The sequence below is a fragment of the Agelaius tricolor genome, unplaced genomic scaffold (assembly GCF_023055355.1).
Source record: "Agelaius tricolor isolate 1412-34295 unplaced genomic scaffold, bAgeTri1.0.p SCAF_4, whole genome shotgun sequence".
Taxonomy (NCBI): Eukaryota; Metazoa; Chordata; class Aves; order Passeriformes; family Icteridae; genus Agelaius; species Agelaius tricolor.
Window position 1 is genome coordinate 46,863,586 of NW_027269264.1, and position 144,179 is coordinate 47,007,764.

At 35.9% G+C, this 144,179-nt stretch overlaps 1 protein-coding gene across 8 annotated transcripts; it reads right to left on the reverse strand.

The window, feature by feature from the left end:
* Positions 1-13,638: 13,638 nt before the first annotated feature.
* On the reverse strand, positions 13,639-88,259 carry SPEF2 (sperm flagellar 2). Of its 8 annotated transcripts, none has more exons than XM_071425562.1 (34): positions 88,135-88,259; positions 86,250-86,352; positions 81,893-82,142; positions 77,172-77,309; positions 76,073-76,152; positions 75,031-75,247; positions 69,714-69,902; positions 68,256-68,443; positions 66,990-67,158; positions 62,130-62,346; positions 61,528-61,658; positions 61,103-61,310; positions 60,506-60,591; positions 59,622-59,725; positions 58,892-59,139; positions 57,411-57,516; positions 56,462-56,619; positions 54,660-54,862; positions 53,108-53,235; positions 52,872-53,010; positions 48,412-48,549; positions 45,958-46,118; positions 44,892-45,069; positions 43,948-44,107; positions 41,787-41,888; positions 40,026-40,164; positions 38,630-38,871; positions 26,839-26,945; positions 25,640-25,822; positions 23,600-23,692; positions 22,810-22,983; positions 19,496-19,684; positions 19,077-19,199; positions 13,639-13,991 (listed from the first exon to the last, which is right to left on the reverse strand). In XM_071425562.1, exons 1-34 carry the CDS (start codon positions 88,190-88,192, stop codon positions 13,908-13,910), a joined length of 5,193 nt encoding a protein of 1,730 aa, XP_071281663.1. In that variant the 5' UTR covers positions 88,193-88,259; the 3' UTR covers positions 13,639-13,907. The 8 variants fall into 8 exon arrangements, 7 of the variants coding, with proteins under 7 accessions (XP_071281663.1, XP_071281662.1, XP_071281661.1 ...); XM_071425561.1 differs by having other exon boundaries at positions 57,411-57,513; positions 60,506-60,603; XM_071425560.1 differs by having other exon boundaries at positions 60,506-60,603.
* Between the last annotated feature and the right edge of the window lie 55,920 nt (positions 88,260-144,179).

Sequence of the window (144,179 nt, forward strand, 5' to 3'; positions counted from 1 at the left end):
AATCGAGAATCGTTCGTTAGGCAAGCAGATTGGAAAGGGCACTATTTAAACAGAACCACTTGGTTTGGAATACTTTGTACTCCTGTGCTATAGAGACTTAATGATGACATTCTTAGCAGTAATTAGTAGCCAGAGGCACTACATGAATGAATATGCATTTTCAGTGAAGTCATGGTAGCTGTCAAACAGGATTTGGGAAAGTCTATTACTTAGAAAGTAATAACAATAGGAAATCCTTTCTTCTGCTCCTTTCTGAAGCCACAGAAAGACCATACAAAAAAAAAAAAAAAAGTGCTTTCTTGATCATGAGAACTTTTCATTTGCACTTTTATATCAGTTTCACTTTATTTTCTCCAAAATTGTTCACGCAAGTAAAACCATGATGAGAGCTCTGGATTTCACTGTATATCCAAGCCCAGCAACAGGCGGTGTAGTGTGGAAAATGTACTGTGAATCAGAACAGCACTTGGCCATATTCATTCTCTGCCACAAGGCACCTTTGCTATCTAACAGAGGTTTATGCTGTCACAGAAGTGGTATTTTAAAAACAAATGCAGAATCTAGAAGTTTCCTGACAATTGACTCATATGCACATACAAACGAGAAAATGGTGTTCAGATAGGAAGTTATCAAAAACTATGCTTTCCTGTTTATGTAGTGGAGCCAATACTTTGAGCTTGAAAAGTTTATTATAATCCTGAATACTATTATAATGTTCTTACTAATATAAAATGACCAAACTTTCATGTGCACTGAATTTTTCTGTTCCAAGGTAAGACTAGGCAGCTGATGAAACAGAGGGTTCAACATCAGCTAGAAACTGAAAACATATCAGCACTGAGGACTGTGGAGAGTGAAACAAATTCGTCTGGATTGAACTCATTATTTAGTTGGAAGTCTACATAACAGAGATTTTGGAAAGAGAAACACACTTGATATCTGATTTGTTGTTGATCCAGGTCCATAAATGTTGCTTCCTGTGCTTGGGGGCAGTGGAACGCAGCAGCAAGGGGGTGACTTCCTGTGCAAGGGATTTTATCATAGACAGCAGTGAGGCAAAGATAGCTTCCAGCACCTAATCCATGTAGCTTTCTATCTGTCTTCAAATAATATTAACAAACACTTTTAGGAGGAATATTATTCTTATATAAGCACCTGAAAATTGATGTCTAATTTAGTTCCTACAAACAACTGCATTATCCACGCAAATTACTAAAAATATGTAGGACTGATACAAAGAAACTTAAAATTCATCTTCCAAAACCTAAATTAGGTTTATGAGTCATGAGTACATTGCCACATCTCTGGATCAGTTTATGAAGGCCTGGCAAAGATGAAAGGAGCCAAGTGTTGTTTTTTTCCAAAAAAATATTTGAAAATAATAATTTCAATAACTACAAACAGTGATGAATTTGATGGCTCTGCTAATGATGCTTGTCAGGCAATTTACTCTAAAAGGATTCCATCTACCGTAAAACCACAAAAATTTAGTGCCTTCAAATCTCCTGCAAGAATTTACTACATTTGAAAGGACAGTCTGTGACTGCTATTTTAGTGAGCTCCAGATTTTTACCCAAAAAGAAACTCAGATCTCTTGTTAGGTTTCTCATACTGAAAGAGATACAGAAACTCTTGCTAGCATGTTTTGTTCTATGTCTTCATTTAAACACATTACCTAATAGACTTTGTTGAGCAAAAATAAACAGATGTATTTCTGAAAAGAAACATTTGCCTAGCTATATTTTTTTATTTACCCTTAAGAAGCAGAAGTGGTTCATACAGGTGTGGGTGCGACGTGACACTTTTGCCTGTGGTCTATGTGCTAGAACTGTTTTATCTAATGAGCCACTAGCATGCAAGCAACCTGCTGCTGGCTGTACGTGTTGGGAATGAATGATTGTGGTCTGCACGTTTCTCATAGATCAGCACTCTGCAGTTAACTAATTGCATAAGAAAATCTCTGTCTTTTGAAGAAGTTTCACTTCTCACAGGTGATAATGGAAAAATCTAATGCTTGGCAAGACGCACAGTCCTTTTCCCTTTCCCTTCTTTAACCTTTCCTTTCCCTTGCTTAACCCTTCTCTTCCTGTGCTTTCCTCTGCCCTTGCCTTCCTTTCCTTAATAATTTCTTTCCTTAACCCTTCCCTTCCTTTCCTTTTCTTAACCCTTCCTGTTTCCTTCCTCAGCCCTTGCTTTCCTTTCCTTAGCCATTCCTTTCCTTAATCTATTCCTTCCCTTCCTTAATCCTTCCTTGCCCTTCTACAGAACTGAAGAGAAGAAAATCATAACTTCCCACTACAATGCCACTACCACTTTTAAAAAAACATTTTTAACAGAAGAGGTTAACTGGACCAACTTCAGGCCCTCTCCAATACTCAGTCACAGACCCTCTGAAGAGGCAGAGAGATACTTGCCCTTTCTGACTACACAAAGACAGGAATCTGTGGAAAAAGGAGAACAGTTGCTAATTAATGCTGTTGGTTCTGCATTTCAAAACTACACAATACTTTGACTAGGAGGATGAAGAAGCTCTCCAGTGCTGCACTGCTGTGACAATGTGTGTCTTTGCTATCTATTCAGATAGGAGGAAGAAAAGTAACCTGATATGGAGTTTCCTGGTGATATTCACTGTTTCAATGTTTAAAACATGGGTAAAACTCATATATGTAAATGATTATATCTGAGTTACTGCTGCTATAGCAATTATTGAAACAGTAATTTCATTTGTTTTGTCTATCTGAAAAGTTTGCAAAGCCCGTCACTTTTAAATAAACATGACAATCAATTTAATGCAGGGACCTTTTAACCACAGTAACGCAGTAATTTAGGTCATCTTATGTTTGTGAGTTTGTCAGAAGAGCAGCCTACTCAGTCAAATTAGGTCAGCTCACAGTGTCCTGCTTAGTGAAATGTGGCTCTAGAGCAGGAGATGCAAAACCTTTCAAAACAATAACTGAGAAATCCAGAGCTATGTGGGAGTACATCATCTTCTCTTTAGGGTCAGCATACCACATTTGGCTCTTATAAACAGAAGTGACAAAACATATACCAAATATCTTTCCTCAGAAATGTCATTAAGTATCTCCTGCTCCTATTTACCGTTTACCTGTTCATTTCAACTGTAGGTCTGTCTGAATACAGTTGCTTTATCAGACAGGTGAATATCCTCCAGGAAATTCTACAATATATTCTCTGCACAGAAAGAATACACAGCAATAAAAACTTTAATTTTCTTCTTAATTAATTCCACAAAAGTATTCCAGTCTTTCTAAGTGTTATTTTTTTCATGTCCATGCATTCTTTGGCTAAGGAGAAGCAATAAGATAACATTTATTGACATTTTCCTTTTAGTTACACAGATTCTTCCCTCACTAAATCCTTAAACCTGCTTTTCCTTAAATCATCTGTTTGCAGTCTGACCTTACTGGGTATTTACATTCCTTCATTGATTACTACCTCTTTAATGATACAATTCTACTAGAATAAGAATGATTTATTATCTTACAGCTGCTGCTTAACAGTATTAATTCCCTATCAATAATGCTGACACATAGAAACAGAGGAATGCACTTCACTACAGAAAATGTGACCCTCCTTACATGAAACTAAAGTATCTGATATGCAAAACCTTTCATTGCAATAGAAATTGTCAAAACTTTTAGCCAGTCATCCCCAAAATCTGCCTGGCCCCTGCAATGTGTATGCTACTCTCAGTTGTGCTTAATAGCCTTTTCAAGAGCAGTAGTTTAACAGAGCTAGCTCCATTAAAACATCAATGCAAAAATGTTATATTGAAAATCTCTGACAAAATACGTCTAAAATACTGTGAAATTACTGCCAAAAAAAAAAATCTAATTCTACTTGATTTAATGTATTGATTTGAGTTGAGTTTGCAGTTCTAAATATAGAGCAGGTAAATGTTCAGAACTGGTATTGGCACTTACCTGTAGATCAAGAAGGGCAAGTGAATCGATCTGAAAACCCAATTTACAATGCCTAACTCCATTTAACCACTTAGCCTCTTGTTCCACTCTGACAGTGCTTATGAACATATATAATCTAACTAGATATGAGCTCTGTTTCATAACTAAGCTTCCAAGAGCATTAATACAATCAAGATCAGCTGTAAAACTGACCAACAAAGAATTAAACATTAAATAGTTTTACTTCAAATAGTCTGTACTGAATAATGATCTCAAAATACGTTCCTATAAATACATTGGTATTTATAAACTAGACTTGTATGTGTCAGCATCAAAAGTCTCCATTGGGAATTAATGAACTTAAGCTGCAGCTCTGAGATACTTAATCAATCTTATTCTAGTTGTATTAGACAGGCATTAATCAATGAAGGAACATATGGTACAACATAAATACCCAAAATGGAACTTCCCCTGAATCCCCCTCAGTCCAAGCAGAGGAAAACTGCTGCCAGTAGAATATTTTAAAGCAAATTGCATCCATATTCTGCAATTACTAATTTTCTAAGGGCATTTTTTAACCTTTGTAACATATTTGTTTGAAATTGGCCTTTTTTACTTTAAAAACACATCAGAAATCTTTGTTAGCTACTTTCTGGGGAGACAGAATAAAAGATGGGAGAAAAATTGCTAATGGCTATGAAGTCTGACCAGATACCTGGGACGCCTGATTCCAGAATGTGAACTCATTAATGCAGAGAAAAATCTATACAGACATATGGGGACCAGCATCAGAACTCTTTTTTTTTCCCTCTATAAAATAAAAATTAAGAAAACATGTGGTCATTTTATCTAGCTTCCAAAAGAAAGAAGGCTTTTCAGCTCAGAACAAAAAGTATAACAAAGTCACTGGACCATGGAGTTAGAATTCAACCTGAACAAGCGTGGAAGGTTTTCTAGAATTGGAGTGTGAAAATAAATCAGTGTCTGATGTTTTGTGTGCTCTTTCTCATATTCTCTTGCAATTATAAATTAACACTTTACTAAAAACTGCCAAAAGTGGGCTTTTTGTTGAAAGTTTTGGGATGAGGTTTCTTGCAGTCAAAAGCGAATCTCCAGATGTAAACTCAGTTTAGTTTGAAATCAGAATAAAACTTCTGATTTCAGTCCACTGATTTCAGTTGAGAGAAAAATTCAACTTATGAATATAAATACTCCAAAACAAACTCTTGATAGGAAACAGTCTTTGATTTTATCTGTGTACCAGCACTTTTTTTTTTCTCTTTTTTGAGTTTGTCCTCATTTTGTTCCTTACCTTACCATTGTTTTTGTTGTTTGTATGTTCAGATGTGGGTAGTGGTAGAGAAGAGGAAACCTGTGTCTTACTTTTAATTCATCTGTTTCTGAGAAGCCACCCTAGCCCTTTCTTTGCTCAATTTTGGATCTTTTATGGAGTCTTGCATTTTAACCATTTGGGTTTACAATTGAGCATGAGAAGAATTAAGTAACAGAGATTTTTCTTCTTTTCCTTAGAACAAGATTGAAGAAAGATCAACTAAAACTAGAGTAGTTTGCTTAGGGAAAAAATAAAGCTATGCTGATTGTTGAGTAGCCTGTAAAATTCAGATAATCAGAGGTGAAAATATGCCATGGGACAAGCTTCAGAGTGCTCATTAAATTCAACCAGTTTTAAAGGAAGTGGTGGGGGAGAAAAAAAGCCAAATAGACTGAGGTACTGCAGATATATTTCTTTTAGAGAAAAAGCCATTGTTGCTAAAAGTGTTAAGCATAAAAGGTGAAGAAGTTAATGTTATTATCTGAAAATTAGGAAAATAAGCTTCTACAGATTCTTTGAGATCCTTTGAAAAAGAAGCTGAAACTTCTATCTCCTGCTCCATTTGCCAGTGGCAGAGAAGAAAAAGGGCATTTTTTTTTGAAAACTGTACTTTTTCTCTTAAGCATGTATGTATACTGCAGAAAAATTGCCAGCCTTTGATTGTTTTAGCAAGATTACAGTGTCTAAACTAGGTCAATAAGCTGCAGCCAGTTGTGACACCTCCATATTACATTGCACTTGAATTGGCTTCATCTTAGGTCCAGTTCTCTTCAACATCTCCATAAATTACTTGGATACAGGACTTAAAGGAATATTAAGTAAGTTTGCAAATGATACAAAACTGGGAGGAGTTGTTGACTCCCTCAAAGGCAGAGAGGCCTTGCAGAGAAACCTCAACAAATCAGAGAGATGTGCAGCCTCCAACCACGTGGAGTTCAGCAAGGGGAAGTGTCGGATTCTGCATCTGGGATGGGGCAACCCTGGATGTACAGACAGACTGGGGAATGAGAGGCTGAAAAGCAGCACTGCAGAAGGACAATCTGGGGCTCCTGGCTGATGGCCAAGTTGAAGGTGAGCCAGCAGTGCCCTGGCAGCCAGGAGGGCCAACCCTGTCCTGGGGGCATCAGGCCCAGCATCACCAGCCAGGCAAGGGAGGGGATTGTCCTGCTCTGCTCTGGGCTGGGGCAGCCTCACCTCCAGTGCTGGGTGCCACAGTATATAAAGGACATTAAGCCATCAGAGAGTCTCCAGATGACAGCCAGAAGGATGATGAAGGGTCTGGAGGGGAAGCTGTGTGAGGAGCAGCTGAGACTGAGGGAGACCTCACTGCAGTTACAACACCCTCACAAGTGGAAGCAAAGAGGCAGGCACTGATCTCTGCTCTGGGGTGACAATGACAGGACCCTGACACCAGCAATTTATTTACAGACGCGAACAGGACAGGGCTGCTATGGAAAATGTCTCAAGCTATTTATTTTTTCAGCATTAGTCTCATTACATGATTATGATAATGGAAAGATGCTAACAGCTCACAGTCCAGGCAGCAGGCCAGAAAACTTAATGTTACAGCATACTTTATAGCCTTCTAGACCAGTCACATGAAGCAAAAGCATATTGATAGGGGTTCTATCCAATCACCATAAGCTCACGTGCCTTTGGTTAAAACAATGTTTGCTTATTTCTAATTCAATACCCGTTTATAAGAGACAATGCACAGAGCTCCATTCATAAGCTTAAACTTCCTAATATCTTGCTAGATAAACTTTCTGCAACTTAGAAAGCTAGACAAGCACTAATACACAGTTTTATTGTTCTATTTGCCCATATCTTTTCTACAGCTTAAATAATTTTTCTGCTGACTTATCTCATGACTGTTGTGTTCAGCTCTTCTGACAATTCTGCTGCATCTGAGGGCTGCCTTCTGCAGTTTTCCTAAAACCCTCTGATTTTATGGATTCCCACAGACTCGAGGGAATGGCCTGAAGTTGTGTTGGGGGAGGTTTAAGCTGGGTATCGGGAGAGTGTTCTTCACTCAGAGGATAGCTGGGCACTGGAACATCTCCCCAGGGCGGTGGTCACAGCACCAGCCTGACAGAGCTCAAGAAGCATTTGGAAAATGTTCTCAGGCACATGGGATGACTCTTGGGGTGTGCTATGCAGGGCCAGGAGTTGGACTTTACTGATTCCTGTGGATCCCTTCCAACTCAGGATATTCTATGATTCTGTTAGACATAATGTCACTGCAGAACTCTTAACCACAGATCTTCTCTTTTAGGTGTCCTCCTACAACGTAAATGACATGTCCAGTTTAAAAACATCCTTGTTTCATTGTGTCACTAGTAATCATTATCAGGTTAAAGAGGAAAACATGATCTGAATCAAATGCAACATATACCATCTGAGTGTCAGCTGTTATGGTATTGTAAAGATTTTTTCATGGTTAATTGAGGCTTGAGTATATTGAACCTTGAGATCCAAGAGATTTCAGCACATGTAGTTTTTAAAATACTAGAAATACTAATTTGATTTTTGTACATGCTGTTATTTCCATTAACAAACTTAAAATTCCCAGTGAAAATCCTACACTGACATAACTAAATATTATTTATCTAAAAGTAGTAACTTTTCCGCAGGATGAACTATGATTAAGACCTTCTCCTAAACCTTATCAGAGCTACAGTATATGTGAAGTTCTGCAGTGGATCAGATTTTGAGTTCAACAGTTATAACTTTGCACATTAAAAAAACAATTTTAAAAACCATCTTGAGGACTGGATGTCATTTGCTGGAAAAACAGCAATTCATGGTTAACCAGGATGAAATTAAACTTCCTCACATGAAAATGTCAAACTGATGCCTTAAGAAGGCTAGCCTAAAACAGAAGCTAGACAGAGTTTAAGAATAAAGGACTTTATTACTTACTTTAATAAAGTCCTTAAAAGGCCTTAATGGATCCACCTTGGGCAGTACAAGAGCCCAGCCAGGGCTACACCCAAGATGTCACAAAATGGATGACTGGTCACGAGGTCTCTCACTTTTATATGTTCTGGTCCGTTTGCATATTGGAGTTAATTGTCCAGTTATAGCTTTAACTTATGATGTCCCATCCTTCATGTTTTCCTCTCTTCAGTGCACTGTTGTATATGCTCGTAGGCCTGAAATTTGTATCGGTGGTCCTTGGTCCCAAGCTAAAAAAGAAGTTGTTTTATCTCCCTCCTCTGTGAAAAGAGCTAACTGTCCCCAAATATGAAGCTCAGAATTACACACTAAAGCATTACAGAATCTGAAAAATATAAAAGCTAAAACGTAAGGCATCAATCCTATCTCTAATTAGGCAAGAAAAGATTTAGCTTTCTCTATGCATACATGTATGTGTATATGTGTACATATATATAGACATATGTATGTGTAGATGTGCAGAGGTATACATATATGACTATATATATTTATAAATATATATACATACATATATATATATATATATATATAGACACACACATGTATTGGAAACAAAGAAAAGGTGAACCTCTGTCATGAGAAAATTGAGGAAAAGTGAAGGTTTTGCCTAATTTAAACCATTAATCATGCGTGGGCACACTCCTTCCTGACAGGTACTGCTGCTACTTTTTAATTAACAGGTACAACATTCACAGCTCAAGATAAGTACAAGTTTTTCAAGAAATACAGACAACCACTTTTGTTATGTTAATGTAGCAGGGTCATGAGCTGGAAGCTTATCAAGCCAACACTGCTACTATGAAGTGTAAAGATGTCCAAAGCAATGCCCCTGAGGCCAAGAATTTGAGAAGTCTTGAAGTCTTGATGCAAGTGAGAAGCACCCTAAATGTGAGTGTTGATGCCCTCCTGGTATTTTGAGGTCCAGAACTGTAGTCATCACTGTAAACATGATGAGTGTTAATTGCTTGGGGGCAATGACTTTTCTCCATCTACTGCAAGCTGTGTTCCTGTTAACACATGCCAAAATTGCTCTTGCTGCCAGGGCACACGGCTGGCTCATGTTCAGCTTGCTGTCCACCAACACCCCCAGGTTCTTTCCAGCACAGCTGCTCCTCAGCAATTATCATTATGAGTAGCTACACTTCCCAGAGGGGCAACATTTTGCACCTCAATTCTTGAATTTCCAGGGATCTTCTATGATGAAATGTTGACCTGCAGAATTTTCATGACACAGTTTATCTAAAATAAACTTCAAAGAAAATAGTTGTTTGGTTTTTTTTTTCCCACTGCCAAGGATATTTTATAAAACTGGGAGTTAAATTCAAATGCTTTTCTACTTACAAATAAACATATTTGTTATAAAATTTATTGGAGGCAAAAAAAGCAGTATCAACCCAGGTAATTATTACTGATAAAGTGAACAATACTACAACCTCTGAAATTTTCTGATTGATGTTGCTTTAATTTCATAACCATAACACTGCAAAGAAGTTTGTGTAGTGTGCTTGATTTTCAGATTGCATTTATCACTGTATTCTTTCAATGGTTTGGAGAGCTTCTCTTAAGCTGTCTACACACTTAGAAACTTCAGCAGAGCTAAGAGGCTTTTAACAAAACAGCTGGCTTCACTTATGAAGAATAAAAAAAGAAAGCATGTCTGAACCTCATGCTCAGTGGAAATTTTGAGGTAAGGACCACAGAGCAGATGGAGGAACTTTTTTTGCTATTATGGCAACAATGTGACATCACTCAGCCATTTTAAAGCAAAATAACAAAACAAAACATAACTGTCTTTTAAGGTGTTCTGGTTATTGCAAAATTTTGAATCTTCCTGTAACAGGCTGCTTTCTAAGGAACAAATCTGGAGGTATTCTACTTATATAAAGGAACGGGTCATAGCCCTGAAAGATTAATATGGAGCCTGAGTTCTGTACAGAATGAAATGTTGAGATTGATTTATGCTGCAAGATTTTATGCAAATTAATAAAAGTATAGAAAACACCTTAATTCAGCAACACCTTTTGGTTTGTAGCTTTTTTGAAAGAAGATTTTTGCAGGGATTAAAAATTTTAATTTGCAGGGATAAAAAAATAACTAATATTTATGGAAGTATTGATAACATAAGCTTTGGTACATCTTTTCTAAAGCAAACCATCCAAGGAATTTTCTATGCAGCATAGACAAGAATATCTGATATAAGTGAAATTAAGGAGTAAATGAAACATTAAAAGACTGTGAAAACAGGATTGAGCATGTTGCATACAATTAACTGAAAGCCAGACTAGTCTTTCAGGTTCAGTTTTTGAACTCTGTATGTTAATATCAAATAGACAGTTATTTCTTCTTTTAGTTCCTGTCACAAACTGTGTCTAAAAGAATTACCTATCTGGATTTTACAACTCCCTGATGAGGAAATTGGATTTAGCCAATTGTTGCTTCAACAGTTCATCCACTTCCCTATTCAAAATCTGCTTGTTATTTTGAAGCCAAGTGTTCTGGCAATTAAATCTACATAGTATCTACCAGAATGAAGATGGATTCTTGTAAAAATTATATTTGAAACCCCATTACATTTTCCTTTGGTAAAGAGACCGAGTTCCTCATGCTTTCTTATACATGATTTCCTACCATCCTTGACATTATTCTCTGAATGCTTTCTAGTTTCAACTATCCTGCTTGAAGTGTAGCTATAAAAGCTGAACATGATATAACTGTAACAGTCTCCTGCTACATCTGAATGCAAAACTACTCAACATTCCCTCTTCATAAAAACAAGGACCTCTTTCATGCCTGGGTCACAGCTGGGCTGGGAACTCAAAATCTCTTGAATAACTCTTGTGGTACTCAGCTATACTCAAGAAGTAACTGTTGAAAAAATACATTGCAATTTTCAGGCCATACATTCTTTGCTTTGTAAATTATACCTTTACTTTCCCATAGAAAAGTGCTCACTGCATGAAGCTTGATACTTCACACAATCTACTTCACTTTTTACTATTTTACACTGCTCTGCAATCTGCACTTAATTTCAAACATTATCAGCAATGATTTTATGTTCCATTCTGGGTTACAGGTAAAATTTATGAACAGTGTATGAGAAAAGAGGAATACTTGAAAAATCTTACCTAAATAGAAATTTATGATTTTCAGTAGTAAAGCTTCTTCTTCCTTCACTCAGGTTTATGAACTGCAGGGAAGATTTTTTGAAAATAATACCTTTTTTATTTTGTAATGGAGATCTCCAGTGTGGAAAGTCAGAATTAAACACTTAGTAGTTAATGCTGGTTTTTAATAAGAAACTAAATGTGCAAAAAAAGAAACAATTTAAAGATTATGAAATATGCAAAAGGCAGAGAACTAAATTGCAATTATTTTCTATTCATGTAATAATTTAATATGGAGTAAAAAGCCAAATTTTTGTGTGAATATATACCCTTTATGTTTAAAAAATATTGGGGATAAAACTGACCAAATTGTCTATGTTATGTGAAGAAATGATTCTGGTAAAAAGAATTTGTATGCACATCATGAAGTCTGTTGTCACATGTAAAATGAGGATGTTGAGGTTTTAGCATGGTTTGCGGGGGCACAACAAAATTACATCTGTTTCTGTGCTGGTGTGGTTAGCACAAAATATGTAGACTGAAAAGACATTAACATTTTTGCCTGCAGTGATAAGCTGACTGGGTTCTATTCTGAGAGTCATATATCACATATATATGCTTTGATCTGCTTCCCCTAGATGTTCCTTTCAAAACGTGACTGTCTTTAATCACAGAAATAAACCTGCCATTATTAACATCAGGTTGTAAAAATCTGAAAAAATATTTACTGCCAGATTTATCTGGTCTCTTAGTTCTTGTCTAAGCATTCCTTCTTTTTTATATGCTGCTATTGCTTTTTCGATACAGAATTGTTTTATAACTTATAACCCAGTCTTTTATAACTTTATAACCAAGTCTTTGATGGATGGAATTTTCACAGAAAACAAAAAACCTGATCTACCCTACAGCTGCTGGGCTGTATAGTTGATTTACATTGCAAATTGGTAGTATCTGCATTAATTACATGTACATTTCTGGGACAATGCAAATTTAAGCATGTGTGCCTACAAAGTCTTCAGTCCAGGCAGGAATGCTTACAGGAAGTTTGTATTCTTGGCAAGTGTTAATCAAAGACAATCTAGAAATCTCACAAGGAACATCATCATATCTATACTATCTCGTGCATACTTGGCTAAAAAGTAATAAAGATATAATGAAAAACTATTCTGTGCAGATAGCATTCTCAGCAAAGGGTAAAGGTTTGTGGTTCTCTATGGGTTATATGATTCAATGAGATTATTTGTATTCTTAAAGAGCATCATATGTTCAAATACTTTGCTGAATTAAAACAGGGAAAAGACCATTTAAATATTTTGTGCAATTTTTATGAGGGTAATGATGAATGCAGAAAAAATATACTCCAGCATGAAGGAGCAGTGTTCAGATACAAGCTACTAAATCAGTGCACAGTGCCAAAGTTTTGCTAATATCTTGGGCAGCTGACAGACTAAAAATAAGACCCTGTACTGAGTTGAGATAATCACAGTTACCAGTTTCATATGTTTAGTCCTCAGAAAACTTGACACTGTAGATCAGAGTACCACTGAAAACAGAATTTTTTATGCATCTCCGTTTTCAAATCCAGGGGAATAATTCACAAAGAGTATTCTGAAATGCACGTCACACAGATCCATGACAAAATGGTTCCTATCAACTTATAGTCAGCCATCAGACTGATGGCTGTCAGACACAAGAGAATGGAGAAATTTGATAAAACTGCATTTAAACACAAAGATCCTATTATCCAGGAATACCAGTAAGACTCAAACTTCATAAAGAAAAATAAACACCCACTTAAGCTGTAAGGTGAGCGTTTGACCAAGACTCTGCTTAATTTGCCAGAGAAGTCAACATTCTCTAGGTGTCATGGTGTGCCATAGATATTTTTAGACAAGCACCTATCACACATGAAAATCTGCAGTGTGTGTCTGGAGTATGTGGTGCCCTTGAATGCAATGTGTCAATAAAAAAAGGACAGCAGGCAGGTCTTTAGCAGATGCTAGAGTTGAGATGTACTGCAAGGTTAGAAATAGAAAGGTTCAGTGGCAAAGATTTATCATCTCCACCGTCAACAACACTCCATTTTTATGAATATGATGCTCAGTTTTTCCTGGTCTTGGAGAAAACAGTTGTCGTTTATTTTATTAACTAGAAATTACAACATGCTTTAAAAGATTAATTGGCTACAGCATTTAAGTCATTAAAAATTAATTAATTAATAAACTATACATATAACAAAAGCTGAATAGATATCTTAGTACATTTAGAAGAATTGGACATATTCTTTAACCAAATCTTAATGATGACACTACCATCTCTATTTAAGTTCAGAAATTGGTTTAATTTTATTTAGAAATATCATCAGACTATATAAGATGAGCAAACCATAAGTTTCCCTTTTTGTGGTTTTGTTGTTTTGGTTTTTTTTTAATTTTAAAGTAACAGAAAGTGTGTAGCTGGAATGGGATTTTGCTCTTGCAACAATAAACAAAAAAACTTTTCTCATGGATGAAAGGACTGGACCTGTAAGACACATTTCTTACAGACTTTGAGAAAAAATATTTCTTAATGTTCATAAACAGTAATTTTTCATACATTTATGTCTTCACATGTGTTTTGCTCCCCATCAGTTGATTGTGCTTCTTTGGATCTTTGGAGAAAGACTTTTATATCCTATGAAAAGAAAAAAGGATATATTAAAAGTAATTTCATGTTGCAGCCTGAAAACTGCAGTAATAACACCTTAAAACTTGCAGTAATAACACCTGTCTATCCTCGGGGTGAGCTTTCCACTGACTAGATTATGGTGAAAATCTAATTTCAGTGGAGGTAAATTACAGATTCCCCGCATTACAATGTCTTCCAGCAGGGCACTGGAACTCATTCAGCTGAGGAACTCATTCTGCTATAATATCACTGAGATGATATTTTAATGTTATCCACGGGACTTAATTTCCTTCGGTGTTTTTACAAAACAACACTGTTAAAAAGCAACTCTGTTTTTAAACAGAGATCTTAAACATCAGCTTAATATTATTGGTAAAGAGAGGTATCAAGACTGTTGTTTAAACCAGTAAATGATATTCAGAACATACAAAGACAAATTCTTCAATTAAGTGGGTTTTTTTAGTATGCCATATTTCAGACTGAACTTTAACAACAGTTCCAGGGAATGGATACTAAAAAATAAGTAACTAATACTTTGAATAATATATACCCTCAGTAGGTTAATTTTATGCTTAGTTCTTTATAATATATTGTCTGATTTCTTAATTTTCAATAGTTTTGTATTAGCAGAATCTTCTCCATTTCCCATTTCAGCAATACTATCCATTGTAGGATGTGTAAGTAGGATGAACTAGGAATTTCTGTTTTAAAATAGTAACATGCTGAACATTCAATACAAAGATAAATATTTAACTTTCTAGCATCTCCTGATACTGTCAGAATACATATTTTATACTTTTAGGAAATTATTCTCCATTTTTAGGAGAATAATCAACAGTCTGATTTTTTATTTATACGTAGTATTTTTTATATACATGCAGTGCAATATATATTTTATGCATAATTTGAAGACCTTTTTCAAAAGCAGAATTTTCAACCTTTTCTAGAAAGCAGAAACTGCCTGTATGTAGTGATGCCTCACAAACTTGTAACATACCAGAAGCATTTCAGTGAATAGACAACTATGCTAAAAGGAAGTATTACCAGACCATGGTTTTAGAGGGTTGCACTAAAATTTATCTTTGATTCTAGGAAACACTTCACTACAAGGAGGCATTTTCCAGCAAATTGAGTCAGAAAAAGTAGTTACAATCCTGTTAGATAAAAATCAATGTTGTACTAAATGCTGTCAAAAAATTGGAGATAGAATGCTCCAACAGTTTTACTATGTCCGTCTTCAATGAAGGAAACATTTTTTCTTTAAGATGAAGAGGTATTATTTATATTTCTTTAATATAAGAAACAACATCTTTTATGTACATTAAATTTTCTAAGATTATTTAGGGATGGCATACATCATCAAGAGAAGCACAACATAGGTCTCTTTTTTCAATGAGGTACTTAGACACTGAGTTAGATTTTCCTTTTTTTGCACACTGGGACATTTAAAACACCACATGAAAAAAGCTTCTCAAGTTTCATAAGTATTACAGTTACACCTTATGACTAAACAGTGATTCAGCAGTACTTTTTTTTCTCAAAACCTTGATACATGGTCCAGTTCATAAGATGTATTCAATATAATCTGTATGAACTCTCCCTATGACAAGAAGCTCTTTTACTTTGCGAAATGATACATGGAGTTCTGAACGTTTGTTGTGTAATATTAAATGGCTGCTGTGGCTATAAACAGGTTTTGTAATAGTTCTTCAAGATACTAATAAACTTTTTTTCAAAAAGCCATGTTAACTATAGACTAATAGAAATCCCGCCTCAGTGGAACTCCTATCTGAAAGATTGTCTGGATTATGTTACTGAAATGATTAGCACAATGAACAACATTAACAGCAGTAACCATATGACAAACAATTAAGATGGAACAAGCATAATGCAAGAGCTTGCTAAATATATTCAAAACATAAACACATAGAAATATGATGTGATAGCCCTATCTTCAAAAACAGAACTTTTTTTAAAAGGGCTATGCAGGATTTGAAAGCAGAATAAGAAATACAATGCAATTTATCCAATGCATAATATTTTTGGTATTAATAAACTGAATGCTAATTATCAAACTACCTTATCTTCAGTAATTATAAGAATGTAGTTTATTCAAAGTAATAAATACTGCATTAAGCATTAAGAATTATAGAAGTCGAATATATCCCAGACTCTTTCTTTAAATTTATCACAATCAAAATGCAGAATTACTAAAATAAGTGGTTGTTTCTGTATTACCATATCTGTGACAGTCTCAGGACAGATGTTAAAATTTGTAGGAAGAAATAATGAGTTCTAAAGAAAACCCCTTAAGTGACCAAATTGAGTAGATGAACACATGCAGTGCAAAAAGCAGATTGCTTGCTTCTCCCATTTGAATCAGCTGGTCTAATAAAAATCTTCTCTCATTTATTATTAAATTTATTTAAAGAAAATTTAATTGATTGTGTAATGAAGTTCCTTCATAAACATATACAGGTAAGTGTCATCTGCCTATTGTCATGGAATAAATTTTATCTGATAAGTGAAAAAAATATGTTGATAATGGCAAACTTGAAAGTTCTAGTTAGGACCAGAAAACCTTGTAATCAGATCAGAAAAGACAAGATGAAAAAGTAATAGAATTTCTGGGCATATTAATTTGTAGACATTTGTACTAAGGCTGATAGAAAAGTCAATATCCTGTAGGATGCTGCCAGCCCACTAGCAGAGAAAACAAAATCCCTACAAAAGACAATACATCTCACATGGAAAAAAAAAAAATTTTGAGATGTGACAGACAATAATGGTTGAAATTGAACAGGTCATAAAGATCCAAAAGAATCATCAAGTATTCTAACTTAACTTAAATTTGAAAAAAATTAAGCTAGATGTTCCCTTTATAGTTTTCAGCAAAACATTTTACTTTCTGCTGTTTATGACTGCATTAGTACAAACATTTTAACTTTTAGAAACCACACCCTGACTTGCTATATTTATCTTGTACAAGATCTCAAAATAACAGCACTGTGGTTGACTTTCATTTTTATAGACATCTCTGAGGAGAATTTCTGCAAAAATAATTGATGCTAAAAATATTGTCTTGGAAAGAAAAAAGTTCACATGTTCCCCAAATAGGGAATCGATACAGGAAAAATCTTCCTGGAGTCTGTATGTAATAGACCAGAATTGCAACATACTTAAAACAGTGGCCCCTGGGTCTCTATGCCTGTTTGCTGGTGAATATAAAACTTTTTTGGTAAACCTGAGTGTTGATTTCATGCATAAAACAAAAGTCTGAATTTAACAGTACAGTCAAGGAATGAAATAGTTTGTGTTTAGGTACAGAAACCATAGAGTACTATATTTGAGATACAGTCAGTATAAGCCTTTTCAAGAGGAAATTTTAAGTACTACAAATGATAACTGAAGCTCTGCATCACCCAACTGTTGAGTCAGGAGATACAAGAATCAACAGGACCTGCCAAATAAGTGGAAAAATGTCTCATTTAAGTGGAGTCATACCAATATATAAACAAGATGTGGGGCTAGAATATGTGCACTGAAACCCTCAGTTACTACCAAGATTCATATGCACTATCCTGCAGCTTTTCTCATAGACTGACAATTTTTATACCTGAACTGCCCTGAATATATCCTACCAGCCAGAAATAACACAGGTAATTGATGGTAGCTAATACAATTTAAACATGCTCTCCAATCTACTCTTTAAGCTATGTAACAAAGTACTCCCTAAAAACGGTACAGGAAAATCAGAAATTTTAATAGAGAATAAATATGGTGTGTTTGATTTTCAGCTATTGGCCAGTGTGAAAACATTTTAACAAAGAGTCTCTGTAAATTGCCTAGCATATAGATATGGATTTACTCAGTTTATACCCTAATTAAGTTTTACTTTAGGTTTCATCACATTTGGTCTTCATGAAGAAGCTGCATTATATTAAATTCTACATCTAGAGAGCTTGTTTAAAAAATGCTTTGGTCTGCAAGAAATTCAGTGAGGTTGGAAAAAAAACCAAATTAGAAAATGCAGTATACAATTAAATATAAAGAATAGTCAGGAAGAAAGAATGGGGAAGGGAAGGGAGGAATGACCTAACATTCTATGGCATCTGTCTTCCCAAATAGGCTGAGACATCAACATAGGAAGGATGGACACACATGGATAGTTATAATCTTCAATTTTATTGTCTTGTCTTTGTCTTACATTTTCTATCACTTTCTACTGTAGCAAATGAATTTTTAACCCTCACTTTTACTGAATAAATATATTATTTTATTATTATATTTTATCTTTTACTGACAATGATTATGAGTGATACAATAAATGCTGGGCAATTCACATCCTACAAGTGAGGAATATAATTAAGAAATAGCAAGTTACTCCTAAGCTATTCTTTATCTTATTCAGATTTACATTTTGCGGGACATATGGGGGTGATCATCTAAAACTTGTGAAGACTGTTTATTGACTGTTTATTGTCCCATTTGACATGGGACATGTACATACAAGCATCCTCTCATCTTTTCATGCTGTTTTCTTACACCCTGTGTATCGAGTATTTTTGCCATAGTTTGATACCTTAAACAGGGTGATTCTCTGGCCAAAACTTGCCTTTTGTGCAACTGTTTTAATGCATGTTTAAACATAGGTGCAGGCAGCAGGGAAGTTCTAGACAATGGCAGGGAAGAACACTGGACCTGTACTGCCTCTGCATGCCTTTTTCTGTTGCCTGGTTGGCCTGGGGCAGGATGGGATCTACCACATATATCTCCTACAGTGTCCTGCAGTACGACCCTGATGGGAGGATAATTCAACCACACTCCTTTCTATGGATGAGGAGAAAGGCAAAGGCAGTTCCAGGCCAGCAAGACTTGCACAATAAACAGGTCTGAAAGTGGCCCAGTCTTTGATGGATGGAATTTTCACAGAAAACAAAAAACCTGATCTACCCTACAGCTGCTGGGCTGTATAGTTGCTCTGCATTGCAAATTGGCAGTATCTACATTAATTACATGTACATTTCTGGGACAACGCAAATTTAAGCATGTGTGCTTACAAAGGTTTTGGTCCCAGACAGGAATACTTACAGGAAGTTTGTATTCTTGGCATGTGTTAATCAAATCTTCCATGAAAGGATGCTTCAAAAGGAGTTCAAATGCAATGGGTGTCAGATCTTCAGCACCTAATTCTTGGTACATCTTGATGAAATACTTTAAGTAAAAATAATCTGTGGTCAATATATTGTAAAAAAAAAAAGAAAAAAAAGAAAAAGAAAAAGAAGAAAAAGAAAAAGAAAAAGAAAAAGAAAAAGAAAAAGAAAAAGAAAAAGAAAAAGAAAAAGAAAAAGAAAAAGAAAAAGAAAAAGAAAAAGAAAAAGAAAAAGAAAAAGAAAAAGAAAAAGAAAAAGAAAAAGAAAAAGAAAGAAAAAGGTGGAAAAGCGAAGATCACAGCATATTTTTAACACATGATGCAAACTACACAGTCATCCATGAATCAATCAGCCTACCTTATCATAGCTGCCTGCCTTCTCCAGACAGCTAAATCTATGATAATCATCATCTTTACTTCTTCCAGTATGAAACACTTTGAGAAGAGATGCCACTGAAATCATTTCTTCCCCTGTGTAATTCAAGACTTCTTTTTCATCCTCGATTAAAGTATTTTCATTTGACAGTATGTTGGGGCTTGAAGAATCCTAAAAATTTAGGCACAGGTATCATACTTGGGGATAAACCATCTGTCAGTAGATGGTCTGTTTCAGTTAAACACCCATTAAGAACCAATGGATTACAAAACAAAAGTCACCAACTCACACAAAATTATCTACTGCACCATAGGAATAAATCCTGGCAGTCCAGAAATATCCATATAGTTGGCATTACCAGAAATTTAATAGACAGCTTTTTCCAGGAATGTGGCCAACATTGCACAGAAAAACTAACATTTCTTGGAGAACAAAACATAAAAATATTTCACAGTTACAGACTACAATACCAAGAAATTTGTGTTTACTTAAGGAGTAAACTTGGTCATTCTGGATGTTCACATGAAAAAAAACAGTATGAATTTTCTAGTCCAAATCTAGTCACTACAAGAACTCTGTTTTGGCCAGCAGTTAACCAGCTCTCCACAGAAATAGGCACTTTCTAGTTTATGCAGAAAAATTAAGTTTATTTTAAGCAAGCAATTAGGTCATTTTAGAGTTAGTCAAAGAGAAAAAAAACCCTCAAAACTAAACAAAAAAAAACTGCTATAGAGATTTTTGAGCACAAAGATGACAAAGGACCTCACATAGGTGAACAGTGCTTTGACTAGATTACGTCACAATGTAGACTAACCAGTAACAATAGTAAATTGCATTTAATTGAACAAACTATTTCTTTCCTCATTAGGAGGGAGAGACTGCTGAGGTTCAGTCACACCTGTGCTAGTGCCTTGGGCCTTAATACATTTCATTTTGTGCACAGGAGGAGTAGAGTCATTTGCAGTCTTTTTAACACACAGTAACCAAGATTACAGAAATATCAGCGCTGAAGGTTTTTGGTCTGTCATTGCATTGCTTACACTGAGCTGTGAGACCTACACAACCAATAATAACATTATTTAGACTTAAAATGAAATTTGTAAAAGAAGTCTCAAGAATATGTTAGTCTGAGCTTCTCTTAACAACATGAAGGCTTCAGATGTATTTCTGCAGGCAGATACCAATGAGATGATGTTACAATTACCAGCACAGAACAAGAAAAGAGAAGAGGCAAATTAGATGAAGTTCTGTAAGTGCCTATGTATGAGCCAGCTACCTAAGGTGTAAAACTTCTTAGAGATGAGCTAGATAGCTCTTTATACTCACTGATGAATGTTCTACTGATAATATTTACTAAATTTCCAGTACCTGCAGTGAGAATTGGGATATTTAGATCACATGTAAACAGCCACAGGGAAAGATTTAGGTTCTTAATTTGATGCTGAAACCACTTTGGATATCTTCAGGACTCCGTGTATTTGATGGAGCTTGGCTCAAACCTGACACAATATCAATGCACCATTTCCTTTTTGCCCCCTTGTGTTTGTGGAATAACCTTCATGAAATACTGGCTCTACTAAAGTCTATAGAGAAAACTCCTTTACTTCAGTGGTATGGGATTTCTTTTGTTGCCTTCTGTCCATATTCAACATCATCATTTAAGTGCACAGGCATGGAAAACAAGGCATAAGAAAAATATTTTATAAATGAAAATATTAAAAAAGAAAATATTAAAATGATGTTTTAAAATCAGTCCAGTGATTCTGTACACCAGCCTAGACAACTATAAAGTCAAAGAGAATCCATACAAGCAAGATTCATTTAACATCTAATTCTTGGATATTCCTAGGCTTCTGAGGGACTCTCCAAGGTGAATTAGGCACACAATCTATCTGTTTAATACACTGTGGGACATACATCAGACATAGCTCAGATTCACAGACCCAATGCCTTGAGTGAGAAAGCAGGCATGAGGCAATGCTCAAGTTAGATGGGACATCTCTTTCTCCTCAGAGATCCAGTTAATTCTGGGCTGAAGGCAAATGCTCCCCTTCACTCGTGACTCACAGCCTTAAGAAGTTGTTGACACAGAGATGATAATGCCAGTCTCTTACTTATACACTACCAAACTTCCAACCAAACAGATGAAACCAAGCAGAAAATGGCAAAGAGGAGAACAGGTTGCATAGCTTTATATCCAATGAGATGACAGCTAGAACTTTTCACCAAAATATAGGAAATTAATGCCACAGTATCTAATTGGGAGCATTCTGTGCTCTCCTTCTTCCTATGAAATGTGGAAAGTATTACTGTCTTATTGTCTCATTCAGTCTCTCCAGTGTACAAAAACTCTGTTGCGCCAAACAAAACACAGGGAAGTATAGTAACTTCTGTCATTTGAAATTACAAAATGCTATTTTGCATATGTATATTTTTACCCTGTGTAATAAAATCATGCCTTTTCTATGCTCTTTCTAGAGATCTCAATTATACTTTAAGTTCTGGGCAATTGTTGGAGTCACTGTGGTTGCAACAGGGCAATGAATAATTTTATTATCTCGAGCAGCAACCTCTTTCCAAGATGTGTACAGATAAATAATTTATGTCTCAAAAAATGACTTATACATCAATAAATATAAGTATTCACTAATCCGGAACTGATGCATGCAGTGGACTAATTCCAGTTTTAAGACTTTAATAATAAAAACATACTACAGAAATACTAATAATGTTGAAATGATGAGTTTCATTTGATTTAACAATGCATTCATCATGTCTGAAAAAGTAATTTTAAAATTATTTTGTATTAAACAAATTATTATTAAACCTTCTGGTTTACAGATAAACCTAAACACTTGGAAATAAAACGACAAAGATGTGTCTGAATATCCCAAAGAAACATAGTGGAAAATAAAGTAAGACCAGCAATAATAAAGTAAGTGGAAAATAAAGTAAGACCAGGTCTTACATCATAAGATAACATTACTGTAAGTCATACTGCAGTCTAATTCCAGGGGACTGATGGTTGGTCAATTAAGCAAAATAATTACTTCCATTCATATGCACAAGGAGTAATCACCAGTAAGTATCTTAAACTTTCATTAATGGCGAGCAAATTTCCAGACTTTTGAAAGAATCCTTCTGAGTATTATTACCAATGCAATGTTCCCATGAATTCAGTGAGACTACTTATAAGGACTGGAGTTACCCAGGATAAGGAAATATAGAGAAATCTGGGCAATTTATAAATTGAAAGTACTACTACTATTCTCTAGTATTTTTCTGTGATATCTTACCACACACGGAAAGGAAGCTTTCCTTTTTCTGAGAATACATGCTCCAGTAACAATGCTAAGTGCTCTGTATACACCTTCAACTGGATCAGAGTGGGAGGCAAAATAAAGCAGCATCTCAATATAGTCCAGCAGAGCAGGGTCTTTTTTGGTATCCGCAAATAAATGGAAGAAAAACTATAAAAGGGCAAAAATAAGCAAATTAATTTCTATAAGTGGACTTAAATGAAATACAAATCAAGGACTGTAGAGAAAAGCATGAAATACAGTAATAATACATACTGCTAATAAGAGCTACTATACTTAAGAGCATGTTGAGACTGTGCAAATTTAGGCTGTGATAAATCATAAATGTGTGTTAAGTAATTCAAGGAAATAGAAATTGAGTTTCACAGAAAAAGATAGAAATTCATAAAACCTTGTATCACGACAAATATGTTCAAAGCATTTTTTGTATTCAGATTATTATTAGCCCCCTCTCTCATGGAAAAATCTATGTGCTCAGATGCAGTGATCATTTGCCTCCCATTCTTTACAAAACTGGTTGCTGTGTAGCAAAATTAATGTCATTCAACAAAGAACAGGAGTAATTAAGTCTTTCTGAGCAGACTGATTTAGAACGCTCAAGGATGACTCTTGGATTCCTCTCTACATTATTCTGAAGCACCACTTGACCTGAAAAACATCAAACAAAATGCAGCACTTATTGAAAAAAAGAGACCCAAAAAATTCTGAAATGAGACCTATCATGTTTGAATAGCGATTTTTTCAAAATACCTATGCTTTCAGTTACCTCTGTGAGGTGTTTTAGCCTTTCTGAAGACACAGGTTCTTCGCAACTTTCTGTTATGCTTAGATCTTCATTTTCATTAAACCATAAGCCAACCTGATTTAATAAATAAATAAATAAGTTCGTTTATTTTCACACACTGAAATAAGGTAGTCTTTATACTCTAGCTGTTCAACACACAGGTTACTAAGAGCCTAATTTCTGGACTTAATCAAACTGAATTTGTTATTAATACACAATGACGACAATAATTATAATTTATTGTTTGTATGTTGTAACAGATATTTGAGAAGTTACTGAAAATCAAATAGGATAGAAGTGAATGTATGCTTTTGAAAAAAGTGAAAATTAACTAAGTAGTTGTAAATCTATGCTGCTGAGGAAGCAGAATATGATATGGAGTTTCTATGCATGCTCTGATTTTTTCCTTTGAGGATATCCTTTGCTAATCCCTACAGCTTTTGTCCAGATTTTACTTTTAGAAGAAACTGTCCATATAATTCAGTATGATGAAGGATAGAGCCATGTCTCTCCCCATGCTTGCCTGCTCCCAACAAGATGACCTAGAGTCCTAGAGAGACAGAGCTACAACTGTAAATTAAAAGTGCTCAGAACCAATTCTCTAGTACTAGACTCTAGACATAGGAAGGATCAGCTAGATCGGGATAGGTATGAACAAACTTCCAACAGAAAAATTCACCTGTGTGAAACCACAGGCTGTACAAACAACATCACAGGAGGGACAACCCACAACCATTACCTGTAGATGGGCCCCAGCACTGTGTAGTTTGCCAGTGTAGGTGCAAAGAGAGAGGACAGGCGAAGCAGCTCAAATTCCCAGTGGAAGGTTATTCAAACTAGCTGTTTACTGCATATTTATTACCTTGTAATACTGAAGTGATTAAATTAATTGCTTGGTATTATACTTGAAATAGGATCCTATGATAAAAATGTATGTTCTCAGTCTGCATGTCTTGTAACTGCTAGCTTATTTGCAAACTCTTCAGCAAAACTTATAACAATAGAAAAAATAAATGCACATAGACCTGCATTTTTTGTGGGTTTCCTGGCCTTGTAGAGTTTGTTTCTTAGAAAGTCTGTGGTGGGAAGGGGTTGGCAGGTGCTCCTGGAAGTTTTAAATTAATTAAAGAAATTCTGAAAACTACAGGCCTCTGGACTAACACAGCCTTTATTTAGTATTTTTTAAAAACTAATGCTAGGTGAGTGGAGAACAAATTACAATAAAGTTTCTATGAAATTTATTCAGAAGTGTTGGAAAATTATATTTAATATCAACAAACAAAACCAGAAACTGGCAAGACTGGAATATCTACAGACATCTATATGTGTATGTATATGATACTTACAGCTAGTATAGCCAAGAGAGTGAACCAGCAGTAAAATGCAAAGTAAAAGTAAGTGAAAATGAGCAGAATTTTCCTGAAGAAACAAAAATGTATTCATAACACTCTTTCTGAAAAACCTGGCTGAACTACGTGACAATTCAAACAGAGGTTGTCTTCAGAAAAATGATCAAAGAATTTTATAATTTTCCATGTATTCAAGGCTTGAGGAATGATCTTGAGAAACTTAATTATTGGAAAAAATCTAGAAACATTTAATTGAAATGCAGCTGATGAGATGAAACCGAAATCCTTATTTTTGCTTGGAGCAAATTATCTTATTCAGTGTCAAGTAAGTTAATAGTCATCAAAGTGCACACAGAATGGTTTCTTTAAAACAGAAAGGGTTTTCACTTGAGATTAATTTATGATATAAGTAGGAAAATCAAGTTTAAAGTATGTTTATTTAGGAAAATCAAGTTTAAAGTATGTTTAATTAGCCTGATTTGTGGAACTATGGACAAAATACATATTGGGCTATCAATTTCCTGAAAACACTTTTCACTACAAAGCTCCCTCAGACCTAAAGCATTTAAAATTCAGACTGAGTTTCTCAATGCAAATAAGCCAAACAACATATCATTCAATTCAGGGAGTTTAACAAATTAAAATTTGATTGAAAAATTAAAAGGCTGATAACCTGTAAATAGTGTTCCTGTGTAACGAAGCCTGATCCAGTGACATCAAGAGACTTGAAGCCATGCAGTGTTTGGAGGAGCTGTGTCACAGACGGCGCTGGCCAAGGCTGTGCTGCTGCCAGCAAGAATCTGCGCCAGTCAGTAAGATGTGAGTTCATTGTGAATTCAGATGCCAGATTTTCTAACTACAAAACCAAAACAGCAAATATTGTCAAATGCGTACATAAACAGTCTTTCAATATCTTATGTATCCTTAGGTACTTCCTGGACAGGATGAACAAGGTTCTGCAGTGAGTTTTTATAAAACAAAATAGGCCACAGGCCACTGTGTGCCAACTGCCATGTGCAGTGGATGTTGCTCTAAATAAACACTCTGAGTGCCCAAATAGGCATTTATTTGGGCTTGAGAATTTCCTTTTGTAAGCTAGCTCATGCTTCTATGATAAATTTAAAAGTCTCATTTAAAACTCGTTCTTTTAAGACAAGAAAATTCTATTATTAAAATAAAGATAGGATTTATTAACACTAAAAGTTCTCAAAGAATACAGAACATGGGATACATGCCCATTTGGTCTATTAATAGAGAATATTTGACTGATAGCTTTCTTTGGATAATTAATTTCCTGTGCCGAGATTAGGTTTTACACACTTAAGATGACAGATGTGCTTAGTTTTCACTTAACTTACTGGAACTATACCACTTTAACATTAAAATGTTTTACTCATGCACTTCATCTTTGTAAAGAATATATTAATAAAGTGATGAAATAATGTGAAATCCAATTAAAATCTTAATGTGAATCATGGTTTGCTGTCAGAAATAGTTATTAAAATATGCTAACACAAGTAAATATTTTCAATCCATACCTTTACCAGTAACATGTGATTGAATCTGAAAGAGAAATTAATTCAGTATGGAGGATTTGAAAGTTTTCATGTTTCCAAATCTGAAAACCTTGGATGGTGTCTTAAGAACTGATATAACTTGCAAATTGTAAATAAATAAAGTGCGGACAAAATGTCTGGCACAGTGACTTCCACAATCCTTCCCTAGTGAAACAGAAGAATTTTAAAGAAAAACTGATAATATCCTATAATATTATTATCTTCATTTTAAGGACAATGCTTTGTACTAAGGACAATGCTGCATCTTCTACACAAACTAATACCCCAGTTGAAGAGAATATAGGGGCTCACTTACATCTGCAAGTGTTAAGTTCTTCCATGCATCAGGGTAGCAATTTATTCCAAGATTCAAATTAACCAAGCCACTAACAGTTTCAATAAATACTTTCTTTAGTACAAAACCTAATAAAAAATCAGCATAGAAATATGTTTAGACTTTAAATAGACCTCTTCTGTTAAAAAAAAATTTAAATTTTAATGGCCATATGAGAAAGTTATTAACTTTCCTATTATGTGCTATTGAGAATGCTAATATTTTCCAAACCAAACATAAAATCTCCTTATTTAAAGTTAATTGTATGTGACCCATCTAATAGCACAACTTCAAATATTTCACTGCACTGCAATTCTTCTGGTACTTGTCCTGATTTGCATTAAGATTACTAATCTATCCTCACATGGTCTGCACTGACAGTTAATGAGCATTCACAAACACCAATCTCTCAGAGTTATGTGTATTGAATACCTACCAACATTTTCTTCCACTTTGATTTATTTTAATCAATCATAAATCCATCTTCCCTCTTTAAAGCAAGTGTAAACTAGAGGATAGGGTAGAAAACATGCACTGTTGTCTGTTGAATTCTGAAACAAAATTCAACTGTTTGAAAAGCTTCTCAGAATTCACATGTGGGAGTTAGAAATAGCTCCATTAATTTTATTTTTAAAGAAATCCTAAGAAAAAAACAGTTAAGTGCAGCAGAAGTATTTTTTAAAGCAGGAATAGATTTGCTTATGAGCAAACAGAAAATTCAAACTTCATGTATGGAATCAAAGCACAAAATTATGTAAAAAAAAATTTAAAAACAGATATGAGTCTCTTATTTCAGAAACTCACTTTGCTGGGTCAGTGAGAGTTCACTGCAAAACCTCTGCAGTAACAACAAAAAATGTAAAATAAGTTTCAAGTTATTTAAATTTTGAGAGATAAAGCCTATTTGGTCAGGTTGTGATCAATTCCATGGGATCAAAACAGAAGTTTTCAGATTACCTTTAAAAGCAAACACAATCAGTGAAATGCTGGGAAGACAATTAATTTTTTCCTTTTTCCAGTCAAACTTCTTGTCCATTTGAAAAGGCAAAGCTGTGCACATTCTATGGCTAAGACACTTTGTTTGAAGTGAAACAGTGAAGTCTAATTTAGGTTTATGAAAAAGATATGTGATAGGAATATAAATAACATGTTTGAGTATTAATTTCATTGTGTCATTATTCAAAATCAAATTGCCAATTTGAATGAATAATCTGCATCTCTGTAGACCTGTTTATCTCCAATCAGGAAAATTAGGATTAATGCCCTCAGCACATCTTAATACAGCAGAGAAATCCTACACGTATATAAACTTGGAGAGAAGAGGACAAAATTAGATTTGGGTCTGTTAGGACAGAAAGAAGGAAGGGAGAAACACCTGGACTTGAAGCCTTCATATCCTCCCCCAAATTTCAGCATGAAAGCAAAAGCTGGGGAAAAAAATACAGTCAGACTGATAACAGTGTTCTGATGTCTTGAAAGTTTTTGAGTTATCTGCATTGAGAAAGAACATCTTCTATAAAGATGTTTTTAGAAGAACAGCACATCACATGCTGTTTCCTGAAGCACCTTGGATTGCTAATATAATCAATTTAAGGTAAACAGATATTTGTTTTTTTAATGAAAACTTCAATCCTCAGGAATCAGATTATTTTCATATAGCACAATGAAGCCTGCATCACTGGACCATCATTACTGGGACACTTCCTCTAAGATTCCATAAGCCAGGTAACATTTTAGTGATTCATGGGGAAAACAGGCTATGGTGCATGAAGAAGCCAGTGAACAACAAAAACATCAGGGAAAATTTTTACATCTTCTTTGCACTACCAGTGCTTTATCATCAAGAGCCCAGCTAATAATTTTTGCTAAACATTTCCCTTTCAATTTGATCCCTGGCAGTCTAACTTAGCTTTCTGTCATGCCATCTTATGTTTTAAACTGTTCAATTCCCACTATGATCTCCCTACATGAAAATAAAAGATGTAGTTCCTGTATTTCTTATGATTTTCTGACTTCCTGAAAACATATTTAATTATGATTTTCTTCACAGAATTCTAAAAGGATACTAATATCCTAATATCACTTTTTGTGAAGCTACATGACTTCAGAAACATACGCTGAAAGTATCTGAGTGACATAGAATTTCAAGAACTTGCATCAAAACTAATGTCTGAGATGGGATTAAAGGATTGCAATCTAAATCACAATTTACATAAACTATGTAATTGTTTATATTAACTATAGAATTCCTGATGTGCTGTAGGGCTATTTCTTTTACTTTACTACCTCCTCCTGAAACATCTGATTAGGGATAATCCCAAAGTTATACTAGTTCCAAATCTTCAAATGGACCGTGACTTAATTCCTCCTACTGACATATGTGGGAGAAAGGAGGGAGTCTCAGAAGGAAATCCCACATAAACATGGGGGATGAAATATGTTCCTCACTGTGTTTTTAGGATCTTTGTCTAGCCTTAGTGGATTTGGGTATATATTACAGAGAACAGAACTGGTTTTGAGTATCTGATTATAATACCATACAATAGGTGATTCATCATTTAATCTCAAGGGCTGTCAGTGCTCTATAATCATGGAGAGATGCTGAGAGTGGGCAGCAACACAGATGGTACCCAGAAAAGAATACTGGTGTCTGCAAATGGTACACTGCAAGTGGTGAAAGAAAATAATGTCCCCTAGGAAGGATAAAGGAAGACAATTCCCAGAACTGGCTTTTTCCACTTAGAAAGACTCATTTCAAAACAGGTATGCTCTTTACAAAATCCTTTTATAAGTACAAAATAAAAGAAACCAAACCTAATAAGCTTTAGTTGAATAATGTAAGAGACTAAATAGAAAATTAAACATTTTTAATTCGAAGGAGCAGCAGGCATCTTGTAAAAAGAATCAGTATTCATGAAGATTTTGAAAACCTGCAGAGATGGTCAGGGTCAGTAGGTAAGTTTCACCAGAAACAGATCGAAGTACTTTCTGGAAATGGACTGCACAAATTGATACATTTATTGCACCATACATAAAACAATTCAGGAACAGACTGCTAGTACATTGGAGAACAAGATTAGAATTCAAAGTGAACTTTAAAAATTGGAGATAAAATCTAGAATAAAAGGACACTATCTAATAAAGATAAATGTCAAGTGCCCCACTGGGCAGACATAATGAACTGAATGAATGCCCCAAAGGGAATCTTACTGCCAAAGCAAAATTTCTACAGAAAAGTCTCTAAGGATTATAGCAGATTACAATAATATGAGAAAGTACATGGGAAGCCATTGGAAATAATCCTTTTTTTTTTTTTCCCGGATGTTAAGGCTTCTGCTATAATACAACTTTGGAAATTCTAGATCAAGAAGGATGCATGTAAACTAAAGATTGCCCAAAAGAAAGCAGCAAGAATAATCACAGGTTTAGAATATAACTCCTGAGATGTGAGGTTGAAGGAATTATGCTAGTTTCATAGATGAAGAGTACGAGAAAACATGCCCCTGCCCTGCATCATGGAGGTGACTTTAGTGTTACAGATACAGAACCACCATTTCTTGGTTTTTCTTTCTTTCTTTTTTTGTTTTCACCTGTTGGACATCCTTGGGATGCATTTTCAAACTTTTTCTAATCTCAGCATAGTTAGAAATCTCCCTTTGAAAACTTTGAGGGAAAAGAACCCTCTTGGTATTATGTGATTTAAAAGAAAATCCTTGAATCCACAATTCTAATATATAACAAGTCACATATGTAATAAGGTAATCCATGAAATATATATCCTGTTGCTTATTAGGCAAAGTATATCTAAACATTTTTTTTTTGACTGCGAAATCACAAGTTCAGATATTTTATACAATGCACAGTACTGATTTCTATTTCTGACACAGATTAACTCTACTGGAGCAGAACAATATGCTTTAATGAGGCATTCCTTCAAAACCTACTCCATTTCTGACACATTATTTATACCCAGAAGAAGCATGAACATCTATGCAAAACACCAAAGAGACGGTAAGTATATATATGTGTGTGTATTTGTCTGGTATAGCATAGCGCAGTACAGAGCAGAGGTGAGAGTACAGTACGGTGTGGGGTATTGGTATTACTACATACATTTTATACTGAAAGTAGAGTTATCTTGATTTAGCACATGATTAATTCAAAGGTGAATGACCTCCTATTAATTTCTCCCAAATTACCTGTAGTAAATTTTCATTTGCTGTTGGAGGAACCAAGAAGGGTCTGTAATGATTTCATTTTAGCTATTTTTTTATATAAATCATTGCTATTTCCTTGATGGTAGAAATATATTCTGCTGGTATGCTTTACCTTTTGAAATTATCAAGTAGAAAGGTGCATAGAATATGTAGAATTACGAAAGTAAATACTCTCTAAACCATACTCATTCTCAGCTCCTAGATTAAAAATCAAGATACAGTAATCTTATGGAAACCCTTACAAATATTCTTACAGGGAAATACAAAGTAGTTCAAGCTGTGAAGTGTACTAATCACATTCTGTCTGTAAGAGTACTTGTTATGGGAAGACTAATTCATGCAATTAATAATCAGGAATGGGAAAATGGATCTGTTCTGCCTCTGTGGGGAAGTCTGCAGGAGGACATGCCTGAGGAAGGTCATGTTAAAGTTTATGTGGTTTGCCCATTCCATCAGGGTCTGTATAGGGAGAGCCAGATTTAGCAATAGCATGATATCTTCTAAAAATATTTTCTACTCTACCCAATGTTAAGGAGTTCATGCTCTTCAACATCTGCTCAGCAGAAGCTGTATCAGGTGAAGCAGAACTGGCAGCTTCCATGCAGGTAGCCCAAGCATGAGCTTCACTACTCTGGTGTGTGTTTATAAATTCAAGTTTGAAGTCATCAGTGCCAGAACAAAAATTATGGATATTTTCCCCCAAATCCACATTATGTTTACGACATGGTACACAAAACATTATTCCTCTTTCTTCATCATATTTTAACCAGGAGTATTTTGTTAGCCATATTTTTGGAAACTGATGATTCCTCTTTGTTTTCTGATGTTCCAAATCTTTCTTCTCTTTCCCTCTGTCACCGACTTCTCTGTTGCTAGAAGAATTAGTCTTGCTTTTAAATTGCTTCAGTGCTTTTATGGCTATAATTTAAAAAGAAACAACTAAATATAAAATAATTTTCATTTTATAAAATATCAGTTGTATCTTTTATTTGTTGGTCCATTTTTATCTTGTTAATTTGGGACTAGAATGTGACTTGAAATGAACAGCCATGAAAGAGAACAAGGAAAGCAGACCTACTCTTAAATCAATTGAAGGCTACCAAGGATTCTTGTAAGAAATGGCCAGTTTTGATTTTGACTATTAGAAGTTTGTCAGAGTATGCAACCCATGAAGTGCAGCAGCATCAATGCTATTTTTGAAGCAGGGAAGAGCAAAGTTATTAAGAGGAATTCAGAATGGTCTTTTAGGCAAAACGTCTCCAGAAAATACTGCTGAAGTCACAAATTTATTATAATGTCCATCATACCTGGCATTAGCAGAAATGTTAACTTGGAGCAAGTCTGTAAATACATAATCAAAAACCTGACAGAGAATGCTTAAGATGCTTATGTAGTAGCTGACATGATCTTCTTAAAATGTGTTTGCCTGCAAATGGTATTATTACTGCTTTCAGAACTGTATATGCATTCTTAATGCTCTGAGATTGTTCTGAACTTTCTGAACTTTCCCCCACTTGTTCTGAAAATGGTCAGTCTTGTATTTTGTAGGAGCAAATCCCATAGGCTGACATTTTAAAAATTATATTTCTAGACCCCATTTATCACCTCCTTTTGGCCAGTAATTTAATGATTCTTTTAGTATACCATTGCCATAATTTTAGGTCTTTAAAAAGAAAGCAATAAATAAGCAAGAGAAAATGCATGCAGGATGGAAGCAATAAAATGGGAAATCTATTTGTTCACTGGGAAATAACAAAAGTAACACCCTGCAGATGACCTAAAATCTGACTCTCCTTCCTTATTGTGATGTGTACGTCAAGAACCAAAATTAATGAGTACATGAAGCTAATCACAGAGAGAAATGCCATTTCTAATGCTTTAAAAGGTCTTGAGAAAAAGAGTTTTTGTATGCCACTCTTTTCTACTTTAGAAGAAGGAGGAAATTTTTTTTATATGTATATACACTATATAATTTGTGGGAATGGATTGTTCCCATTGTTGAAAAAAGTGACAGTTTGTTCCATTCTACTCTAAGCATCCTGAAAGGCCATAATATTAATAAATGAAGTATGAAACATGCAGTTTAAATACATTTCCAGTGTGAATGATTCTTGTAAAGAACCCAAAATCTGAGGTAGCAGCTGTGGTCCGCAGGGACAGCAAAATGAACTGTCCCAGGAGGTTTTTCTGACATGTGCCCAGGTACAATAAACAGAACTGAAAAGAAGATAAATATTCCTAACACACAGTAAAGATTAAAAAACTTAGGCAGACACAAAATCACAAGGTAAGGTGAAAAGAGGTGGAGGGCTGGAAAACTAAATCTGCAACTTGAGAAGTAAAAAGGGTATAAGGGACAAAAACATTTTAACACCTCTAGAGTGCCTCCTGCTTCTTTAGGCATAAGGAAACCTGTGGAAATGTGCTGGTGATTAGGGAAATAGGGATCAGAGTAGACCTGTGACCCACAATCAGGGATAATATTCCCTGTAAGATTGGCCTTCAGTGTTTCCAACATTTTTCTTTAAATTGACATGGAGAAACTGGGAATATAGGAAAAGGTGGGATCTGTTGCAGTGATGCCATAGAAAGAATAGAGGATACAAAAGGAAGCCAACCTGAACTACATATGAAGCAATTTATGAAGCAACTTCTTCACATTAAGTTTGTTATCAAATGAAATCAAGAAGAAAACCAATCTTGGAAAAGCTAAATTAGGTAGAATTATTTCTCATTGAAATCTTCTTAAAAGGCAGTATCATTCCCTGATACACACAGTGACTGGCAAGCTTTCACATGTTTCAATAAACAGTGCAGAACTTCAAAAAAAAGCAAAAAAAAATTTAGTGAAGATATTATGACCACTAGTGAAACTGAAAACAGAAAAAAACCCCAAAACATTTAAAAAGGAGCATGATAAATGACAGCAGCATAAGTTTACACTAGACCCTGTGAACTAGGATTGTGACATTTTAAATGGAGCCTGTGACATTTAAAGAGCAATCTCTATGCCTCAGTTATTAAGGCAGATATACAAAAGAGACTATTTCTTAATGATAACCCTGTCAATAGATATTTTCTATAGGCACTATATAAAAATATTTCCATAAAGTGATGAAGTAGTAAGTCTCTATTAAACATTCAGACTATACACTTACACAGTTAACAAAATATTAAGAGATTGTAAACTTATACTAGAGATGAGAATTATGTCACCATTTATTCCCTCATCATCAAATTTTATCAAAACATGTGAACAGATTAATATTCCCTTCTATTTTCACTGAGAAAAATGTTTCCATGGCAGTTCCTGACTAGAGATTTGGATAATAATCCCTTGCAAATTACACACCAGACTCTGTAGCAATTTCATAAGGATGAATGAGTGAAATAAACCCTGAGGGCTGAATTATAATCTTTTAACTTTAAGACTCTAAAAGGTAGTAATATGGGATACTTCTACCCTTAGGTGAAAAAGATAGGAGTCTCAAAAACATGATACTTTTCATCCAAGTTGATAGACTCATCACTCCCTGCAGTCAATTTCACTGTAAGTATTTGCACAATTTGCATATTCACTAATTATTACTGGTGCTGCTATATGTCCAATCTTTGCTAACTGGCAAGAATTGGGATTTTAAACTTAGAAGCACTGAGAATTAAGGTATTTTAGTTGCTCCACAGATGTAGTCAGGGGTGAGATCATCTGTCATGCTGACTTAAATCTTCAAATTTTATATATATATATATATATATATATATATATATATATATTCAAATGTGCAGAAACATATACAAACATGTTAAATATGTTCCACAAATTTCTGAAATTAAATAACATACATGACTTAGTAAGAGACATAACAGGAGATATAAATTAAACTATTGGTAGAATTACTAAGTTTTCACCTAGAAAGAGATACTTCCTCTGTCCACAAACTTAAAACTTTCATATTTTCAAGTCTTAAAAAAAACACATTGAAGATAAATAGTCTTTAAAAGCTGTAAGTTAGAGATGACGAAACTATTCCTATGCTCTCATATGGACTTCTGTCTCTATTTGCATCAAAGTCAGGCAATTACTATTCTTCATTGTTTCTACAACAGTGCTTGGGGAAAGAAAGGATAATCTGTAGACATTAACCAGGGTCATCTTACAATCCTGACTCAATAAAATATTACATTGAAAAGGTAATATTTCAGCTGAGCTACATGCACACTTTATTATAACTGTCTGCTCCAAATCTACCAATATAGTAAAATTCAATTCACAGGTTCAAAATTTGGAAACACACAGCAATGCAATATGGCCATTGGTTGTCTCTTATGCTTACATCTTAGCAGACTATTTGATAGTTTTATAAAAAAGCATTTTAAACATTTTTGGTTATTGGATATAGAATTTTTTTAAACCCAACTGGTGCCTGTTCTGTCTAATTATAGAATCACTTCTATAATTAAACTGAATGTTCATAAGGATCATGCCTATGAAAAAGGAAAAAAAATTAAATGTTCTTGTGTGATTCAGTCATAAGGTAGAGAACAAATCTGGCATAAAATCTACTTCGATCTGCTTTGTAATGCAAAACCACACCCAAATTGCATTCTCTGAAAGAGCTTTAGAAGAAAACTGAGACATTCCATATGTGTGCTAATTGAAATGACAAGAGATGTGATTATAGAAGATCATAGTGCTCAAGGGAATCAAAGGGGATGAGATCTACTGGATATTTTAATTTTTTTGATAAGAAAAGCATGCATTCAAAAAGACTCTAAGAGAGAAAATAGAAAACTTTAATGTTATTAGCTCCATTTAAGAGTTGTCACAGCTGTTCCTATGAAAAAGCACTCTGAAGGTAATATATTAGAGCATTGTTAAAAACTTGATCAAAGAGTTAATGAAAGTAATTAGTGCAGACTGATGTTGACTTTGGGCAATAGCACTTGGGATAATAATAAAACAAGAAATAAACTTTTTTTCTCAAATGAAAGACTGTCAGTAGGTAGGAAGGTCCAGCACAGGCTGGTTTTTTGTCCGTTGGTGCTTAGAATGGAGAATAATTTGCTTCCATGGAGAGCCAAGTGTGCAGGACAGCACAAAGTTGTCTGTGAAGAATCGGTAGTTCTTTAAAATTTTAGATTCCTAGGAAACACAAAACTGTTTCATAAGAATTCTTCCATGAATATCAAAAATTTTTAAGTATATTGGCACTCCCACTTTTAGTTTTAATTTTGGCATTTTGTTAAATATATTTTGAAAATATTTCCTTTTGACCTTTACCAAATATCTTGTGACAAACCTGTTTACATGGTAATTTCTTCTTATATAATCACCCCTCCTTTGTTGCTCTTTGTTTGTTTGCATTTCTAAGTAAAAATATGCTTCATGTAATCTCCACATGATTCATGTAATCTCTCTTTTTAGGCTTTAGAAAAGCCTAAAAATTCCAATTTTCAGAACAACTTCAGGAAATTTATTGTTCACTACTGCTTCTATTCTAGTACAAGGAGATTGGTAGATTTATTCTATTTAGACTTGTCAAATAGCCTGTGCTCCGTGTGCTTTTTTATGTGAACTTCCACTATGAATGCTGAGAGATATGCTGGGGTAGGTAAGAATAAGAAAAAATAAGATGTTTGGCAGCAAATCTAGATCTGTTTGGAGGTTCTACAAAGCAGGGGCTTGTTTGTTACCTTTTGGTATCTCCTTTAGAGATGCTGTTCAACAATTTCACTGCTGCTGTGCTGGGTGCTTTAGTGTTTTTCCCTCTTTTGTACAGTGAGAGACTAACTACTGAGATGTGTATTTTCTCTTGACCATTCTATTGAAAAAGGGGAGACAGAAGCCTATGGAAAATTTTCCTGATGTTTTAGGAAAGAAAGGAGTCTATAATGAAGCGAAGTGGTCACCTTAGGAAACCTAGGATGTGATTTATGCAGTCTTAAAATGTGTAAGAGACTGGGAGGAAGTATTTTAAAGATGACTTGCACAGCTTGTGCCTTCCATCCTAATTCAGCTATCCAAAAAAGGTAATAGTCACCAAACAGAAGATAATTACATGGGGTATGGGATCTTATTTTAAACAATAATTCTTTCCCATTGTCTCAGAGAACAAGCAACAGCATTCTTTTACAGTCTCATGACTGCTATCCCTTTTTCAGATAGTCATGCAAGTCATGTTGGGTCATTTTAGGGAATATAATACTATCAAAAGGGAAATACTTTAGAATGATAAAGACTTCAATTGTTTTTTTGCTAATTATTACAAATTTACAAAGAAAATAGTAGTTCTGTCCTAAAAATGTCAAGAATTTTAAAGTTTGTAATAGACAATTTTTTTTTTGTTTAAAGTATCTTAATCATGATTGATCTAAAAGCAAAAAAACCCTTTTAAGTGGAAATACCAATTAAACTGGTATCTGTGTTTCACTTCTATAGCACTGTAAATGATTACAAACACACAGAGTTTTAGTTTCGTGTCGTATTATATATGCATTACTACCTGCAGAGTAGGTCTCTACAGGAGATTTTGAAATGCTTACATACACATCTACATTCCTACACTAGAGATAAGATGATATGCCTCTCTCTATGGGAAAACTGTAAATATCTTTCTCCCTGAAGTGGTTTTATATGCAAAAGGAAATTGGAATTGCTCTATAAATATGCATGAAAAGAATTTCCCAATAAAGAATTAACTCGACTTCATTGTGCCTTTGTGGCCTTATTACACTGGAAGAGTTAGATCTTGAATTGTAAGCACTTGTTTACACATTGTATTTCACAGTCTTAGTGGCAATAATACTAACATTATGATTTTAATATGGAACACTGATAATGAAACACTCTGCAAATACACATGTAAGTACTTTCCATCTCAGTTTAAAACTGCCTTACCTAAATTACTTTGTAACATTTATACAGTCCCAAAAATTATTGCAATTTTTTTTAGGCACTCTAAGCCTTAAGTTCCCATAATTAGGGGGTAGACATACAATAAATGCATGTTTAAAGGTAAAAAAAATTACATGTCTGAGCTAATGCTTGCAAACCACCCAGACAACAGGCACACATTGATTTGAAGAACATAATGGTTAATATTTATAATAGACTCTATATAATAGTTCCATGAAAATACTGATAATTTAAAAAATGTGTTTTAAAATAATATAGCCTGAGCTCACTAAGCTCTCAATTAGTGAAAAAAATTAAAACTTGCATATTTAAGTAAAGCAAGCATGATACACACTGTACTGAAAACCTATTACTGAGACACCTGTTAGAGGAATACCAAACATGTAGTCTTGACAATAAAAACCCCTAGGAAAGCCATTAAAAGCTTTCAACTGGTCTGTTATTTCACATTTTCAATATCCCCTCACAATGACTTTGCTTTTTTATGTAGCAGGATCTTTAACTGTAGTACAATCTTTAACAATATAGATAACTGATGTTATGTTTAGCAATACAGACAAGTGACTAAGCTCCCAATTACTCTAGATTTTAAGTAGATAACCAACAGTCCTTTGGGAGTTAAAAGGAAAAAAATTCTTACCTTTTGGTGCCAGCTGTAGAAACTGCTTATGAAGTGTAGTAAGTTGTGAAATAGTTAGAGTACTGCTTCCAGAGGTTTCTATGCGTTGAAATTCTGGTGGAGGATCAGGGTCAGGAACAGGGTCAGGAACCATTTTTACATCACCATTGATGAAGAAATCTGTTCCTTCTAAAGTCATTTCATATAAGATTTTGCTAGAACTCTCAATATGATGTCGTGCAACCTCTACCAGTTTTTCAACACTGAAAACAAAATTGCAGAAACTCATGAGTATAATACACAGTGTTAACAACATAGCTTTAAATTTTAATATGCTTATGCTTTTTAAGTTTTCTTAAAGTAAGAATTTCAAACCCTCTGTGTGGATTCTGTAACTACCAAAATCATTATGAAGTCTACTCTTCCTGTGGCTGCAAGAGATCTTTTGACTGCAGTCAGAAATTTATACAAAGTCAGATCTAAGACACAGAAGAGACCTGATGGAAAAACACGAAAGCACTTCCTAGGCTGGCATACTGGAGAGGCACATGATCTCCTCCTTCAAGTGCAATGAGTACACTTTATACAGGAAAGACATCAGCTGTCTATAATGTTGAACAGAGATTTGGCTTGGAGTGTCAGGTCAAAGGATATGATATTACTTAAATACTGTGTCTTTGTTAGCACATCAGGAGAGCAAAAAAAACCGGCTGGAAGGAAGAAGCTTTGCCTCTTTGAGCTATTGCCTGTCAAAGCCTTCACATCCTCCATTTATGCCTCTCTTCTTGGTCATGCCCTGACATGGATCAAGCAGCACTGTCCCAGGTATAATTCAAAAGTCGGTAGAGGCCAGAAATACTTTGTAAAAGGCAAAGTCACTCCTTTCCTTTAGAGAGGAAAAGCCCTTTAATAACACAGACATTGGTCATTCTATGTCAGTCTAAAGTGCTATAGTGATCCCAAGTACATTTTATTTACTAGGACAGAAAAAAACTGCAAAGGAGAACTTTTTTTTATGGTCCTTGAATTAATTTTGAGAAATGTAATATGTGGTGATAAGAACAATGTTTTTTGGAGTTTTCCAGTGTGTGTAAAAAACAGGAAAGAAGCTACTGAAATGATACAGAGCTTTCTACTGAATGGTATATCTGATTGTCTGCTCAGCAATCTGCTAAACCTGTAGTCAAGAAAAACAGCATACCATGATAATTACCTTTACAGTTACAAGCGGAACCCTTTAATCAGCCAAGAAATGAATTACTAGCATTCAGGTTTCTAAGATAAAACTACATGAAATTATTATTTTCTACATTTTTTCTAAATTACTTCTGTCTCCAGACACAGCTATATTTACTACCTTAATCTAGGTTAAAAAAAAGACCCCAAAAAAATCCTGTTTAAAATTGATACATGTTACCTTGATTTTTCCTCCAAGAAGGTGGATCCAAGCCACTTTTCCATATCTTTATAAGCCTCTTCTGCTTTAAATTTTAGATCCTCAAGAAATGCTAAAGCTTTTTCTTTTATAAGTTTTAGCCGAGATTTTGTGGCTGTCTCTGTTTAAATGGTAAAATCGTAATGAATAATATTTATAAAATGTGAGGAATGTTCTCTGTCTAAGCACCTAAAATTCAGCATATTTAACTGTTTTTAGCTAAAAGTACCTTAGAGGATACTTGCTGCCTGGCTAGTCACTTTTCTGTAGTACAGTTAAGGCTGATGTAATTGTGGCTTCTATATATGTTCTTTGAGCAGCTGCTATCAGTATGTTACAGAGGTAAGTGCATGTCAATTTTTGTCTCCCTGTATTTTCAGAGGTAGGTACTGCATAGACGACTGATAAAACTGCTCTCTTACCACTAACAGAATAAAAGGCAAGGTACATTGTTGCAACAGAGAAATTAAATATTAAATCAACGTTAAAAACTTAGCAACTATACAAAACTAGTGCCTTTTCTAGACTCTATGTATCTGGATAAACGAAAACCACAAGTTCCCGAAAGGTAACTGGATAACAAAGCTGCCAGCAAAACTATGATTCTCAAATACCAGCTATGTGCCTGTGCAAATAGGAAATACAGATCAACATGCTCAGCCATCCTTAGGTTCTTGGGATTTTTTTCTTAATATAGGATGAAAATGAAGCAATGTCAAGAAAAAAAAATACATGTTAATGAATTACTAAAATTCATATTCATGCAATTAGGATCTTCAACATTATTACTATTCTTCTCATTACCCCAAGATCTTGGCATTTTTATTCTTGAACTGCTTTTATATTAAACCATGATCAAAGATGTAGATGTACAAGCATTTGGTCTGACTGGATCTAAAGAAACCTTATGAGTTTGTGGTTTGTTCAATAACTGCTGTTTGCCCTCTATTTTTCATAATAAAATACTATGCAATAGCTAGCCCACCAAAGAGGTACCATGTGACGATGGGCTTGCCAACTGTTGCCAAATAGAAACAATAAAAGCTGGGTTCTGTCTTCCCTTTAATGACAAAACAGTCTTCCTTCTAGTCTAAACCTATCTTTAAAAAAAAATTTCAAACCATTTTCAATTTGGGACTTCTTTCTTCAAACATCTCCTTTTGGCTGAAATGAACTATTTTGTTTGAAAGTTATTGGGTAAGACAGAAAAAGAGACAGAATGCCTGAACAATATGTAAGTTTTGGAAGAGTCTGCTCATAAAGCAGTTTGGAAGAACAAACAAAATCTATGTCCTGCTGCTTGAATCCCATGTTGCTTGAAGAGGAGGGAATCAGAGAAAAAAAATCAATTAAATATGCAATTGCCAAAAATTTCTTTCCCAGAACAAAACATTTCAAATACTGAATCCAATTCAATTGAATATTGAAGTGTGAGTAACAACTTATACAAAATCTTTTCTCTGATGAATATTTGCTTAGTCATGACAATTAAATTAGATTAAATGAAACAGAAGACAAAAGGAATGAAAATCATATTACAACCTTTAGTATATTTACCACAGAATGACTGATGATTACCACACTAAAAATATTTCCTGATTTCTCCAGATATGACTGACTCTCATTCTTTTTCTTTCTTATCCATCCATTTTGCCTACTGTCTCTGGTTAGTATTGACTAGCATACTAGTCAAATTAGGAAGAACAATCACCTACCAATATAAGTAACCAAATAGTAACATACCCTCCTGTTTCAAGGCACTGAAATATTCTTGCTTTATTTTAACTGCCAGTTCTTCTTTCCTTAATTCTTCTGGGTCTATAGGAGCTGGAGTGGCTTTTGCTCCTGCAGGAAAACAGACCTCTCAGTCTTTAGATTTGCTTGTATCATGAAAAATTTGTGTATCATGAAAAATTACATTTTCCACCTTACTTGATGTGACCATTTATGAGAATGCAAAGGTGGATACTCAGCTGCCAAATGTGATTTACATCTGCAAGTCATGCTAAGGTTAACACTGCATATAAATACCCCAGCATACACAACTCTACTAAAGTTGGTTAAATAACATCCTAAAATGTATTTCTGAATGGAAAATCATGACTCAATAAGTGTGCCTCTCATTTGATCCTAGATGGTCAGAATGTCCTGTTTTACCCTAGTATTTACCTATTTAGTGCAACCAGAACATAAATAAATGTCTTTTGAATAATACTTATTTCTTCTGGAATAAATTCAAGTTTAACAAACTATAATAAATATGCTATGGTAGTAGTTACCATCAAAGAAGTGAAAAGAATTATGCTATTAAAAAAAAAAAAAAACCACAACAAAAAACCAAAAACAAACCAGAAAGAAAAAGGAGATCTGTTATTTCATGCCCCTTCAAACCTGCACTTCTACCTTGTTTTGACTTACTTATCTATGAACAGATACAGTAAAGGTATTTTATAATGTTTTTAGAGACTGCATGAAATTCTGTAGCCACAAAACTTTTACTATTACTCAACAAAATGAAAATATTTTAATTGCTTTATCCTAGAAGAAGAGCAGATGGAGATGTTACAGAAAAAATATAATGATATCTGCATGATACATAAGGTCAACACAAAACAAATGGTCAGTTCTAGAAGTGATAAAACTACATGTGGTAAGTTGTATCACTCTGTTACCAGCCCACAGCTCCCTCGGGAGTTCTCATGTTACAGGAACACTACAGTAACACTGTATTTGAAATGAAATCAAAGTCAATACTTTAGTCACAAATCCATCAGTTCATACTTCATCTTCTACTAGGAAGAAGGCACAGCTTTCTAGCTGCAGTTCTGGATTTCTGATTTCAGATAATCTTGTACCAGGTCTGAACAAAAATTTGGTTCCAATAAGCAATCCACAAACCTCAAACTAGCATGCAACAACAGCTGCTGAGTTTTATCACAAAACTTTTCTAGAAGTCTGAAAATCTTTTACTCTCTTGGCTAAACTGAGATGCTAAAATTAAGCCTAAGGCTCCCTGCGGCTCACAACTGGCTCAGTATTTGCAAGGCTAAGCTTCTGTTCACTCTGTATGGGCAGAAATAACCAGAGAGAGAGAGAACTGAGCACAGTGCAAAAGAAACTTCTGTCAAAGAAAAGAAGTCAACCGTGTTATGCTCAATAACTCTGCAATTGCAGCTTTCTAATTTGGAGTATACGAATTTCAGGCTACCCTACACCCACAGGGCCTGAACTTCTCTCTTGCTATGTAGAATATCTTAACAAAAGACAAAAAAGTTTAGGGTACAGGCCTTGCTTCCTAATGAAGTTATGACACATTGCAGACAAAAGGTGAAGACTACATAAACTACTATCTGCACAAGGAAATAGTTGTCAGAAAATGTATAAACAGCCTTGTTATATGTATAAATGTATATATGTATATATGTTAAATGTATAAACAGCCACAATTTCTTTCAGCACACTGCCTGCTTTTTCTCTCTTGGAAATAAATTTTGTGTTTTCACCTGGTGGGATAGGTTCTTGCCAGGCCTATGTCAAAACTTACCTCAATAGGAATCTGCTCTTTTTTAGGACTTCAGCTGTCAAGTAGGCATAATTTATTTTACTTGATAAACTAGCTTTAACTGTTCCATTCCAATGCAGAACATGAAGAAAAAATAATTTTTACTTCCCATTTAGAATATTTATTTCTACATGTAACAACTACACATGTTTAAATAAATGGAATTGCCATTCAAATGCCTTTCCCCTCATTTATCACTATCAGCTTTTTATACTGACATCACATTTTAAAAGAGAAATTATATCCAAATTAAATATGTTGGGTTATTCATTTCTGTATTATTCATATATTTACATTTCAATTATTTCAAGCACTGCTAAAAAAAGCCTGCATTTTAAATACCTTTTTTTTTAGGAGGTGATTTGGAAGATGCATTTTTGGAACCTTTGGTATCTTTCCCAGCCTCTTTGCCTGGTTGTTTCTGTGCAGCTTTTGAAGATTTCTGTTTTAGCTGACGTTCATTTTCTTCCTCCATTTCTCTAAACTCTATTTCAGCTGTTACCTTGACACCACAGTCACACATAGTACAGCACATAGTATCAGCTCTGTGCAACTACTGTTTTAAATAACCAATGCTTGCTGAAAATACTTGATGAGAAGTAGACACATTAAAAAAGCAAAGGAGATATTTTAACTAATTGACTAAATTTTGATTATTTATCAAAAATAAAAGTCTGCAGCAGAAAAGGAAGACAGAGCCATACTGAGTTTAATTCTTGCAGCCACTGTTTGTGCTTGAGGAAAACATTAGAAAAGCAAGAATCAACAGTACACAAAGCAAGCCTAGAGCTACATGATAAGGGGGCATAAATTAATTTATTTTAAATGATCAAAGAGAAAATAAAAATCTAACCTAGAAACCAACCATTTGAAAATCTTACCTAATTTACTTTAAGCTATATAGAAAAAAGAATGTAACCATAGGGTCTGAACATGTGAAAGGTTTGAGCAAACACTGCATCACAGGATTAAACTTAATCCATCTTCTCACACTTCTATTGAGGGATAAGAGAAGAGTTTATCATGGAAGAAGACACATAGAGGCAACATTTGAAATATTTCTCAGTAATAGAATGAAAGGTTCCATTATAAATATGGAGGTGCTGAAAACACACACTCCAACATTTTCCTCATAGAACTATAAACATATTCAATGGAAATATCAGTGGTGGAGCAAGACATATGAAACTGAGATAAACAGTGCAAAGATGATGTGTTTAGACTGCCTCTGAATGGGGGGACTTTGTACAATCCAGACATCTTTAAGTAAATAAAACATTCCATACCATATCTGATACTGCTGTTACTGCTGCTTGCCACGCATCAATGACAAGATTTTTATCATCCCTGTAAGTGGTCACTCCATTTTCAGAACTATTATCCTTAAGACTCTTCTTCTTAGTTCCACTCTTTTCTGACTCTGTATTACCTGGTGAAGGTGGTTTCAAAGAAACTAGAGGAATCCTCAAAAATAAAATATAAGGAATAATTTAGATACTGCTTTATAAAAAGTGTCAATATCTACATTGGAGAATACACTGAAAGAATGGAAATACTATTTTCAAAATTTGCAATAGCAAAAAAAAAGGGAGGAACTTTCCTTATGACCAAAAGTAATGAGCTGTGTATATGGCCAGAAAAATGTCCAGTTTAAGTGTAAGACCTAAAAAATAATAACAGATGGATAAAATTACATCAAGTGACTGTTTGATCTGCTGATGAATTCCACATTCAGACACATTATTTAGATAATTTCTTAATTCACTCTAATTAAGCTAAAAAATTGGGTGTTATTACTGATGGTATTTTCTATATTGTGAAAGTATCAGGTGGAATCCCTCATCTTTTAATATGGCATTCAGTTTAGTACATCTTTATAGGTTGCTTTGATTTACATCTGTTATTACATAACAGTTAATTTGATTTACATTTACATAAAATTGATAACATTTAATTTTATTTATTGGCACAAATTTTAAATCAACTAATGTTCCACAGCAATGCTTTACATATGTGAGGATTGTGTTGTAAACTATCAGCAATATAAAGGAAAGAAGGAAACATTTCTATAATAGTATATTTCCTCCTGAGGCAGCTTTTAAAATGTTTTGCAATTCAGCGATGCATTGGTGAATATGATACAGATAAATAAGTAAAAAATGAGGGATAAATGTAACCTCTAAAATTATTTGAGATTCATCATTTGACTATAATCCCTGGTTAAAAATTTCTTATTTCTCCATCCTTTGAAATATACATATATCTAATTCCATATACTCCAAAAATCTATCAGTGCATTCTATTTGTTCATTTTATGTGCTCTATTTGTTCCATTTTATGCTGAATTTCTACCTTCTTGGTTCATCTTGATCTTCCTTCTGCTCTCCATTAATAATATCTAACAACGGGATTCTAGTAAAATCTTGAGTGTCTTCTGTTGGGATTTTTCCTTCCATTGCCCTATAATAGTCATGAAGAAGTCTCTTTGTATCTTGGAAACGATCCAGTTCAACCTGAAGAAGAAAGGACAAAGAGATTGCAATTCAACATATCACAGAATAAATATTTGTTATCACATGTTAATAGAATAAATTCTAAATTTTAAGAGTTTCAGGGAGAGCAGTCATTTTTGTTTTAAAATTGATAATATACTGCATGCATATTTCTACTTACATCTATAATGTATTCACACTGTCATTTCTAGGCAGCAATAAGAATCTTAATTTTTAAAATAGGAAAAGCTATTTACAATAAAAAATGTTCAACGCATTCAATTTAATTACAATATATTATGATGAATATATATATATTTCCCAGTAGCAAGTACATTAGTGCTGACAAATTACATGAATCTTCTTGTTCAGAAGAACTAAAGTCTTAAAAGCATAAAATAAAAAGGCTTACATGATGGAGAAAATTTTCAAAGTCATACAGTTTTTCTAAGTACCTAAGTAATCAACAGACTTTGAACACCTAAGTGTCGTGATCTTTTTGTGTGAATCATCTCAGAAGAAATCAAGTAAGATTCATGAAACATTTAACACCTGTCATGATTTGATTTATTGATTCAGTATGGTGTTAGTTCCTAACTGACAAAACAGTACTAAATATTCATGGGAAAATGTACAAAACCACATTCACAAAACAAAGGATAAAACCTTTGTGGTGTAAACCAGCACTTATCCATAAGTTAAGGAGGAAATATCTTCTAGTATAACTGTGTGCATAGAAAGGAATGAAATCTGATAAACGGCATTTATACAAATCTATGTGTTTACACAGTTACAGAGCCACCTGGGGAATATATGTAACCTCTAACAGAAAACCCCACAAATGGAGAGCTCAATGACAAAGAAACCTATTTTTGGCTGCTTCTAAAAAGAGTGGTTATTACAGAAAGTTATATTTTTATTTTAGATATATATTTAGTCCTGTAGTTTTAGGATTAATAATTAATTTATTTGGGGGAATATGTACTAAGTAAAGCAAGAAGTAATGTTTTCTATTATTTTTTTCTTTATGAAAACAAAAGCTTACATATGGTTGATATGTGTTAATAATTTTAAACAGTTACTGTGCATGTCCACAAAAGATTCATATTGAATCTCCACTGAACTCCATCATACATGCCCATGAAATTCTGTTAGAACTAGGATTGCAAAGATATAACTAGGAGAATAATAGAATATTTATGCTCTGTAGTATAACTTTGTCTCCTTTATGCATATAGTTCAAGATGGATTTTTTTAAATATTCATGACTATAAATATCCTAGTTACAGAACCAATGAGGTTCAGATAGTCAGCAGTTATTTGCTATTTTGACCTCTCTTTTGTCAGTGGCCCAAAGTCTTTATTAGGGCATTATGTAGACTCTTTGAAAAACAAGTTAACAATCTCCTTACTATAGCCCTGACTATTTCACAAACTTTTCTTGAATTACCACAACACTCACATGAGATAAGAGAGTGGATCCCTTTTTTATTAAACATATAAAAATAGCAGAGAGAATTAAAGGGCTGAAACCCCACCCTAAACTGCTTAGGCCTGGCTTTTTAAGCTAAATTAGCATCACAAGGCAGTTGTTTAAAACACTGTTTTCATTGTCTTTAAATTTGCCAAAACATTCACAGAATGGTCACTTCAGTTTGTACAAAAGCCTGTCTAGCCAGTCTAGTCAAGAATACTCCAATCCAGTTCTAAACTAATTTTATGCACCTAGAACAGCAGTAACAGGGAAATCTTACTTTACTGCAGGACTGAAGGGACTCTTGAAAACTTTGAAGTTACATATCTCAAAGCTCAGTCATATTTGAAAAACAGCAGCAAATGACATCTCAATCTCAAAACATAACTTGATTCTTTAGGGATTCTTTTTTTTAGTCAGCAGATAAAATTTCAAGCCACATCAGAGAAATAAACTTGAGATATGGGAAATACTATAACATCAAGCTGTGAATGATGTAATTCATAAATTAAAAGGAAATGTCAATATGATCACAGAAGGATAAAGAACTGTAACATTTATGTCACAAAACTCAAGATGATTCATTGGAATTCAAAAAATGCAAAAAGTAGCAGTATATAAGAGAGATTGAAAGTTTTGGGGGTTGAACAACAATAGTATTTTTTTCATCTTTCCTGTATTCCAAAGTTAAATGTATGGAATATAATCTCTTTTTTGTCTCTTAACTTTGTCTATAAATTCAGAAAACACATGAATATTTGCTTAAGTAATTTTTAATCTTTCACATATTTGGAACCAACCATATAAAATTTCTCTCAGGCTTACTGCAGCAGTCCATACCTGCATAAGTGTAAAGAAATGGTTCATTGCAATCCCCCTACGATCTGGTAACCACCCTTCATTCATTATACCAGTACGTTCCAGCTCTGCTTCTTCCCTTCTGATGTCACAGATATCCCAGAGAAGATCTCTTAGGTCCTAAAACAGAAAATCAAGTATGGTGATTAATTATGAAAGAAAAACTTAATTTTTTTTTTCCCTGGGTATAGGGCAACATTCTATCTGGGGCTTTTTCTTTATTATTATAAATATCAACACCTGGTCAGGTCACATGTCTACAGAGGGCTGACAGAAAATTTCTTTACAAGTGTCAAGTGTGCCAGAGAGAAGAACACAAAGGTATGAGTTCAGTGTGCAGGCAGCCTTGTTTTCCTCAGGCAGAGATAATCTACCTAAGCTAGACAAATATGACACTATGAATAGCTAAGCTGTCAACTGCACCAACAACTTTGCACTTGAATGGTTTGCTAATTAATATGCTAAGAATAGTACTCTCAGGGGATGGGCAATATGAAAAATACTGAGAAAATTGTGTCAGGTTTCAAGTGATTTTCAAACTTGAGTCTCTTCCACACCAGTTTTCTCTAATGTTTATTTAATTAAGGGCTCTTCAGCTAGTGACTATGTCAAATAGCACTATGGGGCTCACTGACAGCACTGAGGGCCTACTAAGCATAAAACATTATGCAACTATTTTGTTCCCTATTGTCATCTCTGCATGGATTTAGTGTGACAGCCCATTATGCGTAAGAGGTTATGGGAGAAGAGTGCTGTTAAATACGGTGCTAAGGTAGGACAAGATGAGATGTCTCCAGCTCCTGGCATTTCTACACTACCTGACCTGGGACAGAAGAAAAGGAGAGGAGCTTAGGCTTCTGGTGAAGCGATTCCATATTCACCAGGTCTTGGTTGCAACCTATTATATCAGATTCTGTATCTCTCCCCCTGTCTGAAGACTTCAAATAAATCCACTTGTCCTCTGTTGGACAAAAGCCACAAGGAAGTCCCTGGGTTACCTAACATATCAATGATGGTTAGAAGGTAGTCAAGATGCAAGCAATCAGATATTCATGGCTGTTCACACTGTAGAATATGCATATAAGAATATGCTGCTGGGTGAAAAATATTTAAGTGTATATGTTATGTCTATCGGCAGCGGTGAGTTGCCCTTGGCTGGGTGCCAGCTGTCCACCAAACTGCTCTATCACTCTTCCTCACAGGAAAGGGGGAGAAAATATGATGGAAAAATTCATGCATCAAGATAATGATGAGGAGATCACTCACCTATCACCATCATATGCAAAACAGACTTGATTTGGGGCAATTAATTTAATTTAATGCCAATTAATAACAAAGCAGAATAATGGGAAATAAACCAAAAACCACCTTTCCTCCATCCATTCTTCTTCCCAGGCTTAATTTCACTCCTGACTTTTCTCCTTCTTAAATGGCACAGGGAAAATGGGGAATGAATAATTAGGGTGAGTTCATGAAACATTTTTATCTGACACTCCTTTCCCTCACACTCTTTCCCTGCTCCAGGGTGAGCTTCCTCCCATGGAGTACAGTCCTCCATCGAGTTTTCTGATGCAAGCCTTCCCACAGGCTTCAGTTCTTCAACAACCACTCCAGTGTGGATCCTTTCTGTGTGTGCAGCCCTTTAGACTGTACTGCTACTGTGTGAGTATTCCATCAGCAACAGCTCCTGCCAGGAACCTGCTCTGGCTGGGCTCTCCCCAGGCTGCTGCTTCTTCACAGCATGCCCACCTGATACAGCCTGGGTGGACTGCATGGACTGCAGGGTGGAGATCTGCTTCCCTGAGGTCCTCCATGGGCTTCTGTGGAACAACCTGCATCACCACAGCCTTCTCCACAGGCCACAGGGGAATCTCTGCCCTGGTGCCTGGAGCACCTCCTCTTCCTTCTTCTTCACCGTTCTTTGTGACCATAGAGCTGTTTCTCACATTTCCTCACTCCTGTCTCACAGCTGCCATGCTTTCTTATAGAAGCCACCTCTGCAGCCCCTTTACCACAAAAAAACTTTCATATAAATGCAATACCACACAAAAAACCACAATAATGTTTTGTACAACTGATGTAAAAATTTCCCAGTATGTTTCTTAAACATGTAACATGAAGGATTTTCCTCTTTGTCCTCATATTATTTAAGTCATAGTTTTGATTTACTGTAAGCAGTGGAGAAAACTGCAGAGGAGTACTGTGAGTTATATTCCTCTGGCAGAAGCTAAAAGCATGTTTTATGAGTATCTTCTTTTTCTCTCTCTTTCCACAATGAAGCAGCTTCTCTCTCCTTTTCTTGTAGTGAAGTGGTGAAAAAACAAAGAAAGGATGCATTTGCTCAGTCCTCTCCTATTTGGAACAAGAAAAGTAGTGATAGCAAGCAACTGATCATACTCAATGATAGCAATCTAATGAGAGAATTTGGAGAAATTTCTGGAAGATAGATAGAGATGTGCTGCTGAAGTGTATTCTATCCATGGTAATTCTCTGTTTGGATATTTAGGATGTGAGCTGGTTTTGGCTGGGGAGGAGTTAATTTTCTTCAGAGCAGTGACTACGGGTTATGATTTGGACTCATGCTGGAAGCAGTGCTGATAGCACAGGGATGATTTTGTTACTGCTCAGCAGCACTTGCACAGCACCAAGTTCTTTTCTGCTCCTCACCCCAACCACCAGCAAGGGGGCTGTGGGTAGCAGGAGCTGGGAAGGGACACAGATGGGAGAGCTGTCCCCAAATGACCAAAGGGACATTCCATACCATATGGCACCATGCTCAATATATAAAGCAGAGGGAGAAGAAGGAGGCAGAGGGCACACTGGGGGTGGTTGTGTTTGACTTCCCAAGTCACCACTATGTGTGATTGGACCTGGCTTTCCTGGGGATGGCCAAACACCTGCCTGCCCACGGGGAGGGGTGGATGAATTCCTCGTTTGCTTTGCTTCTGTGCACAGCTTTTGCTTTGCCTGTTGAATTGTCTTGGCTTTCTCACTTTTACAATTCTCTCCCCCATCCACTGGTGGTGGGTTAATGGCTTTGTGAGGTTTGAGTGCAGGCTGGGGTTAAACCACAACATCAGGCCAAAGTCTTGGCTGGCCTCTGGGCTTTGGGCCTTTAAGGAATTATACAGACATCACAAAATGGGGTGGGTTTTTACATTTCCTGGTTGATATCAGAGAAATTTATTTTTCAGATATTACAGCTGGTATTTTCCAGTGTTTTAGGAAGGGTCAATCTGAGATGATAGTGTTGAGGAGTCTGTGAGTTTGAGGAAAAACATTATGAAGATTGTCAGTCTTTTAATTTCCTCTTTCCTTCTAACAGCAAGGAAGGATGGCTGATGGAATTAATACATTCAGGGAGATACAATGAGCATGGCTTTAACAGCATAGGGGAAGATCATCTTCACAATCACCCACAGGTTTGGGATTCACAATGGGTGAATGGGTTATTTTAAAAAAAATTCTGAAAATCATATATTCACTCCTAAGTGCTTAGGTTTATCACAGTATCTGAGTTCCACTGCATCATACACAAATATAACCTCCTTTTCACATACCTTGAGCTGGATAATGCCAAACATGGATTTCTGTTATGAACAAAAGGCCAAACATTTTAATTTTATCTTTTTAAAATATAGGACAGAGTGATTCCAGTCTTTTTATAATGCCATTCAGTAGAATTTAGGAATATGGATGATGATTTTTCAGTCTTCTACTCCATTCTCTTGGAATATTTCGATGGAAAAGGAGGTCCAATGCTTTTTCCATCTCAGATGAATTAATCCACTATTCCTCAAATGTTCTCTTCAACTAAAAATGTTGTCAGTATTCCTTTTCTCCTTTTTGGGGAGCGTTTCTGATTGTGCTCAACTAAAAATCATGTCTGTTCTGGAATGGAATCTGATGAATTCAAAGATAGCTCTACTTTTGGATGATACTAAATCTGCCTCTGAATTTGTTAGGACATTTAGTTATTGATTTTTGTGAAAAAGAACTCTCAGGACATGACCTAAAAAAGATCTATCTGAATCAAAACATCCCAAGAAATTCTATGTACTTTGTATGAATCAGTTTTAGAAAGCAGAGACTATCATATATAATTTACAGAAAAAATAAAACACTGCCAAGATTTTTTGGATTGTGATAGAAATATTCAACTTGTAAAATCTCTGAAAACCACAAAATGTTAAAAAAAAGAGGGCAGAGAAATATTTATTTTACCACAATGCCACAGCAAGATGTAAGAAAATTACAGGCAAAGAATAGAGGAATAATTTTAAAGGACAGATTATGCACAAGAGGAAAAGACATAGTTTAAGAAGAACTGTAAAGAGGAAGAAAGAAGTTAATAATATGATTCATCAAGCTGATGTTATATCAAGCTTGTATACAAGGAAATAATAGTCTTGGGTATATTGTAATTTCTGTCATTTACTTACAGTAACCCTTTGGTGTAGTTCAGCTTTTGTTTCCTCGTCATCTTGCAGCTCATCAGCAATTGAATTAAAATCTGCTTGCCATTGAGATACAAACTCCTGCTTAAGATGTGGACGTTTCAAATAATCTTGAAATTTTTTTCTGTAAATTACGGTAAAAATAACTTTTGGGTTACAGAATGGCCCATGAAAAATACAAAATGCTAATATTAACGTAATAAGATACTATTCCTACTTACCTAATATCTGCTGTGTAATGAATTATAGTGTACTGTTCATCCCTTAGACATCTAAGTACAGTTTTGATCGTATTCATATAAGTATTTTCTACCACTTCCCAGTAGGGTACTAAAAAATCAATTATCTCCTGTGAATTGTTAAAAACATCAAAATTAATTGATTCATTTATTGGTAATTAATCTATCTGTAGCATTAGCAAATACACAAAAACATTATTTCATGAAATCATATTACTGATTTTTTTTCACTATGTATTTCTTTTGGTTTACAGCTGATTACAGACATTGTACCAACATATATATTTATTCTGTGACTTCTTTGGGAAGAAGTGGTAGGTCTCTAAAGGAACGTGAAATTCCAGCAGAATATTCCAGTATTTGGTTTGGATATGCTCATAAAATAAGTGATGATACTGAATGATCACTGAGTAAGAAGATTTGGTCATTCATAACTGTTTGAGCTCCTAAAAATCTAAGCTAACTGCCTAGTGTTGCAAAAGTGATGTTTGACTGACTGACAGTTATGAAATGTAAATAAAGGCCATGGCCAGAGGAAACCCAGCATACGTGAGCTGATTGCAGTTAACAGGAAAAATTGGTAAACATTAGGAAAACAATTACAGAACAAATTTCAAATCATCATTTTCCACCCTTGAAAAATCTGAATCTCAAAAACTGCATGCAGTCCCAGACACTCCTCTCAAAAAATTTACAGAAGAACTAGAACAGATTATAACTGGATTGGAGAAAAAAGCAACATTCAGCAAAATGAACGATTAAGAGATGCTTGTCATATCTTAAATGCCCTCAGAGGTTGATTATAGAATTATTATTCATTGCATCTCTCAATATGTGAATTTGTGTCACCGTGGATTAGGGTCATCAAATGATCCAAGCAAAGATCATGGTTTCAAGTGAAGAAACAGAAATATTTTTTCAGAGTTAACATAATTATGCAAGCTATGTCACAGAGAAGAAAAAGTAAATGGCTTCAAAAAAGCTACTAAAACAACTAAAAAACAATAATGGAAGAAAAGTCCATTGAGAGCTACTAAGCACAAGATACAGAAATACAGACATTTCAGAAAACCCCTAAATTTCAGATCACTAGAATCTGAGCAGATGTCCTTGGGGAGAAAATATTAGGAAAAAAATATACTAGGAAAAAGATTAGCACACACTCTCCTCATTCTTACTCTTTGTATGAGAACCACAGCTTACTCTTGTGAGAGAAAGAAAAGTGATCTAGTAAGCTTGTGTTAGTATTTCATAATAGTAAAAAGCATTACTGTTTTGGCAGCTGTGTTCTTCATTATAATTACAAAGAATTAAAAAACAAAATTAAATTTGAAAGTACAATTTCTTTTTTTATGTATTTTAGTAGCAACGGTTCTTCGTATATCTATCACAAAGTAATAGCATACTTTTTATTGAAAAATATTGAAAAAAACAACATGCAATGATGCAAAATATGTTTAGGTAGGACATACATAAAACACTAATAAAAATATATACTTTGATATTTAAGATTTTCAGTTGGAAGTTAGTGTACCTGAGGAAGTGGTTCATCTACATAAATCCATTCATCTGATCCTGGTTCAATCATTGGTGGTGCCTCAGATGAGGGAGAAGGCTCATCTGTGACTGGTAAAACCTTTTCTTCTTCATCTGTGACTGGTAAAACCTCTTCTTCATCTGTAACTGGTAAAACCTCTTCTTCTTCTGGTGGTAGTGGTGGTATTTCTTCAGCAGACCCTTGATATGAATGAGCAAATTAATACTTCAAATGTATTTTAAGTATCAATAAACAAAATTAGACATTTTTGCTACTCTCACAGGTTCAAAATAATGGAACAGATTCACTGTTTCATTACTTAGGTGTTGTTCATCAAAAATATACTCATGAAATCAGGAATTCTCAATGAAGATTGAATCAGTTAACACCTAAACAAATTCAACATCCATAAATCCAAGGGCCCTAACAGGACCCATCCCCAAAGGCAGAGGGAGCTGGCAGACATAATAGCTAGCTGGGAGACATGAGCTCCCAGCTCATTATCATCTTTGAGAGGCCATGGAGATCAGGAGAGGTGCCTGAGGACTGGAAGAAAGAAAATGTCACCCTGGTCTTCACATCAGGCAAGAAGGAGGACACAGGGAACTATCAGTCAGTCAGCTTCATTTAAATCTCTGGAAAGGAGATCAAGCACATCATTCTGGAGATCATCTCTATCCACATGGAAAACAAGAAGCTGATCAGGAGTAGTCAGCATGGATTCACTAAAGGGAAAACACACTTGACTAACCTGATACTCTATTCTGGTTATATGAACCTAATAGTGAAGGACAGCTTGAAAGCTATGAACGTAGATATGGAATTAAATTTTATTAGTTTAATACCCCAGGTATTATTTTTAATTACCCCTGGTAATTAAATTATTATTAATTATTTTTAAATTCTATTAATTTTAAATTATAGATTTAAATTAATTATTTTTATTACTCCAGGTATTTTTCCTTAGGGAGAAATAGGCCTTAAATACTTCTATATAACAGCTGGATTCTAAATAGAAAATCTTCACTTCATTTGCAACAATAGGAATTTTGCTGTTGAATCTAGCAGGGCCATTAATTATATAACAAGCATATAAAAAAACCTATGAACTAGAAACTGTGCACAGGAATAATGGCATAAACTTTTACTATTACAAGTGCTTTTCAAGTTTGGTTTTCTTTTTTTTGGTGGTAGAAGACATATGAAGATTTTCTCATTATAGTTATGAAAAAACCTCTGGTTATTTAGAGATCACTATCGCTGATTTACATGATGCATTTGTCCCCTTGGATGATTCATCTGTTTCTCTTTTCTTTTTTTTTTTTTAATAATTTTAAATTATTCCTTCTTTCTGGATAATAAGGAGGAAAAATGAAACTAAGATGTACCAAAATTAAATGTCAAAACCACTTATACTTATCCATATTTTTAGGCTGCTACTGATATAAGATATGAGGTACTGACTGTATGCTCATAATAGCAAGTTAGACATTGTTATACAATTATGCTATCCCATAGATGACGATGATGGCTGTAATTTTTAAACCAGGAAGAAAGGACTAAATTTAATGCTTTAAATTTTATGTGAAATTGGTCCATGTACTCCGAAAAGGTGAAAACACAACAGAAAAGTTCAGGCTTCTGGTGCAGTTATCACTAACTGGCAAATCCTCAGATTTTTTCAGGGGCAGCAAAAATGTAGGTTTGACATTTAATTTTATATAGTAACTATTAGTGTTAATTATAAAAGACAAAGTCTTTGTTACTGAATTCTAGAAAGTAAGACTATGAAAACTTACTTGTATTCTGATTTTTCACAATTTCTTCTATTATAATTTCCTTCACTGTTTCACACACAAGACTTTCTTCTGTCTCTGCATTTACTTTCACTAGGTTGTTTTGTTGGACTGAAAACCATTTCTCTAATTTTGGCCATGTCTTTAGGAAGCCTGAAATCCTACAAAAATCATATCAATGTATGAAATTAAAACCTAACTAATGGAAAACAAAACATTTTCTAAAATTGATAACTAAAAGAAAAAGCAGATCATCTAATTTAACAACTAAAACAACTCCACCCACAACCCCATCATTTTAAATATAAGAAAGTTTTCAAAATTCTATTGACACCTAATAATATATTTCTTACTCTTTCATGTCACAAGCTATATTTACTTTCTAATATCACGATTAAACTAATAGTAATGCATAATATAATAGTCTGAAACAGTTAGCAGTATCAAATATTGAGAAGAAAGAATTGTTCTTTATTTTCCTCTTTGTGAAAAGTTAAACATCTAGTGATTCAATTTAAATTAGAAAACTAAGTGGTTTTTGTAAATGTAGAAGTGGAAAATAACATTTTACAAAATCTCTAACTCAAATCAAGTGTATTTCACTTAAAGCCAGTCACATGTGTGACAGACCTCAGATGTAAAGGCACACATAGATACACACACACATATATATATACAGAATGTATACACAGTTCATGCAATATATACCTGAAAACTAAATTCCCCTTGGAACAATAGCCTGGAAAATCAAAACACAAGAACTTATTTTCCAGGAGAATTTATATTGTGCAGAAAATGAAAATACCCTTTAGGCTCCACATTATAGAAAGGTCTAAGTAAATTCTTGACATTAAGCACTGTAAGTACTGTCCTGGATCACACATGAGATTCAGATCAGTTACACGCCTGAACATCGGGCTGAAGTAATATTTTTGTTCTTCATATAACTTACCTATGTAGCAGCTGCTCCCTAGCCAAGTCAATATTTTCTTCTAGGATTTCAGCATCTGAATTTTGATTGCTGCTCTTTTCAGACTGAGATGCCTTTCTTTCATCTACTATGTGGAAAACCAATATATAAGCATATATTGAAAAAGGCAATTATTCAGACAGTTATTCACCCAAACTACAATAATCATTTTAAGAACAAATTCAGTGTTCCTTGATCTTACATTTCTTAACTTAAAAGTTGGGTACCACGCAACACCAGCAGGGTGTCCTGCCTCTTCCTCTGTTTAAGTGCACAGCCAATTATAGCACTAACATTTCCTAGTGGATGCTTTTAAGCCATAAAAATCTCCAGTTGGAGACGCGGAGCATTCCTGTGTGACTATTTCAGGCTTATCTACTCTACCAGCTGGAAGGTATTTTCCCAGTTTCATCCAAAGTACCTACTTTTCACAATGAACAGACATCTCACTTCATTAAAAGACAAAGTATTCTCTCTTTCTGAGTTCTTCTTTAAATTTTAAAAAAGCCTTTAGTTCATTAGATTTTTAATTGTTCTATTGATTCTTTCTGTCATCACATTTATATCTTATGAAATAAATTCCATGTGTATTTCTGAGATGATAATAAATATAACTACATGTTACAAGTCTTTTGGCAGCATAAGGTCTTAAAATTAGCAATTTTCAAGTCTCTGTACATTTATCCTTGCCAGATTTCTAGCAAAAGCTCTATACATAAAAGCTCCATACATAAAGGCCAAATGTACATGGTGCTTTAACTCAAGCTATTTGCCATTTATGCACTGCAATGAAAACTACAAAGAATCTCCTCCTAATTTGGATAATACATGACATACTCATTAAAAAAAAAGTCTGTTTCAACAAGGTCTTAAATTGTGTGGTCTGGAAGTGAAACAGCTCTCAAAAAGCCTTTGATGTCTTTGCCTTGTTTGACCAGAATTGACTTCAATTTCTGATCATTCACTGACTAACTGAAGACAAGACAAAGGCAGTAATCAATAGGGAATTTATTCTGGCATTCTCAGGGAATGAATATTGGCTCATCCCTCTGTCTATAATTTCCTTTTTCCCTTTATAAGTGTGTCTCCTGAAGGAAAACACTATTTACAGACACACACTTGTAATGCAGTGTATTCTGCATCTATTATAACTTGTGTTTTTTTCCTGCTGCTGTTTTATGTGATATCTAACACCACCCACTGTGCTATCTTAGCTGCAATGAGAGTAAAAATACAACATATACACATGCACTTGCCCACTTTTGATCTGCCTTTGACTGAAACAAACAGAAGTATTTGGAATAACCTGGAAGGATTCAAGGTACAATTAACAAGTGATACTGTGAGATATAAAGAAATTGTCCAGTAATGCTATTTTGCATTATTAACTACAAGATTATTAACTACAAGATACAAGATATCTGCTTGTCATTTTACTTTGTTCATAGGAGTTGGAAACTTACACTTCATGTTAGCTGCCCGTTCCAGTACCAGACTGTCCGAAATATCCAATAATATAGAAACATCAAATGCAGGGGAGGTAGGAGGAGGCTGGGTAGGGGCTCTGGGATCTATAGCAAGGGACAGCTTTTCAGAAATTGGATCTTTCGCTTCTACATCAATCCCTGTATAGGATTTTTCAAATAGCTTTGCCTGATTAATTGTCATTGGAAACCCCTCCACAATCCACCCCTTCTCTGGTGGTATTTGGCTAAAAGGAAATGAAGAACCAGAATTACACAGTGAAATGATAGCTTAATAATAAAACTGAAATAACAGCTTGCTCTAGCCATCATGCATTCTTAATTCAGTACATTAAATTTCCTGATGCATACAGAATACAACAGATATTAGACTCTAAAGTAATGGATTTTAAATCAGAAGAAAATAACATCAAGTCAAATTAAAGTGAAAAAATCAGAAACAAAACTATTTTTGCTGTGTTGATAAATAAAGATTTCAAAATCACTCTAGAGACTGCTCAGAGGTATAATTTAAGTTTTCGCAAATAACTCTTTTGCTGAAGTAATAAATAGGAAAATCTATTTTCTAATTTACAGTATACTAACGGGAGTAATACAACTTAAATGATATTCGTGTAGGAACCTAAGTGCTAACTGTATTTCAGGATAGTTGAGACAATTTTCTGTCAAACAAGAGTAGATAAAACCAAGCATCTATACAATTTCATACGTAATGGCTTCCAATAGGATGTCAATTAGTAATTCATCGGGAACACTTTTTCCGTTCTTCAGCCATTTCTGTGATGCAGCACCAAGTTGGGCACGTACTGACAGCTGTGGAAGAGTGCAACAGAAGTATGCTCAGAATGTCCATAACTGTCATTGAAAAGAGTTGTTGAAAAGTCTGTGACTCCACATTTCATATTATATATTAATTATCTATATTGGGGATGGTGGCTGTTATTTATCAATAACAGTTGGGGGGAGTCTATTAAGGAGAATAGACCATTTTTAAATTGTAAAAAAAATGCCTAGAGTAATTGAAATCTCCAGCTGATTTCCATGATTATACTCAATAAAAATGCTGAAAAAAACAAGATAGAGAAAGCAAGGATATGAAGGCCAAGAAATTAAAATTAAGTGTTCTGATTCTCAGCTTATTCTGATTTCCATTACCACTGATTATTTAATACAGCAGCACATAAATTCATTAGTTTTACAGGTATTCTTTTATATCATAGCTCCAGAAGTAATTTTGAATGAGCAGTAGGCCATAAAAATCACTGTAGAATTAAGCATTTTTAAAATAAAGAAAAGAAACCTTGTCATGGGATGAATTATCTGCCTGGCTGCAGCAAGCAGAAATACATTTTTGCTAACTCAGAAATGCCATAGAAAATACCACATCTTATGTACATGTGAGATTTCACCAAAAAATATAGTATTTTAATAAGATGTACAACTCTAAACAACATACAGAGGAACAGATTTTCACAAAAGCCCTTTTCATATTTCAGAAAATACTTGAACTCATGTCAGTAATTCAGAATTATGAACTTAACCATTTTAAATAATGTATTTTTATAAAGTAGAAACTAAAATTGGACTACTAACCTTGGATAGGCCATCCTGACTGCTATCCAATTCAAATTCTTCCTGGATTTCTTCCTGAGATGGATCCGTTTCAACAGGGCAATTGTCTAAAATAGGTTCTAAAATAAAGTTTGATGATGCTATTACTATAAAATTCATTATTACAGATAAAGAATAAAAGTACATGGCTTGTTATTGTTCTTTGAACAAATCAATACAGAAGGTACATGAAACTGTTAGAATCATAGGAGCATTGAGAAATTTAGGTTGGAAGCAACTTCTCGATCTCACCTAGTTCAAACACAACCTTCTGCTCAAAGTGGCATCAGTTATAAGGTCCGACCAGATTTCTCAGTTGTTTACCCCATGTAAACAACATGGAAAACCTACAAAGATGGAGACTACACTACCTCTCTGGGAAATTTGTTTCAGTGTTTGTCTTTCCTCATGGGGAAAAAGCCTTGTCTTGTGTCTAGGCAGAAGGGTAACAAAAAGGGCTTTTGCAGATTTCTCCACAAAAGAATGGCTGGGGAAAACGTCTGCTGGGACATGCAAACGACTAAGGTATCCCAAGGCCCTGAGACACACAGGAAAATCTGTGCAACGAGAAATACTTACCTGTGGTAAGTTCTGTGGTGGGTTCTGTGGTAAGTTCTGTGGTGGGTTCTGTGGTGGGTTCTGTGGTAAGTTCTGTGGTGGGTTCTGTGGCGGGTTCTGTGGTAAGTTGTGTGGTGGGTTCTGTAGTAAGTTCTGTGGTAAGTTCTGTGTCTGTGGTTTCAAGCTCCTCTAGAAGATTTGGTGGTGAATTTGGTAAGTTCTCCTGGTCCTTGTATCAAATATGACAGGAAATGGATTAGAATGAAAATGACATCTTACTGAAAAAAAATAGCCTGTAAATTCAAGCTGATTCTTCCAGTCTTACCTGTCAAAACTTAGAATTAAGTCTGAAATTGAGTAAAAAAATTCAAGCATGCTTTTTTCCTTACACATTTCATTCCCATCTACCTGTTAGAGTCAAGACCAAAACTAGGGAATACACTTACCTCATTTTGCTCTCCAGAACTCTCTGCTCCCTGTGAAATTATGCTGGATTCACTTTTCATTTCATTATTAAGAAAAGCTTCAATGGCTTCCTGAACCAGAGTACCAACAGATAGTACCTGAATATTGCAAACTAATACACAAAAATATTAGATAGCTACAATATGAGTTGAGTATACATACAGAGAAACTATTACAATCAGTTAAATTAATTATTTCATTTGGGCTTCTAATGTAAATTATTTTCACTCTTTCTTCTCTGTAACTACTTCACAGTATCTATCGACAATCACGTAGCTATCTTGCTAGTCTCTTCTAAAACCAGTATCTCCAAAGAAGTTCACCAAAAGCATTTCCCAATTCTCAATGAAGAAGTATTAACATTACAGTACAATTTTAATATTACTTTCAAGTTCCAGTGTTCCTAAGTTTATTTTGGAATATAATAAAGGAATGACATGCAATCAACCCCAGCAAAATACAGATGCATCTGAGGTTCAAGAATCATTAATGCAAGGATTTTCCAAAACAATTTTAATTTAAGAGTGGGATTTTAACACAAACATTTTAAAGAATTTTAGGCAAACAAACAAACAACCTCTACCTTTTTCAACAAACTTTGCACAGGTAGTTTTTCCACTAAACATTTTTCCCAAAACACATCCCTTGATGGGAAATGAAGGAAATTCACGTGAAGATTTGGGCTTTGGAGGATAGAACATTTCCATCAGTCTACGAAGTACATGACCCAATATGTTATTATTAAGAGGAGGTTTGTTTTCACTGTTCTCTTCAGTTGGGCTCCATTCCCCTGTCATGTGCTGTATAAATGACAAATTAGCAAATCTCAATATTGCTATAATCTTGCCTTCCATCTTTCTAAATATATGTACTTATTCATATAAAAAATACATAAAATAATGAAATTTGAATAGTACTCAATAACAACATAGTTTTTAGAATAGAACTTCATTAAAAACTATAATTATGGCATAATCATTAAATATTTATCAATATTTGCTAATAACTAGTTGAGAGACAAGTACTTATATAAACATTTTCATAGATTATGTAATTCTGCCTCTGGATGGATGCCGTAGAGAAAATACAACAAAAGGTTCATGAGTTAAGGACAGAAAGAGATCACTCACCAGTTATCATTATGGGCAAAATAAACTTGACCTGGGGAAACTGGTTGAATCAAAATCAGACAGGATGGTGAGCACTAAAACAAATCCTACAAATATCATCCTCCCAGCCCTCCCTCCTTCCCAGGCTAAACTTTATTCCAAATTGTGTAATTCCTCCTGCCCTGCAGAGCAAGAGAACAGGGAATGGGGGTTATGTTCAATTCATCATGTTGCTTCTGCTGCTGCTTTCTCCTTCATCTGCTCCAGCATGCGGTCCTTCCCACAGGAGCCAGTCCTTCACCAATATATCCAACCTGAGTCCTTCTCATGGGCTACAGTTCACAAATGGCACCCACTTGGTCCCTTCCATGGGATACAGCCTTCCATGAACACGGTGCTTCAACATGGGTCCCCCATGGGGTCACAGCTCCTGCCAGGAGCCTGCTCCAGTGAGGGCTACTCTCTCCATGGGCCACAGCTCCTGCCAGGAGCCTGCTCCAGTGAGGGCTACTCTCTCCATGGGCCACAGCTCCTGCCAGGAGCCTGCTCCAGTGAGGGCTACTCTCTCCATGGGCCACAGCTCCTGCCAGGAGCCCGCTCCAGTGAGGGGCTCTCTGCATGGGCCACAGCTCCTGCCAGGAGCCTGCTCCAGTGAGGGGCTGCTCTGCACAGGCCACAGCTCCTGCCAGGAGCCTGCTCCATCACGGGCTTCCCGTGGAGTCAGAGCCTCCTTCAGGCACATCCACCTGCTCCAGTGTGGCCTCCTCCATGGGTTGTACGTGGATCTCTGCATCACCATGAGCTTCCATGGGTTAAGGTAGGATCTCAACAACAAAGCATGGAGCACTTCCTCCTCGTCATTCACCACTGACCTCAGTGTCTGCAGAGTTGTTCCTCTCACACCTTCTCACTCCTCTCTTCTCTGACATCTGCACAAAACCTTTTTTTTCTTCTTAAATATTTTATCACATAGTTGTCACTACTATCCCAGGTTGGCTCAGCCTGGGCCAGTGACGGGACCACCTTGGAGTCAGCGCTGGCATTGACTCATGGGACATGGGGGAAGCTTTCAGCAGATTCTCAGAGAAGCCACCTCTGCAGCTCCCCACTAGCAGAACTTTGCTGTGCAAATTTAATACAGATTCCTATATCACTTTTTTAATTCCATAAACATGAAAAGTAATTTCACCAATATTATAGAATTAATCAGTAGCAGATTTTTGTACTAGAAATCCACTATCCTAATATTCTGCATTCTAAAATTGGGCAACATTATTGCCCAGTATCACTTTTAAACCTCTGAAAATTTCATGAATAAAGATTTCAAATGTATTTGCCTAACACACATTCAATAGAGAGAAAAAAAATCAAACCAAAGCCAACAACTCAAACAAATTCAAACATCATTAAGGGAAGGAAATACTGAGTAGAAACTTCCAGTTCATCTACCCTGAGATAAACAGAAATTTATCAGTTGTATGATTTACTAGGTTTTACTAGTAAATATAATTTTACTGACAATCACACCGGAAGAATGAAAGAATGTAGTCCAAAGAATGGAACACAGAACTGTACTTTTACTCTACCAGTTTTGCATCTTATAGCACTAGAAAAGTCCAGCTGTCCTGGAGTTTATGCTGTGAGAAGGTAAAAGATATTTTAGTATGCAGAATAATACTAGTCCTATATTAATATTCATTTGGTTGGAGAATATTAAACAGCTGTTTGGAAATGTGTAGACTAATAATATTACCAATTAGATTCTAGTCTGTCACTTCATTTTGGGTGCACAACAAACCTTTGAAGGTAAAGTCAAAGACTTCAGCCAAGAACATTCCAAGCAGGAAAAAAGGAAGAAAAAACTGGTTCACAATGAGACTAGTAAAGCATAGTAGAAGATTGCACACAGAGAGTCTGTGGAATGTCCATCCTTGGAATAATTGAAAGTTGACCAAATGATCCTAAACAATCTTACCTGACTCAGAAGATGGCCCTGCTTTAAGCAAATGACCTTCACAAGCCTTTAATCCAAACAACTGTGTCATTCTATAAATTAAATATTTCATCACCATCAACAGAAGTGAACAATGCTAAAGTTCTACTCAAAGATAAGGTTTTGAACTCATGTTCTGGGTGTTCTCCTGAATTTACTATCTGGACCCATGTATTGCCATAGCATACATTCCACTAGTAGAACACGATCAATGGTGACTTTGAACACATCTACTAGACAGAAAAAAAAAATCTAATTATCAGTCTAAAATAAATTTAAATTAAAATTAGAAGTCATTTTTAATCAGTATAAACAAATAAAGTAAATATTTTTGGGTTGCACCACGTCCCCTCTCTATCATCTCTCAGAAAACATACTTCTTCATGTGTATTTGAAAAGACATCCTTAAAAAAACCCAAAGACTTGCACTATCTGAATAATTTTTCTTTAAACCTATAGGTAGGGATGGATCAGTTCTTTGAATTCTATTAGACCTCTAGAAAAAATTAATTCCAAGTGGAATGGGTTCCCCCACTTTTCAGTTATCTGACCCTTTTAACCAGAAGATTGCTAGACTGTACCTCTCATGAGGTAAAATAGTTTACCTTTCAGAAACAAGTTTTCAGGCATCCACGTGGGATTTATGTAATTCCTGGTCAATACTTTTGAATGAAATCAGCAATTATTTGAACAGTGCCTAATGCTATGCTTGGTTTTTGGTTATTGTATTAATTTATTAAGTGATTAGCCACACGGTAAAACATGGTAGTTTCAAAAACATATTCTCACAATAAAATATAATATGTAACGTGCAATGGACTGAATTTTCTTGTATTTTATCAAATACATCTCACACTTTTAGCTGGTATGCCTAATGTAGGTGAGGTGTTCTTTAGAGATGCCAAACTGCCTGTCCTGGGCTTTTTTCACAAACATTAGGAAAATCTCTACAAATGTTGTGAGAATGACCAGCCAACAAATTTTTATCTAGAAGCAAGACTTGAAAGAATTAGCTGTTCACTTAGGTTTTTAGAAGACATAAGTATGAACTGGTGCCATCAATTTCACACGTCATATGATGCCAGTTTTTGATTAATAATGATTCAGGAAGGCATAGGACTAACAACATCTGGGAATAAATTATGAAATAATTTGAAATAGCCTGGCAGGAAAAAAGAGGCCTTAAATGTATCAATAAATTTTTCTGACATTCAGTGATGTTACACTTATAGAAGATTACTGAGACTTCATAATGTAAACAAAACTATGACTGAAAAACTTAATTTTTCATTAGTGCTCTCTGTTTCCTGCCTATCTTTTATGTCCTCCTTGCTGACTTTGTGTACAGCCCTTTTTCTACCAAAGAAAATAATCATAAAATTCCTACATGAGTTGCTATGCTGTGAATTAGGACCTTATAAAGAGATAAATCAGAAAAGCATATCTTAAAAATGAAGCTACAGTAAATTGAGCTTTCAGGCATTCATCACAGAAACTCATAATGGACATCTATACGCACTGCAAAACAAAAATGTACCAAGTGGCTTGGGATGTAGAAAAAATTAAACATATATTGTAGTTATAAATCCCCAACAAGAAAAAGACTGGGTATTTGCCATGATTTTGTCACATTCTACTCACCAGGCTATTTGAAAAGTCTAAATATGTAGTGGGATTTAATTAATATAACTATGAATATAATTTTTAAAAAACTGTACAATACATTTTAACAAGGAACCATCAACCCTTAATCTTTCAATTTTGAAATAACACTGATGTATTGAAAAGTTGATTAAGTTAATATACCCTGAAAAATATTTACTTGTATTCTAACAGAAGATTAAGAAAAATGTCAGCCATTTTTAATAATTTCCAAAAAAGGTTACTGTATTAAAACAAATAGTTCACTCAAACCAATAAATCTTGCTAAAGAGCTTTCATTCAAAATTGCTGAAATTAAGAGTTCAGTTTTTGTAACATGTCTAGTATTTCATTTTACTGCTTTTACTTGTTACATTCTGTTGCATTTTCCAATCTGGTAATATTAACCTTTAATACCTTTAAAGTCCAATTAGCTGAAAATTCACTGCATTGCAATTAACATGTTGGTCCTACAACTCATGAAATATAATCAAGGTTATATATAAGAATGGAATTATAACTCCTACTAACATAAAATACAGTTTTCATACAAAACATCAGGCAATGAAAAGAAAATGCTTGTCTTAACTTGCCAACAGAAACCAGTAATAGAACAAAATGCAAGATCACAACATGAAGTTAATGATTTTGAAAAAGCAAGGTGTATTATCTTCCATTACACCTTATCAGTTTGGTGTACCTTGTATTCACCATAATCTTTTTCATCTAACAGACTGATTTTATTCAGCTCTACAAGTTGTTCTGGGCTAGGTTCATCTGACAAAGGTTGAATTGAGGCTTGTTCATATATTGGTTTTCCTTTTAAAAAAAGTTCCTTCCAATCCAGCATCAGTTTAAGTGGAACACGGCTGCACAAAAATGAAAAAAGGGAAAAGAAAAAAAAACCAGTTTTAAACAAAAATTAGAAGATTGGATATTTGACAATAATGTATCCAAATTTACAAGAATTCCAATCATGAAACAAGCATATGCTAAACTAGTTATAGTTTATAATGCATCCTATAATTATTACAGCCTCTTATAAGTGTTTGTTTCCTTTTATGACAGCTGTAGGCACTTGTAGGCTTCAGTGTTTTCACAAATGTGTCATCACAAAATATTTGGCTAGCAGAGCTGTGTAGTAACAGTTTTGTTATTGCTACTTTTCCCTGCCCCAAAATATTCTTTCCTTTTGTGTTGTAAAGCCTCCTCTTGCCAAAAAAATCTATAGAATACTTTTTCCTCAAAGTCAAAATTAATTCAGACTTATATGAATTAAACTTTTTCTTCAGTTAGTATGACTAATTTCACTAAACTGTGTGCCTAGGTTGACTATTTTACCACATACTAAATAAGCCTAAATTTATATAATTTCTATTAAATAATCATGTGTATTGAAACACTTCTACAGCATGGGCACTTGGAGATTACTGCCTTTGTAGGACTTTCTCAAAAACCCTGCGTAATTAGGGCATGTCAGAAGAGAGAATCACAGCATGGAGGACTCAGGATAATCTGGGCTCAGTTGATGCATTTTGGACATTCCAGGCAGCATATTTAACTTGGGAAATTCATCCTGTTTGTATTATTTTGAGGAAGTGTTCACCTAGTGAAGCAAACTAGGATGAGATGAGCACCACTCAGTTTCAACTTTTAACTAAGGAATTTGTTAATAAGAAAGGAAATCAGCAGTTCCACAAACCGTGGCACTAGTGGATTTTGGTCTCCTAAGAATTCAAGTCAGTTGAGTTTTCAAGAAATTATGCTAAGGCTGTAGCATTAGTTCACTCTGAATTACACACCAGTCAATCCACGCACAAAAATAATGCTACCATTCTCACATTCAAACTAATTCCAGCTGCCATGTAAAATATCTGAGAAACTACATCATTTGCTATAGCGCTTAAACCAGTCTGATTAATGCAGCCTAACAGCTGTTATTGTTGCCTAGCAGCTACATACTCACTTGTTTGTCAGTTGACGATATTCTCCTACTTTTGTCGATATATCAATGATTTGGTCTATCATTTCCCAACACATAGAATAATGCTTTTTATAGCGTGCCTGAGCTCTTTCAGCAGCAATTTTCTCATGGTATTTTCTTTCTCTGGTTATTTGTTCTTCATTATCAATAGTTTCTTGTTTTGCAAGAGCCTAGAATTGTTTTTAAGGAAAAAATTTGAGACTGCAATGAAAATGAAAGTGCAGAGGTACACAGTCCCGAAAATGAAAACTAACTTAAGAAACAAGAACAGCTCGATTCTCACCAGAGTTGCATAACCAGCAGGCAGACTAACACATAAACAAATCTAAGCATTTTTATTCGCTCTGTAAATTCCCATTTTTTTGCTTTCTAAAATAGAATAAAATAAAGGAGAAGCCCATTACTTCCTTTATGAATAACAGATTAAGACATATTCAGTCCTTGAGGGCAGTGAAATTGCAGCTTTCAGTGTAACAACCAGTTTAGAACATGTAATTTATCTTACTAGAGTCTGATCTTCAAATAATTTCATATTATTGATGTTGTTCAATCTTTGAAAGATTTCTGGTCATGGTAGAAAATTATCAGTAGTTCCTGTAGTGGCATGCTCCATCACCACCTCCTGTGGTGGTGGCTGAAAGCATACTTAAAGAGATGATGTAATCAATAGCTATAGCTGCTGATTACATAGGATTCCAGCTGTGTTGGAGGATTTGGAGCTGCTGATGATTTTTGACAGGAAAAAAATTCTAATATTACATTATGGCCTACTATCAGCATAGCATTTGGCAGTTTTCCACAGAATTATAAGTCCTTTTAATCAACTTAAAGCTTCAAAGCAGAAATTAGCACTCATGAGTGAAACTACTCCAGCATTTTTCAAAAACAGACTTTAACAAATCATATCTAAATGAAATTAAGAACATGATTCCTGAAACAGGACCTTAGGTTATTGTCCTGTTGCCTCTGTGAGACTGTGCCTTTTAAAACTCAGCACACAGAGATGTCTTCCTATGAAGACATTACAATCAATATGGAAGAAAAACCAGATTTTCAGTTACTCAGCTTTATCCCTTATTACAGGACCATGGAACAATAGAATGGTTTGGGTAGGAAGGGACCTTTAGAGGCCCTCTAGTTTAAACCTGCTGCCATGGGCAGGCCCACCTTTCACTGGATCGGGTAGATTAGCTGTTCTTTCTCCCTGCAAAATTCCCCCAAACTTTTAACACAGTACAAAATGCACTCAGTTCCACAGTTACAGTTACATCCTTATTGCTTATAGCTGTGACTTTGAACAAGGACAAAAGAATATATTTATCACTAAATCATCATGTCCCTAGAAAAGTCCTGAAGTCTAACAGTTGACAACACAAATTTCATTTTGTAACAGGAAGGTATTCTAGCAGTCCTGCAGCGATTCAGAGATCAATCTTTTACCACTTCTCTGTCAAGGGCTTCCAGGAACTCCTTCTGCCGTCTTTCTTCATATTGCTTTTCCCTGAAAATTCTGTTTTGCCTTATCACCTCTTTTTCATGCCGAACATGCATGAGTTGAGCAGCAATCCTTCGCTCATGCTGAGATTGTTTCATTAGTCTGTAAATGAGCTGCTCCTCCCGGTAAACCTTCTAAAAGATAAAAAAATAATAGTACTAAGCAGAGCTGATAAACTATTTCCTAGAAAACTCATCAGTGTCTAATATGAGAAACAGGAATTCTGTCATATGACGGCATTCACCTGTTTACATGGGACATAAATTCAGAACCACATTAATATCTATTTATTGGTACAATTTGCACAAACTATGTAAGAATTCAAAATATTTCTTAACTGAGATACCCAGTAAAAATACATCTGGTCAGACTAACTCCATTTTAATATGGTTATTTCCCATGTGCAAAGAAACTGCAGCATATTTCAAATAACAGCTTCTTATCTGAATATATACCCTTTCTTCAAATCATTAATTTAACTCTGTTATTCACCAGTCCTATTCTCAGCCATAATCTTCAGCATCCTTGAGAAATCTATTTTCTACAGATTTGAAATTTTTTCTTCTTTTGGAGGAATTGGGTAATTATATTCTCCATTCTTCCCTATTCAGCAGGCTGGGACTATGAGGAAGAATTCAAAACTGAGCAAAATACAAGACTTCTGGGTAATAGTTCCAGTGTCCTTACTGGGACATGAATATAATATACTATGCAGTACAAAAGGAAAATCATTCTGAGCTATTGCTTGAGATGTGGTCTGTATGCACAGGCATTTTGAAGGTTGTGAGTTGTTATTTTTCAAAGTATTCTTGAAACATAATAGTATCTTTTCACTGCTACACTTCTCCAGACTTTTCTTGGTATCTAAACTAATGCTTAATTTAACATCAAGTTTTGCCTTACTATCACAATCCAAAACTCCTTCTGAGTCCTGAACAAAAACATCAGCTTGCCTTATAGGCATCAATGCCAAATACCAATGCTACAGCAGAATTCTAGAGGAAATTTCTGATTTGCTGAATATTTGCTTCTGATGCATCAAAACTGCTATGAAATGTACTCAAATTTAGGGACTTAAATTGGGATCTTAGTTGAAGATCTCAAATTCATTCTCCTAAAAACAGTGGCACAAGTAAAGTCAGTTAGTAATAATCTAAAAAAACCCCCCAAAAATAAAAAACTAAAATACACTAAAATAAAGTATCAAAATAAAGTATTTTCTTTCAATCTGTTTTTTTCATCAGCTATCTGTGACAGAGAGGGCAAAACACCTTATGTAACTTCACCTATAAATGAAAAACCCAACTTGATTGTATATGATATTATCTATGAAAAAATTCTATGAAGAGATCTATATCTGTCCTACAGAATGGAGCCAGGATACCTGTAATAGAATTCTAATGCAAAGCATGACTGCAACAGTTGCAATAAGAGAAGAATTTTCTAAATAATTCAGATATTTAATGTTGATGGTGGGGAGAAGCCAAACAAATAAACAAGCAAGCAAATCTCTTTCCATATTTTTTAAGTTCCTTGCCCTTCACAATTGCTGGAAATAAGTACCTTTTAATTAAATTCTGGTGACTTGGAAATATTAAGCTACTATAAAAATATCTTAATATTTTCCTTATTTTAGCCAAATGTGGGCTTTGCCCTTGCTTTCCTAGTACTGAATCTCAAGACAGTCCCCATAAAAAATGTGCACTCATCTCAGGCCTTAATCATAGAGTCCTTCACCTGTATGCTATATTATCTTTCTACAAAAATTTTCACTAAATAAAGATCTAATTTCAAATATGTCTTGTTTTGTTCTTTAGCTGTAGTGTACTATTTGTGAATTGTTTGCCTATGGAGGGAATTATCATCATACATCCAATAGAAAACAATGCAGTCATAACAACTTCACTCCCTGTGTCACTTAATACAGCTCAGGTGATAAAATTTTCCAACAGTGCTGCCTACTGAAGAGTTAATCTGTCCATTTTCTCTTACCTTCATGAGCTCAAGGCAATAACAGGAAGTACAGTGCCCTTTTCTGCCTCAATTCTATCCACTGTTCCATGGTACTTAGTATTTCAATTAAGATTTCAAAGATCAGAGGTTACACAATTTACCTCCTATTGCAAGTAAATATCCTTAATTTTTTTTCATTAGTTACTGCTTGCCCTCAACCACAGATTATTACAGCAGCAATAAGCCTTCACCAGCAGAAAACTGATGTTAAATTCCTTATTGGCAGGGAATTGAAGACCCTAACAGAGTGGTCATTTGTCATACTCAAATCATCAATTGAATGGTGCAAACAGTTGGTCCACTGAGAAATTAAAACACCTTCTCTAGGTGAATTTCCTCTTCATAAAGGAAATTGGAAGATGCTCCTTTAGAACACTTCACAGCAGACAAAACAGATTTTCAGTAGAGAACTTCAATATTTTAAGTGATCAAATACTTTGGCATACTCACTAGGCCTAAAGAGAGCCAGTAGGAAATTCTTCAGGAACAAGAAAATCAGAAAAGGTAATTAACTCAAAACTTCACAACAGACAAATAAGGATTCAGAACACTGAACTCCAAACTCATAGTTTCAAAAAGGATCCTCATTGGATGGAGGAGTGCAGCATTAGTAGCTATCTTTCATACAAAAAGGAATGTAGAAAGTACTCAAGCCAAAGGCTGGCAAGTTTTGAAACTTCTGAACATACAAGGACAGAAAATAAAAATTGTAGAAAAAGTTTGTGACCTAACATTTTCTATCAACATCTCCACAGAGAACTGTGAAGTGCTGGAAGAAATCATAAATATCACAAATAGGACAACTTAGTAATACTTTGAAAAATTACTACTAAGAAAGCATAATAGATGCTTTTTTCAGTTTACCTACTTAAGACAACAGTGGCATCCAGTGGCCAAACATTAACGTGTTTACGTTTCGTGTTGTTCATACATAGTTACTGTATCATGTTCTTCTATTTTTCTATTTCCTTGTTTGATTTACATAAAAGTAAGACATTTCTGTGCTGTTGAGCAGTCATAAATGACCATTTTATGACCAAAACTAGGAGCTTAGCACACACAAATCTATTGGATTGACAAGTAAGAAGGTAGTAACAATTTGTTTCTCCTCCCATTTTCACGTTCGCAATTTACTGCTGATAGTAAATTATGTCTGATAATTTTTTTAATCAGAGACATAAAATCTGAACAGAGAATTAAAAATAACAAGTACAAATCACCAATAATTTGTTGAAATAGTGGAGATAAAGGTTCAGTTGGGATGAAGACATACAACTGTCAAATACTTTCAACACCCGCCTACAAAAATCTGACTGGCATCATGCTGTGCTCCACCTAGAGTACGGTCATGTAATTGTAAAGTATTTTCTCTCCAAAGCTCCACCTTACAGCATACCAAAAAATAAAAAAATTGAACAAGATTATTTTAATAAGCTTTTATAAATATGGAAACACGTTACAGCATTCTGAAGGGATGAAATTCCTTCCACTCTAAATGCCATGTTCAAGATTTATGCAGTGGAGGTAAAACTCAGACCTGAATGCATATAAAGAGCTGCAATTTCAATCAATAAACCCTTTCTGGTTCAATACTTAATAGATGGAAAAAGTAATCTTGAACTATTTTCTATATTTATTCATTTTTAAAAGAAAATACCTCTGTTTGCTTCCCACTTCTCTTAAGTAACATCTAATGTCTGAAATCTCACTAAGTTCCAACAAAACAGTTTTTCCTCTGTTAATTTAGGACCAAATTACCACTAAATATATTCTCTGATATGGTCAGATTACTGTTTCAGTCAAATGCTAATTTGTCTTTCCTTCTAGTCCCTGCAGTCTGTGATTCAAATTTTCCATATAGCAAAGCTGATTTTTCTTCCTGGGAAGCAAGGAACAATACTGCTAATTTTCACTTGATTTGGAGCCTCTCTGGAGGCAGTCTGCGCTGCTGTATCCACCAAGTGCTCTGAAGACCAGTAGCCATGGCTTTTAGAATCAGCTCTCCACACTGCTGGGGCTGCAAGAGCTGAGAGTGCTTAAAGAGCAAGTCCCAAAGTTTTGGGACTGCAGTGATTTCAGACAAGTGGGTTGCAAAACTTCTTCATGGCCTATGCGTATCAACAAGAACATGATATAAATCTCCTTGAATAAGAACTTGGAGACAGGATATATGCAGAGATGGACCCTTCCAAGTCACTACTGGTGTTTTTCAAGAGTATGACTGAGATAGACATTGAGCACCATCTTCTAGATGTTTACCTCAACAAACTTTTTCTTAACATTTCCAAAAAATTTCCAGACATTAGGTGTCAAGGCTCTAAAAATATATGTACATGCAATAGCTCATCTTTTCAGAGATACTACACATCTGATATGAGATATTATTATTACTAGTATTATTAGTATTAGCAATAGAGATAGGCTCAGCTATATATGTTCAACACATATAAGGACTCACAGGGAAATACTAAAATAAAAGATAACAAGAAATCAAAAAAACCCAGTAAGTTACAAGGCTGTGTTTTGATAGAATCATTATAAAAGAGACAATCTGTGAAATTAGTAATCTAAAAGCTGCTTTTTAAAGGAGGAATGTATGAAGAAGAACCATAAGAGCCTTGTGCTTTATGGGAGAGGATTCAAATGTAATGATGTGCAACATTCATTTTTAGACACAACACAGACATTGTCCAGAGACATATCTTGTATTTCATAACACATCAAACACCAAATTTCTGACCTGCAAATAAAATTTTGATTCTTTATATCACCCAGCACAAACATTTCAGAATTCATCAGTCCAAATCAAAACCTTCCTAAGACACATTTGTAAATACAGGTTTTCAAACAAGGAATTCCATGTTTTGTTGTTTTTAAATAAGAATCTTCTCTAGAACCGGTATACATCTTGATAGCAGAGGCTGTTCAACTTTTGAGGGAGGGAGGCAGGAAATAGAAGGCAGGTCTGCAATACATTTTTAATAACCTTTTTCCGGCTGCCCTAATTTTATTCTTTTAAGTTTATAAGTATGGCGTATGTCATAAGGGTGGTGATGAAGAACAGTCAACCTTCCATATTTTTCAAGGGTTAACATAAAAGATATATTTAGACATAAGTGTGTATAAGTCCCTTTATCCCCTACAAATTTTATTCAGCCTTCCAGAAGTACTCATTTCATATTTGTAAGCACATTTTAGATTACTAATTAAATGCACATGGACTATGTACTTCAGCATGCAATTTCCCACCTCTTGAATCTCATGTATTGCTAACTGATCCACTAGCATTTTTCGTCGTCTCTTTGCTCGCTGCTCTCTAGCAAATGTATCTTCCTGTACACGTTTTTGAATTTTCCTTAAATATTCATCATCTGAATAAATATTTAACAGCTCAGTTCTCGTCTCTGGTATAGTTTCTAGACTTGCTTCTTGAGACTTCTGTGTTTGCAATAATTCTTGCATATCACTGATTGAAAAAAAGAAAGATTGGAATTAGCATTCTTAAGGGTCTTTTCACACAGATGCCTGAATAGTTATGTGCAAATGTACACCATCACTCTCTGGGCTCTGTGGCTACTTCCTGACAATGTCCACTAGGTCCAGAGGAAGTTTTCAGCACTGACTTGGGCCAACTAATCATTCATTTCTTTGTCAATACGAAGCCAAATTCCACAGAAACAGGAAATTAGGATGGCTCAATGAATGCCAAAGAAAGTTGGGTTGCTCCTCAATATGGCCATACACTCTGACTAGTTTTGCAGCTATTAATCACAGGTTTACCCACAGAAATATCCACAGCAGTATGCAAGAGTGTTACATCTTCTGAGTAGGGCATGCATATCACCAGGGGTGGCAGAATGAAAATTACTTGCAATTATTCAACAAATAAATCAACATACAGATAAGTTTCAGGATAAAAGTTACTTCTTTACCCTTTGAAATGTGTTACAATGTATGCAGATTCACAACCATTCCTATCTTGCTGCAAGGGTAACTGACCTTACAGACCCAATGACTGAAATGAACAGAGAAAATATGCATTTTGAGCCTTTCCTTGCTGCACACATGGCAAAAAGTAGTGAAGGAAGCTTAAGCTCTCCCTACTAACTAAAGGTAACTTCAAGACACTGCAACTGTGTTGAACCTGAAATCAGTGCTAGTGTCGCATTCATTCAAAGGATATCACAGTTTAAACTAAATGAAACATTATTCTTTCTTTAAGTAGCTGTCATCATAGCAGACACCTGGCAGATCCTGCCTATTCTTAAAAAAAATAGTATCCAAATGTTACCTGTCAGTCACACAGCCATGTAGTGCAGAGACATTTCCTATCATAGACTTCTCAAACTTTTCTATCTCCTTGTATACGTCCTGAAAAAGTAGCACAGAATTTTATGTTTCCTTTCTCTTCACAAAGCAACATAAAGAAGGTTCAACAGAACAAGTACTAGGGAATTATTTTATGTCATGTTAAGACAACAGAAATGCTTACACTGAAAATATTTTAAGCATCAGCTACACCAAGAATAAAGGCAAGATGATTTCCATCTTTCACCTTTCACTTCCTTCCCCTCTTCCCCTTTTCTAGCTACACCTACTTCTACCAGCCAGAAAATCCTAGAATTTTGCAGCTGTTCTTTCTGCAGGATAATTCTGATGTTGCATAGGGCTCTAGCAGAGTATGTAATTCTCACCATATGGGGATTTGAAACAAGATACTCTGAAATATGATCTCATTTAGTAACTTGAATGTATCCCTAATAGTTATTCAAGTAACTGTCTTACTATAGGTTACCAAACTTTAGACCTCTTACTGTTGCCCGGTTGTAAAAAGCAATAATAGTTGCACCTCTAATGACAATACAATCCATGAACTTGAATTACAATCCATGAATTTTTTGGTACTAGATAATGCAGAAATTTTTTTTAATTGCTGCATCTCTCTTGGTTTGATTTAAGGTTATTGCCAATTTCAGCTGTTACTAGCATTTAATAAGCAGATAGTTTTAAAGTGTGTTATAGAACAGTTCAAACATTATGGTGCAAAATGTTATCATGCACAAATCAAAATGGAACGTTAATGTTTTTATTTAATGTATTCTTGCTAGTAGACTCATAGCTACTCTCAGCAATCAAATTACTACCTATCTATTTCTCCTACATCAAAACAATTGATTTCTCTTACATCAAAACAATTCTTACTTATAAAAACCCGCAAAATCATAATTGTGTAAATACTCAGCCCAAGTTTCACTAGTTGAATTTATATCATTTTGACAGTCAGCAGCTTTTGAATGGTGCAAGTACAGTATTTGTAACCATAAATGTTCCCAGAAATTGTGGTGTTTGAGTTAATGTAATTAGCATTAAACAGTATAGATGATAATTACCTCTGCTTCCCTTTTCTTCTTTAAGATTTTTTTGGCTTCAAAAGATTTTATGGTGGGTCTTGATGGTTGTTTTTGAATCTGTATAGCAGCTGTTTGAATCCTGGCCATTATTTCATTTTGTCTCCTTCCTATGTAATGCTGATATGAAGCAAACACAATTAAGCCAAAAATTATCTTCCGGGAAGAAATTAGAAGAGATTATCAGGCTCCAGACTTGAGCAGATGAGCAGCGCTTTACAGACTTTTAAGGGCTTTCATTGAATTCTAGTTCTAGTAAGGTACCTGTTTCAGGTCTGAATATAGCACAGAAAATGAGAATACCAATTTCCTGGTACAGAAACTGAGAATACCATTAGGTAACACATTAGGTAACACTAGCACTAGATGATCAAGAAGTAACAAACATATAATTACAGTCATTTAAAGTGCACCAGACATGCAGGCAGGTAAAGGTGGAATAAAGAAGAAAAAAACAGTTTTTATACAAAGAAGTCAAAGATAGTTAAAAATATATAATGCATCATAAGAGGTATTCCAAAATTTTCTTTTAAAATGCTATTTTGAACATTTTGTTTATTGCTCGCATTTTCTTGTCTAGATACATGAAGAGGCTTTTTTTTTTTAGCCATTCTTGTTCATGTAGTGGCAATAGAACAGCTAAATAAACATAGCAAGGCTTTCTCCCTTCATTAGCCACATAAAATAGATATCAAATTAGTCAATAACTTTGTCAGTGTGGTTCAATACCCTGATACCTGGCCATTTCCTCTACATAAACTATAAACTCTGCTTTGGATGAGTGTTCCCATGTCTAAAGTAATGTCTTCTTCCTTTCTTACATCACCAGAGTAGCTACACAGATGTACAAGATGTTTTGAGGCCAAACCCACTACAGATGCTCTTCTTCTGTCATTTTCCTGCTTTTGTGCAATGCTCCATCTTTTCTTCACAAAAGAAGAATAACACAAAACTCCTTTACAAGGACATCTCAAATGCATACAAGTTGTGATATGTACACTTTGTCTTCAAATCTATAAATATTTTCCATGCTTGACAATATGCAAATACTCTCAACATAAAGTGATTTTTAAATAGGAAGATTTTTAAGGTCTCATAAGAGTACATTGGCTTTATTTCTCTGCACATCTTTTCTTTGTTCTATATACACGAACATGTAGCACAGAATCAGGAAGCCTTCACACTGGTTTTAATTAATTCATTAAACACATAACCTTCAGAAAATACTTCAGCAGAAGTCTACAAAAATAACTAGTCACGTTTTCAGTGTCTTGGGCTCTTTGCTCTTCTTGGAGGTTCTGAGCTCTCAGCTGCTCTGCAACATGCACACAAGCTCTCTTATCTGTTAGCATCTTGGATTTTGTTTCATTCTGATGTGGCACTACAGTTTTCAAATGTTAAACATCCAGCAGTGAAGAGTAAGAAAACAGCAGTAAACATATTAAGATATGGTAATTTTGAGACCATTGCTTCAAACTGTGTTTTTCTGTGTTAATGTACCCAGAAAAACATACAAACATGTTCAAACTGAAAATCAGGACCAGCTCTGTAGAAAAGAGCTTAGAGATCTGAACTTGAACGATGCCAAACTTCATTTAGTTGACAGAAAAGGACACCTCATTGCTCTGTACAGCTGTCTCTGGAGGGGAAGTGCAGAGGGAGGCACTGTACTTTTGTCCCTGGTATCCAGTAAGAGGACATGTGGAATAGAATCATAGAATGGTTTGGGTTGAAAGGGACTTTAAAGATCACCTAGTTCCAAGCCTCCTGCTCTGGGCAGGGACCGCTTCAACTAGATCAGGTTATTTAGAATCCCATCAAGCCTGGCCTTTAACACTTCCAGGGATGGGTCATCCACAACTTTTCTGAGCAACCTGCCAGTGCCTCACCACGCTCACAGTAAAGAGTTTTTCCTAATATCTAGTCTATAGTTACTACTACCACCACCTATTTTCTTCCAGTATGAAGGCAGTCCCCCATTTCCTACTATTCCATGCCTCCATAAAAAGTCTTTCTGCATCTTTCTTGTAGGCTCCCTTCAGTTATGTCAGGTACTGGAAGGCAGCAACCCTGAAGCCTTCTTTTTTTCCAGGCTGAACAATCCTGATTGTCTCAGCTTTTCCTCATAGCAGAGGTGCTTTATCACTCTAATAATCTTGGTGGCCCCCTGGGCTCACCCCAGCAGGTCCCAGTCCCTCCTGTGCTGGGAGCCCAGGGCTGGATGCAGTGCTCCAGGTGGGTCTCAGCAGAGCAGAGCAGAGGGGCAGAATCCCCTCCCTGCCCTGCTGCCCACGGGGCTCTGGATGCAGCCCAGGACACGTTTGGCTCTCTGGGCTGTGAGTGCCATGGCTGGGCCATGTGCAGCCTCTCACCCACAGCACCCCCAAGCCCTTCTGGGCAGGGCTGCTCTGGGGCTGTTCATGCCCAGCCTGTGCTGATACCAGGGGCTGTTCCTACTCAGGTGCAGCACCACCACTTGGTCTTTGTAAATCTCATCATGCTTCCATGGGCCCACTTCATGAGCCTGTCCCCCAGTTCCCATCCTCCTCTCCCTCCCCTCAAGAGGTTGTGGCCTGAGAAGTGAAGAATGAGGCAAAAAAGTTCAGTATCTCTGCCTTCTCGTCTTCTTGTTGTTACCAGTTTCCAGCATTGTTTATCAACCTTCCTTTCTGCTTAACATACCTGTAGAATCTCTTCCTGTTATTTTTTGGTTTTGTTTTTTGGATTTACTTGCTTCCCAAGTTCAGTTCCAGCTTTGTCTTGGCCTTCTTCCCTCCATCCCTACAATGATATTTCATCTCTATACTCTTACCAGCTCACTGCCCCAGCTTCAGCTGCCTGTGTGTTTGTTTTCCCAGCAGTTCTCTAACTCTGGGAACTCATGCAAGTCTCTTGTCTTCCTTGCCTGATTTCTTGCTCCTGGGGATTGGTAGCTCTTGCTCACTATGGAATAATTCCTTCAAGATCTGCCACCTCTGTTCTCCTCCCTTATCCCTAAGGGCAGCCTCTCAGGTGATCTATCTCCCTAAAGAGCTGAAAATCTTCTTTCCTGAAGTTCAGGGATCTACCTTTACTCCTTATCTGATACCTCAGCACTAAAACACCATCAACCCATGCACCAACACCATCACTGCAGCCCAGGCTGTCTCCAGTCTTGTGTCCCAATTAACTTTTTTGTATTGGTGACCATCATATCCAATATCACATCCCCTCTGGTAGGGCTGTCTATGACCTGACTCAAGAAGTTATCCTCCATTCCAAGAGTTTCCTGGATTGCCTTGAGCTACTTTCCCAGCAGATGCTGGGGAGGTTGAAGACCCTCAGCAGGACAAGAGCCTGCAAGCAATATGTCTCCTGTAGCTGGAGCAAGACTTTGTCAAATAGGCTTGCCTTAGTCAGGAAGACTGTAGTAAACACCAGCCACAGGGCTCCATTTTTTGCTTTGGTCTCTGATTCTTATCCGAGAATCAGAGGCTTTCAGCCTGCTCATGTCTATCCCTCAGAGACAACTCCTCACATCCAATCCACCTCTTGATAGAGAGGGCAAACCCTCAGCCTCTCCAGTCGTTTCTGAACAGCCCACAGCCATCCAGAGCCATACTTCAGTCTCAGGATTTGTCCCTTGCTGCAGCAGGGGAGGTAAGGAAGCATTTCTTTACTGAAAGTCTCCAGCTTCGTAGATATTCAAAATCACACTGAACAAGGTCCTGAGGGACCTGCTATAGCTGGCTTTGCATGGAGCAGGGGGGATAAACTGAGGCTCTTTCCAACCTTCCAACCTCTTTCTATTTCTCAACCTCCCTATTATATGATTCAAATGTCTGATTCAAATTCTGAACTTATCTAAAGACAGAACCTACTCTCAGTTGCTCAATTCCTTAAAGCTATCCTTCTACAGGTGAAGTGATATGTTGACTTTTCGGTACTACCTTTGCACTTATTGGTAAACTTCTGCTTGAAGGTTATTTTTCAGAAATAGTGCCAGAAAAAAAAAAAAAAGTGAAATTTGTCCCAGCTGAATTTAATTAATGATATATACCTTCTTAAAAGCTCCTCATCCTGATAACAAATAAAGGTCTGGATATACTGAATATTACTACTGAAAACAAGAAGGAAGTCTTTAACAGAACCAACCACATCAACACTGACTTCCTCTTAGATGTTCTCTTTTCCCTTTATTTTTCTCTCGTTGTATTTCTCAGCATATGGTTGCTGCAGAATGGAGTGCAGTACAAATACACCGAGAGACATGCAACAGAATGAATCAAACCACTGTGGCACAGTGCTGAACACAGTTATAAATAGGTTTCCTGGAGGGGAAATTAGTCTGAGTTGATACCTAGACTGCAATGCAGTCAGCAATCTGTACTCATTAAACAAGTAAAAAGGCAGCTGCTGAACTACTACTAGCTTTTATTATAATATTTTAAGTCTGTAGAAAGCTTGAAAATAGAGCAGGTAACACAGAAGGAACCAAAACAAAGAAACAAAGAACACAGAAGATCAATATCCTATTGAGCTCCTGATAAGCTGTGCAAACCCATTGTATAAGACATAGCAAAGAACTGCTTCTTTTCCTTATAAGTACTGGGTTTTGAATAGGAGATTTCCAAAGTAAAGAGGGAAAGCACATAACATGCTTGAAAGGTACATGTAAATATGCTATCTTTTTGTATTTATACAAAACAGACATAGTTACTTACCTCTTGATTTCTACTTTCAGTAGACGTAAGCTTTGCAGTTGCTGCAGGTCTCATTGCTCCCACAACTACTCCAGTGAGCTTTGCCTTCCTCTTTTTTTCTAAAGCAATATACAGTTCATATAAAAGCTTTGTTGCAGCCCCATGCTGTCTTGTCATGATGTCTTGGGCCATATTCTCATTAAATTGCACACCAAGGAGGTGGAGTGTGGGTTCCAGGCGAGAAAAATTGTTAATTTTTGCATCTGCACCTCTGTATGATTAAAAACAACAACAAAAAACCCCAGAACTTAAACTTATTTTCGATTCCAACTTGCTGCATTAAGCATGGTCATGACACTTATCTCATACCAAGACAGAAGCAGAAAAAAAACAACCCACAGAGGATTTTCTTAAATAATGTGATACACACTTTGGCTTGAGTTTTGTACTGCATTGATTAGTATGCAGTTATAACTTCTTGAAAAGACAAAGACCACATTGGATTATATAAATTCTAATATGTGTGCACACAAAGTATATCTAATAACAAAAGCTAATCTGCAATTGCAGCTAATGCTATACCATCCACAAAACACACAAGGAGTTTGAATGAAGTTTCTTATATAAGCTGTATCAATCCCTCAAACTCTCACCAGTTAAAACATAAGAAATTACAAAAAAAAAAAGTGTCTTATCAACTAACCTTTACAACTTATTTTTTCTCCAAGAAAAACAAAGGTTAAAGCAGTGCTGAAAACGAAGTCTGTGTTCTAAATGCGAAATTTACATTTGAAACTAAGATAGTGGCTTGCAGGCTAATATTTTTTTTTATATGTAGGTTCTCATGAAAAAGCACTCAAGATCCACAGAAAAAGCACTCAAGATCCACAGATATACAGGGCAAAACCAAGTAGCAATAAATTGTCAGTTTATAACAATGAGCATATCAAATTTCATCAGACATATCCATAACTTCAGTCTGAGTCAGAAGATCATGCTTTCTATACTGCTCTATTGCTTGAGTTCACAATAGTTCCTTCACATGGAACAACCAGATTTTGAGGTCAGCCAAGATCCAGCATAATTCTACAGAAATTTTAACTGTAGACCTTTAACTAATTTTAACTGAAGACCTTCTGGTACCACAGTATTCATATTATTTCTAGATTAAACTGTCCAGGAGCTCATTATTCTCACTGTAACAATCCATGCTTTATTTCTTACACACTGACCTGAAGCTTACAAGTATTGAGCATTTTTATGACATTGATTCAAGGTTAAGACGAGCCCTCTTGCCAGAAATCATCTGACATGCACTGAGAAGCTCTTAACTTTTTATTCTGTAAGGCTGACTGGCTTGTTCATCTCTACTTCTCCCGCCTTGCACTCCCTGAAGAGAAGAGCAGCAGTTGCAGTCTCATGGTCCTAAGGACTCCCCCCCATCACCACAAACTTTCAAAGATTATTGAGAGTGGCCTAGCAATGACATCGGCCAGGTCACACGGCCTGGGTGAGTATGTGCCATCAGATCCCATGGACTTGCACATTTCCAATTTACTTAAATGTTCCTTAAACTGTTCCTTCTCCATGGTTAAATCCCTCTTCCTACAGACTTTCCTGTATGTCTCCGGGCTTTGTCTTTTAGGCCCTGAGACACACGGGAAAGTCTGTAGGAAGAGGGATTTAGTCTTTTGCATGTCCCAGCAGGCCCACGTTATCCCCAGCCTTCCTTTTGCTGTGAACACACCTGTAAAAGCCCTTCTTGTTGCCCTTCTGCCTAGATATAAGACAAGACCTTTTTTCCATGAGGGCAATCATGTATAAAATACATACAAATTTAATATTGAAATAAATTGTCTGGAGAGGTAGTGTAGTCTTCATCCTTAGAGGTTTTCCAGATCACAGAGGGTAAACACCTAGTGCAGACCTTCCTGTTAGTTTCAAGGACTGTTAGTTTCAAGTTTTATTTAGTAGACTAAGATAGAGAGGGCATTAAACATCTCAGCCTCAGCATGGCAGATACTCATTTGAGAATCTGAGAGGGAAGCAGATGAATGAAGCCATACTCTGCCATCTTTTTGATGCAGGAAAACAACTAAGAATGACTACTACAGAGGCAGGTAGATCTTCCTGCTCTCTCACATAGAGGGCAGCTTCTCTTCATCCCCACCCTCCCAGCCTGTCCATCCTTAAGAGCCTATATCAAGCCATGGCAGCACACCAGTCCTGGGACCTATCCCACTGCCCTTCTGTGCTTGCAATGATTACCCAGCAACTGCTCACGGTCTTCTAATTTCTTCTGTTTGATCGCCACACTGCATGCATTACTATATAGGCATTTCACAGAAACAGTCAGTTGAGTGATTTAAAAAAAATGTAGAGTAATTTAGGAAAGGTGTGAATGCTTTTCTCATAATCCTGTCTTCTTAGCACGTCCTTAATTGCATGCATACATTAGGGTGAGCAGCCTTCTGCGCTGTTTTGCTGCTCTTATTCACATCAACTTCCTCTTGCTTGCCAGTCTAAGCCAGCACTTCCTCTCTTGTTTGAAACTAAACCTCTTCGTCAATACTCACTCCTAGTTTAAAGCTATCCTTGCCCATTTTGCCAGGCTGTTGGCAATGTGTTCCTTGTCCAACTTGGACAGGTGGATCCCGTCTCTTCCTAGCAGTCTTCCCTCTCGAAAGAGGATCCTATGACTAGGAAAAGCAAATCCCTGTGGTGGACAGCAGCTGCAAAACCACTTGTTAACCTGTGGAACCTATCCACTCATTAAGCCCATGCATCAGCAGAAGTGAGGAAAATAAATACTTGGACTCTCATGCTTTTGCCTCCAGGTCTCTGGCAGTATCCTTGGTGTCCACAGAGAGGAATAGCAGGGAGGAATAATAGAGGAATATTAGTGCAAGGGCTGGACAAATCTCTGCAGCTCTGGACTGAACCTTTGGCATGCAGCAAACCTCCCTGGCTGGCACGTGACATCAGCTGATGGCACTTCCATCTCCTGCAGGAGAAAGTATCCCACTGCTATTCCCACCTGCTCTTCCTGGTGCTCTGGGGTGGTTTAACTTCATCTGCTCAGACATTTTGTCACACAGTGCCACCAGCACTCACCTGCTACTACTGCAATGAACCTGTTCTGCAGCTGTGGTTCAGCAGGAGGAACAGACACCTTCCTTTTCCTCACAGAAGTCTGAGACAGGGAGAATTGACTCCTTTCATTGGAGAGAAATTCGAGTTGAGGGCCCTGACACTGAGTAGTTGTTCCAGTGGATTATGAGTACCATGCCCTGTCATGCATCCTCATCTTTGCTGAGGACACATAAACCATCTCCACAGAATTTCCAGTCACTTCTTGCACCTGCTGAAGAGCATCTTCACTAAATGCACCTCTCTAATCACCTGGAGACAAGAGCTCAAAGCACCCTTTTACTAGGAAGAATTGAGAAAACTTGTGAGAAGATGCTAGAGCTTACTAGAAGGAATAAAAGCCTCCTGAAGCTATTTTTCCCAGCAACAGCAGGCACTCTAAGAATTACCCAGGTTTTCTAATGATCCCAGAAATTCCTAAGAAATCTGAAAGTCCTAGAAACAGAGTTCAAGAACTGCTGTGTGAAACCGTTTTTTGTTGGCTGCCTTTATTACGTCCTCTCCTACAATTTGGTGGGACTTGGGATAAGAAAGGGTATGACTACACTAGAAGTTCAAAGAACATAAAATTAGAGGTTCAGAAGAAACAGGAAGATTTTGTACAGCCTGGAACTCTTGATGTACATGTGTACCGTGGTCTGGCAAAACACAGCATAAGCCAACCTCATGAATTGCATCATCAATGTATAAAAGCTCACAGATCTGCACAAGATTTTTCAACTTCCCATTTTACAGTTCTTCTTGACTATAGACATTACAGCAGATTACTTGTAAACTTATAAATTCTTATATGATCTTCTGCCAGAGCTCCATTCAAAGCCTCATAATGATTCCCCAACATTTTCATTTTAGTGTCGATGTTATGGTCACCACCACAACACAACACAACACTGCATTCCTTACTCTACACAGATCATGGGCAGAGTTCCACTTTTCTCAGTCTTAAGGACATCCTTGAAAGGCTTTTTGAACCACTGGTTTAACCTGGTGTTTTTGTAGTTACAATTAAAATGCATAATTTTCTTGAAGAAGTATGATCAATCTCTCTGGAAATATGAAATCAATTCATGCCTCAAACATACTTAGCATTTGAATTACTGAAAAATATTTTAAATCCCAATAAATTTTACAGTGCAAATCTCAGCTAAGGAAATACCTATTTTGTCTACTTTATGTAAGAGACTTGTTACTTTATACAGGAGACCAAATATTATTCATATGTACTAACCTGTTCTGTGAAAATTGTTTAAAGTCATCCTGAAGGCCATATTTGTGTAGAAGTTCTCCTAGGAGGTAGCCAGTAGAAAATTCTTCTGGAAATGATCCCGGAACTAAGTTTGGAGGTTTCGTGATTGTTTGGAGTGTTTTAGACAAAATAATTAAAAGAATCCAAATATTAATTTTAATAAAACTTGTTATTGTGTTTATAACAAAACTAAATCCAAAGTTTAGTAAATAATTCAAAGAAATTTTAGGAGATTGATCTAACAGTAATAGCTTTCAAATCACAAATAAATATACTTTCTGTGTAGTTGTTTTGCAACATCAGCTTTACATAGTCATTTCCAATTTTCAGTGTTAAAATGCAAACATCAGCATAATTGCCACTGAGATGGTGAAAATATCTATAAGCTATAATTACTAGATTTTCAACACAAAATTCAGATGAAAAGAAAAAGAAACTAGCTCTAATGTGCTCCTCTTCATTCAATCACAGAATCACAGAATACAGTGAGTTGGAAGGGACCCATTAGAATTGGGTCTAACTCTTGGCCCTTCACAGCAAACCCCAAGCGTCAAACACCATGTGCCTGAGAGCACTTTCCAGACACTTCTTGGGCTCTGTCAGGCTGGAGCTGTGACTGACCACTGCCCTGGGGAGCCTGTTCCAGTGCCCAACCACCCTCTGGGGAAGGACCTTTTCCTAATATTCAACCTAAAACCTCCCCTGACACAATTTCAGGCCATTCCCTCAGTTCCTGTCACTGTCACCCCAGAGCTGAGATCAGTGCCTGCCCCTCCTCTTCCCCTCATGAGGGAGTTGTAGCTCAGCGAGGTCTCCCCTCAGTCTCCTCTTGTCCAGACTGAACAAAGCAAGTGACCTTGGCCACTCCTTGCATGGCTTTCTGTCCAGACCCTTCACCATCCTCACTGCCCTCCTTTGGACACTCTCTAATAGTTTCATGTCTTTCTTACCCTGTGGCACCCAAAGCTGCCCCCAGCACTCGAGGTGAGGCTGCCCCAGCCCAGAGCAGAGCAGGACAATCCCCTCCCTTGCCTGGCTGGTGATGCTGGGCCTGATGCCCCCAGGACAGGGTTGGCCCTCATGGCTGCCAGGGCACTGCTGGCTCGTGTTCAGCTCACCACTGACCAGGAGCCCCAGGTCCTTTTCCATGGCTTTGCTTTCCATGGCAGTGCTTTCCCAGCATCTCCTTCCCCAGTCTATACACACAATCAGGGTTGCCTCATCCCTGATGCAGAATGTGGCACCTTATTAAACTTCATACAACTGGTGATTGCCCATCTCTCTAATTTTTCTGAGGCTTTTGTTCCTTCCTTGCAGAACAAATGCTTTTCCAATGCCAGCACAACAGCTGCCATTCAAAACAAAGCACTACTTTCCAAACATATTACACTAATTTTTATTCTCTAGAGTCCTTATTAGCACTTTAAGTTTGAGCACATTCCATCCCTTGAGAGCACCCGTCCCTTGAGGAGAATTAACTTCAGCTTGAAAATTTTCAGGCATTGGAATATATTGTCCAGGAAGGTGAAGGAGTCACCATCCCTGGAGGTGTACAGGAGGTGTGTGGATCTGGCGCTGGGTGATGTGGCTTGGTGGCTCAGGGGTTACAGGGGCACTGCTGGGTGCGTGGTTGGACTGGGTGGTCCTGAAGGTTTTCTCACGGATCTACGATCCTGTAGTCCCCGCCTTTCACACGATGACTAAAACTGTACCTGCGGAGGCACGTGGCGGCGGGAAGGGGGCAGGCTCCTCAGGGGGGTGGCCGCGGGGGCACCGCTGGCACGACGGCCCGACCCTGACCCCGCTGACCCCCCACTGCCCCCGCGGCCAGGCTCTGCCCGTCCCCGCGCAGCGGGACCCCACTCACCGATGCGCCGGGAGAGCTTCACGTCCCGGTTGAGCCATTCGCACAGGATCTGGGACATGGCCTGAGGCGCCCGCGGCCGCCGCCGCCACCCGGCTCCGCGTCCCGTTGCCGCGGCGACCGCGGGCGGCGCCTGGGCGGCGGAGGCGGGGCGCGCGGCGGCGCGGGTGCGCAGGCGCGGCGGGAGGGCGGGCGCGAGGGAGTCCCCGGGCTCGGAGCAAGGTGGGCGCGTGGCGGGGCGGGGCGGTCCCGGGGGAGGTGCTGGGCGGGCGGGGGCTGAGGCGGGGTTGGCGCGACGGGGCCGGGCCTGGCTGAGCCCGGCGCAGCGGGAGGCGCTGCCGGGTGCTGCGAGCTCTGCCCGCTGCCTCGGAGTCCTACGGGGCTCCGGCTGCGCCTTCCACGTGTGTTTGTTTAAACAGCAACTTCCCCGTTCCGCCCCGAGCCCGGCGTGTTTGCTCGTGAGCTGGTGGGGGTGGTGCAGGGCAGGGATCGAAAGGCTGGGAGTCAGGAGGAGTGTCTTCGCGGGAGGGGTGATGAGGCACTGGAATAGGCTGCCTAGGGAAGTGGTGGAGTCACTGTCCCTGGAGGTGTCCAAGGAAAGAAAGACTGGACGTGGCACTCAGTGCTGTGGTCTGGTGGTGCTGGCTCACAGGTTGCACTAGCTAGTGCCTCAAAGAGCTTTTTCGACCTGATTGATTCTTGTGTTTCTGCCAAGCGCAGCCTGTCGGGAGAAGGGGAATTAATCCAGGGTGATTTTCCCAAATCCGTTCTCATAAGAGCACACGCTGTTACTGTGCTGGCGCCGTGAGGGACGGGGGCGGGAGAGCCGAGCGCAGCCCTGGCAGCCCGGGGCGCGCCGCACATGCAGGGCGGTGCGGGTCCCTGTGCCAGACAGCTGCTCGGGCGGGAGCCCCGCCGAGACTGCCTGCGCTCAGCCCTTGTTTGCATTAAGTCATCTTTGTTTTAGAATCACACCGAAACAGCCATGCACTGGTTCCAGTGCTCCTATCTGAAGCGTGTGTAATAAAACGCCAGAGGAACGGGGAAGAGAGCTGCGTCTGGAAAATGCACTGCACGTAGTGGGTATTTAAATTGGCCTTTTTTTTTTTCTTGGAAAAGTTATTTTATCAATAGGGAATTGTGAAAGAATGTTTCTGCTACAAAAGGGCAGGACAAAGTGATCTAGTGGCTAATGACAGACAACAAGCTAATGATAATTTTCAAAAGTGTCAGTTAACTTGGAATGTTACAGATTCTGCTCCTTGAGAACAAACAGAATTCCTCAGATTAAATCTGTGTGCTTTGACAGAGAGTGTGCTTTGAATCAAATCATAATCCTTGAGAATAAGAAAATAAGTGTATAACCGACCAGGTATTTATAAATCTTGAAAAGGTCAGTGTAAAGTCAGTGGCACACCAATGAGTGAAGTAACAGAAAACTTCAAAAGAAAGGAAGTGCTTTTAGGACAGATGTTTAAATTAATATTTATATTCTTTTAAGGATTCAAAGTTTTGCATACACCTGAATTTATAAAAATACACACCCTTTAGGGGAAGAAAAAACTTCAAATTTTAAATATTTTTTATGGTTGTATTTGTAGGGTGAATCTTATCATCAGAGTGTTTTTCTGGTGTTTCAGGGAGGAAAGAACAAACATTTTAGCTTCATCATGGAATTTTTCCCATGGCTCTAGATATCAATGTATATGTATTTATGTTGATATACAGTTAGGTATTGCTGCAAGTAGTCATTATCAGAAGCTTATGTTACTTTAAAACATGCAAACCAGAATTAATTTATATTAAGTATAGAACTTCTTTCCATATCACCTCTGACTTTGAAAGGCTGGTACTTCTCTGTCTTTAGAATTATTTTTTTTTTAATGTATTCTGTCATGATCATATTCAGTGCATTTCTAAACACCTGATTTTGTTTAATATTAACATGAGTTTTTCTGTCTGTTGAGATGACATAATAAAATCTTACTCAGATTAGCTAGAACTATGGAAAAGATGTGGAATTTCATGTTTAAATTCAGTAGTGGCTTGCTGTTTCATCTATATCTGTTTTAGCAAATTAATGTAGCTTTCTGTATTCTGAAAGGGATGTGATAATGTATTAATAAAATTTTACTTCATTCTTTTCTTGAATTTAAGAACTTGGAAAGATGTCTGTGTTCTGCACTGTGAAAGCTGAGCCCAAAGACCATTTAAAGGAAAATAATTGCAGAAAACAAATAAAGTAAGTGTTTCTCTCATTCTACCCTTGCTGAAAACACCAGTGTTTTTAAATAATAACATTGTATACTTCCTGTGCACTCAGTTTTTTACATGTCTGCTAGGAATGCCACTGGGCATTCCAAACTGTTTTTTCACAGGACGCTGTACTTTAAATGATGTAGATTTTAGCCAGTAATACGGGGTTGTGGAATGCATATGAATTATTCACCTAAGGCTCTGTCTTTATTTTAAACTTCATGCATCTTATTGTGGACTTGCTTTGAAAGAGGAGAGGACTTTTTACAGGCTGAATTTATTATACTTGAAGGAATAGAAGACATCAGACAGCAACCTGTTGAGCAGAAATTGAAGTGTCAGGGATCATCTGTTACATTTCGTTCCTTTTGCCCATCTGAAAGAAACTGCAGACATGAGGAACAAAAGATGACGTGACAAAGCCTATAGCTTTTCTTACACATAAGTTTTGAACACCATGGACATAATAGTGGTGTGCAAAAACAATAAAATGGCAAAATCCAGTTTTAAAGTTGAACAAAAGAACAATCAAAATACTTCTAAATCTTCAAGATAATAAACTGTTGGGGGAATTAATTCTGCAGTTTAATACAACTAAGATTAAGAAAAGGATAATGAAGCAGTACCTGAATTCTCAAATTAAATTGCATTTAGAGGGAAGCTGTGCCAACAGTAATAGGAGTAAACTAAAACAGAGTAATAAAAGAGTGTCTGTGTTAAGGAGTTTCCTTTTGTGCACCAAAATTTGCTTTTTCCTGTATCAACAAGATTGTTTATATACATACTTTACAAAAAATTAGATTTTTTAATTTTTTTTTTTTTTTACTTATAATGTTATGGTTTATATTATTTGCTTGGTTTTTCTCTTTCCTGAGAAGTTACAAAGAGGCTAAATAGCCTCCACTTCTCCTAGGGCTTCTTTTCACTCTTTCCTCCCAGTTTATTACTCATTTTACTTTGTTTTTACTTTATGTTATTTGAATCACAAAATTCCAGAATAGTCTGTGTTGGAAGTTGGCTCCACAAGGATCATCAAGTCTAGCTCTTAAGCAAATGGGCTGCACTGGGTTTGAATCTGCCACCTTGGTATTATTAGCACTATGCTCTAACCACCTGAGCTAATCTCAGGGTGTTTATCCCCTCTGACAATGATTGGTCATGACCTCTTTAAAGCTTAGTTCTGAATTTATTCGTCCTTCACATACACTGTCTTCCGGGTCCTCCTGTCTGTGGACAGAAAACAAAAAAAAAGCAAAAAACTCATGATCTTGAGGTTTGTGCTTACCATGTTTCCATGGGTGGTTGCTTGGAGCATTTCTCAGCTCCATGGCTGCAGCTGGCTCTTAGAACAGCACCATGGAAGCTTGTCCTGACTTCTAACTTGGTTTTCTCTGTTGCCACAGGACAATAGTTATATTGAGTCGCAACCCACGTAGGTCTAGCCTGGTCTCCTGTCTCTAGCAATGATCAATAAAAGATTTTGGGAAAGAAATGGGGAGAAATCATATACTAAGGTCTGTTAGCATATACTCCATTGCCACACAGAACTTTCTCCCTGCCACCAGCGAATGTGGTGAAGGACTTCATGCATTGACATAAGCTAATAATACAATTAACCTTTCCTTCCATTAACACATGCAGACAATTCTGAGTCTCTGTAAATGTTTGATATTGACAGTGATTTGTGGTAAGGGATTCCATAACTTAACCTGGCTTTGTGTGAAAAAATTAGATTACCCTTCATTATGCAAAGAATTTTATTGTTTTGTGTATTTTGAGTTTGCATCCTCTGCTCTTTGGTTTTTTTTCCTAGCTCTCTAGCTGTTCTGTTGTTTTTAAACAAGAGCATTAGCTATCTGACTTTCAGGTTGAACTGATGCTTCAACATTCTCATCTTTCTATTATCTGCACAAAGAGCATTGAGATGAGTCTGCTGTACCAGTCCTACAAAACAAAGTCCTCCACTTCAAGCAGTTGCAGAACTAACACTTAGCAATACTAAAGGGTCTGCATACAGTACATATGCAAGATCTGCATTCACTGGTTAAATAATCTCTTTATATTTAAAAAATGTGTTCAATACTGATAATATATAATGAGGCTTGGAAAGTTAACAGGTGTGCTGTGTGCAGGAAAATATTGTAACTGGGTGCATTGTTTTCTGTACTGCAAAATGGATTATTAGTGTGTAGGCTCACCTTGAGTGAGTCACAGTGAATTACTGGGCAAGATTAAGGCAAGAGAAGTGCAGAGAAGTTTTGATGCTTTTGAGACAGGGCAAAGCGCTTCCAGTGTGAGGAACAAGTGGAGTTCTGTGGCTGACTTTTTTGTACTGATAACTAAGTAAGGAAGAAGATAATTTAATCTTCATAAGCAAAATCTTTCTGGCTGCATCTGAGACAATGTGGTTCCATTTAGTTCAGTTATAGCAATTGCACGTTTAAATCAAGGACTGAAGGATTTTTCAGCTTTAAGTGACAATTTGTTATCTCCAGTGTGACGTGCTTGGCAGGAATTACAATCCACTGTGGTGGAGAGAGGATATGAGTGGAACAGCATTTCAAATATGGATGCCATTTGGCTTAATTTATGAGACTACTCAGAGACTTACTAAAGCAGATGGGGGTTTGTTTTGTTTTTTGTTTGTTAGTTAGTTTGGTTGCTTTTTTTTAAAAAGCCACTAATGACTTTGAAAGTTTTTGGAGAGATTTTGCAGCTTTAAGGTAGACAGTGCTTCTTAACCATTGCAAGCATCAAAAGAGTCAAATAAAGCACCAGAAAGCAAAAGCTGAGTGTAAATGGTGGAAAAAAAGAAAGAACCAAGCTGCCTGACTGATTAAAAATTTACATAAGCAAAACAAAAGGAAGTAAGAAGCTTATTAGAACCTCTCTGAATGAGTAATGAGTGCATGCATATCTTAAGGACACAGTAAATTACAGGAGAAGTAGAGACTGGCATGTTGATACAGCTTTAAACAAGTGCGCAAAACAAAGACATGAGGAATTAAGGACATTTTTATTTTGGAAACGTTGCTGTGGTTTCACGGAATTTCATTACCCATTTCTAAGCATCTCCTTCTTAGTAGTTTCGGTTTGGGTTTATTACCACTTTCTTTCCTTTATGGTTATTTTTCTCTATCAGGAAGTTGGGTTGAGTATTCTGTGCTTCCTTAGTGGGATAATAGGAGTAGTAGTAGGGGAAAGCAGTAGGCAAGGGATAAAAAAAGTGGATGATTAGAGACTGGAATTGAAAAAAGATTCATTGAGCAATGTGACTGGTACAGGTAGCTAGCCAAGAGGGTTCCAGTAGAGACAGAACAAAGAGGATCAAGGCAACACGAATTGCTTTAGTTCTATAGCTTAAGCAGAGTTTTGAAATTCTGAGTCACTGTTTCTCTGCCTTAGGAAATTTTATGTAAAACGTACTGTCAAAAGATGGTTTTAGTCAACCCCAGTAATTACACATATCCACTCACATCTGTGTCACAATAGAGTCAGAACTAAAATTTTGTGAACATTTTTCTCGTAGTCATTCTTTTATGTATAGAATAGTTGTGTGCTTGGTGTAGATGAATGAAAGCTCTCTCCAGCTGGCTTTTTTTCAGAAAAAAGAAGGCAGTAAAATAGTAAGTAAAGTTCACATGGTTCGTTTTTGTCATGCACAGTTTAATTCATTTTCTGGCATAGTGTTTCTGCAAGATAAAAAGCCAGTTAATAAATCAGATTTTTCTAGGCTGATAAATTGTAAGTATGTAATCTTACAGATGGATTGCTTTATAAACAATGGTCTGAAATATTTTGAGTAGTACTTAAAATACTCTCAAGGCCTCATCAGCTAGTATTTTATCTTTGTTATTCAATAAATGCTCATTAACTGTGCACATTTGTCCTACATTCTTTTACTGTGGTTTTTGTCTAGCATTATTAAAGAATGTGTGAAATGTAACTAGAATCCTCCTGGATGTAACTGAAATGCAACTGCTTCTTCTTTCAGAAATAGTATGGCTATTGTGTACTAACAATTCTGTTCAGTTATGTTTGTAGAGTATAAAAATAAGAATAGTTTGTCTGTTTTTGAAGTAGAGAAGGAATTCAAGTAACCATAATGTAACCAAGTGATCTGGAATTTGGCTAGAATTCTAGGAACAAATGCCAGCATTTAAAAGCCTTGGATAGATCTTTCTGGTTATGTTGAAAGGGAACATTGGTCAAGCATACTCTACATTGGAAGTATGCCTGGTAAAACATCAGGTTTTCAACATTGTTCTTTAATCAACAGTACTTAGCTAATTAGGGTAGAACTGATGATGTAAATAGTTAAAATCAAAGTGATTTTGATGTAGCTAGACAAAGGAAAGACTATGGGCTAATATGCCCAGTTCCTTCTTTTAATAAAAAATTAGTGGTACATGATTGCATGGTAATGCTAGTACACAGAATATAACTTCTTTTCCACAGTAATGATTTATCTTTCAAGTTGCTCATTTCTCTCCTCTAATGCCAGTATTAATTTTGCTCTCAAACTGATTCCAATAGATGTTTTCTTTTCTTCTTGATCTAATAGATGTTTTCTTTTCTTCTTGAGTGTAGGAGTTGCTGATAATGACAGGAATAGTATTGTGCCTCTGCTTAATGGCTATGGAAATGCAATTTTAAAAAAACTTTGAATTATTCATAAGCAGTTTCTTATTTGATAACATGAGCTCTGACTAGAAGATTTAAACAGGAATAAACAGTCTGCCTTAAAATAAGTAAAGTTCTGTTTAAAAGTTTGATTTAATATAGAATGACTGAATACAGGCCGTAGTGAAAGATGAAAAAAAAGCCATCCAATTGTTCATGTTTTGAGTTGTGACACAGATAAGCTTTTAAACAAATGACAGAAATTTAGCAACTTGTGTGGGGAAGCATTGACTGCCTTACTGTTACTGATGGATCATTTCAAATCATGAAACAGTGGAGTAAATTCTGTGATTAAACCAGTAGTATGCCTGTAAAACAGTGTGCAACTCTGCCTCTGATTTTCCCCAGCTGTCTCACTTATTCCCATTTCCAGTTCTTTTTGCTCTGTTGATTCTTATTGTCTCCTGCAATTGGAATTATTCTTGCCCATATATTTGTTTATTTCCTACTTCATATTCCTCAGGTCTTAACATCTGATGATGTGTCTTTCTTCTCCTTTTCATCTACTACCCCAAGCCTTCTGTCCTACCAAGGCTTATACATGCATTTTGTTTTTACATTCTGAATTATGTGTTATGTCAGATTTCTAAAGTAGCATCACTACCCATTCTCTTTTCATTCTGCAGAGTGATAGTAGAAACTGTTAGAATTGTTCTTTAGGTTCAATGGCAAAAATTTATCCCTTTTGTCCATTTGAGTCATGTGGAGAGTGGGAGGCCCCAAGCCCCTTCAGTACCTTTTCCTGGACGTACTTTGTAAGCTCTTTAATTCGAATATGGGTGTTTGGCACCTGCCATCTGGACAGAACAGTGTCTTTTCAGATTACAGTTTTGAAATTCCTTCCCCTGAGGGATGATAGATGTCCTGCTTCATCCCAGAGAAATGTTGTATGCATGAGATTTGAAATTAAAACTGAAGAAAATAATGGTTGGGCTGTCAAGCATACCCAAAAGCAGTTGGTGAATACACCAGCTTTAAAAAATCTTATGACTGGAAAGAGTATTGGTTTGCTAAATACCTTGGAAAACCATTGATCACCTACCTTCTAATTTGCATAATTATACCCATGTTCATATGTAGGTTGTGCCTTATTCCAAACATATGCTCTAACTCATTGTACACAGTTTATATTCAAAGTCTAGCACATCTTGTTTTGCCCTTGGCTTTAGAAGCTGTTTTTTTACGTTAGGATCAGCTAATTTTCCGTGTAGTTATCCTTTTATACAGAATGAGTGCTCCCAAAGAAATTATATCAATTACAAGTTCTTTTTTAGCAGCAGAGGAGCAGCATTTGTCAGAATGAATCATTAACAATAGTCGGAATGCACTCTTTTCTTCCTGCCTCTTCTGGAAACCTTACTGAATTTGAAGTGTCCTTAATCTGGGCATATAATCAGGTAGATCCATCTTCATTGTCTGTAAAGAGGTGACTCTTTGTTCTTTTCAGTGGTAGTTACTGACATCAAAGCTCATTCTGCCCTTTGTATTTTTATACCTCTCACCATACTGTTGCTTCTCTTTGGCAACAACAGATACAGATGCTCAGGCTGCTCTATTCAAGACAGCTTTTTCAACTGCAGTTACAATAGTGTGTACCTAGTGGTATTAGATGTTTTCTTATACAAACACTAACAAGTTGCTAGTAGAATTTCTTGTTTCTTTGTAATTCTGTTCAGTGGAAGATTTGAAAATTTACTATAGCCTTGTGTAGAATTCCTGCTATTCATAAAAATTTAATAAATTCTTCTTTCTTTTCCATTTTAAAATTTTTTCATATTTTCTGTGGCAAGAATTCTCTTGCATGGTAATTAAAAAGATATGTAAGTGAAGTCAATTTAATCTATCTTTTGGTCAGTTTACCATTGGGTAGCAGCATAAATGTCTTTCATTAAAGCTGATACCTGCTGCAGATACCTGACCAATACATGTTGCACAAATCAGAAGAATCTACTGGAACAGAATAGCCCTGGTCCTCCACTTTGAGAAAGGTGTCTTTCCAAGATTTAGATGTACATTTTTGTTTTCTATGAGCATATAATTCTTTATCATTGTATTTGGAATAAGAAAAGGTATAAAGCTATAAAAGGCAAGTGCAACTAAATTTATTTTAAATCAATTAAATTCTGTGCTTTGATTTGAATTTTTTTTAATGGGTTAATGCCTGATGTTGATTAAATGGGTCATTAAAGCACAAAAAAACACTTCTAATTTTGAAGCAAGAAATAAGTGTATCTGAGAGATTTTACAGCTGATACAGCATCAAATTAATCCCATATTTGTATATAGGTTATGTAAATAAAATTTAATAGTATACTGCATAATATGAGACATGGAACCTAAGATGCACATAATTCTGTTTATGGAGTTACACAGCTGCTGCTTGTAATTAGCTGCCTAGGGAACCTCTGTTCAACAATCCTTTTTAATGAGTATTTTTAACAGTTTGATTCCATGGTAAAAAAAGAACTAGATATAGAATGTCAAATATAACTAAAATACAAATAAATGCAGATTCCTAACAAAAATTAGGCATAGATTGTGTATGGGTGTATGCAAGCACATGTGCATATGCTTTTAAATTTTTTTTTAAAAACACAGTGATTTTGAAAGCTCTTTTGCAAACATAGTGTTCAGTGTTTCAAATGATAAATAAACAAAAAAAAAAGGCGATAACTTTCTTACTGATGCAGTAGTTTCTTTCCCACAAAGTTACTTATTACAATAGAAAATTAAATAATTACTTTTTCCCCCTGAATTTTATCTGCCTCATGGTTTTAATCATGTTTTTCTTTCAACATGAGATTGTTGAAATTTAAGTAACTACAGAAATACAACTTTAAACATTTTCTGGGTCACTTCTAACTGAAATATTCTATTATCTTCTTTTCTGTTGTCCAATGCTAGATATTATTTGGATTTGTTTGTGCAAAAGGAAGAGAATGAGTATAACATTTTTATTAAATATCTCTAGCTTACCTCTCTTGAAATAGAGGAAGTAACGTCGCTTTCCTCATGAGAGTTTTTGACACTTAGATAATTTGTTTCTGTTGTCCCCTTCACTTCTGTTTTTGTGAGCTACTACTTCCAGCCTTTTTTTAAGATTAAAGTGGGTACTTCCATCCTGTGTATAACATGTCAGCATGTAGAACAGCAACAGCGTCACCTTGGTGTACAGTTTTTCAGTAATTGTAACTTCTTGTTTTGTTGAACCTTGTAATTTATTATACTCTGTTTGAATTACACAACAGAAACTTTTTTAAATGGTTCCTCTTTTCCCATTCATCTTTATAGCATTTGTTTTTTCTACGATGAACATAACCTCATCAGTGAAGAAGATTTTATTGATAATTTGTTTTCGGGATCCCTTAGACTGTTCAAAGTATGCAGGTGTGGTTCAGCCATGATGATGCTATAAATTGTAATGTGGAATTTAACAAGCAGAAAAAAACACGTTTTGCAAGGTGAACTACAGGAAATTCAGGACAAAAATGGAAGAATAAATGATGGAATTACTAAATAATGGAGGTGTCAAATCTGTATAAGTAGTTAGTTAATTGTAATTACAGTTTGGTTTAGCAAGAGATATTTGGAGATACTTCTGTTACCTAAGGGAGAAAACAGTTTGGAGTTGAGGTTTTAATTTGGTTTTAATGTTGAGGTTTTAAATTTTGGTTTTAAGCCAAATCCAGTCATAATCAGTAAAATACATATTATAGAGACCTAAGATGAATGATAATGCTTAGGAAAAATTTTGACAGGATTCTGTTAGTCTGTTGAGATTCACTTGTTCACTTACTTTTTAATAGTCTAGGCTAAGGGGTAGTGGCCATAACCTTTAAGCATGCCATTTAGAAATTTATGCTAACTTGTAATGGTGATCCATATTTTACTTTTTCAAAAGTTAATCCTGTCATAAGACACTGCTTCCCAATTACCCTGATGAGAAACTTACAGTTGTTCTCTTCATCCTCAATGTGATGCTGACCCTATCTGGCTGGTGTCTTGTCACCATTTAGACTCTGGACTATTTCCATGTAGTTGAAAGACTTGTCTCAGTTTCTAAGTTTGTTTTCAGAGTTGAAGCTTAAAGCATTAAAAGAGAAAATGGACAGTGAGAGAGAGAACAAAAATGTAAATTATTTAACTTATTATTTTGTATGCATTGTCCTTGTCTGGGTCAAGAAGTTCTTAAGACAGCTCTAGATACTATGCCATATTATTCCTTTTGCAAGCCTTATTCATGCTTGTGTTTTAGATAATCAGGTGTAGTGTGTGTTCCACATATAGTCTCTTTACATTTTTAATGCTGTAATTGTAGTTCTCTGGAATAGAATTTCAGAAATAAATAGGGTATTAATTCAAACCCTGTGGTGTGAAAGAGCAAAACTACTAAACACAAAAAGTAGAAGACCCACTGTTATTCTTACATTAGTTCCATTTCAGACCCTAGCTGGATCTTATTAATATTTCTCCAGCCTCTGCTTTTTGTTATGATCCTGTCTTCCTCCCCCTTACTCAACTGATACTATTATAATTTTTACTGACCTCTATTCCTGTGAGCTTACTCAGAAAGCATACTAGCTTAATTTCTACCAGCTTTTGTTGTCTCTTATGCAAGACCTGCTTATTTTTCTTCGCATTTCTTTCTGCTATCCCTCCTCTTTCTAAATTGTCTATTTCCTCACTGAAGAGAGGACTTTTTTTTCTGCTTTCCTCAGTTGAGATTCCATTTCTTTTCATGTGTATTTCATATCTCAGAAATACTAGAAGACCAAAAATTCTTATATACGTTAATCAGTCTGTAAAACTAACTAGTTTTCCCACAAGGGTTTTGTATTACAGGTGCCTGGATATGGTACTTGGGGTGAAAATGGTGGTGCTCTGTTGATAGTTGGACTGGATGATCTTGAAGGTCTCTTCCAACCCTGATGATTCTGTGATGTATGAATTTTACATCAGGTCTTAGCAATGTAAGTAGAAGTTCTAATCTAAATGTATAGGATACCTCCACGAAAGAAAGAAGGCAATGTGTGAGTTTAGGAGAAATAATTCTGCCCTACAATTACAGAGTCAGCAAATCCTATCACCAGCTCTTTAAAAATCTGCTGATCTACAGCAGCCAAAAAAAATATATTTACAACAAAAAAGTTATGTGTAATATTTAACTTGGTTAAATATTACATATTATTTTAATTATTAACATCAAAGAAGTTACACCTAAGGTCCTAAAATGCCATGCTTATGATTTGGTGAAATATTGTCATTACTGACAGCTTAAAAATGCAGGTATATCACTGTTACAATTTTGTTAAGATAAACAGAAATCTGGTAACAAACTGCTTAATGGACCTGGATTATCACAGTGTTCTCAAAAACTACCAAGGTATGATAAGCATTTTCATTATGTAATATGAAACACATATATTTTGTATTGCTGGCACATTGAAAGCTTGGAAACATTTCACCACCTTCAAGCCAGCAAGTATGTAAAGCAGTAAGATAAAATCATTAATAATCAAGTTCAGGATAGAGATTACACAACCATTAATGAAGTAATTCTCATTAAAGCAGTTTTTCTGGATAGGACGTGCCTCACAGAACAGGAATGCCACTTTCCCAGAGCATGTCAGTAATGAGTAGTAACCCTGAATGTGAGCAAATTGGAGCAAGAGGTTCTGATTAATTTTCTTTGGGGGGAAAAAAAATTACCATTTTTTTCTAGAATCTTAGGTATGAAGCTGTGTGGGGGAAAAAAAAAATCAGTAAAATAATAAAATAGATGAAGCACGAGCTTCAGACTGTAGTTCAGATTCCATTCATAAGCAAGAAAAAATAATTAAAGGAAGTGAGTTCTATTTGTTTAGCTGTGGAACATTGATATATTCCTTACTCGGTCCTTAAAATGTAACCTAAAAATCTAAGAAGGGAATTAATAATGAATTATTTTAATGGGAAAATGACCATATTTGCCATATCCGTATCCCAGTCACACAGACTTAGAGGCTTAAAGTGACCTTGTTTTTCATACTCCAGTAATATACCTGTTTATACTGTTATGGCTCCTGAGCAGAACAGATATGTAGTAGTTGCTTGTTGAGAAACAATGTAAACTGCTTAAAAGCATTTCTATTTTTTTCTAATATTTTGGCTGCAGTACTGTAACAGTGAGTGTAAAGATTTGCTTTCAGTCTAGTTGTAAACTTGGGAAATTTTTTTCATATATGTGAACAGTTTTATTTCTGTTCTTACACAATTTAGAATTTTTTTATTTACAATTTTAAATTTGGTATAATATGAAATTCTGTCTTTTTAGATTATGGGGCTTTTTCCCCCTAATTTGGGAGTTTTTCATTATTTAATCCATTTCATGCTCTTTTTTTAAAGAAAATAAAATCAAATGCTGTGACACAAAATAGTAGTCCTTCCAACAAAATGACAGCAGCTAAATCACTAGGAACCAGTTTGACTTGACATTATGATCAATATGCTGGATCTCATTTGTGACAGGTGTGGTCTTTTTGTTGCTTGTATAGGCAGATTATATGTTTAAATGAAGCAGAAAATTATACGTTGTAATTTATAGTTATTCCTAGTAATTACTGTTTACTCCATTGCCATGACTCAGAAATCCATTTCTGATAGGAGTTAAATACAGAAGATGCTGATGCCTGAGAACATGTGTGAGGTGAAGGTTAAGCCATATTTTCTAATTTGTTGTTTTTCTTAGTTTAGCATTTGACTTTTAGCATGTGTTATTTGGTAGCAGCTCATTAGTTGATGTAACTGGGGACTAATTCTCAGTGTGCTATGTAAAGCTGGATACTGAGCTATCCATTTATTTTATTGTCCCTACAAAAATAGTGTGTAGCCTATTTTTTAACTGAGGGACAATCTCTGAAATCATGTCTTAAACTAGCAGTTGTAGCAGACAGAGACAAACCATATATTTGTTGTTGCCTAAACTGTACTGCTTTGGTGATCTTGCCCTGAAGCCTTTTCATTGGTCTTAAGTTTAATATGTTTGTTACAATTTCATAGCACCATAGAATGGTTTGGGGTGGAAGGGATATTAATGACCATCTAGTTTCAACCCCCTGCACCTGTTTTACTTCGTTGGAAGTGGATATGGTATTACATCTTTTTCTTTAATTTCAAGTGAGACTGTAAGATGTTTTCATAAAAGAAGTTTTTTCATTAAAAAAGTATAAAAGAATAATCAGTCTAATGCTCTCCTGTCACTTTTTGCATATTGTCTATCTCTCACTTTGATCCCATTTTGGTCATTCTGAAAGAGTATTTTTACCTTTTACAGTCTTTAAAATTTTACCTATGCTTTTGCTGTTAAATTACTTTTTGTACATACCCTAGCTTCTAAATTTCCTTTGAATGTTTATATATGAAATGCTAAATTAAATATTATTATGAATAGACATGGTTTTACATGGTTTTGGTATGTTTTTTCTTTGTAGCTTTTTGTTTACCTTTCTCTAATGTAAAGTTCATTAACTCCCTGGTTTTTTTTTCAAGAATGTGGGATTTTTTGTACACATGCCAATAAATTTTGGAAGCAGATGTGATTATAAAGGCAGATGCATATTTGCATTATAGTGGGATGTTTTTTTAAACAATGATAGATCATATATGTAAATGTTTTCAATATTTCAGAATAAATTTTAGTGAATATATCTATTTTTGTGTGTATATGTATCTATGTCTATGTAAGCATATGTAACTTATGTATATACATATATAGTATGTATATACATACCTTTTATGTTAAGCTGTCTCATTATAAATCTGTAGGTTAGAGTTGTGAAAAAATACTCACCATTACCAGTTATCACCATTATCAGTTTACTGTTGCAAATGATTGTTTTAGGTCTCTCAAAGAATCACCAGCAACGGTGGTGGCCAAGGCAGGTTTAATATTTAAGTGATGGTGCAACAAAGTTCATCAGCAAGATTCATTCTACTTATTCAATGGTTAAAGCACAAACAGGAGAAATTGGACTAGAACCTGAAATCAATCTACCTAAAACTAAAACCAGCCAAAATTTTTCTATGTGTAGGCTGGAGATGGAAAAAGGGCAAGGATAGGAAAGGATTAACAATAAAAATGAGTAAGAGAGACAGTCCTTGTAGGGTCACAAAATTCGGACTAGACCACTTGCCCAGACTTGACTAATGATTTAGGCCTAAATGTTTTAACAACATTTAAACTTAATAGCACATTTAATTGATATTTAAATAATCTATCAAAAGATTCTATATAATTTACTGTAAGCACAACAGTAATTCACCTCAGGCCTAGCTTCCTTAGAAACCTAAATTACTTAATCTAAGAGAGCAACATTCATAGTACATTTGCTTTAGCTTATTCACACTTGCACACACGCAGACCTGAAGGCCTATGTACAAGGTAGTCACTTGTGAAAAATTTCCCTCAAGGTCAGGGAAATACTCACATTGGATGCTTTTGCATCCTCTCAACAGGCTGAGCCTCAGGGAGTGGCGTTATCAGTGCAGGATCCATTGTCATTGTTGACTGGTCCTCCGAGTACAGGACTTCCTGAGAGGTGCCCCACTCAGAGGAATTTGCTGATCACAGACCACTGCAGGCCAGAAGAGTTCAGAATTATTTATGAGGTTGCAAAAGACCTCTAAGATCATCACCTTCAGCCTCTGACTGGTCACCTCCTTGTTGCTAGACCATGGCGCTTAGTGCCACATCAGGTTGTTTCTTTAATACCTTCAGGGATGATGACTCCACAAACTCCCTGGACAGTTCATTCCAATGAATTCCAGTCTAACAATCTGTTCTGAGAAGAAATTCCTTCTGAAAGGACAGGTCTGCTTGGGACCACTGTTTCTAGAGTCATAAAAGTATTGGCTTGAGTCATAATAATCTTCAATCTTGGCCACAATTCAGGTAGTAACTTCAGTTACAAAAGTGTTGTTCCACTGGAGTTGTTATTCAGACAAGAAAAATAAGTTTCCAAAGTGGTTTGTGCTACACAGAACAAGTTCTTGGGAGCAGACAGTATTTTTAATAAGCTCAAGAGCTTAGTCCAGGTGCTTTTTGTCAAGGCTGAGGCCTAATGAGCATTTCTGAGATCACAGTGCAGCCAGGGGGAATGCACCACCACACTTACTCAATGTTTTTTGCTTACTGCATACGACATATTTTAGAAGATACATTTTGAAAAATGAAAATGGGAGTGATAAGCAACTTGCAATTACTTTTCTTGGCCCTGAGAGAAAATCTTTATCTTAACTTTAACGGTAGTCGCTGTCAAAAGAGGAAAGAACAATAATATTGGAAAGGGAAAATTAATTTTGAACTGGCATAAGAATCTGCTTATTTCCAAACTTGCTGACAGTTTTTTAAAAATAATACTAATTATATACAATAATACTATTGATATTGGGAAAGAAATAATGGCCTATACTGTCCTTTAAATATTTTAAGTTATTAAACAGGTACAAGAATGACTTGGTACTGTGTAATTTAATTGTGTATGAGGAGAATAACCTGCCCTAAGAGATGATGGCCTGTCTGTTAATTATTTCTTCCTGAATTGAGGTACATGATTTTTAAATCAAGAGAAAACTTGATGCAGGCACAGCTATAAAAAGTGATTATTTTCTAAATTAATAAGGAATCATATTCCTGCAAGACTACTAAGTTAGCCTCTGAGGAACATGAAAAGCAGAAATAGTATGTGCTAAACACTAAACAAAATGTATTTCCTGCCCTCCATGCAGAGTCTCTCCCAATCACTGGAATTAATATTCCTATCAGGCAAACACAGCCATGCAGTCCCAGAATTATTAGATAAATAATTGGATACAGAATTATAAGTCAGTGCAAATGAATTTCCATTGACTTCCTTTGCTCTTTATTTGCATGAACAAAGTAGATGCTGATTTTATATTCTAATGGTCACGTCTAAATGGCTTTGAGTAATGTTTTATTAATAGAACACTTGGTTGCCCATAAGGTGAGTTAAAGTGCAAACCGTGGTTAGGATTAAGACTGATTGTTTCCAAGCTGGTAGAAGAGTACCGGTAGCCAGGTCTGGGTGTGTACCAATAAAGTGTGCAGTGGTAATAGGAGTTTTTCTGCTGTACCTCAGACTGCCCCCCATGTGTGATGAGTCAGAATTTGTTCTTGGAATCTGAAGAAATGTTTACAATTCTGGAGTCAAAACCAAATTGGATAACATAATGATGACAAATCTCAATCCATGAAGTATTTGGTCTTGATTTTGAAGAGATGTATCAATGTATGAGTGGACTATGTCCAGGCAGCTTCCTCTTAATACTGAGGAGCATTTTTGGAGTATGATTGCTATGAACTGGATCTACTCAGGAAGAGTTATTTTGTGAACATTAAAAGCTGAAGAGGTAAAATCAAAGCTGAGTTTGTAAAATCAACAGTGATTTTGGTATATATGATGCACTTTTTATATTACACATGAGGTTTTCTTTCTATAATAGTAGCTTTTTTCTAAATCCATTTTTTTATTTTCATTTTATTTAAGTCTGCTTGGAGTAACAACAGAACCAAAAGGGGAACATGAAACAATTGTATCATTTAAATAATCCTCTCTAGCAATATTAGAACTATTTATTGATATGTTAATCACATCAATAGTGATCTGTAGATAATGCTAGTTGTTCTTCAGACAGAGGGCTAAGTGGGCTAAGACTTTGTGGTAGTTAATGTTAGAAATAATTCATGTTAGTTTAAATCCTCAATTGCATTTAATTATAGAATTTTTTTTTGTGAAAAAAAACAGCTCCACCTTTTCCTTATCTCTGTTAACTTGCCATTCAAAATATGCAACAGAAGTTTCTGCACTGGGCAGAGTTATCAAAAGTTTTGTACATGTAATCATACCATCTTTCATTATTTGTTGGCCATTGAGTGATCTTCTCCAATCTTTGAGACAGCAGTTAGAAAAACTATGCATCTCTGTCTTTGCAGATAATATTATTTGCATTCATAATTATCACAATAGATAAATAGTTTGTGGGCAAATTACACAGCAGATGCATCATCATTACACTTCCAAGTGCAATGGGACAGAACTTTGGCTCTTAGCCATCATAATGACATGGCTTAACTAATGTGATCAGTCTTGAAGCAAATTGAATCAAAATTTTCTTTCCCCAGGGAATAGAAATCCCAAGGTATGTTTTAGGCAGCTGATATGATAAATTATTAAATACTTTTTTGTGCCATCCAGGGATGACAAATATGCTTTTTTTGTACCTTTCACAGAAAGATATCTAAAGAGCAGCTTGCTCATTTTTTCCTTCTTTGGGTTTTTTTATTAGTGTATCTTCTGCAAGATAGTGAGTGCTAATTCCAGTAAAATATCCTCATGAAAGGGAAGCCACCTGTTCTGGAAGTGCAGTTTTGTTGAGTTGGACTTTGCTACAAACCCTTGCAAAATTCAGTTCTGCTGAAAACTGAACCTCTTCTTACTATTAAATAAAGAAGAAATAATATGAAAAGGACCTGTACTGCAAGAATATAGTATATGCATTGCATATAAAAGCTCATATACGAGGCAGGAGGTATCTGCTACTTCATATTAAAAATGTTAAAGTTAAGCTACTTTCCATGACAACTATAGCATTTCTGTCTCAGAAACAGGTTCCATGCAACTGAGATGATGAGTTTAAGAACGGAGTGAATGAGGAGTGTAGGATTGGAAATCATTCAAGGGACAAGAAAAAAGGAAGACAGTGGATGATAGAGAGTCACTTGGTTTGAGGGGGTGGCAGTAGTGACAGAAGTTGGAAGAATGTAGCTTGCTAGTCAGAGTGAAAGGAGTAGGCAAAAATAACTGAAGTGAGATAACAGAAAGGAACGTAGGAGACAGATTTGTAGTGTTCTGGAGATTGAAATAGAACAGCCTAGGCAAAGAAACTTGAAAATACTGTATTTCCTTGTGCTAGTTCTTGGGATTAACTTGTGCAAGTAGCATGAGTTTTTTACCTATCACTAAAATTCAATTTTTTTCCTCAGCTGAGAGTCCTTTATTTCTTACTAACTCATATGCTCATGTGTCTTGCCTTTAGACACAGCCAGCACCTTGCAGATGAGATGGCTGGTGACCAGTTGTAAATATATTTATCCCTCTGCTTAGGAAGGGATGACTTCTCTACTAACATTCAGAAGACTGACCTAGGAAACAAATATATTGTTGGAATATATATTAGCTTAAGTCTTTCCGATTCTGTCACTATTTTACAGACAGAAAGAACATCAAGATTGCAAAAACTCAGTTGATACACAGCCAGCAAAATGGAAAAAACTGTTTGTGTGTTGGTTGTTTTGGATTTTTTTTTTAAGTCATTCATTTTATATTTCATTAGGAGGTTTTAAAAATTTCAGATCATTGAACACTACATTTCTGAACTATCCAGACACTGACTAGTGGATAATTATTAATCTCAATATAACCTATTTTGTTTTCAAGTTAACAGCACCGAAACTGCTATAAGTATAAAATTCCTGGCATGAGTTCATTGTGTTATTTGATTCTGAAAGTGAAAAAAGATACAATATGTTTAATACTGTTTAAACTTTCTTTTAATATGAAAATGTAATGAATTTGTTGCACTGTGTTGAAATGTGTGCATTGTATAAACAGTATTTTGTTTTATAAACAACTCTAGAAGAGTCTCAAACTCTTCAGCAATAGAATATTTAAAATTTGTAAAAATTTAGCAGCCTTCTCAATGCAATTAGAGAAATAAAGTCTGCAAAGTCTTAGATAGTTTGTTTTAATCAGTGGCCAATACTGTGTTTTTAGGGTGAAATGATTAATTTTATCAACCAGAGACAATCACTTGATCTTTACACACATTTTACAGACTGTGTAAGACTCTTTGTAGATTATATTTCTCCACGTGCATCTAGAAAGGTGATGAAATTTTGAAAGTTCTAAATGGCATATACCTGTGATGAAGCGTTTGAGATTCTGCTAGGACTGATTTTAAAACAAAACTGATTTTATAAGGCTTACTGTACTGGGAGAAAGGTGAGGTCAAAAATTTGTCCATGCTTCCTTGTACGATGTGCTGACCACAAAATCAACTTTATTCCTTTGTTGAAAAGGGGCAAAGCATTGCCATGCCTTTCTAGCTCTGCAATCCAAAAAATATTCTCTCATTGGAAAAGTATAAACAACAAATATATAGACAAGCAGGTAGTTAAACATTAATTACTACTGTAAAACTGTTAAGATTAGTGCAGATTTCTTGCCTGTCGTAAAGTAGTTGCTGTAATGACCAGTAATTATGATAGAAAAATAGAATTTGGAACTGCAGTGATTGAAAACTTGTATGACAGATACATGGAGATGCTGGCAATTCGGTTTGTTTCAGTTTGCTATTACTTCTGATAATTACCAGAGCACACTTGAAAAGGCATCGTTAAGTATGACAAGAAGAAAAATCTGTCATCATAACATTAAAGATTACATTCTCTAATGCTGAAAGCTACATTGGTTTTTAGGAAATTGAAAATTTTATGTCAGATTTTAGTGTCTGTGTCTAGTGGTCCCTTTTTAACCTGTGCTTAACTATCCTTTCAGGAAAAGGAGCCTGAAAGAATACACAGAGATTTTGAAACAACAAGTGTGAAACAAATCCTTCTGCTCAGGCCCCCAGCTGTGCAACATGATGTAGGTTATTTAACCACTTTGTCTCTTTTTTTTTTCTTTGTAGATAATGAAAACATATTATTTTCTGTATGTTTAATAATGCTTTGTTTTGATTAAATTCTTTAACAATCATGGTGAAAATTTAATTTTAAAATTTATTTTAATTTAATAGATACAAAAAATGTTAAAAGCCATAAAAGATGTTTTGGAAACAAATATCAATTGAAACCTTGCATCATTACTTTGTTAGCTAAAAATTCATTAGACTTGTAATACTTTGACAAATTATTCCAGCTGACCTAATCTTGAAGTATGTGTGACTGCTTATTGTTACTTTCTTTGCATTGTTAGTTTGTCCTTTTACAATATTTTGAGCATTTAGAAAGAAAGTAAATGTTCTTGTTGGCTGAATTTCAGTAAACTTGTTGTGTCTTTTAAATAATTTAATCCTTTTGGAGTTGTCAAATTCATATTTCAGTGCTTAAGTCCCAGTGGTCTGGAAGGATCTAATCACTAGTGGATCCAGGAAAAGAAGAGGTCATAGGAAAGAAATCAACAAATTCTGATATATAAGTTACAGAGAATATGGGGAGATATCAGAATTCTTAGAAGAAAAGAAACATTTAATTCTCTATATGAATCAGAAAAGTCTGACAAGTTTCAGTTCAGTATCCATGTTAACACAGTACTAGCACAAAATCTATCTCACAAATACAATCTTTGAACTGGTCTGTGTTACAGTATGATTAACATACAAGCATAGTAACTTAAGGAAATTGATAATAGAATTTTTAGAGGAATTTCTTGGCTACCTAGATTCGTGAAATTCACTCTGCAAAACAAGAGGCAATAAATAAGTTGTTTAAGAAGTGGGGATTTTGAATCCTGAGTAACCTGCACCTGAAGGAAGTATTCATAGCTCTAATGATTCTCAGTTAACTGACAAGACAGATGTTACCTCCATATGTGCTAGGAAAGCCATTCATTGTAATAAAGTATCAATTATGATCAGTATGTTATTTGGAACTTGGTTTTTAATGTAACTTTGGTTGTTTGAAATATATTTTAACATGATATTTTATATGATATTTTAACATGATATTGTACAAATATTTTTTAACCTTTTTTTTATCTTCATTGTTACATGACTGTTGTAGGAACATAAGGACTCGGGGAGTAGGTGTGAGCATGAACTCCTCTAGAGTGGGTGTGAGCATGAACTACCATGTGAGAATCTTGGTTTTAATCATGAACTAACCTTGAGTGTGCTTGTGTTCTTTTTGATCACTTTCTTTTCCTATTTCTTATTCCTTCTTCTGTTGCAGGAAGGCCTATATTGTTTTAGTTTTACTTTTATCCTGCCCAGTATTCCTCCAAAAGGAATGAACTTGAAATCTTTGTAGTTTATTTGTTAATAATTCTTTTAAAAGAATTTTAGGTTTAGATTTGTGACATCGGTCATTATACTTTTTTAAGCATTTGTAGTTATTTTTTTCTGTGTTTTCCAGCTGAAAAGGTACTTATGAAAATTAAGTAATTAATTTCATTTTAAGGTAGTTGTGAAAATTAGCTTCCTTTCATAACTATAGTCCTTTTCATTTGTACAGACATACAATACATGATGTCAGCACAACCGTGTTTGCAACTGTCACCTGTTTCAAAGAATTTTGTAAGAATTAACTCTGGGGGATTGCTGTAAGTACTTTTCTAATACTGTTAGCTTTCTTTCTAAATGTAGTTGTATTTCTTATAAAAGTCCAACTCCTACATAAAACTTCTTCATCATCAGGGCTTAAAATGCCTAATTAATGGTTTGGTTGTATATTAATATTAATTTTAAAATGTGTATAATATTTTATGACAATGATTTCACAGAGCACAGATAATGCAAGCTGCTCATAATCTTTACAGACTGAACACTCTTTTTAAAACTAATTCAAATAGTCTGTAATTTTCCAAAAGCCCCTTAGTTTCATTTAATTATATTTTCAATGTGCCCATTTTGTGTGGTTCAGTCACCTGTGTAAATAGCAGCTTTCTCAGAACTGAAATGAGCAAATAATTACTAACAATTTTGTATAAGCATTATTTTATTCAAAATAGCTTTTCACAATTTTGCTTAAAAACATGAACCGTGAGGAGACTAAAGAACAAATGGTATTCAACAAATGCTGTTAATTTGAGTAGCTGTGGTTATGCTACTATGCCTCCTGCATCTTGCTGATCACTGTACTATCTTAGCATTTAAGAAAATTGATAATGTCACTCTTACTGCATTCTTTCAAGGGGTCCAGTTTACTTTTTTATTTATGTATGTATTTATTTATTTATTTATTATGTAGTCTATAGGAAAATAAGTTAAATTATACATTCTACTTTTTTTCTGAAAGCAGAAGAATTCATAGTTTTTCCAACTTCCCAGGGCTAAATTGACCAATGTGGGCCAGTCAGATTGAACTCTTCATCATTGTTTCTTGGGAGTTTAAAAACAAAACTAACTAAGCAAAGCCAAAAAGATTCCCCAAAGCCCACAATAATGTTCTTCAAATTTTAAGCCACTGTTCCTCAAGAGAGAAGGTCAGAGTCATAGGAAGTTGTCTTCATAGTTGTGCTACCCTGATCTTTTTCATCACATAAGCTTGTACACTTGAGGTACTTGAAAAAGAAAATTAAAAGCTGATGTACAACTATATTCAATAGAAAAACAATTATATGAGTGGAGTGATGTATTCTTGGTGACCTGTGTTGCTTAGAAACAAACAGCTGTTTTGTCAGTTGATTAAATCCTCGTCTTCTAATTGTTTTTTACTGGAAAGTCCATTGCAATGCCTGACTCAGACTTGGACATTCCTCAATTAACCATGAGGTCAAGCTACTGTCTGCTTCTTTCCTTCCTTCAGTCTCACTTCATCTCAGCTAAAATCACTCAGACACCTGTCAGTGAGCATTGCTTATATAAAGTTTCATTTATTAATACTGAATTTACCTGGTGTGAGTTGAGTTAGAGCACACACGATCCCATAGTGCATTTCTGTTACATTAGCCAGTGCACACACAAGAAAAGAAAAATAAAAGCATTTTGCTTTCATATTAAATTAGTTGATATATTGTCAAGTAAGTAATCTACCACCAGAAACTTAGCCTGTCAGCATTGTTTGAACAAATTTAAACCAATGAAGTAATTTTATATGGTATCTATTCTATGTGTTGTTGTACTGCATGCTTTTGGTGAAGTGCAAGAAATTATCTGGCTAGATTAACCGTCTCAGTGGGGATTTTTTTTCTATTAGTCACCGAAGAATATTTCTAGAATCACAGCTTCCATATTCAGCTACAAATCTGATGCATTTGTTTTCTCTTGGTTCACACTTTATCTTAATTATTGTGAAATCCTTTTCTCAAACTGAAAAACATATCCATGGTCCATATGTATTTATATAAAGTATTGCTGCAGTGTGTAGTTTCTCACCATCTCATTTCCATATCCACCTTTAAACTTGTTCCCAAACTTCTCACTTTAGACCCCAAGTGTTCCCTCCCTTTCTATGCTCGTAATTATTGCCCTTTCCTTAAAATTTGTAGCGGTATTTTTTTGCTTTCTCTCATTGTGTTTCGCACTTGATAGGAATTTATATAAACATTCAGTAATTCCCTTACATTCCATGGCTTCTTACTGTGACTTTTGCTCCATGTACTCACTAGTTCAAGAACTGAGTTTCAGAAGTGTTCAACCTACTTAGGGTATGTCCTTGAAGTAGGTAATAGTAAGAAGTTTAACAGAAGTAAGAGTGTCTGGAAGATCTTCACAGGTTTTATTTTTTTCCCCACAATGACCATAGAAAATAAATAATATATTTTCAGGTGGGATATACCTTAAACCTGGACATCATATGTGTTTCTGGATACTGTGGTAACTGCTGTTATGTTGTCAGGGAAACAGCCTTGTGCTCATTAGGCAAAACCAATGAGGATTAAGCAAAGCTATAATATAGCTAAGTCCCTGTGACCTTAGCAGGATCAAGATCTGTTAGTTCTTCACTTTGCAAGTGTCCCTCAAGAGTGAGGGTGATATGCACAAGTAAAAGCATATCTGCAGTATGCCTGGTATAAATATCAGACTTGGAGTATTCTAAGAAGTGAATGCATTTCTCAGTTAGATGGATTAAAAGACTCCGTTTGTGTAAGTAAAATCTTTATCAACTAAATGATAGAAAAGTTTTTGTGTGAGCTATGAATGTGGAAGAGATAATAACTCTGGAGTCTCTTTTATTTTTGTTGAAAATTCACACAAAAATATACCAATATAAAAGTACCTTAAAATCACAGGGTTAAGAAACAAAGTTTATGGCACTCTGGGGTGCGGAGTAGTTGCCAACAGTTTTCAGCACAGTGTTCTTCTTTATTAATAAATATTGATGCATGTGTTACTAAAGTAAACCTCCAATATAGATGTATTATTTCATTCCGGTTTTTTGTATTAAAAAAAGTTAAACTTTTTCTGCTTAGGCATTAAATTATTTTTGCTTTTTCTAACACAAAATATAATATTACACATTAGTTGAATTTTCATAAAAAATAAGAATGAAGGAGCAACTACTTATGGCGTGATTTGGCAGAGTCTCTGGAGTTTATTGTTCTTTTCATTGTATTGTTGTGTAACATCAAATGTGATTTAATGTCTTTCTTAATTAGCCCTAAGTTTTAATTATTAATCTGCATATATCAACCATTGTACTTTTTAAGTATCTCTTGTGTTACATGTCCATTATAAAAAAAATTAAAGTTAAAATCAGTGTTAGTTTATCTGCAGACAATGACAGATGAACCTTTTTCAATACTTGTCCCATGTCTTGTGCTGAGTACGGAGCACCTGACTCAAAGCGTGAAATGAGATGTCTAATTATGAAAATGGCTTGATTTCTAACATTACCTTGTGATATGTTTTCTTTCTTAGTGCTTTGTTTTTACCTTTAGATTAATCTAAATCTCTGGCCAAAGCCGGCGGATTTTGTTAATTTTGATTATTCTTTCCTGCCATCCCAGTCCTTTTTTATCAGCGCTCCTGAATTTCATTATTTTTTATATCTGATTTTTTAAAGTAACTGTGTGGTTTTCTCAAAATTATTGCCTTTACCATTTCATCAAAGTTACAGAAAATTTTTGAGTATAAGATACTTGTTATCAAAGCAAGTTCAGGCTTTTTGCAGCATGTTTAAAGCCATTATAGAAATCTTGAAATTGACCTGATTTCATTGCTTCATTTCTGAGAGTCGCCATTTTCCTAATAAGATATTTCTATCAGAACATCAGGGGAATAAATGAAGCAAGAGGACAGTGAAGACTTGGCTGCTTCTGTGAGTTCAATATGATGTCAGCCTTCTTAACTATGTAAAATGCGCACTAGAAAAATTGGAAATGAGAGCATATTCAATATTTTAAATATTTAATGCTTAGATATTTAAGAACAGAACAACATCAAAGTTTTTAGAATGCATGCAGAAGTTGACTTAAAAGACTGCAGCATAAGTTCTGAGAGAAAAATGCACTGTGATGAAAAACAGAACATTAATTTGCAAAGTTAAAGGATTAGGAAATGTACATTTCTCATTTCTATTTCTTCTTCTATTATTAATTTTTTACTTTTAGTTTTCATGCCAGGTACAGAGCTGAATACTTTTCTTAATATGTTATCTACATCTCAAACTTTTTCCCCTTCTTCTATTTTTTCCTAATTTTTACAAGTAAATCTGTCCTTGTTTTCTCTTGGTTCGCCCGCTGTTAGAGCTTACTAAAATGAATGACCTTGACTAAGATAAGTAATCAGTAATGACTAATTCAGAAAACAATAAGTAGGATACAACTTTTTTGTTTTCTTTTCTCTAAACCAACTAACTAATTTAACAACGTTCCAATAAATTACTGCAGGCTATCTACTACCCTGATGTTTTCTTGGATAATCTGCAGTCCTGAACAATTGTGATAGCAGCAGCAGCCTCCCCAGTTGTTTTGTTTGTGGACAAAGAGGCAGATCAGCCTTTCCTGGCTCATGGAGTACATTAGATGAATCCAGGACATGTCATCCTCCCTGTGCATGTGCCGTGCAACTGATCCATGAGTGCATAACAAGTCTAAGATATTTCCGAAGCTGTTGATTTACAGCAGGCCATCTGTGCATGGCCCACAGCCACGTGTCCAGGCGTTCCAACTTGTTTGGTAGATACCTGGTCTTCCATGTGAAATGCTGGCAAATACAGCTTTCTCATTCTGTTTTAAGTTACTGGTGTAACTTTGGTCCATCTATTCTAAATACAATGTATCATGGACATCTAACTTGTTTGATCTAATCCAGACATGGATTCAGAAGTAGTCATTGGAAAAATATTAATGTGAAGTTTAATTCTATAGTATGAATATGGGGGAATTCAGAACTAACAATACTCTAATCATGTCTGATTTTTCTTCCTCTTTCATCTTATATAGCTATTGACAGTGCTGTAAAATACAAGAAGAATACCAAATCAAAATGTTGACATTTGTCACATATTGAGAACAAAACCCCAGGGAAAAAATGAGGTTATGGAAGACCTCAGGTGTTTAGGTTGCTGTTGTCAAAAGACCGAACAGAGAACTGTAGTTTTAACTGAAATAAATAAAAGCATAATGTCCAACCTCTAATTTAGTCCAGTGACCATCTCAAATTGAATTCTTGTGAATTATATCCCCATAGATTATGGAACACTATTTCCATTGCTATTACGAGATTATGTGTTTATCAGAATAGTTTGTATTGATTATTTCTGCACTACATTGTAATATTTTGAATTTGGAGCACTGTACATTAGACAGGTATTTAAATCTGTATGTTGGAGGCTTTCTTTTTCTATGATTTTTTTTTTGTAATTTACGTTTAGACTTCTGATCTACATGTTTAAAAGTTAAATTCATCATAAGAGTAACTTGCCATAAATAACTTTCTGAATGGGTTTAGATGAGTGAAACATTCAGCCTTGGAACACATTTATTCAGGTTATGAAATACAGATGCTACAGTGGGTATATTAATTAACTGATGTGTAGTTTCCTTAAAAAAGGACATATAGCAATGTGCTGTTGCCCATCAGTTTTAAGTGAAAGACTGTCAACCACAGCAGCTACCTGTGAACAACTGAATATATTCATCTATGTAGTAGATATCTTTGTGTCACTGCAGCAATAAGTAGCAAAAGTTAGATAATTCTAACAGAAATCAAGGACACTAACAACTAACCAAGAGTATCTCATTCTTTTGCAAATTGCTTCCCCAATTTTTTCTATGGAAAATGATGCAGAATGTTTATATCAACATACTTGTATTCCTCTGCATAAGTGACTGTATTTTTTATCACTTGCTGCATTAGTATTTATTTTACTTGTGTTTTGTATACAAAATATAAACAAATAGAAAAACAGCCATAAGCTTTAACATTTATGGATATTCTTTAAAATCATCTCACTGTGGGTGTGTTTTTTATGTAAGTATGTGTGATCTACATATTGATTTTCAATGTACAACCCAGTTTAAACTTAGATGTAGAATCAACCCAAAACTTCAATTGTAAGACTGTTATCACTATGTTTGAGTTCGCGTCCTCCTTCAAGTCAAACTGTTTCACAGAATATCTTGGTTTGAAAAGACAGGTCTCTGCTAAGGAAGGCGGGAGCCTCTCTTCAAGTGGAAAATGTAAACCCCCTCCTCCTGAATTATTAAGGCGCTCTCAGGCAAATATATGGGAATAGTAGTAGCAGTTCTTTATTAGGAAAAATAAAAATGCAGCAATATAAAACAACACTGACAGAGTCAGAATACAACCTGACACCCTGTGGGTCAGTGGGTTGTAGCAGTCCCATTAAATGGTGGCTGCAGCCCTCCTGCAGTGACAGGTGTGGTTCTGTTGAAGCAGTGACCCTGTAGAAGGGTGCAGTTTTCCTCTGAAGGTCCAGTGGTGGTGTAGATGGGCCTGGTCTTCCTCTGGGAATCCAGTGTGAAAAGGTTGCCTGTGGTGTTCCAAGGCTCAGATTATATCCAGGTGGGAATGCTTGGCTTCTCCCCCTGGGTGGAGCATCTCCCAGTGGGATGATGTAATTTCATCTGTCATGCAGTGAGACTCAATGGCCCATGAACAGAAGATATCTCCTGGAGGGAGGATTGGTTGTGGAAGAGATAAAGAAAACTGCCCCACCTGGTTTTATCAGGTGACCCAATTAACAGAAGACAACAACCCCACCTCTATCAGATGGCTATCAATAGAATACACACCCCTGGCCACATTTTGCATTTCCTACCTAAGACACAGCAGCAGTGGTTAATCATGTTGCCTTGAAGCTTGCTGTGATCCAAAGCAGTGGGCAGGCAGTGCTTAAGGGTGCTCCCTTATGGCTCACTTCATCTTTCAGGAGACAACAAATTACTTCAACAGAGCAGTAGCAAAATGCCTCCTCCCATGGCTGTCCACATCCTAGCTCAGGCAGCAAGGAAACTGCTGCAGATGTAAAGAACTGTGAAGTTGTGCACTGAAGGAAAGTGAAGTGTGCTGCTCACAGCTGTCCTCTGTCTATAAATAGGGGAGGTGTTTCATTTCAGAATCAAAGTAGTTAGGTCTAATTACTTATTAAAGCTGATAATACTTGCCAGCAATGCATGGCATGCTACCTTATAATTTTATTTTCTGACAGTTTAAAAAGGAGATGTTTGGGGAAGCCTCAATGCCTGTTGGGCTTTTTGATCTCTTGCTAAGTATTGTGCTCTTTTGCAGATTATTATTGAAACAATATAAAGCATGCAAGTTTTCCACTACTACTATTATTTGAAGCACTAGTTTCAGTTTAATATTTCAGAAGTGATAGAATGAAGTGCAAAAAATTATTAATGGAAAAAATGAGAAAAATCCAACTGATTTGCTAACATTCTTTGCTGTTCCCATTTCAAGCCTGCAATTTAGTAAAACTGAGTAAATACTGGTGATGCTTCCTCTGAGAGATATTATGTTCTTCAGAAGTAATAATATTCAGCCTTCTTCAGCCAGAGAAAAACACACGGAGGATAATTTGGATTACCAGTTCTGTTTTTTAAGGGTATTTACAGGCCCACGTCCAAGAAGGTGATTATTTCAGTGCTTGTTGCTTAGGATTTATATTGAGGCACATGGTTGCTAACATAAAAATGTTCAGCTTCCTTAGGAAAAGGTATTTACGTCCTTTAAGGCACAAAAATACAGAAATAGCTGCATTGCATCAAAGCTGTTAATTTTTTCTGTATTTAGCCTGTGGTTGGAGTTCATAACCCCTTCTACAGAGAAAAAATATTGCATTTACAGAATAATCATCTTAATAAAGAAAATTTCATGTTGGGTTCTTGCTGCTTCTGAGGCTTGATTTACATTCAGAGACTGCTCAGTTGAGGGCAATGGAGAAAACAAAGAAAAGGTGAATGTTACTCTTGAGTAAAGGAGAACAAGAAGGAAAAAAATGTAGAGAGGCTTATAGATTGACAGTGACACAAGTAGCTGACAGTGTCTTCTGAATAGTCAGTATTTGATAGATATTTCCTGAGCAAGTGCAAAAAAGAAAGTGGGTAAAATTCAGGATAGACTTTTAGGGAGAGGGTATGATCGCATCTGTTGAGAACATAGTGAGAACCTTGGATATATTGTAGAGACTTTTGGGATATCAAGTATAGTTAATTGCATGTCCTGATACACAGGTTAGTTCACAGTCATAAGTGTTCTGATATGAGGTATCTGAAAAGCTCCATGTTCAGCCTGATAATAAACAAGACAAGCACTGCAATGCTGACTTCTTGCCATTTCTTTTTGCACTTTGGTATTTACAGTTTCTGAGTCATAGCAGCCCAGTATATTTTCACTGCATCATTTGTTGTTTTGTAAGCCTGCATTGTTATCTCCTTTCTAAGTTACGGAGTCCAGGACTTTTTTTCTCTTTTGTATGGTGTTTTTTTCTACACCTTTCCTTGTATTTCTAACATTGTATTAAAATTTCTGTGTGAATTCCTTCATTATTTTTGTATTCTTCTTGGGTTTTGGGGTTTTTTTGTTTGGTTGGTTGGTTGGTTTGGTTTGGGTTTTTTTGTTTTGTTTTCTTTTTTATTTGGTTTTTTGCGTTTTTGTTTTTTGTTTTTTATTTGGTAAAGTGTTTTTTAAACTGAAATCAGTAATACTAATATAGATATGTCTTTGATTTCTGCAGTCCATATGAACACTGGTATAACTGTCCTCCATTCTAATTTGTACACGATATCTATTAAAGAGAGATTTTTTGTTAGTAAGTTTCTTTCTTAGTACATGCATTTGGTTTCATTTTCATTAGGTACAAGTTGTTTGGTTTTTTCTTGCAGTGTCCACTGAGTATATGGTTACCAAGAAAATTGGATTTGCTCATGTGATTTTCAAAGTGGAAATGAAATCTGTGAGTGTTCTCTTGGTTATAGAGCAGAGCTCAGATACAAACTACAGTCAACATGCATGTCTTATGCACTGGTGCTTGTGAGACTGGACTAGAGGTTCTTGCTGTTATCTCAGTGTTACTTCTTTCTCCCAGGGGACTCCTCTTTGAGGTAATACAACTTCTAGGAGTTGAGGTTACAAACACCCTATTTAAAATGATGTGGTGTTTGGAGAGCCAGAATCACAGTTAGGCAAGCAGATAATTTTCATCCAGTCATCCCTTTAGTCAGGTATCTGATATGATCTTAAGTGTTCAGGATTGTGGGTTTCAAGCCTACTGAATTCCTTAGCAAATGATATTAGGTGTATTTTACAGGTCCTACACTGGGCACAAGGTAAATGTTGCCCTAGAACTTTGTCCAAGAATTTTCAAATTATGTGACTTTTGAATCTTCTGAAAATATAATATGCAAGCTTCAGCAGAACACAGCAGAAAAAATAATTACATGCATATTTTGCACTGTATTAGACACAAGTGATACTTGCCCTACTTCTGCAAATCAAACACATGCATTTCCCTCTAAAACTCCTTCCAAATATCAGACTTCCATTTTGGCTTAGACAGAAACTTAGACTGGTTGTAACAAGTATTAGGTCTGCTGGAATGTCATATATTAGATACATAAGTTCCTGTTTTACTGACTATGTGAGCAACTCATAAATCTTTAATATAATCTGGCATATGTACATGACTCTGCTGCATCACATTTTCTTAATGAGGTTCTGTTTAAATTTCCCATCTATTCACTGGCATTTTGACAATTCCAGAAACAGGTCTGGCAGGATTTTTTAAAACAAATATTCTAATCTGTTTTATAATGCTGCAATTTTTTTTTTCCATAGTAGTATTCAACTCAGCTTTCCCATGCAGCAGTGTTAATGTCTTTGATTACTAAATTTCAGGTAAAAATTCCCTCTAAATTTCTTTTCCTTGGTATGTGTGCAGTAGATGTCTCCTATATACTACCTTGATGAAAGGAATTGGATTGGATGCTAGTGGCCTGCAAATATTTGCCAAAAATGTAAACAGAATTGTGTTTTGAGGTCAAAAATGTAAACAGAACTGTGTTTCAAGTTCTGCAATTTTTTGATTTAATAGCTCAGTTGGAAGGGACCTACAATGATCACCTGGTCCACCTTATTATCACAGAATCATAGAACAGTTTGTTTTGGAAGGGACCTTAAATGTCAGCTAGTTCCAACTCCCCTGTTATGGGCGGGGATACTTTTCACCAGATCAGATTTCTCAAAGCCTCTTCCAACCTAGCCTTGAACAGCTTCAGGGACAAGGCATCCACAGCTTCTCTGGGCAAACTGTTCCAATGCTTGATGACCTTCCCAGTAAAGAATTTCTCCCTAATGTGTAACATAAACGTACACACTTTCAGTTTAATGACACTCCCCCTTGTCCTGTCACTATATGCCCACGTAAAAAGTCCCTCTCCATCTTCTCACCTTTTCTGTATTGGAAGCCTGCTTTAAGGTCTCCCCAGAACCTTCTCTTCTCCAGGCTAAATGTCTCCAACTCTCCCAGCTTGGCTCCAACAGGTCTGTGTCCTTGTGTTGGAGAGCTCAATGCGCCATTCCAGGTGGAGTCTCACAAGACCAGGGTAGAGGAGGAGAGCCATTTTCCTTGACCTTCTGGCCACATCATTCTTCAGCAGACACAGCTGACTTTCTGGGCTTGCAAGCACATGTCGCTGGGTTATGTTGAACTCCTCATCCACTTACAGCCCCATGTCCTCCTCAATTGGTCTGCTCCCAATCCATTCTCCTCCCAGCCTGTATTTGTGCTGGGGAATCACCATGACCCAGGTGCAGGACCTTGCACTTGGCCTTGTTGAACTTCACAAGGTTCACACAAACTCACCTCTCAAGGCCATCTTATACATGTCCAGTCTCTCTGGATGGCTCCCTTCCCTCCAGAGGGGACCACACCACACAGCTCGGTGTCATCAGTGAACCTGCTGAGGGTGCCATCGATCCCTCTGTCCCTGTCACCAACAAAGATGTTGAACAGTGCTGGTCCCCACACTGACCCCTGAGGGACACCCCTTGTCACTGGTTTCCACTTGGGCATCAAGCCATTGACTACAATTCATTGACTCCAACCATCCAGCTCATCAAGATATTCAAGACTGATTCCTGTTCTTAGGACTCTCCAGTAGTTCCCTTGCCATGACATCTGTTCCTTTGGATTCTGGGATTTTCCTAAGCATAAACCATCTACCGATCACACTGATTTGCTGTCCCTTTCTAATTGCAGTCTTTACTGATAATTTTAAGTTTTCATAGGATCTAATATAACCAGTTTTTACCAAGTACTATTTAAATATGCAGTGAATTTTACTTTTTCTGAAGCAATAGAGTTGGTAAGACTTCAGGTTTGTGGTCTTGTTTTTTGAATAACTTCATGGGTCTTGAGAGGATATTACTAAAACCTCTACTATTAATGGAAGAATTACCAGAATTACCGGGATACCAGGATCACTGAGTGTAAAATTTGTACATAAGTTCTGCTCCTTCTGTGTATTGACTTTCATTCCTTTCTTCCTAACTGGGAGTATTATTAGAAGACAGTATAAATTTATAAGTCTGAATTTTCATCTGTTTAAAATCATCATAAGTCACTTTAAAACAATGCAGCCAATTGCCCTCTTGGGTTTAAAAAATAAGAAAAAAAACCTTACAAAAAGTATGTATCTTTTTGGAAGATGTTTAAATATAAAATAGTTTTCTCTGGTATGAAAAACCTCTATTTAGTAGAATAATAACTTTTTGCAAATGTATTATTAGTTATTACTGTGGCTTCTTGATAGCATCTTTAAAGAATAATTCTGTATTCTTTGTTCAAGTATATTTATCCGATTTTTTCCATTCTTTTCCATAACTAAAAAATACTTGCATTTTCTTGTGTTCATCTTCCTTACCTCCCTTAAATTCCTTGCATTCCATTCTGTAGATTACTTCACATGTATAAGTTACTTGTTAAACTGTCCCGCTTCGAAATCTTGGGATGGGTGATACAATTCAAATTTTGGTATTGATGCTAAAATAAAATACAGTGCTGTTGAATTGATTCTAATTGTTAAGCAAGAGGCACAGTGTTAGAGTCATAGATTCATAGACTCATTTTCATTGGAAACAACCTTTAAGTTCATACAGTCCATTAAGTTGTACCAGTTAAACCAGTAGCAAAAGCAGTAGTTGTGAGAGAATTAGAGAACTAAATCTCAGAATGCCATTGATTCAGAGTTTCTTCTTTTTGTATGATTTGTTACTTTTCTAAGATACAGATGAAATCATTTTAATGAATTGTCTCTTTAGTTGGCATTTAATATTCATTTATCTTTGTTGCTCTGGCTGTTCTGTTCTGCAGCTTTTCCCACGGTGAACTGAACTAATTTGCAGTATTGTCAAACTGCAAATGAGTGGGAAAAAGAGCTAGAACTTATCTTATATTCAGGGCTAAAGGAGAGGAACGTAGGCATGTGCACCTGCTTTGGAAAATGCTGCAATTAAGATGGGTTGCACATCAACACAAATAATTTAGTGACTTTGGAGGTGTGTCCCTTCAAAACTACTGAGTCCTTTTCATTTAATTTTAGCAATTTGCAATAGTTAATTTTGTTATTCTGTTCCAGATCTTCTACTGTTACGTGCATTTGAAACAGATTTTCCAATATATCTTCTGTAAGGAAAGCTCTTTGTGTTTGTTTTCTGACAGCCTCTCATGGTGCCACTGAAAAGTCTTCATGACACTCATAAGCCAAAATATTTTAACAAGGTCACTCATTTGGTTAATTTTTGTCTTAAAATGAAACCCTAAATTGGTGGATATATAAATTTTTTTTGTGTTGGACATGAAGTAAAGAATATGATGGACACAGTTTCAGATTAGTTCCTTAATCACATGAATTTTGATCATGTCCGGTACTTTACTGAGGACTGACTCAAGAGCTTTTCCTTCACTTGTCGGTTTCCTGACTGGAGTCTCTGAAATAATACATTTTAATATCGTAAACTTTTACCTCACAATGCACCCCTGCTTTACATCATTGTTTGCTTCTTGCTCTTAGGTTTCCTGGTCTCCCACAATATGTCACAGGCACAGTCACCATCCTAGGTTCGCTGTCAATATTACAGTCTTAAAAATCCTGTGCTTTCCTACTTAGGTGAGAAATCCCAATCCATACTGATCCTATTTTCCTTATTAATCCAGTGAACTCATTTATCTGATTTCATTCAGGCGTTTTAGTGTTTAACACTACTCCTCTGTTGCAGCAAGCAGTTTTTCTGTTTTGTGTACTGACCAATAAGCTTTTCATTTATTGTTTTCTTTCACCATATTTTTATATTCTAATGTTATTAAAGTAATTTATAGCCAGCCATTTTGCTTCCTGCATTGCATTTCTTGTACTGTGCTTTGTATATGTTTTCATACATTTGGTAGTATTTTTTTTACTTACCATGCCATGTTTACCATGAGTTACCATGCAACTCTATTCTTAATCAACCAATAAACTGAATCCTCCTATATCTGCAAAACAATACAAGTAAGTAATTTCTATTGCTCTTTACTTCTTGTTTTGTCCATTATTTTCACCAGTCCACCAGTACAATATAAACTTTATTATATTATTGTCTTAAAATTGAGTATATCTAAAAAATACACACACCATACTTGATCACTGTGAGAATGAAAAAGTGCAATGCAAAAGTTAAAGAGAAGCAATTAAGTCTGAATCTCAGAGTCAGAGTGGAAAGCCACATAGGTATAAATATGACATGTTTATGGATTGATATATGTTTTGTGGGAGGAGGTTACAATTTGCATCATACATAGTAGTAGGGACAATTTATTTTTGTAGATGCAAAAAGAAATGCACTTATGCAATAGATCATAAAGACTGAGAAGATTATGAAGTTATAGGATTTCCAATATTAAATAATAAAAGATCTGTACAAAATGTTGGAGGAAATGGCAGGATTTTTTTTGTTTGTTTTGTAAATATTTATTAATTTCCTACTTTAAACCTTCTTTAATTTTCTAGGTATTGTAGAAGCCATTTCTCAGTCTTCTTTTACATGCTTGACAATACTTCAGATTTGAAGTAATGATGAGCTAAACACACTGTTACTGTTTTGTTGTTTCAAACTTAGAATATCTTGGAAAGCCAGCTTAGATTTTAGCCCAGTTCTGGATGCATTAAGCTCTCCTTTTCCATCACCTTCAAGCAGGAAGTTTCCTTTTATGTTGGCCTCTTTGGCTATAGCCTCCAGGAAATAATTTTGATTTGCTTTTTATATTCAGTTCAAAGCAAGGGCATTCAGAGAAGGAGTTTTGATTTTATTTTTGTTCTTTTTAGTAACAGGAATAAACATCAAAACAAGACATTAGATCATGATAGAAATAGAAAAAAAAAATCAAATTAGAAGAATTTTCAGTATAAATAGACATATAATTACAAGCCCTTGAATTTTTGTAATTACACATACTCAAAAAATCCTCTATGTCATTTCCATAATGAAAAAGCCATCATTTCTCTTCAAAAGCACTTCAGAAAGCAAAATTCAGACAGTCTGCCAGCATGTTCAATTTGTCCATCTCTCACAAAAATGGTACCATATCTTCAGTAAGGAAATTGGTCTTCTGTTGAAAGCAAAGTAATTACAAGAATTTCTCAGAAAAAAAGAGCATTTCTCTCATCACCCCTTGAATTTGAAACTGTAAATACTTTGCTTTTCCCTTGCTCCCTCATCTGTTGAATTTCAGGAGTATATAGGTCCCTGACCTTGGCCTGATTGACAAGGGAAGTTAAAACTGCAAGCACTTATGATTTCTTTCCACATATCAGTGAAAGGATGTTAGGAATATCAAATGGATGAACAAAACTTAAATAATATTTAAATTATGGAAGGTATGATGTATGCCATTTTGTAATAAACAGTTTACTTAATAATACGATTTTTAATGTAAGTAAAAATCTGAAATACTGTGATTAGAAGAAAAAGCTTTTTTTTACATATGATAAATATGTGTCAGTATATTGTGTGCTTGCTACTTGGATTTATTTTACTTGGTTACAATTAGCAAATATTAGTAAACATGAATTTACAGACTCGTTATGCTTTCCACATTCCCTGAACTGCTCCTTTCAGACACAATTTTACTCTGTCTTGTCTTTATCCAGTCTCCAGATAGTAACAACAGGGCTGCTGTTTCATCACAGTTGTGTGCATTCCATATGCCAGGTTATAAATGTTATTAGAGAAGTAAAATTGAAGTTGCCAAAAATTATTAATAAAATTTGTCAGCAAAGCTAGATTGCTTTCCAATAGGGAATGAAGTGTTCTGTCGACACTCTCAGTTTTTATTTTCTTAATATTCATACTAAGATCCCAGATCCCACAATAAAATATATTGTAAGAAGTAGACTAAGGAAAGTTAAATTATCAGGCTGTTGCTTAACAGTGATTTTTAAGATCCTCATTTGAACTTCTCTTTCTAGCTTCTGTATTCTTTGGAGACTCTCACACATAAACAATAAAAAGTGTGTTGACATTAAAGCTTGTATTTCCTCCCTACAATATATAATTTTCCCCCATCCTCAGTCTTTTGTTAGTATTTTATATGAAGAAAATCTAACTAAGAGTCTCATTCAGAGTTTAGTTCCAAGACTTAAGTTCAGCTGGATGAACAAGTTTCTCACATTATTTTTATGCTGGTCATGGGGGAAGATTGAAAAGAGATGAAGAGATGAAAAGAAGGCTGGGAATCCCACTGGATATGAGTGAAGTCTTCATAATCCATTGGACCTGATGATGTGCATCCCAGAGTCCTGAAGATATTCACTGATGAAGTTCCCAAGTTGCTCTCCATGATATTTGAAAGGTTATGGCAGTCAGTTGATGTTCCAAACAACTGGAAAAACGGAACCCATTTTTAAAAAGAGAAGAAAGAACAATCCTGGAAACTGCTAACCTGTCAGCCTGACCTCTGTGCCTAGGAAGATCATGGAACAGATTCTCCTAGCAATTGTGCTGAGGCACTTGGATGACAGAGAAGTGATTTGGGACAACCAGCGCAGAGTCACCAAGGGTAAGTCCTGTCTGACCAAACTGTTGACTTTCCATGATGGAGTGACAGCATCAGTGGATGAGGGATGGGTTACAGATTTTATTTATCTGGACTTCTGTAAAGCCTTTGACATGATCCCCCACACATCCTCTTGGAATTGAAGAGACATGGGATTGAGGTGTGGACTGTTTGGTAGGTAAGGAATGGATTTGACAGTCACATCCAGTGGACAACTGATGGACATCAGTGACAAGTGGTGTCCCTCAGGGGTCCATAGTGGGGCAAGTGTAATTTAATATCTCCATTAATGACATAGAAAGGGATCAAGTGAACCCTCAGCAAGTTTGCAGATGACACCAAACACAGGTGGTTTTGATACACCTGAAGGATGCCATCCAGATACTTGGACAATCTGGAGGAATGGGCCTATGGGAATCTCATGAGGTTTAACAAGACCAGGTGCTGGTGGCTGCATCTGAGGTGGGGCAACCCCTGGAATCAGGGCAGTTTGGGAATGAACAGCCCCAGAGCAGCCCTGCCCAGAAGGCCCTGGGGGTGCTGTGGGTGAGAGGCTGCACATGGCCCAGCCATGGCACTCACAGCCCAGAGAGCCAAATGTGTCCTGGGCTGCATCCAGAGCCCCGTGGGCAGCAGGGCAGGGAGGGGATTCTGCCCCTCTGCTCTGCTCTGCTGAGACCCACCTGGAGCACTGCATCCAGCCCTGGGCTCCCAGCACAGGAGGGACTGGGACCTGCTGGAGAGAGCCCAGAGGAGGCACCAAGATTATTAGAGGACTGGAGCACCTCTACTGGGTGAAAAGGCTGAGAGAATTGAGTTTATTCAGCCTGGAGGACAAAAGGCTTCAGGGCAACCTAATTGTGTTTTTCCAGTACCTGAGGGGAGCCTACTAGAAAAATGAAGAGCAGCTATTTACAAGAGCATGTGTCTTGGTTTAAGACAGTCTAAATGGGAACACTCTAAAATTAGTTGCCCCCTTTATAAGTTTAACTAATCCCTTTCCACAAATAAGGAGAAAACAAAAATGAGCAGGTGTAAGTGGAAAAAAATGACAGTTTTCTAACAAATGAAACTGCAACAGGCAAAAACCAGTAAGTAATCACTAGATACAAAATTTCCAAAATGTATTTTCTGAGAACCAAGAGAAACCCAAAATGCTGGAAATGTCTTTTTTGGGATGGTGTCTGCTGCAGGTGACTCTGTGTGGGGAGACAAAGGGAAAAGATGGTGGCAAACCTTTCCCCCAAGATGGCGGCCTTTGCAGGCAACAACACGGACCAGGAGACAGTGGATGGCGGCAAACCCTGATGAGAAGGTAGGAGATACAGAGCAGTTCTAATGGCAGATGAAGACTTCCTGGCTTGTGTGGGGCCAGCTCTGCCACCCGCTGCCTCCTCCTGCCACGTGCACCAGCAGCTTGGTGCTGCTGTCTGCCAAGCAGCTGGTGTGTCCAGGGGAAAGAACTGGCCTGTTGGCACTGACCTGGCCCCAGAGACTGGCTCAAGCTCCATGCTGCCCACAGGGTTTGAAAAATTCACCCCCAAATAGTTTTTGTTTGTGAAATAGACTTTTCTGAGTGGCTGCTGTTGCAAGCCCAGAAAAAGAACCCCAACCACCTGAAGCAACCCACTCCAAAGCAGAGCCTTCGCCTTCTACCAATGCTTCCACGAAAGAGAGCACTCCCTGCTTCCAGTCTCCACATTAAAAAGGGATGTAAACAATACCCCTCTTCCCCCACTTCAGGATTCCCATTCTGGGTGCGGCGCTGGATCATAAAGAAACAGTAAGGGTTTTTTGGGGCACAGATAGTTAAGCAATACAATCGTGTTTTGTGTTACCCAAGACCACATGGAGTTGGACAAGACAGGACAAAGGGCAGTGGCTTCAAACTGATGGAGAGTAGGTTTAGGTTAGATATTGGGAATATATTCTTTACTGTGAGGCTGGTACCTGAATGAGCTGCCCAGAGAAGTTATGGATGCACCATCACTGAAGGTGCTCAAGTCCAGGCTGATTGGGACTTTAAGCAACCTGGTCTAGTTGAAGGTGTCCATGCCCAGGGCAGGAGCCTTGGAACTAGGTGATCTTTAAGGTCTCTTCCAACATAAGCCATTCTACAATTCTATGGTTCTATTCCCACATTGTCCTCTCACTGGATACCAGCAACAAGAGCACAGCACCGCCCTGTCCACTCCCCTTCCTTCCAGAGGAAGCTGTACAGAGCAATTCATTTCTCACAACTAAGCAAAATTTGGCATCATTCAAGTTCAAATCTCTAAGTTCTTTTCAATGGAGCTAGTCCTGATTTTCAGTTTGAACATCTTTATAGGTTTTTCTATAGGTTTTTCTGTGTACATTAACACAGAAAAACAGTTTGAAACAATGTTCTTAAAATTACCATATTTTAATATGTTTATTACTATTTCTGACTCTTCATTGCTTGATGTTTAATTTTAGCATTTGAAAATTTAGTACCACATCAGAATGACTTGCAACTACAGCAGATTTCAGAGCCTTCTGAAATGAAATCCAAGATGCTAAAAGCTAAGAGAGCTCGTATGCATGTTGCAGAGCAGCTGAGAGCTCAGAACCTCCAAGAAGAGCAAAGAGCCCAAGACACTGAAAAGATGACTACTTACTTTTGTAGACTTCTGATGAAGTATTTTCTGAAGGTTATGTGTTTAATGAATTAATTAAAACCAGTGTCAAGGCTTCCTGATTCTGTGCTACATGTTCATGTCTATAGAAGAAGAAAGAAAGGAGGCGTGCAGGGAAATAACGCCAATGTACTCTCATGAGACCTTAAAAATGTTTCTATTTAAAAATCACTTTATGTTAAGTTGAGAGTATTTGCATATTGTCAAGCATGGAAAATATTTATAGATTTGAAGACAAAGTGTGTACATGACACAACATTTGAGTTGTCCTTGTAAAGGGTTTTGTGTAATTCTTTTTTTGTGAAGAAAAGATGGAGCGTTGTACAAAAGCAGGAAAATGACAGAAGAAGAGCATCTGTAGTGGGTTTGGTCTCAAAACATCTTGTACATCTGTGTAGCTATTCTGATGATGTAAGAAAGGAAGAAGACATTACTTTAGACATGGGAACACTCATCCAAAGCAGAGTTTATAGTTTATGTAGAGGAAATGGCCAGGTATCAGGGTATTGAACCACACTGACAAAGTTATTGACTAATTTGATATCTATTTTATGTGGCTAATGAAGGGAGAAAGTCCTGCTATGTTTATTTAGCTGTTCTATTGCCACTACATGAACAAGAATGGCTAAAAAATGCCCCTTTGTGTATCTGGACAAGAAGATGCAAGCAATATGCAAAATACTCAATATTCTGATAGAATATTTTTTAATATCTTATATGATATATTATATATTTTAACTGGTCTTGACTTTATATACAAAAACATACATACATTTTTCTACTCCACTCCAGCTTTACCTGCATGTATCTGTAGTACACTTTAAATTAGTATAATTTGTATGTTTGTTACTGTTGATGATCTGAAACTCACTATTCTGCAATAACATTACCTAATGGTATTCTCAGTTTCTGTGCTGTATTCAGACCTGAAACATCTACCATCCTGGAACTGGAATTCAATGAAAGCCCTTAAATGCATATAAGCCACTGAGCAAAAACTCATTTTCTTTAAAAATGTGCTTCTATTCCACTACATTATTTGTTAATGCAGATAAAGCATATAAAGATGTACAATTTTCTGATGATGGTAATTAAAAGATACATGTTCGTCCTCAAATATTGAAAATCTACCAGGATATTGATAAGGTGTCAAATTATTTAGAATCTATGGTGATACTCTAAATGAATTTTACAACATCTACTTCTTGATATAAAAATTGTGATTTATGAGTACAGCGGCTGAGAATATTTTAGGTCAAGGTTTAACTGTAGACAAAAGGTAGAGAATTTTTTTTCTTTCACAACATTTTAGTGATCCACTTAAAAAAAAAAAAAAAAGAAAAAATAAATTAATGAAAGGAAAGTAATTTTTTGAAGTCTGGAGCCTGATAATCTCTTGTACTTTCTTTGTGGAAGGTTGTTTTACTTCTTGTTTAATTACATTTGCTTCACATCTATGTAGTGCATTACTTCAGAGTTATTTGGTAGAGTATTAGGGCCAAATGTTGTCTTTTGTTTCAACCTAGTATTTGAACTAGGTTGATACAAGATGTTGAATATTCAACATTGCTTAGGAAGAAGGAGACAAAATAAAACACTAGTCAAGATTCAAACAGCCATTATACGTTACAAAGACACCATCAAGACCCACATAAAAAGTGGTCAAAAGCCAAAAAATTCTTGAACAAGAAAAGAGAAGCAAAGGCAATTTTCATTTATATTCTTTTAATGTTAATTATATTAACTCAAAGAAACATGATTTCTGAGAGCATTTACTCTTAAAAAAGTGTACCTGCACCATCAAAAAGCTTCTGTTAAAATTATATAGTAGACTCAACCAGCAAAGATGGGGCTATTTATATATAAGATTATGATTCTGCATTTGTTTTTTAATAAGTACTTTAATGTAGGAAGTTCTTATTGAATAAATACCATAAATAGGTCTAATTTGATTGCTGAAACTATTTTAACTTCTAGTCTACCAAGTACAATATGTGAAATAACATTAATGTTGCTTTCTGATTTGTGCATGATGAAGTTTTGCACCATGATGTTTGAACTGTTCTGTAACACACTATTGAAATGTCTATTCTACCAGTTTTTACAAATGGGCAACAATGACAAATGCACTGAAATATAAAGTATACTAACATAGTTGCTTGATTAACTATCTGGGATACATTCATGCTACCAAATATAGAGCAGATCATAGTCCAGAATATCTTGTTTCAAGTCTTTGCAGAGTGAGGATTACATACTCTGCTAGAGCTCTGTGCAAAATCAGAATTATCCTGCAGAAAGAACAGCTGCAAAATTCTAGGATTTTCTGGCTGGTAGAAGTAGGTGTAGCTAGAAAAGGGGAAGAGGGGAAGGAAGTGAAAGGTGAAAGATGGAAATCATCTTGCCTTTATTCTTGGTGTAGCTGATGCTTAAAATATTTTCAGTGTAAGCATTTCTGTTGTCTTAACATGACATAAAAGTGATTGCCTAGTACTTGTTCTGTTGAACCTTCTTTATGTTGCTTTGTGAAGAGAAAGGAAACATAAAACTCTGTGTCACTTCTTCAGAACGTATACAAGGAGATAGAAAAGTTTGAGAAGTCTATGACAGGAAATGTCTCTGCACTACATGGCTGTGTGACTGACAGGTAACATTTGGACGTTAAATTGTTAAGAAAAGATGTGGAGATGAAGGGATGATGAGACAGAACCAAGAGCAGCCCTGCCCAGAAGGCCCTGGGGGTGCTGTGGGTGAGAGGCTGCACATGGCCCAGCCATGGCACTCACAGCCCAGAGAGCCAAACGTGTCCTGGGCTGCACCCAGAGCCCCGTGGGCAGCAGGGCAGGGAGGGGATTCTGCCCCTCTGCTCTGCTCTGCTGAGACCCACCTGGAGCACTGCATCCAGCCCTGGGCTCCCAGCACAGGAGGGACAGGGACCTGCTGGAGAGAGCCCAGAGGAGGGGAACCAATTGGTTTAGAGGACTGGAGCACCTCTGCTATGAGGAAAGGCTGAGAGAAATGGGATTGTTCAGCCTGGAGGACAAAAGGCTTCAGGGCTACCTGACTGTGTCCTTCCAGTACCTGAGGAGACCCTGTAAGAAAGATGGTGAGCAGCTATTTACTAGAGCATAGAGTGACAGGGCAAGGGGGTATGGTTTCAGACTGATAGACAGCAGGTTTAGACTAGCTTTTAGGAAAAAAATCTTTACAACCATATGTGAGAGTGGTAAGACACTGGATTGTGTTGCTCAGAGAAGTTCAGATGGCCCATCACTGGAAGTGTTTAAAGCCAGGTTGGATGGAACTCTGACCAACCTGGTCTAGTGAAAGGCATCCCTGGCCATGGCAGTGGGGTGTTTGCAATTGTCTGTCATGAGACTTAGTTACTATCCCCTTTTTTTTTTCTTTTTCCCTCCCCCTGATTTTATTATTTTTACTCTCAATGCCTTCCCACTTATTCCTGTGATTGCAGTTCTTTAAAGTGTGGGTACTTACAACAGCTTGCCTGGGCTCTTTGTTCATAGTCAGTAAGAAACAGGCATTTGTTGGCAAAATTTGTCTTTTTTAAAACAGGCAAGATGAGTCACCTTCTTTAAGACCCTGTTTCTCTTCATTGACTATAAAGAGGCCATTGAGCTCAGCTACAAGTTCAGCCATAGGCATCTGCTTAAGAGAGGCGAAATTTGTCATTTTGAAAGAGTCATCTGATAGGGAATACACAATCACGTCAAAGTTCAGCTCAGTTGGACCCATTACTTCCTTGTCCCAAAATGGCCACATTACCGTGACTTTTCTGGTGTGCATTTTACTTGACAGAGTTGAATGTTTTGCTGTTATCTAGTTCCCAATAGTACTTTCAGGATTGCTTCTTCAAATAACAAAGTTCTCTAAATCTCCAGGTTTCTTTTCTTACACTCATTAAACCAAAATCTTTTGCCTTAATTAATAATCTTAAAGATATTAATAGATCCTGGAACTTTGATACAGGCTATGAGTTAATGAATAAAGAGTGTAGGTTTTTAAAATACATTAATGAGACATTGTGTGAAATGGATATAGACATATTAACAACTTTCACAACAAGAGTAAATACTTTTCAGAGCAGGAATGGGAAATCCCCTAACTTGTTTCTATTTCCCTCACTAAAATGTCAGAAAAGTATCTTGGGAAAACAAGAAGCTGTTTAACTCATTAAATGTTTAATCTTGAGATTGTATGGATGTTTTATTCTAGGCACTGAGATATGTTGTGGAAATTCCATTACTGAGGGTAGGAAGGATGGAACGAAATCAAAAGAGGAACAGGGAAAAGTGAGGATGCAAGACCTGTCTTTCAGCACTGTCAAAGACCTGTCTTTCAGCACTTTCAAAGCACTGTCGTACTATCTACTCCTAAAGTCATTTCAAGACTTAATACAGCTGCTTTTCATTAAATTGTATCACTGAAGTTCCACTTGCCATGATCTGCAGTCCCTTACTCTGATGTCAGGATGTGTACCTTTGCCTTAGCCTGTGAAGTTCTTATTTCAGATGTGATTCATAAGGTTCTATAACTATTCTAAATGACTACATGTTCATTGTCTGTTATTAGGTAACTTAAATTAAGTGATCTTCTAATTAGGTCTTAAAGGATACTGACAAGGTATAATTGACATAAGAATATTTATGTTGAGCTTTATCAGTGGCATGAATTTAATTCAGTAATTTTCAGTTATGCAAACCTAATTATAAATTAACTATCATTAAGAATTATCTCATTCATTGCATTTTGTTCACCTCTTGTTACATTTTGCCACAGATTAGCTAAAGACTCTTTTGAGAAATTAATGAATAGACATAGAATTACACACAAAATCTTGCTTTTCATTGTAGGTCTAAAAAAAGTTAAATAAAATATCAATGTTTCCTATTAAAAAAGGAACAGTATATTATGGTATTATTCTACATATCGAATTTTTGTGTATAAGGTAAAAATCTCTGTGTCTTAAGTTGTAGTTACTACTTAATCTCTTCATTAAGTATTTCTAAGAGTTCTAATTGAAATACTATGAATTGAGAAGAATAGGAAACAGAAAAGTGTCTTTTATTATATTTAGTCATCCTATAAATAAGTTTAAATAAGCTTATGCTGAGCAGATTATTTTAATTTATTAGTAATTATTTCTTTCCAAATTATTTGGTCCTTTCAGAAGACACAGAGGTAGAAAATCTTCCCTCAGTGATGCCACCTTTTTATGTATTTATTATGTATGGATAGGTAGAAGATTTTAAACTCCAACCTGATGACAGAAATTTTAAAAAATGATAAGAGATATCTAAAGCTCAATGGAAACTTTTTTTTCTGTGATTATGATGATTTATAGTGTGTTTTGTTTCTGATCGGATATGGTTGTAAAACTGTTTCCGTTGGCTTTTTTCAGCATGTTTATGTTTGCATGTTGAATTCTGTAAATATCAACAAAGAAAACAGTATTTCTGATCAAAACTTTGGTAAAATAAAGATACTTCTCTCCCACACACTGCTGAGTGGAAAATTTCCTTACTCACTGGAATCCTTAAATGTGCAGGTGTTCTTTTATGGCTGTAATTTCTTTGACATGACTTCAGGAGGTTAGCAGTAATTCAGAAATGTTTGTTTCCATTGCAAATAAATACTTTTTCTTCTGCATCTAGGGGAAAATACAGGATTTGTATTTGTTGCTAGGTCTGTGCATACGCTTTTGGGTGAGCAGGCTTTTTTAGTGCACCTGATTTTCTTAAAGTTGTACATTTTTAATTTCTAGTTCCAGTTTCACCACCATGCTAGCAAGATAGAGAGTACTGTAAAGTTATATAACAGTGACTACATGTAAGAAATAGTTGTACAGAATCAACTTCAGGTTTTAAAGAGTATATATCTGTCTTTTTCTGGTACTGTCTTGGGGCCCTATTGATGATCAGAGATGTTGCACAAAAGCAGTTTGTTTTCACAGTAACAAAGTTTTTGACTAATAGAGGCTTTGGTTGGAAAAGAAAAGCATCAGTCATATTATAGTCCTTTGCACTATCATTTCTGTAGTCCACAGTGGTCTCACTCTGTGACTCAAACAGCCGATTTGGTTGCAGTGATACTAGGAAGTTAGACCTGTTTCCAAGTGATTTCACTTCTTATCTATCCAGAAACTGCATGAATGATTCTTAAGTCATGTGAAACATATTTGTTCTAGCTAGCCATGAGATAAATAGGATGAATAGGTTAATCAGAAAAAAACCGAAAACCAAACCAAACCAAAAAAAACCCAAAAAAACCCAACCCAAACCAAACAAAAAAAACCAACCAAACCAAACCAAACAAAAACAAAAACAAAAAAAAGAAAAACCACCAAAAAACAAAAACAAAAACAAATAAAAAAACAGAAAAAACCCAAAACAAACACACAAACAAAAAAAGGAGGGGTAAATAGCAGCAGGAGAGAGAAAGAAGCAAGCTTGGAAATTCATCTGTTCACAACCTGGCACATAGATGGTATATACATATAAGCAAAGTTTTGCCCAGAGAAGTAAGCTAAACATGGGGAAAGTGAAGTCACTAAGGGACTTGAAGATTAAGAAAAACTCAAGAGTTCAACATTTAATTTTCATTAAGTGATTTCATGATTGATTGGAATTAAAATTCAAGCTGCTGTGCATGTTGATGAGAAGGTGATTACACGTAAATGTTCTTGAGATATTGTCAATGCTATGGTTAATAATGTCTGAATACTAGGAGCTGTCTGCTTTAAGTACAAAGATCATAACTCAATTTCTGTTTCAAAAGATCTTTCTATCTAATTCTAAGAATGAAGTGTGAATCCAATTATTTTTATACTTACACATCTAAGTAAGGACTCATGTAAAATAGTGTTTCTGGAAAATCTTTCCAAGGCAAATGGGTTATTTTTGCAGGAAATAGCATTTTAACCATCCAGAATTAACTTATACACCCCTTTAATTAAGGGGGTTGTGATCAACAAGAGGTGGAATGCCTCAGTCTTTCAAAGCTAAAACCTTTCTTTAGTTCACTCAACTTTGAATGCGCACATGGATGTTGACTCTATTGTCCAGGCTATCGCTCTGGGGTGTGGATAATTGAGCAGCTAGTGGACAGAAGACCATCTGCTCACCAGTGATGAATAATCCCTGTAAACAAGTTCTTTCCTCTGTTCCCTAGATGTCCTATGAGTCTGGAGAACTTGGAAATCATGTAACTTAGAAGTGCATTTAGCTTTTATTTTTTCTGTGTGTTCCCATGTTTGTTGTTCTGATAATTTTCTGTAATTTTCCCAGTTCTTTGTCACTTAATTCAGCAGTTGCTCTACTTCTTTGAGGTATCATGATATTTTGTTTATCTCCAATCTTACTTAAGAAGTCATAAGTCTCAGTGGCAGCTGCTCACTGTCTTGTTAAATTCTGGGTTTTCTTTGATTACTTTTGCTAACTGCCAGCTTCTTGACCTGCAAGAAACCAGGTGTCAAAATCAGCTTTTTCTTGGGAGTCAGTTATCTATGATTGACTCTCAGTGACAGCTGTTCACTAAGGTAGAAACTGTTACCTAACTTCTTCCAGTATTCATATTCAAATACAGCTTTTTTCTTGGTTTTGTTACTCTTTTTCTTTTGACAGTGCTATGCTTTTCACATGCATGGCTATTCTTATTTTGGCTATCTCAAGATACAGTCAAACATCAAAATAAAAGTATAAAACTAGACTACAAATGAAGAAATTGCAATGAATAGCCAAAATCAAAACTTCCCTTTTTATTTCTTTGTTTGGCATTTGGTTTGAATTTATCACAAGGTCTTGGGTTTGTAATCTTTCTACATACTGTTTTATTTCAGCAAGCTAAACTGTTAATATTTCTAATACAGAATTTGGGTTATACTCTGCATTATTTTAAAGGCATTTTTCTATTTCACATTGCCCAGCTGAAGTATTAAGTTACTTTAACAAAATTGTTAGTCAGTGTCAGACAACCTGTTATATTCTTTAGCAGTTTGAATTGAGTGAGGTTTTTTAATTCAAAGATGATATTATTGGAAGTTTTAACTTCACTGAGAAAGAGTTTAACCTTTTAAGTAATCTGATTGAAAGCAAAGCTCCTTGATGGTTATCTTAATTACTTAATATGGGTTAAATGACACGTCCTCTGGCATATGTCAGCTACTACATCAGGTTGGGATTCTTTAAAAATCACCAGCTCACCTAATGTTGTAGGACAAACATTTTCTTTTAGTTCCCTGAATTTCACTGTCTTGTTTCATGATATCATGATTTTCAACTGTCATTTGAGACTGCATGCAATTTTATCTTTAATGTTAATCTGAAAGAAAATATCTTAATTCCTCAATAAATCATAAAAAGCCAAAATAAAAACTAATCCCAAATCTTTTTCTCTTTGCAAAATATCATAAAACTCATCTTCTAGAGATATAGTGGTGTAGGTAATGAAGCCCAGATCCAGTTATATCCACCCTGCACTGACCAACACTTTTTCACATATTATAAATTTATAATTTGCCACAACCTTTCCTGTTGTTTTGTTTAACAGGATGCATACTTAATAAGTAGGTTTTCCAGGAAAATGTAATTTTCTGCTTAAAGAAATTTGTCAGATTTTCCTTACATAAATACAAATAAGCATTGGGTCTCTCTAGAACATTATTTTGGTGTTTGAAACAATTTTTAAAGAAGCTGGATATGCTCAGCTCCTTTTAACATTTTGTTCACTTCAATGTTGAAAAGGTTTATGCTTATAATGTATGTGTGTGACATGTGTGACTAAAATTAGATAGGATTCATTAGGGTCTTGTTTTTCTTTTTACAGTGGGCAATGTGGAATGTTCATAATACCCAAAGGATTTTTAGGGGAAAATAAGAATATTTTAATAGTAGACTAGGCTGCAAATAAGTGATATTGTAAGTACTGACACAGTTTTTGTGATGAAGATATGCGTGCATGCTGTGTTCACCAAGAGTGTCTTGAGCAGTGCACAGCACATTCTGTAATTGGATTATTAGTTCAATCGTATTAGATTACTTTATGCTCTGAGGTTAATCCCCTCCCTTAATCCCATTCCTTTGGCATGCAGAAAAATGTCATATAGCAGTAATAGACATTAGGTTCAAAAAATAGTCCCTTGCTCTCCACCCCCATTTCTGCAGCTATAGAATTAAAAATACTTTCCTTGGGTACGCTGGAGGAAGAAACAAAAGCCAAACACGGACACTTAAAATTCAGTTTTCTGTCCTACCCTTGTAACTGTTGAGAGACATTTCACCAAATAACCATTGGGACACATAGGAAGGTTATATTCATGGAATCATAGAATCATTAAGGTTGGAAAGATCTCCAAGATCATCAAATCCAGCCTTTGATCAAATACCACCATGCCCACTAAACCAGGTCAGGAAAAGCCACATGCACTCATTTTATGAACGCCTCCAGGAATGGTTATTTCACCACTTCACTGAGGAGCCTAGTCCAATGCTTAACCACTTATTCAGTGGAAAAAACTTCTCTTCTATCCAGCCCAAACCTCCATTGGCACAACTTGATGCCATTTACCCTTGTCCTGTCACTTGTTGCCTGGGAGAAGGGACTGACCCCTACCTGGCTACACCCTCCTTTGAGACAGTTGCAGAGAGTGACAAGGTCTCCCCTGAGCCTCCTTTTCTCCAGGATAAAGACCCCTCAGCTCCCTGAGCCGCTCTTCATAGCATTTATATTACAGACCTTTCATCAGCTCCATTGCCATTCTCTGGACACAGAGGTCCAGCTTGTGCAGTGAGAAGCCCAGAACTTGATACAGAATTTGAAGTGTGGCCTCACCAGTGCCGAGCACAAGATGATCCCTGCCCTGCTCCTGCTGACCACACTATTTCTGATGTAAGTCAGGATATATAAATTTTGCGTACAATATTAGTCAACTTCCTATGCATATTAAAAAGTTTCAGCTTTCTGCCAAGCAGTCATTATGGCTGCAATTCATGGAGGCCAGCTGACATGAAATACTATGTTTGTACTTTTAACTTGTCTTGCCCTCAAAAACACTTTTGCATGCAAACAACCCACTGGAAGTAGTTCCCTGTGCATGTTCCAGATTTTTATTCAGATCTGCAGTTCTTTGTCAGATTAGCAGATTATTTGGACCAAATCTCTATCAGGAATCATTAAAAAAAAATTAACAGTATAGACAAGCAGGTTCCAATGTCTGGGAATATTTCTAGATTTAAAGGCAAGTATGTAGTCATTACATCTAGCACACAGTAGTTTCAGATTCTAAATTTCTTTGTGATGTTGTTAGTATCTGAGTAATATCTGTCAGTACTTTTTGAATGCTGTCACTGTCTCTATTGAATTCTCCGAAAATGTGAGGTTCTAAGGAAGAAATAATTTCATATATTCCATTTGCTACCTTCAACATGAATAAAAATGACCTCTTTTACTTACACTTTAGAAAAACAGCACCTGATTTTTTTGTTTATGCTTTTTCATTTCAGTGGGTGTGAATGAATTTACCTATCCATGATGCTCTCAGATATATCAACAAATGTATTTTGCAATGTTGTGATTTCCTCATCATCTCAGTAGTTAAGCACCATATCATAATCTCTGCTAAATCTTAACTGAGAAACAAAGTTTGACCTCTCAGTTTTAGCAGTACTAATTTTAGAAGATATGTACATTAACAAAGTGAATACCAAGCAGTCTTCTAACTTGTACCAGACAGGACTTAGTGAAGGATAGATATCTGTCAGCTTACAGGGAATATTCCTGTAAAATAATTTAATACTTGCACAATCTTTTTTGAGAGATCTGTAATGAAAATTAACTACAACTTTAAAAATAGTAACCTTTCCATTCCATGAACTGCAGGATTCCATCATGGCATCAACAACCACTTCAAAAACATGAAAATGTAATATAAATAGAACTTATGTATTTTTTAGACATGAAGAGACAGTGGCAGACAAGAATGTAAACAATTATAATGGTGAGGGTCTAGTGAACACAATTAAGATGCAAAGGTTAAGAAAAACAAAACTTCTGGTGAGTAGCTAGTAAAATAAACTACTATCACTAGTGATAGTGAACAATCTTGACTTCTCAGATATCTTCTGTTGAAAGGAATGCAATGAAATAAAACCAACGGATTCCGAACAAGCAGACTTCAGCTCTGAAAATCAATACATATCATTCCCCTCCTAGGAGGGGAACACAGGAAAAAATAAAAGAGAAGATGTATCACTTTAAATACACACAGTATTATAGTAACTACACACTCCTCCAATGCAGGGGGTATGCAGTGTATAAATCAACTGCCCAGATAAACTATAAGTTCTTGATTGACCTCAAATATAAGAAGTAAGCAGAAGAGGTCAGAATGCAGAAGCTAGGTCAAATGGCAAATGTTGCGTAGAAGAGACTTGCAAAAAATTCAAACCAGTCCAGAATACTTGGAGCAATCAAAATAAAAGAAACCACTAATTAATCAGACAGAAGTTAGTGGCAGTGAATAGATAATCACTGCATGGATATTGGTATATAAAATGAACCAGGGACAATTCCATAGCTGCAAGAGCCCCAAGAATGTGGTACCACACATTCAATATCCATACAGTTAAATTCTTTTTTCTCTGAAGCACTATGGCCTTATCCCAGTCTGTCTGTTAGGAACAGTAAATGGTTCATGCTTCTTCCCAAAAGACTTCTGTGCACCCTCTGGAAGAGTGTTGTTTTGAATAGGCTAAAAGTGGACCAGGAATGTGCTAACTTTTAAATAGTATGGACAGATGAATGCTTGAGCCTGATCTTGTGCCATGACTTTATTTTGTTTACCGTAGTAAATATTGTTCACATTTTGGTGTTGAATGTATTTGTTTTCCTTAGGGACATCCTTACATGCTCTGCTATCCTGTCCCTCAAGGACCATTTTAATACAGTACATTTATCTTCCTGGGTTTAGTCCCTGTTTAAATCCTTTGTATAAGAATAGATCTTCCTCCACTTAACAGCATTGAGTCTTTTTTTTTCTTATAAATCAAGCTTCCCTAAGCACAAGACATGACATAAGAAGTGACTGAAGTGGGACAATTTTGAAAATGTAAAATGTCTCCATGGTGCAATACTAGCAGTAAGAGAAACAACAACAAAATTTTTGTTCTCTAGCTAGTTAAAAGGCCAAAGATGCAAATTATCTTTCATTAAAGAAGTCAATTTCTATGAGCTGATGGATGCTGTTAATATCGAGCTGAAGAACAAATGGTACTGTTAAATTCTGAAGCAGAGAAATAAAACAACATAATCAACTGCTTGACTATAAATATCACAAAGAGCAACAAGGAGATGAGTAACTTAACAGCATTGTCATAAACAAATTAGGTCATCCCAATTTGATTTCTTTCTCTAAGAGGACATCAGGCCTTTGAGATAGAGACCAGTAACTGTTAAATCCTTGATTTAATAAAGCCTGTAGGGAATAGGTTGTATCCTTTAATTCTGTATTGCATACCATTTTCATAGATGACCAGGGATATATGGTTAGGATTCATTTATGTCAGAGTAAAAACAAAACTAGGAGGAAAATCAGACCTTTGGTAGTTATCAATAGTTCGGCATCAAAAGTTTGTAACAACTGGCGTTCTATATGCATCTGCCCTGCATCCAGTACTATTCAGGATTCTTATTAACATCCCTAAACATTGACTTGAAATTAAAGAAATGAAAGAAAATTGGTGTGGTGGAGCTGCAGTGGTAGATAATATAAAATAGTATTTTCAATTTAAAAACTTAAATTATGCTATGAAAAAAATAGGAACACAACATAGGAAGAAAGGATGAAGACTTACAAATTTATGTAGGAAAAGATAGCCACTCAATAATAAGGTGACAAACAACTAAATACCTATTCCAAAAATAAAAGGAGCTATAGACTACAGCAGCTCACAAGATGAGAGAGTATTAAGCCTGTTGAATACAGTTTGTTGTTTATCCCTTCAAGCTCTTGGATATGAAATTCATTTGCACATTGAAACTATTGTTTGTGAAAGAAAGACTTTGTGTTTTGCCATATGTTTCGGTTATTCTTTGTAGATAAGCACATTTTCTCAGAGGTACACATATGTCTACTTCCTCGTTTAATAGAAAAAAACCTACCATTTGTGAGAAGGACAAGTATTATGTCAAATATTAGGATGAGTATAGTCCTTGAAATGTCCTTTTTCCTTCTACTCTTCAGCAATGCTAATGACTATGTTGAAGTATTAAATCCATTTTTTGGCATGTTTCACTTGAAGAACAGGTAGAATAATTTCAGAGAAACAATGGGAAAGCAACAAGCTTTGCCAGAAATTCAGAGATATCTTTGACAAGGGAAAAACTTGAAATGTTTGATCTTGAGAAGATAAGACTGGGGGATGAGAGTGGAGGTATGTGCTAAAAATTTTCATATATTTTAAAACTATTGCATAAAGGAGCAGGTTGATCTGTTCCCTACCTGTGGTGCATAGAATAATAGCTCCAATTCACAGAACAGGCTATTTCTCTTATGCTAAAGTGTTTTAAACCATCCAGATTTTGCTGCATTACTCAGTTAAACATGCTGGATTTACCACAATGGAGACTCCTGTGATCCCTACCTTGCTTGCTTTATAGCATTTAGATAATTTTTCTTTAGCACCTATGCCACAGCGTTTTAAGTTAATCCTTTCATCCGTGATTGTAACCTGTGTCTCACACCTTTCTGTTACAGTAAGCTTCAGAGCAAAACAATCTTTATCATGAGCTGTTGAAAGCTCTCAGTAAGTTGGATTTTGAATAAACAGAATTCATTAGTTCTTGTGTGCTGAGGCAGCCTTCCTTTCTGTCTCTTGATAAAGTATACTTGTGTCTGTTGATGCATTCCAGACTACTGTGCTCCCGATTCACTGCTCTTTGTGTGTAAAGTTCTTGTTTCCTAAGAATGTTTCTTCACCCTACTATTCAGTAACTAACTGATGGTTGCTTCGTTTCCATGGAAAGTCTCCCGTTTCTTCATGAGCTGGGTTGAACCTTAGTGCCTCTCAGTGCCAGCTGCAGGTCTCTATGGTCTCTCCAGTATCCAGCCCAGGCTTAGGGGCTTTCCAGTACCTGATTTCCCAGACTCTTATGAAACAAAACTTCAGAAAAATTCCTGTCAACTATATGAAATGTCTTGAATTGAAGCAGAAAATTTGAGAAATTTAAAGTAAAGTACAGTAAGAAGTGCTGTTGTCCACAGAAGTGCAGTGAGTTACACTTGGAATATTCTGAACATTTTTGGTTATCTTAGACTATAAAAGACCACAAATATCATGTGCCTTTATTTTTCATGTTTTCTAGCATCTCTTTGAATTTCAGTACTCTCTAGCTTTGGTTTATTTCACATTTTAATTTTCTCAGTTTACTCAGTATTCAGTTGTTTCAGTCAAAATTCTTTTCAAGGTATATTTGATGGTTTTTGTTCAATAATGATTGTATTGACATGCAAAATTTGCAAACTATGAAACACAGATTGAAGCAGAAAGGTTAACATTGCATCACTTTTACTAAATTTGTTAATTGCAAGGTTTGCTATTAAGCAGACAAAGATTATGCAGGGAAACAAAAGTAAGTACATCCAAGGATTGCTTATTAATATAGAGCCCCAATATCAGGGATTTGCTGTAGGCCTTGATTGTCCTACCAATGTGCAAATACCACCATTGTCCTTTGAAATCCATGCCCTTGTGATGCTCAAACACGCAGTAACAGAAAAACAAGCTGAGCTTCGCAGACCTCACACAATACCCTGGGGAAGTCTGGCAAGGCAGAACTACAGCCCAGTGCTACCAGTGTTTGTATGAGAACTCCCACCAATCTTTGTCCTTGCAGAAAGCTGAGGGATGAGACAGACTCTTAGTTTGTTTCCACATTCAGACAGAAGTACTCTTTTATAACTGCAGCTTAAGAAAGTTGGCAGTCTCTTAAAGAAACAAAATGAAGGCACCCACGCAAATTACTCTTGAGCAAAAGAAAGAGAGGCAGTTCAATGAAAGACCAAATTGGCTAAATCATGAGTTCTTCAATGAAATGAAGAACCTGACAAGTGACCTGAGAAAGAGGGTCACATAAATGGTGGAAAACAGGTCAAAGGATAA

Excerpts from the sequence above, each read along its gene's own strand:
- SPEF2 (XM_071425560.1), bottom strand. The coding sequence starts at position 88,192 with ATGTCCCAGATCCTGTGCGAATGGCTCAACCGGGACGTGAAGCTCTCC. Across the intron at positions 45,070-45,957 it reads GATCAAGATGAACCAAGAAG|GATTCCTCTAGTTTCTTTGA; the intron begins GTAGAAATTCAG and ends TTTATTTTTGAG. Across the intron at positions 23,693-25,639 it reads CACAGGAACACTATTTACAG|GTTGGCTTATGGTTTAATGA; the intron begins GTTATCAGCCTT and ends TTATTAAATCAG.